This window comes from Melanotaenia boesemani, chromosome 16 (assembly GCF_017639745.1).
Source record: "Melanotaenia boesemani isolate fMelBoe1 chromosome 16, fMelBoe1.pri, whole genome shotgun sequence".
NCBI lineage: Eukaryota > Metazoa > Chordata > Actinopteri > Atheriniformes > Melanotaeniidae > Melanotaenia > Melanotaenia boesemani.
The window spans coordinates 25,738,223-25,882,401 of record NC_055697.1 but is presented as its reverse complement, the minus strand read 5'-3'; the positions used below and the strand labels follow the sequence as shown (position 1 = coordinate 25,882,401).

Sequence of the window (144,179 nt, the reverse complement as noted above, 5' to 3'; positions counted from 1 at the left end):
CGTCTCGCTTTGCACTTCTAGCCTGACCACATGCTTAGAAGAGACAGGAGGTTAATGCAGCAATGCCCTCTGCTTGGTATCTTATCAGAAAAAGGCTGAATTAACATTAGTTGCTTCTTTACCATACCATAATCCTTGGTGTTAAATCATTTACTCCCTTTGGAGTGGGTAAGGCCATGCAACTTTTATCGCGGGAAAAGAATCAGAATTCCCCTGGATGGAAGGGTGGCTCATGCATAAATAAAACATACAGTACATGCAAGCACTATAACTTTGCTCAGAGGTTTTGCTGGAAGCACAGAGCACATTACCAAGAGGTTTTATACTCGATCATATAGAGGCTGTAAACATATTCTCTATAAGAGAATCTTATAGGAGGGGGGCTGAGTTAGAGGAGAAAACATCTAAAGCAAACTCAAACTTGGGACAACACACAGAAGAATGTCCTTTAGTCATGCATGCCAGCATATTTCTGCTTGCCTGTTCAGTCTGTTTTTGCATATCTTGACCATCTCTTTTTTTCCCTTTGATAACTAACATACACATGCATACACATGCAGATATGCACACAGAAACCATCTGGTATCATTTGATTTCAGTATTGACCCCCCCCCCCCGACTTTCAAGCGTTCTCATAGAAATTGTCGGACGTCACACAATGGGGCCACATTGACTAAACTGGTGGGTTACCTGCATCTTCATCTACTTAAAAGGATATTCTTATGCCACTCATTTCCAAATGTATTATGGGTAAATATACATTTGCCTTCACTTACCTGCAAACTCTTGACAGCTCATTTCAAGTATTTCCAAATGGCTACATGAACATAATTAATATTTTAGGGTCATGTTTGACCCTACAACTTCTTGGTTAGGGTGTTTAATCTGGTTCACTGAATTGAAGTGTGTGACCGGACGTGTCAGCTTTCTGAACAATTCTAACAAATGTGTTGAATGATGATACTGCCTTCCTCTCAATAAACAAACCCCATGGTTTTGTTTGTGTATCCAGGCATGACGACCGTCAATTACTACATGAGAAGTGTCAAAATGGTATCCATAAATGTGATGTTGGCGATGTAAAAAATGTATTTTAGCCATTATCATGGTCGTTTCTAACCCTAAACAAGTAGTATAACTGCCTTAACTCAGCCAGGAAGTGACAAAAGTGTTATAATGAAGTGTAATGAAAACAGTTGCTGCATCTTGGTGTCAAGGGACCCCATGGTTGCCAAACCCCCACCTCCTGGTGGACTTTGTGGCTTATTAAAGACAACACTTGCCAACAATGTTTGTTGATGTAGAAATGCTCAAGTTGTGCTTGAGAAAACATCTTTAAACATCTTACATGGGTATTTAGTTCTGAGATGTGGACTCTCCTGTTATCCTTAAGGTCTTTAGCTTAGAGGATACCCCAATGGGTCATATTTAAAGCCACAAACAAACAACCACCCTCTGTAAGAACCTTTTGACATAAGTAATGAAAGTAGAGGAATATCTTTAGCATTCTGTTTACCAAAATGGATGATAGCAATTCTGAAATGTCATAAAATAAAATGAATAAAATGACACATACTTTATTGATCCCAGAGGGAAACTGTAATGTTGTAGTAGATTTTTTAAGAAAAAAAATTGGTAAATAGAAGATAATATCTTGTTCTGTTATTTTATGTACATAAAGTTTTATGTCATACATTATTTTAAATCCATCTTATTATCCAACACATTGCCGTAAGTTTGTGAAAAACATTTTACCAACCCACTGTTCTTTGCTTAAATTAAGCAATTTTATTTTCGAAACCTGACTGGTATCTTTTTTGAATGAAATGGAAAACGAGGAAATGAAAAAAGCACATAACTAAACTCATAGTAATTATTTTATATAATGTGACATTTTGGTTCAAGAATGACGTCAAGTGTTTTTTATTTTTATCAACTTTTACTATAGCTAGAACTTGAGGCCATCAATAATAAACAGCACTTTGTACTCATCTCAGTAACCCTACAGAATGTCCGCAGGCTTAGAAGAGACAGTGCGGTCAGTATTTGTGCAATGGGATTTTAAAAAATAATTTTGAACCCTAAAACACACAATTTAATTTAAATGTTGATTACTCACTAACTTATTCATCATGACCTTGGAAAATTTAGCCTTCCATCTGTTTGTTTCCTGTCTTGTCTCATCATTTCATTCCTACTTACAGCTCAGTCAATGTTCAGGACTTTGAATGCAATTCATTCTGTCTGTAATTGTCCTATGGCATTTATTTGCCATAGGACAATTACATACATTTATATTTGTTTATATGTGGTGATGTTGACAAGAATGTTTAATACTGCAAGAGAGAGAGAGAGAGAGATGGAGAGAGATAAAGTTGTGCTCTTCATATTTGTCAATTAAAAGGTTTTTGTGCAATATTCACAAAAAACATAAATGTGCTTATTTGACCACATTCATGAAAAACACTGGTTATGATGAGATGAATGACTAGCTCACATAAATGGAAAGGGTGTGATGCTCCTAACATGTTTCTTTCTGATTGGCTCATAATTTGTTGCTCATGATTGCTGTTAAAGCAATACTACGTAAGTTTTTGACCTTAAAGCCCCGTGCTTCTGTTTTGTTTTGATGGCATGCTGACATTTATTATGCACATACCTGGAGCCGTCATTGCACTGGGGTATCAAAAGACAAGAGACAAGAGAAGAGACAAGTTTTAAGACAAATGCCATTTAGTCAGTTTATTTTATCCAAATGACAATTAGCCTTTGTTAGGGGTGCCAAAGTGGTGAAGTAGTGCAACTTTAATGCATAACAGCACTGAACAAATACACACAGATGTCATTTAATTCTGGAGAGTAAAAGACATAACAAATTTTCAATATCCTCCAAAACATAGCCGATAAGGAAAAATTTACATGCACATTTTGTAGCATGTTGGCCCCTTAAAATATTCATTTCAATTAAAAGTTTCAGTTTAAATTTCATTACATTTTTGTATTTTAACATTTTAATTAGATATTAAAAATAAACCTCTGGCTCCCAAAGCAATAGAAAAAATACACTGACTACAGAATTAGATGGAGGCGATTCTTTATTTGCAGAAAGAGATGAATTACAATGCACCTTCTATGTTTGATCTACAAGTTTTGTATGCAACAGTACTACTTGCAGCCCACCTCTGTCGACATGCTGTCTTGGCAGTCTTACATAAATGTTCGGATTTAATTTGACGTCAGTCCAAAAACCGGCCTTTTGGTCTTCAACACTCAACGAGTGAGGGAGGAACTTGCATCGCTCCAGAAGCTTTCTTAATTTATACCTTTTAACCCTTTCTCTGTTTCCATGTGTATGTCTATATAGATGTTTTGAAGGAGAGGGAAACATGGGACAGGGTCACAGGAGGAATGGAGCAGTGCATGTGGGGGGAGTGACGGATAGAATGACTAGGGTGTAAAGAGCAGCAGAGAGAGGATAGCAAGACATCACAGCAAGGTGGAGAGGAATGAGGCCCAGACGTGAGAACTAATTTGACACATTTGCCCAGAATTCCTGCGCCGTCTGCCACTATCAACACGTTTATCCTCTTTGTCTTGTTATCAGGGGATATGAGGCCTCTGAGGTCTACCATAGGTCTGACAGATCAAAAAAGGTGCGTTTCCAATAAAAGCAGTCACCCAAATGCACAATCTCTTTCTCTCTATTCATGCATCGGAGAAAAGGGATACAGTAAATGACAAGTGAAGCTGACAGTCATTTTCCTGTAATAGGAAGGGGATAAAATGTGAGTATTTCACTGTATTGAAAGCATATGTGATTTTTTTCTGACAGTTTTTGACTGCCATCTGTTTATATCACACCTAATCATTATTCCTTTTTGGTCTTATCTGTCTGAATTGGTATCATTAGCACTGTTTTAATAACTTCCAAATAAATTTAAAAGGGTATAACATGAACTTTCCTCCTTTTAAATTCTGTCTTGTTGATATTGAGGCTTTTTAAGTGAACTGCATTTATAGATTCAACTGACCAGTAATTATAAAATCACCACAGCTGAAGCAAAGGGAAGTGAATACATGATTTGTACTACAGTTGCATTTGTATATGACTGGAAGAATTCTTTTGTGTAGGTATAGCTTTAAAGTGAGAAAGGTGTTATAATTAACCCCGTGTGGCTGATGTTTGCAAAGAAGCATACTCCCTCATCCTCAAGTTAATAGGTTAATTTAGGTTGGGGAGCAGGATCACGCCTCAACCACATCTCCAGTCACCTGGCGAATTTTCTTATTCTCGCTCCACTGTCTCGTTTTCTCGTCCCCACCCTCGGTCCCCTTTCTCAACATCTTCCTTTCTGCCTTCCTATCGCATTCATTTGCTGTTCTTTCATCCAGCCTTCCATGCCTCTGCTGCACCGCTCCTTAAAGTAAAGATGTACAAAATACCTATAATACTGAAAATGTATGATTGAAGCTATAAACTTTAACTCCAAATGTCAAACTGCTGTTAATGCTTAAGGAAACATCAACAGGATCAGCAAAGTAGATGAGATTCATCCTTCTGGAACCATCAGTTTATCAAACCAAGTTTTTATTTAGATATTTTTAACCCACAAAGACATGTGCCTAAACCCAAAATCAAAATCGCTGCTGCTCTGAAATTCTAGATATTTAAGATACACTTTTGATAAAAGTTGTAGACCAACTGTCCAAAACCAGTACAGGACACCAAGGCAAGCAGGATGAAACATGTCTGCAGAAAAAAAAGCAGTATTACCGAATGAAATTTCTGAAAATATCTATTAAAACTTTAGCCATAGTCTGTGTTCTGTTGTGTTAACATTAGGTAAAACCTTAACTAAAAATACCTGCAAAAAAGATTCCAAGACTAAGCAGACAGAAAACTAGGCTGGTTTTGTCATTAGCAACCTTTGTCTCCCCTAATGAGATATTCACTGTGAAATGTTAATTACTAAACACAGTGGCTGAGTGGCTTCCAGTACTGACCCCATTCTTCCCATTCTGATTGAACTTAATAACAATTACTGTAGTCTCTGAAAAAGTGGGTTAAGAGAATATGAAGGGTGTACAGTTACAAGAAACTTAACTATTAGAACAAAGGAAAAGCCAAAGTTAAACACAGTCTTGTTTTAAGTTGGACAGCATTTATGCACAAATATTAATGCTGGTTTGTGTTTGTTAGAGGCAGACACAAATGAAGTGTGTTTGTCTGCAGTACATGTAGGTTTTAGTATATGTAAATGTTTACTACCAAGGAACAACATGCAGCTTTTTCCTCATGTTTGTATGGTTTCACTTCTGCACATATCTCCATGAATCCAGCCTGTGTTCTTCTTAATGGCAAAGACCTTCTCTGTTGGCTCAGCCATGAATAACCACAATTGTTCGACCCACTCCCTGTTTTTTCCCTTTGTGCCTCTGCCAGCTGGCATCTGGTGCCCACCGACAATAATATTCACCCCGCACCCCTGTCAGCGCGTCATCTCCCTCCACATGGTAACACATCCTGCTATACTCCAGTGGTCACATGACCTCCAGCTCCAGCACATGATGCATGATTTTGCCACACCTATGTGGATACATACACAAGTAATTTGAAAATAACATAAAAGAGGACATACACACCTGTGCTTTAAACAGCTAATTTGGACTAGTGTGTCACAGTACATATTGTTATTCAGAACTATGAAGGTTGACACCGCCGCATGCACAGACATTCATCTGTGGAGTCATTGACAAATTTTTCACATAATTCACACTCACACAAAGCCCCCCACCCCCCACCTCCTCCCCCATCATTTCAAACATCAGTCCAGCATTTTCCAAATGATCTCATCAGATTAGCCCCAGATTGCTACCTATTACAGCCCTGCTACTTATTTAGCCATTTAGCTAGGGGGAAAATTGCCCCCGCTTGATGGCTAATTTTCAGAGGTGACATTTTACCACACTGAGCCGTGGTGCTGAGGGGCCTGTTGTTGGATAGACAGGGGGTCCGGTTGTAGTCAAACCATTAGGACTAAATGAGCCCCTCTGAGTTCATTTACTGACAGGAGTCTTCACATTGTAAGAAGCGTGGACAGGGCAGACGGGAAAGTGAAGAAGCTGGATAGTGGTGCTGTTGTTGCTTGGACTAAATCTACTCAAAGCTCTGCAGCTTCAGGTTTACTACCCCTATCATTAGCATTGTTATGGCTACACTTTAAAATATTTTTTAAATAGAGCAGCAGTATTTGCGGTTGTATATTTGTCAGTATTCTCTAATTTAAACCAAACAAGAGACAGTTGAATGTATTCCAAAATTTGTTGGCTACCTTTTGTAAAACTATGATAATCAAAAATATTTTGGCAGAGTGTAAAAGAGTTACTTTAGTTTTCATTACTCTGTTCACTATGCGTTTGATTATTCTGCTTGTGTAAATAAACGTGTGAAAAATTTAAATAACGTCTGTATGAGGCAACAGGCTTTGATCTAAAAAAAGAGTATATTAAAAGATTTTGAAAGGAAACTGTATAGGATTTATTACAAGTGGCCAACAGTGGATCTGCTTGAGATGTTCAGTATCAGCACTAAAATAATTTTGTTTATATAACAAATCACACATATTCATTTAACTTACAAGACAATCACAACCAGCAACATCAGTTTCAAATACAATTTTCCATTTTTACTTTTGATTTCTCTTATAAACTCAAATGATATTCACTAAAATTCAGAGTAGGGATTTGACAAAAAGATATGTATTTAAAAAAAAACAAGAAAGGAAAAAACTGACTTACATAACGACATTTAAAAAATGACTACAGATGCACAAATTATCCCCTACATATGTACAAACTTAATTTTTCTCCCCAAATTTATCTCAGTTTGACGGCGCTTCATTTACAGCTACAGTTGGGTGATAACTTGCTTTAACTTTCTGAATTTTGTCTTTGTATAAACCATTCACAAAAGGTTTTCACAGCCTCTTCATTTTATTCCACTGTTTGATCCAGATGGTGGTCCAGGAAAGTTAAAATTTTAAAACATTTAAAGCTCAAGGAGAAATTAGAAATGTTCACTGACCAAAATTTTAAATATCTTTTGTACTAAGTGGTGAAGGCTCCGTTAGACTCTTAGTGGTATGCTTTTCTGTGTAGCCACCCACACTCTGAATATATTTATCCCCAATGTTGTAAGGTGCATTGACTAATAGCATCTACTGCACAAAATGGGATATGTTATACTGATGTGAAAGTGCATCAATAATCCCTGTTGAGTAATGAACTGACCATGATTATTGCCCTGAGACTGCTAGAAATCCGTTTGTGCCTGTAAAATATAAAACCATGACATTGTAAATATGCAGGCTGTTAAAAACTGCCAGCTGACATTGCCAAAAATAACCCTGACACACTGTCCAGGGCAGAAATATGGATTATCGCCTCATGCAATACAATTCTCTTTATATCTTTCATGATCTGTAATACTCCCTCTGCTCTCATTTATAATGAATAGAAAACCTTATGTGCAGTGCATTTTATGCTAAGCTGATGATGTCCATGGAGGGTGGCTTTATAGCTGTGTGTGTTTGAGTGTATTTGACCCTGCCTTGGAGATTATTTATCAATTGAGATCATAGACAGATTGATACTATGGTAGATTAAAGCATGAATAATATAAATCACATGAGACTACTGTTGTCTCAAAAATGTTCAAGTAAGAACTGGGGAAAGGAAATAACTTGTTTGTAGTCTTTCAAGTATTTAAACAGTGAAGCCTTTAGGATCTGCAAAAGCATATGCTTAATTTTAACTATATTTCTTGGTATAGTCAAAATATCAAATAAATACTGAGTCTTAATTCACAGCCATGCCTTTACATTTCTGTTCATAGAAGCTGGTTTTAGGTTATGGAGTAAGCCACTTAACCCCCCTTTTATTTGAGGTAGTACAGGTTTGCGTTACCATGCTAATATAAATTTAGACACAAATTACACTTTTAAATTACACCGAATAATTTCCCTCGTGGAATTATTAAATCTATCAATCTATCTATCTATCTATCTATCTATCTATCTATCTATCTATCTATCTATCTATCTATCTATCTATCTATCTATCTATCTATCTATCTATCTATCTCTCTGTCTGTCTGTCTGTCTGTCTGTCTGTCTGTCTATCCATCCATCCATCCATCCATCCATCCATCCATCCATCCATCCATCCATCCAAGTATCTGTTGAAATGTGTATGAGAAGGGAGCTCACATCACCACACACAACAAGCCAAGCTCAGACTACTACACAACAAACAAATAGAAAAATACTTGACTGAATCTGCAATTTGCCCGTGGATGGTTAATTTCTCATTATGAATCACATGTAGAACTGACCCAGGTTGTTAAAATACCACACCACCCTATTAGAAACATTGAATTAATGGCTAACTGTCGATAATAGACCAGCCAAACAAAACTGTAGTGCTTTCAGATAGACTTCTTTCAGGTTCTGGAGTCTCAAAGCCTTGGTGCCTTCTTTTATATAGGAATTTGTTTTTATTATGTAAAGCACTTTGTGCTGCTTTTTGTATAAAACATGCTTTATAAATAAAGTTTCAATTGATTTGATAAACAATTTGGAAATTTTGTCCTAAAAGTTTTTGGTTAAGTTGTCAGGCTCTGTTTATAACCTATGATTTCCACAAATAAACAAAATATTCAAACAGTTGATCACATTTTATGAGATGTTAGGATGTTTAGGTTAGTATTGGCTAGTATTGCTTGGGCGTTCTTTTTTCTTTTTTGAAACACAAGTAACACAGCGGTCTGATGTGCAGGTGAATCAGCCTTTGGCCACCAATGACATCATGGTTAGCGATTAAAAAAAAAAAAAAAATGCTCATTGGGAAATAACTTTTCAGATTCCAAACCAATTTTATTTCAGTCTGAACCACTTTGGTTTGGTTTGTATTGAAATAGGTGGGAACATATCCATATCTTGACTTGTCCCTACCACTTTCTGTCACATAAACACCCAAGAGATCAGTCCTCTCCATACTTTATATGCAACATGGTATTGCTGCTGTAGGTCCCACCTATAACCCATTTCAGCTCATATGACTGGATCTGTGCTTTCATTTGTTAACGCGATTGGCTGTCCTTCCCTGACACTCTCTCTGTTGAAGTGCTAGAGACATTAGCTAGCGCCAAATAGTGTTGCTAATGGTGGTTGTGTCTTCAGTCAGAATGTCATGAGCAAAGACAAGACAGGTGGACATGAAGAGTTAGTTTAGATTAGGGGCAGTTTATGCACCACTTTAAGTGGATGATATGTCACAGGGCCAACAGTGGTAAAAAAAGACAGAAAGTTTCAAAGACAACAATGGTGTACTTGGTTTAGGGGCCTTACATACAGTACCATCTGCTGTTATTTTTCCAGCTGTGATCTCAAAATTAACCAAACACTAACCTACTCTGTTATCATCATGTTTGTTGTTTGGTTTATACCCTGCGAGTTCTCTAATCTCAATAACAAGCGTAGTACACAAGCAAGTATGTGAACAATTACGCTCACAATGGAGTTGAATGCAAATGTAAGGTTAAAAAGCAAGAATGTTCTTAGCATAAAACATTTTAAGTTGGGTAGAAAGGTAGCTCACTAAATAACCACAGGGTCTTACATTTGATCTTAGTGTAACAAAGCAAAAAATAGTAAATATAAAAAATATAAATAGTAAAGCAAAGAACAAACGTTTCCAAGAAAGAAAAAAGAAAGCACTAATTGAAGATACTTTTAGTTACTTCCTCTAACTTACTGTTCAAGCTTAAAAATTTGGTTGGAAAACAAAAATAATTAAGCATTTAGAAAGGAATCTCTTTTCTGTGAGAGACCCACACCTGGTTTGGCTCTGCAATATATGAGCAGGTGTCTGTGCTTTCATAGTCCTCTGTCACAGGCTAGAGCTGGTGTGGTATGCTGGGGTTTGGTGGCTTCTCCTTTCCTCTGGGTGGTTCCTCTGTCCATTTGGAAATTGAGCTGTAGTTTGACTGAACCACCTTCACCTTCAGAGCAGCGATGATGGGGCTCACTGCTTCACCCTCCTCTGTTTGGGAGAGTTGTGCCTTGGCTACCAGGAAAGTTGCAACGCTGGCGTTTTTTCAGCTGCTGTTGTCTTGTCTCTGCGCCACTTTCCTGAGTGTCTTAACTTTGTCGGGGTGTAGGTTCCCGTTTCTGGTAGCCCGCCCCAAACAATGAACAAGAGCTGAGGATCTACCAACTGAGTACTAAATGTTGTGGCTTGGCGACCGTGATGGAGATTGGTTTGCTGTGGGTTTTTTTTAAGATTTTGTCTTGAATGTTTTTATTTTTTAAGCCAAGCCATGGTGTATGTGCTGGACAAGGTTATTCTTTATTTCATTTAGCTGGGGCCAGTGAATTGAACCAACACAAGGTTTTATTGTGATTTTTTTATACAGTTTACTGTCTTTTATAGGATTTGTTAAAATAAATACTTACTGTAAATAAACTATTCTCCTCATTGGAATCACATCTAGTGTACTTTTTATACCTGTGTGCCTTGCAACTGTTTACTTTTACTTTCTCTGGGGGTGATAACAATACCCTAAGTGGCGTTGTTGTACTGATATAATTGATGGTACTGGTTAAAATGCAAAATCATTCATTTTTCTGGTCGCACGTAGCACCCCAGAAGCCCTACCCTCACCACAATAGCAAAACTTCTACATCTTCCAAATATATTTTAGCATGAGCATCAAATGTTGGTGTTGTGTTCTTAAAATGTAGATCCTTAAATCCTTAATTAATTAAGCATTTTCAGGCAGATCAAATATAATAACTTTTTTTAAAAATATTTACAGGTTGTAGCGATTGAGTATACTCCCTTAAAGATCTGAGGGCTTTACAGAGGATTAAAGACAGAAAACCAGACATTTTGCATTCTGATTAGCTGCACTGAGGCATTAGCAGCAGCAAAACAGTGGCATTATGGTCCTAATGATGAACAATTTGAAGACCCCTCTGGACCCCAGCTGTATCTAGGACCAGGCGTATTGGCCCATGACGAGCTAAACCAAGCTTATTTACCCATTCCCTCTCTCCCCATTTTGTAACATTCTGCCATACGCAAACACACATGCATAATGGAGAAATAATGGAATTTTCTAATAATTTGTTTGGGCCAGGGAGTAAAGTGAAGGGATGGCGAGTCAGAGGCAGGTTTTCTAAATGACATGCCCCTGTGGCCTAACACGATTAGAATTTAAACTATGAGACTGACGACGACTTCTTCGGGGGCCGAGATGAAATATTAAGATTACTGCCGTGGCTTTTGCTCTCTTCCCAGCTTCTCGCGACATTCCCTCACTCCGACATTTGTCTGCCAATCAAAGTGATGGACAGCTAACATGGACAGAACAAAGCCAAGGTCTGCTGGGCCAGTTTGTTTTAGTCGCATTGGTGGTGACAGAGGTTGAATGACACCTCAACACCGAGACACACTGCTTTACTGAGACAGTCTCCTGCAGTTTATTTTTTGTGTTCATGAAGAAGAAGTCTGTTGACATATATTTTACTAACAGGGAAATAGAATATATTCTGTTCTGTTGTAGTTATTTACCTCCAGGTTTTATGCACATATATTCTATATCCATGTATACATATGCAACCAAGCTATTGAACTATTGGTTGTGTTTGTCCTGCTGGGAGGGTTCACCTGTCACTTGCCAGCTCATTTGTTGCCAGGTTACAAACACAACACCCCATAGATTCACTATTTGTTCATTTAAACTCTAGTAAATGTAATGAAAATTAACAAAATGAAAAACACTTTATTTATCCCAGGGGGAAATTACAATATTATTATGTTTAAAAAAAAACAAAAAAAAACAAACAAACAACAAACAAAAACAAAACAAAAAACAAACAAACAAACAAACAAACAAACAAACAAATAAACAAAAAAAAAATTAATTAGAAGTACATAGTGTTTTGTTCCAGAGGGAGATGGCTGCTGGCAGGAATGACCTTTCTGTCTTGCATTGGACTTGTTAAAGCCTCAAGCTGAACATACTTTTGTTCCTTCAATGTGCTGTCTAGAGGATGCAAATAACCAGCCATTATTTTCAGCTACTTGTGGAGCGTTCTTTTCTGGACATGCACCAACACAAAACCAGCCTTCTTGTGTTTTTTCAAAATTCAACCACTCATCTCTCTCTTGCACACTTAGCTACACTTTCTACTTTCCAACAGTTTGCTTAAATTTATTATTGCTCAATATTTTTCACTGCAGCAGTCCATGAACAATATTTTCTTTTATAGGCTTAATAAGATAGATTCAAGAGATTAATTCAATTTACTTCACACTGTGTATCATGTATCAGTTTTTTGACTAAACCACAGTCTCCAAAATACCTTTCAGAAGGTGTGTGGTCCTCCCTCACTGTATAAATCTGTAGGATTTAAGGTAGGTGAGGAAAGGGGGCCAGGTCATTATTCATTCATCCTGAAGCCTTTGTTGGTAAGCCAGAAAGTGGAGTCCTTGAATGTTTCTGACGGAGTGATGTCCTGCATAAAAATCAAAGCCTTCATGACTTCCTTTCTGTACAACAAATTCAGGGTGGTTTCTCCCAGAAATTGGCAGTTAGCTTCACAGTTGTTTTTCAGATCATCTGCAGCCAGAAAGGTTCTAACTCAGTGTTTTCTCAATCCTGGTCCTCAGAAACCACTAGATTGCATGTTTTAGTTCTTTCCATCTCCAGAACACCGGATGTAAGTTAATTGAACTGCTTGTGAAGTTCTTTGTAAGCCTGTTAATAAGCCCTTCATTTGAGTCAAGTGTGTTAAAGTATGAACATCTCTAAAACATGCAGGGCAGGGTCCCTAAGAAACACTGCTCCAGCTCATTCTTAAAGGTCCAACAAATACACTTAAACCATTTTGTAAAAGAATAGTATTTGAATACATTGCAATATAACAGCCCTCTGGATCATACAATGTACACCCTTCCAAGAGGACCAAGTGTTCAGTGCAGAAGAGGACAGTAATCTATAGTTTTAATCACTGATAACAAGAAGACTGCATAGATTAAAAAAACATGCAAAATAAAGCTAAGCTTAATATCACATTATTTTTATTCTTTCACAGTTTTTGTGTTGTAATAAAATCTGACCTGAAAGAACGTTGCTGCAGGAGTGCCATTAGAATCAATTAGACAATTGATTAAGGAATAAAAAAAATAAGAGACGAAAGAAAAAAAATGGTAACAAATGCTACGCAGCAAGATGAACTTCTTTATTCCCCCTAGTCTGTGTCTCTGACAGATGCAAAAAAAAAAACAAAACAAAAAAAAAACAAAAAAAAAGTTGATTCGGTCCCACAGAGCAGATGGTGCAATGCATACTGCAGAGACAAGAGAGACAGACATTCAACAATGCTTGAGACACTCCAGATGTTCCAGTGGGCTAATTGTCAGCTTGGTGGATAAGGCCCTTCAAGACAAACAGAGCCAAAAAGAAAAGTGAAACCCAATTTGGAGCCCTTGGTGCAGCTTCTCTTTATTTAGAAAAATAAATTGATTCAAGTCCTATCACTGTCTTTGTGGAAGGAATTTTATGTAAAAAATAGGATTTACTTAGTGTAGAAAAAACTGGAATTTAGTCTCCCTGTACTGCACAACAGATATCTACATTCAAGACTATCCCTTTCCTTAAATGTGACCTCGTTTGTGGATCCAGCAGATATGAAATACTGTATAACAATAAAAATATATATGATATCTATTAGTGATGGCAGCATGGTTGTGATCAAATTGAATACAAGATGGAGGCAGTCATGTTGTAAAAATGCCTTTAAACCTAAACCCTAAATATTGTCCATTTAGCCAACTGATTGTATATGTAAACCTGCAAATGGCTGCGTTTCATCTTCAATTGTTGTGTTTGCATATAAGAGACCTGCAAAATAGCATCTGTGGATTTAATGACCGAATTCTATAAAGAATTTATTTTAGCTCAACATACATTAGGTTTTTGGCTATATCCACCCAGGATGTAAAAAATAGTATTTTAGTAAACAATTGTGTTACTGAGGAGGCCATATGCTAATCCCAAGCAGTGTTTTGTTTCTCCCTCTGACCACTTTTACCTCCTGCAGACTTTGACTATGACATCAGTTCCAATGTGGAAAAGTTTAGGAGTGGGTGCTACTAAGATACTCTACAGGACAAAATTATGAATGGTATCTAAAGATATGGACACATGACAGATTTCAGCTGAAAGACTTGTTGCGTCACAAGATGAACACAAAGCCATACTGGCTGCCACAATAAAGTACAAGTAAGCAGTGATCTAATGTGCTTTCTGGTAAGATCATCATTATACTGTTACGTCTTAGCTGTATAAAAGGTTTAAAATATTGGACATTAAACCTTCTATGATAACAGCCTATAACAGTACCTCTCTTTGACAGCGGCTGACTCAAAGTGGTGCCCTCTGTCCATTAGTGATGTAGCACAGGTGCATCCATCTTCTCCAGCAGTCAGAACTCACTCTCATTTTAATTCCATAAACCTTTAAAATAAAAGTGTCTTCAGGTAATTCTTCCAAGTCCAGTCTGCATACTCTATTTATTCAATAGTGGTCATGTTTCAGCTACTTTTTGGTCATGTTTTAGAGTATTTCTCAGCAGTCCAGGCAGAATGCACTCTTAGAATATGGTGTCATTGGAGGAGAATATTTATCTTTTCTTATGCAAAGATTTTTCATACAACTTTTGCAGTTTATTTTAACTTTCCTCCTCAATGTATTTTTTTGTGAACCTGTTGACTTTACACACCAGATCATTTGATTGTCATGTCTAGATATTTAGGCTATTCCAACTGCTTCCATCTGAAGATTTTTTAATAGATTTCCAGAGCTAGTTGCTAAATAATTTAGAATATTTTAATAAAGTGTTAATCACTTTTGGGCACAGCCACTCAAAAATGAACATACATCACCCGAAAGTTATTGATTCCAAAAATCATTCAGATTTAAATGACTTGGAGTTGGTCAATATTACAGGAATAAAGAATAAATCAAATTGTGTCCTATAATTATGCATGAAATGTAAAACTGTAATGTCACTTTTTAACCAAATTTTATCCAGACAAAGAAAATGTGTTGGAACTTCTATTTCTTTTACTCCTCTCTCACGTTGGAGTGTGAACCACAGAAACTGTGTTTGGCACAGCAGAAGCTCATGATTATTTGAATATTTTCTCCCTTATGAATAATACAAAATATTGCTTGCTGGATGGCGATCTTTCTGTGTGTGTGTGGTTGAAAAATGGCTGCTGTATTCAGTGCAAATTATGTGTGCATACATGCACACCTGTTCTTAACAATAAAAAAGAAAACAAACAAGTCATTGTTATTTTTCACTTAGTCCTTTTACATATGCATGCTTTTTTGTGCACATTACTTGTGTGTGTGTCAGTGAGTGTGCACAGGGGTTAGAAGGTTGCCAGTTTTCGTTCCTCCAGGGTTCCAGGCTGCCAGTGAACATATGTTTGTCTCTGTGATCTTTCGGCCCACCAGCCACAGAGGCTTACAGTGTGTGTCCCATCAGACTGCACCACTGCCAGGAGAGCAAACATGTTGATGTGGACTCTGAGTTAAGATGAGAAGCTGCGACCAAAGAGAAGCTGCAGCAGCATCTTGCTGGATAGACACTACAGTATTAAACCTGATCTGCTGTTACTGTACTCCACCACCTCCATCCACCAAGTAAAGTTCTGCCTCCAAGTTGCCTATGATGTAATAGAGTTGGTTTTTGATCCAAATTCAATTATAGATGATGTGTGTGTGTTTGTGTGTGTGTGTGTGTGTATGTGTGTGGTTCGATCTCCATAGAAATCTCGGATTTATTATACTTTCTTGCTGCTTTTGCTGTTGTGGCTAAAAGTTCATATCATATAAAGTGCATTCTTATTAATTAAAAAGGTATACCTCAAAGATAATGAGTCTGTTTACATGACCATCACAATCCAATAACTGGGAGAAATCAGATAATTAGAATGATAGGAATTGATTCTACATTTTCCAGTCCATTATTGTATTTTCGGAATATGTACGTACGTACTCAAACTTCCTGAGTTTTTCTTTCATTTTATTTTCCTTTTGTGGTCCCTGCAGCCTTAGCATTAACTATGCTAATGTGGGAGCTAATAAGCCTGCGAAAGAGACTATACAGGAATGCTTCACTTGGTTTATACTCAGACCTCCTGCAGTTGTACACCATCATGTTTTTCTTCTGTGTTCCACTCACGCCGTGACTGTGTCTTGACGCTCTTCTTTTTAATGGGAGGCGTTACAAAAGTAGAGATGTAAAAAAAAAAAATTACCTTCTTCAGGCAGACACCCTCATTCTGCTACGGTACTTCAGTGCTCACGTGGGTAATGACTATGGTGTTATTGAACTTCTGTGCTCGTCATGGAATGTCCATAACAAACACCATGTTCAGGCATAAGAGTGTCCACATGTGCACTTGGCACCAGGACACTCTAGGCCGCAGTTCAATGATCAACTTTGCAGTCATATCATTGGACTTGTGGCCCCATGTCTTGGACACTCGGGTGAAGAGAGGGATGAAGCTGTCAACTGATCACCACCATATTTGCATTAGCATATTTTCAGAGGGTGGATGCCAGTCAGGCCTGGTAGACCCAAACGTGTTGTAAGGGTCTGTTGGGAACGTCTGGCAGAGTTCCTTGTCAGAACAAGTTTCAACCACCATAGTAGCAGCGCTTCAACCATGTCCCAGGTGAAGCAGGAAATATTAAGTCTGAGTGGGCTGTGTTCCATGCCTCTATTGTTGAGGGGGCCAACAGGAACTGTGGCCGTAAGGTTGTTGGTGCCTGTCTTGGTGGAAATCCTCAAACTCGTTGTTGAACACCAGCACTGAGGAATGCCATCAAGCTTAAGAAGAAGTCCTATGTGGCCTTTTGGCCTGTGGGACTCTGGAGGCAGCTGTTGGAGGAGATTCTGATCCACCATCCAGTGGCTTAAGAGGGTGAAACAGTTCTCCATCAACACTATGTACAGTGGGGATGGGGGCTGCTGACCTTGATTTGGTCTGTGGAAGGAATACTTCGAAGACCTTCTGAATCCCACCAAAATGTCTTCAAATGAGGAAGCAGAGTCAGGAGACCCTGCCGTGGTTTCTCCTGTCTCTGGGGTTAAGGTCGCTGAGGTGTTTAAAAAACTCCTTGGTGGCAGGGCCCAGGGGGTGGATGAGGTCCACCCGGAGTTCCTTAAGACTCTGGATGATGTAGGGATGCCTTGGTTGACATGCCTCTGCAGCATTGCGTGGACATTTCCCCTCGACTGGCAGACTGGGGTGGTGGTCCCCCTCTTCAGAAAGGGAGATCAAAGGGTGTGTTTCAACTTCAGTGGGATCACACTCTGGTAAGGTCTATTAAAGGGTCCTGGAGAGGAGGGTCTTTTGAATAGCTGAATAGTTGAATCTTGGATTGAGGAGAAACAGTGTGGTTTTTGTCCCAGTTGTGGAACAGGTGGACCAGCTCTACACCCTCTTCAGAGTCTTGGAGGGGGCATGAGACTTCACTCAACCAGTCTACATGTGCTTTGTGGACTTGGAGAAGGAGTTCGAACATGTCCCCCGGGGACTCCTTTGGGGGGTTGCTCCGAGAGTATGGAGTGCCGGACCCCCTGTATGACAAATAAGATTTGTTTTCTTCTTTTACATCTGCGCATGTGTTAAAACAAGAAAAAGCACTAATTAAAATATGAGTAAAATACAAAAGAAAACAAACATGGCGAGCAGCAGCAGAAAGTCGACATGGAGCCACTTCTACAGTGAGGAGACAAATTTTATTTTAAATTATATAAAACCCACAGCAAGCGCTACCTCCTTGAGGAGAAGAAATACAGACGTATTGTTCTCATATTAGGACAACTAATGATAAGACTGTTGCAGTGCTCAGCAAAACAAGAAAGGACATTTTGAGAATAACAGGAAGTTTAAGTTCTACCATTTCGTAAGTATGTATTGTGAAGGAAATCTGACAACAGACTGAAAAATGTAAACTATAATTTTATGCAATACGTAAAGGGAATGCAATACATGCCAGATCCAATTATTATTAAAATGATCTGATAACTCGAAATTAATGGATTTTTATGGTCATGTAAACAGGCGAGAAAAATGTTTAGTTCTTAGCAGGTTTAAAATTTTTGTAAATAGAACTAAAAAACGAAGTAAAAATATAGAAGTAGTGAGGGAAAAACTTCACCCTCCCCTTCTTCCACAGGAATTTCAACTGAAGCATCGCCTCAGATAGTATGTAAAATGTTAAAGTTCCTGCCAGTAAAGTTAGAAAAAACTAAACAATGCTCATTTGTAGAGGAGCCCACAGAAGAAAGCCTCTTCTCTCTACGAACATGGCAGCGCAGCTTAGGTTTGCAAAGTTTCATATAAATGAACTCAAAGACTTTGGGAACAATGCCCTTTGGAGAGATGAGTCCAAAGTAGAGATGTTTGGTCATAATGCACAGAACAATGTTTGGTAAAAAATTAAATGCATCATATCACCACAAACATCCGAAGCATGATGGCAGAGATGTGATGATTTGAACTTGTTTTAAAGACAAATTAACCATATACTTTGCAGTCATTGGCTGAGGTTACATACATTTGAAACAAGTTACGTTTTAAATTTGACAAGTAATTTGCTTGGATTACTTGCGTTGTCCCAGTATACATATATAGGAAGGGTTGTCAAGTTATTTACCTAAATATGTTCAATGCTGCGACACCCTGAATTGAAAAATGTTTGAAATTCTGCAGCTTCTAGCTTCCGGGAGATCATCATACATGAAAATTAAGCTGCAACTGGAATCACTTCAGAGTTATTGTCATACTTAAATTGTGAATATTGACCAGTGATGCTTGGGGCGGCAGTGGCTCAGGCGGTAGAGCAGGTCGTCCAATGATCGGAAGGTCGGCGGTTCGATTCCCGCTCCCGCAGTCATCTGTCGTTGTGTCCTTGGGCAAGACACTTAACCCTCCTTGCCTCCAGTGTTGGCATCGCTGGTGTATGAATGTGTGGATGAATGTTCGGTGATGGTCGAAGAGGCCGTAGGCGCAGACTGGCAGCCACGTTTCCGTCAGCTTGCCCCAGGGCAGCTGTGGCTACACACGTAGTTTACCATCACCAGGTATGAGTGAGGAGTGGATGAATAATGGATTCACACAATGTAAAGCGCTTTGGGTGCCTTGAAAAGCGCTATATAAATCTAATCCATTATTATTATTATTATTAAAATCAGGAGTGGCACTGCTTCAATGCTTCAAACAGGCTGCTTTTCAATACATTTTGAATACATTTGGCTGTCTGACAAGAAAATATCTGAATGAGAGCAGCTTTACAGGAAACTGAACTTTATTAATATAAACCCACTTTTACTGTTTCTACAAAAATATGCAAATATATGGAACTTTGGAGCTTATGTGGCACGCCCACTGGAGTCTAGTTGAGCATTTACTTGCAGGAATTCATTTAGCTCCCACTGCATTATCCATTTGTAGTAAAGTGGTTTTTAGATTCTAGATTTAGTGCAAGTATTTTTTTTTTTATTCTTTATTAAATTGGGCCAAAATTACCCCCGAGAAAATAATTGCATCACATTACTGCTTTCTCACTGCTTCTGGGTTTTGGTTGAATTTTTGTTAAATAAGTAATATGCCATCAGTTGTTAATAATCTAAGGTTGTATTTCTTTATCTGCATTTGTTATTATCTCCTGATTTATGAAACCTTAAAAAAAATCATAAAGGATGTACTTTCTTTTTTAATGACTACAGTATACTGGGTGGCATGTCTATAACTTGCTGTAATGCAGTAATAGTGAGGCTGTTAACACCTCTATGTCTTTTCCATAGTCAGCTGGGTTTTGGCATCAGTGTTGTAAACAGTATTGGGCTCTTCTTGATCTTTTCTGACTCCAATGACCATCAGTCAAGCGGTTTTATGACAGAACTGTGCTATTAAACTGTGTTATTAAACTGTTAGATGTTGTAATTTCTCTGAAGATGCAAATGTGGATAAGTGATGTAAAGTTGGCAAAAATGCCAAACATTAAGGGTAATAATTAACAATATAAATAACAATTTATAGAAAGTTTGTTTTTAATTATTCATGGCATTTGACTTTCAGCTCAGTTTTGATTTTACGGTTACAAAACTTTACTTTCTTCTTAAGCAATTTTGGCTTTAAAGGTAGCAAATGGCTGATATTTTCAAACAGTTCTGATAAACCCTCCTACAGACAGCACCAAAGCACAGGGAGATGAACTTGCTTGCAAACACAGTGAAGCATTTACCAGCTAACGAGTACAAAATCTCCCTTAGATGTTGATGAAGACCAACACAGAGTTAATAGGAGTGGGAGTATAGTGTGGTCAATACTCAGCAACTTTGCAATGAAGTGTAAAAAGGAGGTCGTAAAGCTAAATATTCGCAGTGGACAAGGCTTGTATAAAAAAAAAATACTTGACTGGCTCTGCAAGACTGAACTTGTATACTAACTCCTGCATATTTTCAAAGTATGCAGATCAAATGAGGGATGCATTCATACGTGGGAAAATGACGATACTATGTTTGATAGCCCAAAATTATATATTTAATTTATTAATATGGTTAATTTAGTAATAATAAATAATAATGGCTTTAATGGTGTCTTTGAAGCACTGAAAGTATTAGCACCTGTAACCAAAGGCTGATGACCATTTAAATGAGAAACACATACTGTAAAGATTACCTCTGAGTTCCACTAACTGTTACTCCAGTGGACCTTACATTATGGAAACAGTAAACCAGTTTTTTTATTTAAAGATTTTTAGTTATTTTGCCACAAAATGGGGCTGGATATTTGCTCCTGTGCATAAAATAAGATATAAATAAATAATAATAAAGTAAGTCAGCCAAAGTTTCAGATTTGAAATGTTCCACTAGTATAGTTCTCATGTTTCAGTTTACTAGTCTCACAGGAGCAAAAAAGAAAAAAAGTACTCCTTACTGGAACTTTTTCCAAAGAGATGCTTTCTTACTTGAGAGAAGAGTTCAGACAGAGACATCCATCCAGCTTTCAGGAGGTGTCATGTCACATTTGTGTGAACCTGCACTCAGTTAGGGGGGAAAGGCAAACAGAGGGAAAAATGTAGTGACAGAAAAAGAGTGAAGAGAGGAAGAGGTTTATTGTGGGATGGCCAGAAGAAAAGACAGAGCTGCTGCTTCTTCATCTGATTCTAATTTGGGTATAAATTGCAGGCTGATGTAAAAGCAGAGCTGCATGTTGCTGGGTAATCATGAAAGAATCCGAGGTGATCAGAGCCAGACAGGTGCACAACAGAGCCCCTCAATAGAGCTGTCGTTTTATCAGCTCTATGTGTCCTGCACATTGCAGAACATGGTGCATACGTTGTCGATCTAACAAGCTGATGTACAGCACAAGTCTCCAGTTCAAGCTGAAGCTTGGCCGCTGAGGCAGGAGCAGCTGTTACTGCCAGCCGTTTACTCTTTTCTTTCTTCTTCCCTCCTCTCTTGCACACACTCAAAAATGTTTCTCGGTCCTCATTCCTATTCTACTATCCTTCCTCCTGCTGTGTTTCTTCTGTTTTTACTTTTACACTTTGACTGCACCACCACCCCTCCAACTACTTCTGGGCGTTGTGCCATCTTTGGTCTCGAACATCACATCTGCACATGATAAGTTTAATCTCACTCAATTGCCGCTCATTAACAAATAATGATCTGCAGTCTGTTTATTTGCAGCACCAAGGCAAGAAATTTGACATCTAATTGTTTACTTCTTGTAAATAAGCGTGATGTTGGTTTCCTGCCAACATACACAGAAAAACACATTCTAACTTGTCCCTATTTGATGAAGCCAGAGGTGGATTGTGGGCTTTTGGTTAGAGGCATCGTTAAACTAGGTGACTGCAAGAGCACCCAGTAATCCCTGTGTTAGGGACGGTGCCCACAGCGACCAAATGAAAGATGAAATAGGATATCTCTGTACGCCTGCTTCCCCTGCAGGGTTAGAGATTAACACTAGTGTCATATTCGTCTTAGTCTGCCAGAGCGGGACCTTTTTGTAACACTTCCTAACAAGTCTGAACATTTCACAGACTAGTATCTCCCAAAAGAATTGGGTTATTGGATATTATTGGATATATTGGAAATAAAAAATGCTTTAATCTTTATTTGATAGAGAGTGTTTTGCATGGACAAAAGTTTTATATATATGTATATATATATATATATATATATATGTGTGTATATATATATATACATATATATGGCTGTGGAAAAAACAGGACAATAAGAAAAGCAAAAAGGAGGTAATTGGTGGCAAAAATGGCACCTCAAAAAGCTAACTGCACAGGACTAAATGGTGTTGCGTTCAAATTGTTAATCAGCTTTGCTTAGTATGAAAGCCTACAGTTCCATTTTTAAGATGCCACTTGTTTGAGTGATTTAAAAAAGAAGTATGAACATGCATAGAAGCAGGCCTGAAGAGAAGTTTTAAAGAATGAAAATGCAAGGCTGCCAGCAGCTGTGGAACCAGTAACACAGCCAGCTTTGACCAGTTCCAGTGGAAGTGGACAGAAGAGGGGGAGCTGCATGTGGCTCCTGAGTAGAAACCCAGTCTGCTGCAGTTTGGCAAACCTCCGGACCTTTACAGTAAAGTCTGTGCATGAGTGTGTGTGTGTCTGTAGAGTCTCCAGTGCTGGAGAGGCTTCAGAGAAAAGAAAAGTGTGTGTTTGTGAGGTAGTGCATCGCCACAGAAGTCTGGCATACCAAACTAGCATACATGCACACAGGGGCTTATTGGTGGGAAAACTGCTGTAACTCATGTGCGTGCAAACACACACAGAAGCACAGGCATGCACACACAGTCAGGAGTCAGCTGTCTACTCCTGCTTCTCAGCTCATTAAACCAAATCCCAGGGACTGGACTGAAGAATTTAAATGAGAACCCCCCCCCCCACACACACACACACACACTTCAAATCCTCCTCCTCTTTCTCTCTCTCCTTTGAAGTTTTGCCCCTTTCAGCTCACCGTAGCCATTGCTGCACTTGTAGTCTGTAACAGGTATAACACGCCCACTTTCTCAGTGTTCTGTGCTGCTTCATTTAATACTGTGTGCGGCCTCTACTACACCTTTGGGCATCAGATCGGCAGCTCAAGCTGACACTCAGCCCCCTTTTGCCTGTGCTCTTACCTTGGGGAGTTTAAAACCCTGAAATTGTATACGTGTAAATCCGACAAAAATCCCTCCGCCCAACACTCCTACCCAGCCCCTGTTTGTCTGTGCCTTGTAGCTCCAAGTCCCCACGGAAACTGGATAACAGCAGTGTTTAGAGGAGCTTGGGATTCATTCGGGATATCAGGGCTTGCCTGACAGGCCCAGGGACCATCCATGTTCTCTTGCAACAGTAATCAGACAGAAAAGGGGAGCAGCGGGCTGATTATGAACTTTCAATGAGGACTTGAGGTAACTGTTTTGCTATAGGGCCTGATCCTCTTATTTACCTTACTCCCACTCTTGAGTAAAAACACAAAACAGCAGTGAATGGGTATGACCATCAATGGAATTTCATGACCTTTTGAAAAATTACTGTACATCTGTATTTTCATGCATTTAATGTAAAACAATTCATTTGGAAGACAATAAATCCAAACCGTTCCAAAACATATGGCTTGTTAAGTATACTTATCTGCAAATGAAACATACAGTAATGGGTAAATACAACACTAACAATATTTCACACAAACAACTATGAGATTAAGATTCCAATTTGCTTAATTTTGTCATGGTACACAATCCTATACCATCTGAAATTTTATTTATTTTTTTTAAGCTTTGCTGTATTGGTGGGGCTAAGCACTTATTGGTTAATTGCATATTGATATTGATTGAAAAAAATATTAACATTAAAATAAATATTAATTTGATTAGACCTACAGTCCAGAACGACAAAATTAAAAAAACTTTGGTTACAAATATTTATCATAATGTAGCAGGACACGCACATGTACATTAAATCTTATAAAACTGGTTATTTTGAAAGTGAACTTTTCTACTGACACTGTTCATAATTTATAATCTTTTAACAATAATTTAACAGTGATGCTGTGACGCCTTGTGCATAATGGGTTGATGATCCCTTAGTTAAACTCTGATAGATGAAGTCAGTGATACACAGTGTGATGTAAAACAAGGAAATGTTGAGTGGACTTAAACGTGATTCATGGTTTACAGTAACGTAATATGCAGAGTCCAGTGTTAACCTTGTTGAACATAACAAGAGAGCATTAATGTAGCACATTGAGCTTAGAGTACTAGAGTGTGCAATCAAGCTCAACAGTCAGCAAAAATTACAGCTACCCAGCCCTCCTCTCTCTGGCAAAACCTGCTTGACTGACAACCCTTTCTTGAAAGTTCAACCCTTCACCAACCACATCCATCTCACCCCATGCTCTACATCACCACGACAACCAAATAAAAGAAACCATCCACCCAGTGATCATTACCCCAAAACAATATTTATGACTCCTACAGTGTGGCTTTGGATTTCTGCTTTAAACATGCAGAGCATCATCTAGTCTTGGAGAGGCTAGATCAGATAGCTTGAATCTTTTAGGAGAAAAGAAGAATCAGTTCTAGCTACGTGGTGGGTGGAGCTTTAAGGCTAATAGAATTGTAAAGAAACAATGAAAAGGGAAGTGATCAACTTTGTACTTTTTTTATGCACTTGTCTGCACCCTGCTGTAATGATTTATGTAAAGCACTTTGAATTGTCTTGTACATGAAATGTGCTATACGAAAAAAATTGCCTATACAAATAAATTTACTTTACTATTGCTTTTTTTGTATAAATTGGCAGATCTGACATGCGCATGTAGCATGACATCCGATTCCATAAACCTTAATTTATTATCCAAGGGTTTTAAAGCTGTATTTTTTATTTGCTTTTCAAATACTATCACCATAAAGATTCATTTATGCGCTACGTTGAAGGCATATACAGAGGATGGTCCAGATGCGTAACCTGATATTGCAAGTGGTGTAGTACCACTAAAAATGGTGGGGGCAGTGTTGTGCAGTATAGCTGATGTACAACCAGCAAAGGAGCAAAAGGAACAAGGAAGAAGATGCAGTGGTAATGTATTAAATGGCTGCACCGACAGCTGCTGTCTACTGCGCTGGCACTATTTATGTCTCTCTCTGTGCATTATCATGATTCTTCTCCACTGTAGTCATGTTTGCTATTGTCTGAAACTGGAACTAGAAGATAAACTCTGAACTCTGCACTGCCCTCTGATGGATGTATTGGCTAAATACGCCAGACGTCCCTATTTACATAAAAAAAAAAAAAAAAACGGAAGCGTAAATTAGTTTTTACCAGAAAAAGTATATATTTCCATTTCTTTTTATGATAAATTAATTCAGTTGCAAGTCCTTTTTATTCCTCTTCATCTCCTCTACTCATCATTGATTCCTACTGGCTTGTTTCTTTTTAACTAAAAAAATTAAGAAAAAATAGTTAACAAACAATAAGACTAACTTATGCTTATTTAAATTTATACAGTTTACATTATATAGTTACCTCAGATTTTAATGTAGTTATGCTAACAAACACATTAAGGCTATTTCACTTTTCATATGGCTTAATGGTGCTAGAAAGATGTATTTTACTGAAATCTGGCACAAAGGACACAAGCACAGCTGACATGCCCTGATATTAGAACGCCTTTGCATAGTGTAGCATAGTCAGAGAAGGTGACGCAGTGTGTGCTGCTGGTGGGTGAAGATGAGGGCGGGGCCAGGTTATTCTTAGATCCCTATTTACTGAAAGAGGGAAAAGGTGCAGACATATCCAAGCCATTTCTTGTAGCAATGTGAAGATTTTCATTGCAAGAATTTTCAAATGTAAAATTTCTAAGAGTAAAGATAACTAGTGCAGTAGTGTCCGAACAATCCCTAAATTTGATGCTGTTGCAGTCAAGAGTTGAGTTAGTCTATTGGTACTTGGTTGTGTTTTGAGATTGTGAAGTAGCTTTAATATCTAGTTATAGATCAGAACTGCTAAATTTCTAGTTATTACCCAAACTATAATACAGGTTGGAGTATGTAGCCTGAACAGCCTTATACCTGTGTCCTTTTCCTGCCATGGGAACAAGGAAATAAAAACAAAGCCTCTTAGTTCCCAATGTACTTCCTGATGGTTTTGACATCTGCAGGAGTTAGTCTGTAGCAGAGCTCAGCAGATATGAAAAAATCTTCTTTGTTAGTGAAATTTCTAGATTTCTCTTTCTTTCTGTCATGAAAGATTAACAGTTACAATTTTATTAACATTGTCTTCAATTGATTCAGTTTTATGCATGGCAGGAAAATACTGTAAAACTTATCGTTTTTGCAGTTTGATAACACTTTTTCAAGAACCCACAGAGGGACTACTTTATACTTAAGTAAAACATATACATCTCTATTTCATTTTTCCCCCACTCCCGATCTCATTTGCCATGATTTCCATGAGGCATCCCATCCCCCTCCCTCACATGTGATCTCTAACCCCAACCTTGATTCTTCCTTTTTTCACTGTTTGCCAAAATACTTTTTGGAAGAGGCCATCCCTGGCTGTTTCTCTGTGGAACTGTGCCACCCCCTCCCTTCAGCCAGGCATCATCCAGCGGCCCTCGCACTCTGTATCAGCTTTTTGTCAGGGATTTACCTCCTCAATCCCACAAATCAACAGAGGATAGATGCCTATTGTGCCTAATCAAAGCACTTCCTCCTGGGGTAATCCCTCAATTTGAGCAGGAAGAAAAGCCCAGTAAAGGGGGGAATGTTCTGGATCAATTCTATGAAGGGCCCATATTATACACTCTCATTTAGATTTCACCAAAAAGACACAGCCAGGCACTATTCTTCACCCCCCGTCCCCCTCTTCTCCTACCACCTCTGACTGCTCTTCTTTCTGTTTGTGTTTATCTTCATTTTACTCCCCTTTCTTTCTTTATTAATCTGTTTTTCCTTTGGTGTTATTGTCAGTGAGTGTCCTGGCATGCAGGCTTGTAAGCACGTGGCAGCTCTTTCAGCGTTGCTTGTTTATTCAGGGAACGGTGACAATGATTGACTTGTCGTTGGCAAAAGCTTTTTGGTACATTGGATGTTGGATGACAGGAGCATCAGCTTAGATGTTTCAGTGAGCCTGTACACAAAGGTCTCACCAGCTTGGTGGTAAAGATTTGTCAGGTTGGCTTTAGAGAGAACTTATCATTATGTCATTTTGGTCATTCATGCTCAGTTAGGTAGAAGATCTACTTTGATTACTTCCTTTTTTGTTGCATATTTATTGCTTTCTAACCCATAATAGATTAAAGATCATATAAAGGATGTTTTATAATTATTATAAACCCTAATATAAGGAAAGTGTTGTGTCTGGAAATCCTTCCATTACTTGGAAAATTCTTTTCCCTGTATCGCAATCAACAAGGTGCATCTCAAGAGGAGTCAAAAGCTGATAGAGGATTTAGAGTTAATTACATCTGTCAGTCAAGCTTGATGCTAACACTGTCATCTATTTAATTGTCTTTAGGAATATTTCTGAAATACACAGAAGATAGTTCATATATGAGAAGAAAATATATGTAGGATCATAGATAAATTTTGAAATTTGAAAGTATAAAGATGTTTGAAAACATTGGATTATACTTAGGACCAAATTATTTAAAAGTGTATCTGTGTGTAAAATCTGGTTGCTACACCAGCAGCCATCCATCTCAAAGTGTGAACAGCTAAGACAAATAAAAAAAATAGGAAAACTTATGGAAAAGCACCAAAAGTGCAACGTGACAGTTACGAAAAGTAAAAGAGAGTGCTTTGCCAGTTGTTGCATCAAATATCCTTAAATGCTTCTGCAAAATTACTCAACACAGCCCTCACAAGATGTGATGAGGAAGTTTACTATCATCTGGTAAGCCCTTTGGTAAAAACATTTGTCTTCACATTTCACAGAATTTCTAGAGAATGTGCAGAGAATTAGGTCCAGACTTTTAACACAGTTGTTTTTACATGCAGTTCTCAGCTGAAACAAGTAGTGGAAAAGATTTTTTGATGATCAATTTTGTGTTAATATGAACACCATATACAGCACTAGTTAAATGTTTGGACAAACCTTACCTTTAATTTCAAATGAGAAGATGTATCCAAATTTTTTGAAAATGTTTACATATATGGACGTCTCAGTAATTTTGACAAGTGAATAAAAAGCAACAGAACATTTCATGGTGGTAATGCATGAGTATAAACCTTCAGCAGGATTCAGGTTAAAATAGGCCAAAACTTAGACAGTAGCTGGGAAATGTTTCATTAAGAAGAACAATAAATGCAGTCCATAGTTGAGAATTAGTCCTGTCTCCTGTGTAAAACATTGCTTTTTTATGTTTCTATAAAAAAGGATGTGTTAACTTGAAGTTTTTCAGCCATGACCACTTTTTTTTTTTTTTTTTCTGTCTTTGCGCATCTCCTTTGGGTGGAGTAGGCTGGGGTAAATGATAACAACAAAATTTTTTTGACATGTAGTCAAATGTACCTGTTCCATCTTTTCCCAGACTATTTTCCTTGAGCCCTTTGTGTTTGCACCTGGAAATCTTTCTTTGCTGGTGCTGCCAAAAAGTCTTTGGTTTAGTTTAAAAGGAGTCAGTTAATAGGTATTGTGCCACCACAAAGCAAGACATTTTAACATTCAATAAACACGTTTTGCTTTACTGGTACATTTTTAATTTAATGTCAATGACACAAAGAAGGTGCAGCACACTTTTAAGTGGAACATTTTGTTGTTGTAATTGCTTAAAATAACTATGCTATATCAATGGTTAGAACTGGTCTCAGCACATCTACAGTACAGTAAAACATAGAAATGTAGCTGTTTTCATTGTCAGACATGGCAGGGCGACCTTGTTCTGCTCACAGGCTTTTGTAGTACATTGCTTTGTCTAGAAACCAACAGATGTTTCTGTTGTGTCTTTTAGATCTTTAAGTAGTTGTTGTGTTTAGTCTTATATGCAGCTGCCATTGATTTCTGTGCTGTGTTCGCCCTGCATGTCTTTAAAAAAAAAAAAGAAAAGAAGAAAGAAAGAAAACTTTCACTTAGTCTGTATGAATGCAAAAACATGACAGAAATGAATGATCCCTTCACCCCACCGCTCCCTTCTACTCCTCAGCTTCTTTTTACTTTAAGTGCTGCTTTTATGATGAACTAACTTGTTGTGTTCATCTTAAATCTTGCTTCTGTGAAGTATCTCTTTTTCTGTATATGTTTCAGTGCTTTGTAACTTAAACTCAAGCCTTTTGTACATGGGAGCTGCATCAGTAGATGTCATTGAACAAAGCAAACAGAACATGACCTTTACCAGAGTTCTGAGGTTACAGAGGAAGTCAAAATAGATGAGTGGATTAAGTGAGAGCCGACATCCCAAGAGACTCATTAGAATGAGGCAGGAATAAGGAGAAAGAGAGAAAAGGACCGATCCCAGCTGGACCGACTTCCCTTTACATCTGACATCATCACCAGGAAAAACTTCATGGACATCCATCTGGCTAACTTCAGAGCAGAAAGCACAAGAAACTGTGCTCTATATAGTGAAATCATCAGGCAAAAGTTGAACACTGAAGTTTACAGTTTTGCATCCCTGCTAATTTAAAGCTTGATTTGGTTTCAGAAAGCTGAACTGTTTTTAAGTGGAAACACTAAAATCAGCCCAGCGCTCTGATAAAGTGTTTGAACATATTCATACAAATAATATTTTATCAGTTAATGTTTTTGTTGTTGTTGTTGTTTGTTTGTCAGGAAACTGTACATAATTAAACTCCTTAACATCCTACATTCCCCAAACCTAAAAATTGTCAGTACAATGATATTTGCTCCATGCAAGTACCCTGGCTCCCATCACACGGCAGTTCTTCTTTTATGGTGCTTAAGCAGTTTCTTCCTCCCTGCTGCCCCCAGAAACCATTTTCATAGTGGAGGTGGCATTGAATATAACCTTTTCTCACTTTATGATATGTAAGTTGACAGTAGTAGTTATGAAAGTTGATCTTCTTAGTGAAACATGCTTTAGAGTTCTGAATTAAATAAGATATAGTTAAGATATAGTTTGTTGTCTATAAATTCACACTTCCACCAGACTTTACATGCAGGTAACCGAAGTCCAGATTCAGCTCACAGAACTGGTCCAGTGTGAGATGGCAGCCATGTGTGGCCCAGATTGTGATGATGTGATGGATGATGTGAGTAATTCCTGTTAAGTGGGAAATGGCACATTAACGTTTATTACTTCTAAAAGTGGTATGATTACTTGCATTTGCTTTGGTTTAACACAACCTAGTGTGCAGGAAGGTTTAATTCCCAGATTACGCTATCCTCATATATTCATGCCTTGTTAAACAGAACACACGACTGCTTTATTTCCCTTCTTGCTGGAATTTCCAGTAACTGCAGTAAAGTTTTAGTCCAACTCCTCTTCTCCCTGTAAGTTGCATGTTTTGTTTTTTTCTTTTCCTGAGCTGGCAACAGAATAATGTAAGGTCTAAAACACTGTCTACTTTCCCCTCTGTCCACCTTCTAAACAGTATTTTGTGTTAGAGTACATATGGCTCTGCTCTCTGCAAGTGTCCCAATCCTCCCTCTCCGGCCTCGGTTTCTAAAAAAAGCTAAAGTTTGATGTGGATGAGCAACTGCCTATGAAACACTTTAATCCGCAGTGCTGTAATGTATTTAATTTCACACCCTCTGATGGTGTTGCCCCTTCTTAGGATTACCCAAGGGAAGTAAGGGTAGAGGTGGGGGTGGGGTGGGGGGGTTACTGATACCATTTGTAAGCAAGAACAAGACTTAAGAAAGAAAGACTGATCTGCTCAAGTGAAAGTCTGTGTGAAAACCCCCAAAAGATACAGAAACGACTATAACGGGGTGAAGAAAGTTATATGTAGGCAGAGAAAAGAGTGAAAAGATGGAGGGAAGGGGGGAAAATGAGATGAAAAAGCATTTCTAAAACCGAGGAGAAATCTTGCCGCAGGACTGGCTTCACAGAGAAAAAGAAGAATGCCACTTTACAATTTGGAATGCTTGTATTCAAATGGGAGACTGGAGCTTCGGAGCCCAAAGAATGCAGCAATATCTGCATTGTCACCCGCCCCCCTACTTGCTTGGATGAGGGGAAAAGGCACCCTGGCAAATCCCATTGTAGAGCTTGGGAGCTTCATAAAAGTTAAGGAGCGATGGATATAGTCTTGGCCTCCTTATGAGATGAGGATCTATCTGGCCTGGCTTCGGAAGCCCTAGACGCATACGCAGGGATATTGGAGGCAATAATTCCACGGGACGGGAGCATACACAGGCTCCTTTATATCGTCCCCTAATATCCAATTTACGGGCTCAGGCCCTCCGCCAGAGCAGCCCCCGAGAACTTAGAATGCACAAACGCCAGCGTGAGATGGAATTAGGGCCAAGTTCTCTTTTCTTATGTTTGCCAAAAGTTTGAGGCTTACAGAAATATGAAACTGTTTTTTCTCCCCCTCTCTGTCCCTTCCTCCCATCCCTCTCCCTTTCCTGTCCTCTCAGCCTCTCCTCCCTCTGTTAACCCAATTCATCCATTAAATAGACAAGAACTGAAAGTAACAAATAATGTGGGCCAAGGATGGAAAATGACTTGATTGCGTGTGGTTTTGGTTAATATGTGGTAAGCTTTCCCAACACAGTGAGTAGGAAATGTTGTAAACAAGCTTTGCTGATTGGAAATTATACACAGTCATTAAATTTATTTGGTTTTCTTTGAAATCTGTCTGGCTGAGGGCATTGTGACAATGCCAGAGTCTGTAAATATGGTTTGATTATTTTGAAGAAAAATTCGAAGGGGTGAGGGGAGTCTATCATGCTTAGATGAGTAGGGATTTATTTAGGTTTTGGGTGAAAAAGTAAAAGTTAGAAAGTGTATACATGCTTAAGAGGCGTGATATTCCCCCTCTGCTGATCTCCTTATCCTCTCCTTAGCCTCCCTAAGCGGTATGTGCTTCACACGCACAAACACACACATGCACACACACACAGTGACTTTCCCTTTGCCATTGCTGGATGAATCTCCTGCGAACCTTACCAGTCTCTCTTGCCTTTGGATGTATTTACTCATAACAAGGGCTTAGGCCAATAAGAATATATTGTGATTTATACTGTGACCAGCAGGGGATTGTGTTGCCCTGATGCCTTAAATATTTTACACTTAGCTAAACATTTTGACACCTCCATGGATAAAATCCCCTATTTATACCATCCCCATCTCCGCCTCTTTGCAACTCTGCACCACGAGACAACAAAACAAAATTGTGATCAGATCTTGTCACAACTAGGAGGCAAGAAATGGTTCACAAACTGCTTACATGGCTCTTGAATTGTATCTCTAGAAGAAATAATGCATCTGTCCCATTATATGCCTGCACAAAAAGCAACAAAAATACTGTAAAAAAAAGAGAATGCATGTGATACGAAAGTTTTCTGCTTAAAAAAAAACAACCAACAAATCTCACGTTAGCTGAACTTCAAATAAGTAGGCTGGTACGCTGAACCCTGCTCTCAGTTTCATCCCATTTTTCTGTCAAACAGAACATTTCAGGCATACATTGAAAACGTTTTTTTACTCATCTGCCTTATAATCTGTAGTTTTGTAGGGTTCAACCCTCTGCCCCTTTTTTCTTTACTACATGCCACCAACAATCAATCAAACCCAGTAAAATGGTCACAGAAACATCATCTTTGACTTCAAACCTGCTAGAATGTATGCCACTATTTATTTATTTATTTTTTTTTAATTGAGACTAAAGCAACATTTTCCACTACCAATTAAACCCTCCTCAAGAAACCTTGGTCCTCAACCAAAATCTGTACTCTGACTCACAAGTAAAATATCACAAACCTGCTTTTTCCAAGTGGGAAACCTGCCCGGTTTCCCCCAGCATTCCTTCCTTGTTGGCCATTTTTGTTTGCTAACAGTGTTTACATTTGGGTTCACCTGCTGTTTTGTTTGTTTAAGGCATTAAAACACAAACCGGATGCTGAAAGGCTGGTCCACACCTCCCATCACATCTCACCTCGACTACTGTTACTCTCTACTGGCAGGACTCCTCTTCAAAACCATCCAGAAGCAACAGTATGTCCAGAATAGGGCTGCCCGTGTCCTCACCAAAACCCGGAAATCTCACCACGTCACTTCGGTCCTCCATTCCCTTCACTGGGTCCCTACCAACCAGTGGATAACTTTTAAGTTCCTTCTGCTGGTGTATAAAGCGATCAACCACGCTGGCCCAAACTACCTCCAGGACCTTCTCTCCAAGCAATCCATCTCGGTCACTCAGGTCTGGCAGCCAGAACCTTCTCACTGTCACCTGCACCAGGCTGTCATGGGTGACCATGCTGTCTTCTCCCTGGGGCCTCAGCTCTGGAATCAGCTACACGAATCAATCAGGATGTCAGCCTCCCTTGCGTCCTTCAAAAGCAGCTTAAAGACTCACTTGTTCCGTGCTGACAAATAATCTTGTAGCCGTCTGCCTCTATTATTTGTTTTCATGTTCTTAACTGTAAATTGATTGCCACTTTTAGTATTGTTATTTTAGAACCATTACGTTGTAATTTTTTATTTTATAACTCTTGGTTTCAACCTTGTTTATTTTCTATGAAGCACCTTGAGATGTCATTAGATTTTAAAGTGTGCTTTAAAAATGAAATTTATTATCATTATTATTATTATTATACAACTACAACAATTCCAAAAAAGTTGTGACATTGTGAAATGTGAATAAAAACAGAATGCAAGGATTTATAAAACTCATAAACTCATATTTTATTCCTCATCGAACATTAAAACATATCAGATGTTGAAATGAATACGTTTTACTTTTTTATGAGAAATATTAGCCAATTTTGATTTGATGGCAGTAGGTACGTTTATATGTACAGCTGAAATGAGCTGTGGTTTGTCCTGGTCATTTAATTAGACCACTGTTCTTGTCCCACTGTGCCTGCATGAGAGAGAAATAGAGTTATTGTCCGAATCATGTCCAGCATGTGGACGTCCAACCTAGTGAATTGAGTGTGAAAAAAACATTCAAAACATTTTGAGGCTTCAGACTTTCTCTGTAGGACATCATTGTACTTATGGGTAAAGTGTCAGTGCAGAGCGAAGATGTAGAAATGCTTTATGTGACTGCATGGTGGCGTACCTTAATGGTTTTCAGCTTTTCTGTCGTTTCCAGACATGTTTAATCGTCCAACAGTTTTGTTGGAAATTCATCTAAATATTCCATTGCACTTTACTGTGTAAAACCATGTACACTGTCCTTTGTGGTTTATTCTTTGTTGTTAACAGCTTCTTCTCCTGTGTACTGGGAAGGAATTGTCGAGTATATGCCAATATAGTATTGTTAATTTGATTCAGGGCAACATTATCTGAGTGAACATGTGAACATGGTTACTATGAATTAAATCACTTTATATTTGGAATTCCTGATAAATAAACAAATGAAACAACTCAATTCTGGGCATTGATTGTAACTGTACAGCGTATATGTTTTGATATAACATGTAATAATCTTTACTTGAGTGAAAGTATGGACCCAAACCCCATGAATCAAACTGGGTTTTCAATCAAAGTTGACCACAGAGGCAATAGCCTCCTCTTTTTGGGCACAGACTTGAAACCAAGAGGTAACTTAAGGCAGACCTCCATGCTACATCCAAACCTTTCTCCATCTTAATTTATCAGGTCTAACTCTCTAAATGGCATCGCATCTGGAAACCTGACTCTCATGTTATCCATCCAGCTTCCTCAAAAGGTCAAACAGAGTGTGCCCAAGTCATAAAAATCCCCCATCTCATTATTTGAGCATTTCTCTGGCTAGTGGCAGGGGTGCAGTGCGGTGGAAATAGAATGATATATATCGTAGCTGGTCAATAGTCGATCTATAATGACTGTGTTGTTGGGCTTTCACTTTAGAATAATTTATATCCTTGCTGATCAATAACTAATCTTGGGCATAGTCAGCGCTGAAATAAAGAGGAGAATGATGATGGCAGCAGGAGAGGCTCTGCTGGAATGTGTGAGAAACTGATGCGTCTCACACACACACACACACACACACATACTGTACACACAGACAGAAGTACCTACCGAGAGAGGTTTCTGCTCTTTATAACACAGCCTTAAAATGTTTGTGTTTGAAGTTTACATTTGGGAGGCAAATGATTAGTTTCTTATTTTGTTGTAATTTCTGGATTTTATTTAATAATTAAACAAAAATAGGTTTCTTGTTATTTTTTTATTTTGTTGTTTGTTTTTTGTGTTCATAATCATAAGTCTATATTTGCTTACGTGAGAAAGGCTCAAATAAGAATATGTACATGTCTGAGGATTTTTGTTAATGTTTGTGTGTGTTCCTGTGTGTGTGTTGGCCTGTGATGCAGAGGGGGCTGAACCCTCTGCCCTCAGATTAGCCCTTGGTTGATAGGATTAGGCTCTAATGACTGGGACTTGGAAGACAAAGGGAGTTTCTGCAAAGAGGCTTAGATATGGAAGAATTAGCAGCAACCTTCCATTGCTCTTTCTTTCTTTCTTTCTTTCTTTCTTTCTTTCTTTCTTTCTTTCTTTCTTTCTTTCTTTCTTTCTTTCTTTCTTTCTTTCTTTCTTTTGTCTCATTTACTTCTTCTATCCCTCTCTTTCTGTCTTTATGACCTTTCCTCTCATTGTTTCTTGCATGCACTTTGTCTCTGGATGACTTGCAACACTAATGCTTTCTTCTATTTCCTCTGGTCATTTGGCAAATGCATACACTTATGCACCTGTCATTATGTTAGGAATACAGTACCGCTTGCCACATTTGTGATGATTTGAGATGTAAATATCTAGGAGCATTTAAATTTAAATTTTGAATCTGCATTCAAATAGATTTTATGTTTCTAAATAGTCTATTAATGGTCACGGTTATCATTTGACTGAGTAAGTTATATCTGTACAGGCTTATTTCTGCATGTGGTTTTGCATCTTGCTTATAGAGAATCCGTCTGTGTCCAAAGAGGTCTTTTGACACTTGATTATTTAAACTTATCCCAGAAAAATTACCAAAATTTAAAAAAATCTCTCACTGGGTCAAATCAAGCAGCTCTTTCATACAAATCAATGCCGTCAAATCAATGGCAATACCCAAAAAACTTCTACATTGTCAGTAGATCTGGATATCTTGGATCACCAGTCTTATTAGCCTCTGTGCTAAATGGTCTGATGCACTGTGGCCCTGCTCAAGTTCTAATTGCCTCAGTCTCAGATGCACTTTTTAAAGGGTGCGGCAGCTGAATCGCAACACAACAACGGCAAAAGAGAGGGATTTAGGAGATTTTCTGCCAGCTTACGTAAGAAGAGAGGAAAACTGCTTCTTTTGGTTGCAGAAGAGAGGCTGCTTGTCTGTTTATGTGTGCAAAGATAAACCCATTGGCGGGTGAAACCATTAGAGAAGTATTGCTCAATAAGCCTTGGTATTTTAATATGGAGCAGAGCATGTGTTGTTTTCAGAGAGTCCTGAGTGTTGCAGCACCAAGGTAGTGTTACCAATGCTTGTGACGGGGAAAACAGTGAGGTGAGGTGGGATGGGGGGGATGATGAAGAGGGTCAAAATAAAGGAGGGCGGGGTGGACGTCAAGGTTTGTTTGGGAAGTCATGTATGGTGGTGTGAGTCCGAAGGCTGAGTGTTGGTTTACTGAGCCCCAGCTGGGCTCTAATCCGACTGACTTTCATAAACCTGACTGAACAGGGCTGGCACAAGCATCGGCATTAGCACGCAGGACACATTGTGAGGTTGTCCACTAGCCAATCTTCTGTCAGTCTTAATCCAGTTATTGAGCTGTTTATTCTGTATTTTTATTTCCTTGCCAAAGTCATCATCTAAAGTTTATCAGGAAAAATAAATAGAAGCCCCTATTTCTACAGTTCCCAAGGAGCATTTCACATATAAAAAAAAGGGTGGTCACTGGGGAAAATATATTCAGAATTAGCTTGAAAGAAGTTTTTGTATCTTTTTCTCCAATAAAGCTAAAAAAAACAATCCAAATCAAAATCTTGCAATATTTGGCACTACTTTTAGCTTCAGGGGCTACACATCTAATATCTTGTAAAAGGGAAATTCTGCCTTGAGTTTGAACCTTCTGTTATTTCACAGCAGTAAACAGAGTTTCTTACTTTACATGAATGTACAAATTCTCACAAAAATGTTTTGTTGTTATTTCCTCATTTATAATATTTTATGTTAAATGTGTTAAAAGTATTATGCTAGTGTTGAAGTCCTACAGTGAAACTTTAAAGAAATACCTTAACACACACACACTGTACGTATAACTCGAGTAAATTATAAAAACAATTCAGCTTGTTTTGTTTTGTTTGCTTGTTTTCTTGGCATATTGATGTGTTTACTATATTAGATCTGGTTGAAAAGAAGTTGAAAACAGATCGTGTCATACAGTTTTCACCACAAATCAACAATGAAACGCTAGACGATGCTCACTGCTGGTTTGGTACAGTTTTATGAGGATGTAAGTGACCTACTATCCTTTTAAAATAACATGAAGACAGTTAATTTTGCGCTTTTAATTACTCCACAGTAGCTGTTTCCTATCTCACTTTTGAGTAAAAGTGTCCCAAATATTCTTGGAAAAGTAAAAAAAAAAAAAAATGGACACAATAGGAAACCAAGTGATTTGTCATGACGTGTTAATAATCCGGTTTTATTTACAGCAAATGGCTCAAATCCAAGATGTGGAGGTGGAATCTGTAAAGCAGCCTCAATACACATGCACCACAAGCAGAAATCCTCAAAGCCAAATCAACTGCATTTACAGTATATAATCACAGTGACATCATGCATTTTTCCAAACTATCCCCTGAGTTTTGTTGAGTTCAATTTGCCCTGAAATACTTACATACATGCAGAGAAGCACACACACTCACATACACACATGTAGCAGTCATGCATATGAACTTCTCTCCTGTGTTGTGCACCCCCAGCTTGTTGGCTTTTATCTTACATAGGGCACTAGATGAGGACCATATGCAGCCTCAGTGCAATTATAGTGTGGTGAATTGGTGGAACAACAAAAGGGCATTTTAACGGAGCAGTAAATGCAGGTAAGAGCTTTTATTAAGTCGGATCAGGTTACACTGATGTCAGCCAAAGACTGGCTCTCTGACAGGCTGTAAGTGTGTTGATAGGTGTGTGTGTCTCCGTGTTTGCATCCAGGTATATTTCACATGCATTTCATATTAAATATGTGGATGTCAGGAAATCAAAGGAAACGTTTATCTGTGTTTATCAAAGGAGCGTTTAGCTAGGGATTTCAACAGTGCAGCTCTCTGTGTGATCATGTGACATGCACACACGTAATTTACCTGTCTAAATGCCTGAGGGAAATTGCACATGATCCATAATGGTTTGGGGGCTAGAACTCCACCAGACTCTTTCTTTTTTTGTGCTTGATAGGTGAAAGGTCAATCTCTAAAATGTTTATGCACGGCCCTGTGATGTTGACTCCCTGGGGAGGATCAGATTAACCCTCTCTGCTCCTAAATCAGCACTAGATTTACATTTCCATGAACAGAAGAAAGAACAATAAGACGTTACAGTCGAAAGACATTTGTAAGTAATTCTAAAACTCACTCTAACTAGATTTGTGCCACAAATGTGCGCTGACAGAGTCTTGGAGCCGTAGAGTAAAAGTACAGATTTGACAATGCCAATATTTATATGAAATTTGAAGTTAATGTATTCTTTATGCAAAATCGATCATGAGAGCATTTTACTCTAATAGAAACGCTGGCTGCATATTAGAAAAATATCAGTTTTGCATTCTTGTAGGTACTTGCTAAATGCAGTTAAATGCTAAAGTATGTAACTGCTTAATAACAAACATTTTTTTTTTTGCTTTAATAGAATAATTTGATAGGGGAAAAACTGCAACTGGAGCTAAAGTATAACGGGGCACAAAGTAGAACTAAACCATAAATACCTCAAAAATAAATACTTAGGTATACTTATTGGGTAATTATACTACTTTTCATTGCTGCAGATGGCTGGAGTTAATAAATGACAGGATTCCAATCTTTTCTTCCCATATTGTCTTATTATTTTTATTTGTAATACTTTGAGTTGACCCCACTTAGTTGAGCTCAACTATCTGACACTAAAAACTTTGGCAGCCACAGGTGTGTTCTGTCTGCCTGAAGACTGTTTGTCTGTCATTGTAATGAAATTTAAACATGCTAGATGTTTGGTTTTGTTCATATGTCAGTAATATTTTGGGATATGCTGTAAACGAGAGAAAGAGGAAAATAAACTCTTGAAGCACTGTAGGTTCTCGTGGTTCGGTGGTGGGGAGTCAGCCCAGGCGAAATGTAATCACTGCTAACATGTCAGTCCAGACTGATCAACTCTGTCACTGCTTTGGATGGAAAATGTATTTTTTCCCCTGTTTGCTAAGCTAAAGTGGCGAGACACAGCCTCACTGTTTCCCTCTTTGTTGAAATCCAGAAGTGTTTACAATCTGTTTGTCAGTATGTTTATTCTAAAACCAAATTAAAAACTGAATTGATTTTGTGTTAAATTCTACTGAGAGAAAAACTCAGTTTATTTTTGTATTGATTATTTAATTTGAAGGTATTTTTTTTCTTTATAAGGCGTTTCCTTAAAAATATTAAAGACATCCTTTTTTAATCCCAATACAGTTTCTCTGACTTTGTCGAGCCTTAGGAAGATTTTATCAAGTTGAATCTATATTCAGTATTTGATAATAAATATAAATGTGCATTTGTACATACCATTAACTTGCCTTTTTTATTATAATTAAATCTTTATCAATGGATTGTTATAAAATCTAAAACTGTACCTCCACGTTTTGGTTAATTGTCTGACAGCTAATGGATACTAGATGGAGCATGTGCACAGTGTAAGTGGTTGAGTACAAGTCATACAAACCCATCACATTCCTCTAAGTCTAACTCTCATAACTGCCATAAAAGACATGTTAATAGAACACAAGACAATGTAAAGATTTTAAAAGTAGATCTCTTATAACGTAGGTAATTCAAATGACAAAATATTGACTTTCCATTTCCATCTCTCAGGTGATGCAGTTTTTGGCTCTTTGCAATGAAAATATTCACATTTTTAAATCTGGTCTGCTTTAAGAGATTCAAGGATGAAACACAAAAAGTGAGAGGGAAGAGTAATTATCAGAAGTAGGAGTGTTATGATGTGTCATAAACAAAGGAGGAAAGAAAGAGCGACAGAACAAAAGGTTTAAAGATAGACGTGTCAAACATTCGCACGTGCCAAGTTATCTGTTGTCTTTGGATGGTTATGACAGGATAATTAACAAAAGCCAACTGAATGCATGTAGTTGAAATCACGCCACCTTGATTCTTTGACAGTTAGCATGTAGATATAAAGGAACTTTTGCACAGAAAAAATTAGAAAAATGTTTTCTCATTGTTTGATAAACCTTGGTGGTTGTGTTCCCCTCTTCTGTTAGTGCACTGCAAAGGCAGACTTCTGCACTTCACCATATTGCTGATATTTGTAGTTATGGCACAAATTCATGCTTTAAAAGCTTCAATTAGGATCCAGAGGGTCATACAGTATATATGAGAGCCTACACAAGATGATGTGACTGCTGACCTCTTCATGAACTTCGCTACAGATAACTTTGTTTAGGAGAGATGGCAGTAGGTTTGCCAGCGACCGCTGCAGTCAATCAGTATGTTTGGTAATCTGATTCGTTGCTGCAGGATGGACGAGTGCCCTGCTGATGAACTGCAGTGCGCATATCTGACCTGAAATGCCAAATACTTGCTCTTAGTTTTATCACATTTTCCAAACTGATTTGATGTCTAAAGTAGCAGAAAAAGCAAAAAGAAAAACAAACTTTTGTTTTAGGCACATTACCAAGGTTTTCATGCTGGCAAGCCTTGATTAAACCCATGTTTAGATGAACTACAGATGATTCAAAATGCTGATGAACACTGCACTTTTTTTATTAACTCATGTATGGAATCTATTAATGGTTTTCAGTTGATCAGTACCAGAGTTGTTTTTGCATTCTTATATATCTGTTGCTTCTGGAGTTGCAGTCACTCTCCACATCTAGTGTAGAAGCAGCTTTAAATAAGCTTCACTTCTGCAGCAAAAAGGAAGGACTCACAATCACATTGACTTTTGTGTTCCTTTCATTTTCTGTTATGCAATGGATAATTCATTCAATCTTCTAAAGCCTGAGGTCCCCCAAATTGGGCACTTTGAGAACTGTTGGTGCCAAACTGCACCAATCTGTGTCAAATGGCCAGTTTGGAGACATCCACTAAACGATCTGTACTGAAACATCCCTAATTTTGTTCTGATTCACTTTATCAGAGCTGGCCTTTGCAGAGTTAATGTCCACATGTTGTATTATGATTTGATAGATGTTTAGAGCTACAACTGCATCAACCCAAAGGGATATTCAAACACTTTAATTCTGAAAATGCTTATGTTTTAGACAAGTCTAAAACATTTTTTTATATGTGCTATGTGCCATCTTCATTTATTCTTCACTAGTAACTCATATACTACGTATTTTATTAAATCTCACAAGTGTTTCCTTTACTATTTAATTAGACCTTGTGGTTGCAGAGATTTACTCAGTTTATTGTGGGTATGCAATTTTTGAGCAGGGGCCTAAAAATAGGCACAGGGCTCACGGGGTTAATTACTTGGATTTCATGAACCATTTCTGATATGCAAGTTAATATTCCTGATTAATATTTCCTAGATTTTGGCTGTTTCTCCTGCTTTTGTTTTTCATTTTACTCATTGAATCATCTATTTTTTTTTTTATATAAAGGACATGTATTGTTTTAAATACCAGCTAAATCACTTTCTACAGTTTTTAAACAAATCAGTTAATTATCTAATAACTAATTCAAAGAAGCCACTGAACAACTCTAGCTTTTATCGCCTTTGTGTTGCACATATGAGAGTCGTGCAGTGGTTTTGTGGTATATGTGTGTGCATGTTACGGTGACCATGTATTTAGTGAGATACACATCAGTCACAAACCAAACTCAGGTTATGGAGAAGGTTTTTATTGTCAGCCACTGTGGTAAGAAACCGGCAATCATCTGGAAGAGAGCTTGACATGAGGAAAACAATATGAATCATATTGAACATGTAATTTTAGGTTTGCACACTTGACACAATACAATGTGATACTTATAGGGAAAATGTTTTTACCTCCAGACATTGGTCTGGTCATTAGGGAGGTTTTTATGTCATTTCCATAGTTTAACATGAAATTGGTTATATATTTGAGTTTAAAAGTAGGTACTTTTCATAGTTGCTGATGTTTTTCCTTTGCTTATGTGTAATATTTAACAAGCTCCATTATTTAAATGTTGATCCACAAACTTCCACAAAATTGACCAGCACAGACGAACTCTTACATTCTGATTTTTAGATCACTTCTTAGAGCTTCCTTATAGCTGATGTTGGCTGTTTCTCTGGGGTGTGCTGGTTTATTACCACTAGGCTATGCTGTGCTCCCAGGCCATTCTCCATTCCAGCCTAAACTCACACCCATCCAGGAAAAGATGAGTCTTCACACCTCCTCTGCAGCCTTCCCTCACTCCTCCCTTCCTATCGCTCTGTTTTTCGCTCCCCCTTCTGGTTTTATAGCTCAGCTCCAACACCCAGCTTTTTCCACTCGTCCTCTCCTCATCGTCATCCTTCATCTTTCTGCTTTGCCATTTTTCTCACTTTCCATCCCGCCACTCCTTCCTCTCCCTCTAAGGTGCTGATCAATTCACAGTCTCTCTGGGAGGTGTGAGAACCCCCTTTCTTCATCCTCACCCATCCACCGAAAGTCACCCGCACCCTGAATGGTGCTACTGCCCAGCACGTGTCACCCCCTTACCCTTTCCTCACCCAAATCGTTCACCCATAGATTTTTTTTTTTCTTTTGTTAAGGGGAGAGTTCATGCGATGATAATGATAATCCTTTCTGCATTTCCCTTTTTCACCCCTCCTTTAATTTTTTTTAAACTCTGTCCTTTCTGCTCCCTGCAAAAGTGTCTGCAACACCATTAGCACACCTGAAATAATAGTGCTGGTGACAAATGCTGCTGGAATGGTTTGGAGAGACACAGAGGAAAGGAGGTATAGAGGTAAGGAGGTGTGTGTGATAGAGTGATGAGATCTATTTCTATCTGTGGGGTTAACTCAGAAGCAGCAGTGGTTCAGAGTAAAAGTGGAGCTGCTGACCTGGTGACCAGTGGCACAATGTGAAAATTGACTGGCAGCATTCAGCACAGCTATTATTACAGGAACCTGCTGTGTGTGTGTGTGTGTGTGTGTGTGTGTGTGTGTGTGTATGCGTGTGTGTGTGTGTACTTGAATGCATATGTTCATAGGTCTATAAAAGAATGAATGCATCTAGTGACACACAGTTCTCGCTATATATAAAAGCAGCTGTTTATCCTGTTTATATCAATAGGTGTAATGCAGTGATGTCAGTGTTACTGTCATGTTCAAGCCGCACAGGTTCACGCTTTGTCATTAATCTACATGTTCACATTAATGCATCACCTATGTAACAACTGCTTACAGATAAACAGCAGCACCTTTCTTTCAGTTAGATTCAGGCAAATAGTGATGGCACTGAATGAATGTTTTCATATTAAATACTGTTTTTTTTATTATTATTATTGTGTACAAAGAATATTTTAGTCAGATAAGAGGTCTGATTTCTGCATCAGTTTTAATGCAAAGTTTTAACATTTTATGCTTGAATCAGTAAAGTTTAGCACCATTTTTGCATTAGTTGTGTTCTTTTGAGCAAAAATAAGCAAATATTTCCATGGTTCCACTTTATCAGCATATTTGATCCAACTTAAAAAAAGACACAAACTATCAGTGCAATCAAACACTACAAAAGGCCTACACTCCATAGTTACTTATTTTATTGGCATGTTAAATTATGAACATGAGAAAAAGACAATAAGATTTATGTCACTTAACATATTTTACCATAAACTGCAATCATCCGACACAGAGAACATAAAGTACCTACCGTAACAACAGAAAGTGCTGTGATATTTAACTGTGGATTCATATTACAGGATCCCAATTTTTGCATATTTTACAAAAAGATCTTAGTTGAAATTCTCTTGTGCATCACATGCAGTTCCCAACAGCCCCAGTAGAAGGCGCACATGATTAAGCATTCATGTGTGAGAGGCCAGAGCTGCTGAACATTTGGGCCAAACTGCAGGATCCAGCAGGAGGGACTACTCCCTGAGGAAAAAGTAACTCTTGGTAAAATAAAAGGCAGCTGATTTAATGGTTTGAAATTAATTTAGATATGCATTTAAAATATTGTCATAATGCCAGAACTAAGCCAATGCGTTTAACATCAGGTTTTTGGTACCATGTACATCTTCTAAGATATGCGTATAATTTCTTCTAAATATATAACCAAATGTTCATGAATGAATAATCACACCTACTCGCCTATAGAATGATTTACTCTGAACACCTTCTAAACTTGTTGACTTGAATGGCTGTAGGGCATAAAAATATGGAATATCTAATTTCTTAATTAAACGTTGGATTATGAGAGAATGAGACCTGATTTTGTGGGTTTTCAAACCATCTTATAACTCAGAACCAGTAGAAATTCACTTGGACAAATCCGAGCACCTCTCTGACTTAATTTTTTTTTTTTTTTTTTTTTTTTTCCCCAAAGCTGAGAGCGCATGGGACTTAAATACACCCTGATGAATCCGACTGGAGGTCTTGACAGGCGATAACATATTAGTAGTTTCATATAATTTGATAAACTGTGAAAACGTTGCAGCAGGTCTGCATGTGTGCTGCATTAGTGACACAAACCAGAGAGACCCAGTGGCCTTCTTTGCAGATCTCAACATGTTTGGGCGCAGATCTGCGGGACTGCAAAAAGTTTGACCTCAGTTTGACTTCTCAGTCTGCCAGTTGTTCCCTAAACAGAGATACAAGCGATCACATAAAGTCCGGCAGTTCTCAAATATCTGACCTGGTTCACAGCTTAAAAAAAAAAAAAAAAATAAAAAATCCTGCTAATAAAACTAGCATAATTTCTTCTAAAATGAGAACTTATGTAAATTCAGTGGGGATTTAATATAACATGCAACCTAGTGAACATTCTTCCCATTTATGTTTAGTATTTTGATAGTGACAATTGTTGTCTTGAACAAACTGATCTAAATGCTGCAACATGCCTCGGTGTCTACACAATACAAGTCAAGATGCAATGGGCGGCTAATAACGCTTTCTCTTACTTGGGCAAACACGCTGTCAATTTACATTCAGCCGTTTGAAAGTAATATGAATGATTTTATTGAAACGACTCAGAGTATTACCGTCATCACAAAGCGGATTAAGAAGAAATGACGGTATTTGCCCCCATGGTCTCTTTCAGGATACCAAAATGCGCTGACCCCTTACGAAAGAGCTGCTACAGGAGAGAAAGTGGTGCTCCACTTTGCTTTTATGGATGCTAATTGAAGGAGCTTAATTGCTTTATAATGCCATAGTAGTTACCTTACAGCGGAGCGAGCGTTGATGTAAACTCCTTTCATGTTAATGCAGGTTTATTTCTTCTCAATTACTTCCTAAAATTTAGTTTATCTTGTTCTTGTGGGCTCCATCATCCTTACTGGGTTTCAGTAAACCAAAAAATGTTGGCAAGCAGATTCAAACAGCAGCTTCCTCTTTCATTTCCAATAACTTTCCTTAAAGAAAACATGTTTAATTAATTCCTGTGCATTTTAATCATTGACATCGCTATAATAATAAAATAATAATTCAAATAATTAGAAAATGAGAGTTTCTTACTTACCAATAAACTACAAAAATAACAAACTGTACGATAAGTCAGTCCTGTTTATTTTGTGATCCTCTATTTCTGTGCGTAAAAGTCCGTGCCTCGTGGCTTCTCTGCAGTCCGCGTGACGGAGCATCGCCGGTCGGACTGCGGGAGCCTTTAACAGTCATTTCATGCCTGTAAAAATGTCCCATCGGATCCCACCGCTCGGGATTTAGTACCTCAGGAATCACCGACGAATGTGTGAAACCACATTATCAAGTTATGACACCGTCTGTGGCACCGGGGGCATATGATCGATGGCTGGACGCGCAGCACGGGAGAGAGAAAAAAAAAACTTCAAACAGGTTGTTGCCGACCAGCAACACCTTATGAGCATAAAGATAATAAGGCACTTTTACACACTCTCTAATCACGTGTAACGGGACTGAGGGATAAATGAAGCTTGCTGAGTGATCATGAGGAAAACAACTAAACATTTTGGGGTATTTATGGATATCCTGAAAATCTCATAATGTTTTACTACATTTTTATATCGCATAAATATTCATGCAGATGTAGTTAAACTTTATTCTTAAATGGTAAAAAGATAAACAAAATTAAACTAGATTGTTGTATCTTTATAAGAATCATATCTAACGACAAAGAGCCGTAACTATTTAATCAGTAAAATAAAGAGAAATATTACTTTTCTTGGAATTCTCATGAATTAAAGTTCCCCATCATTTACTAAAGCTCATTAATATTTCTCCAAACTTTTTACGATCTTTACAGAGCAAACAGAGGCGATAACTAAACGGATCATAAAAAAGACTAAAAGTTTCATCTGGCTGACTGTGAACAACAAAAAGTTCTCAACTGAGTTCTGACTGATTTAGAGAAACTTTGTCAAACACTGGGCAAATTTTGAAGCGAGTTCATAAACTAAAAGCTGTGAAAATGAGTGTATGTGTGCTTATGCGCGTGTGCATGCATGGGACAGGAACCCAACGAGAGTGGGTGAGATGTCTTGGTCAGTTTTTTTGTGGTTTCGTGGAAACAAAAAACACACACTCACTCACACGCACACTGTAGAAGCCGACAGAAGCGTAAAATGTGTTTTCTCTCCAGAGAAGATGTTTTGTTTTTCGCCTGCCCGCGAATGTGGCCTAAAGCCGATCAATCAACTCCGGATCGATCACATAGGGAGCCAATAGGGGGCTCCCATCACTGTTCCTCCCTGCCATTGGACAGCCCGGGCAGAGTGGAGCGACCCATTCAGCACAGCTGTGGGGGAGAGGGACAGGCACCATTAACGGTTATTTACACAAGATGCTTTCACAAAAAGCTCCTACGATATTTCAATGTTTGGTTTTAAAATGTTGCTTTCTAAAAACAAACTTACTCTCAGGATACAGACTTGACATCATACTTTAGAAAATAATAATAATAATATTAACAAAAATAACTTAAAGCTAAATAAAGAATTTTTAAAATAACTTGCGAGCTTTTGCATTGAGTTTTGCACTTTTCCAATAATTTTATTAATTGTGTATTTCTATTCTTAAATCTGACAGTCATTGCAAATAAGATGCAATTAATGTAAATGCTCAGATACTGATAGTTATTGAGGCCCACAGCCTGCAGGAGCCTACACTCTGGATTTTTTGCAGACAGGTTGATGGCAACCCTAGAAGTTTAACCTTACTATAAAACTATTCCAATGCTAAATAAACTGGTTTTTAAACTCATTTAAGCTTGTTTTTAATGTTTGAAACTAAGTGAATCTTTCTAAATTAATACACCCTGTCTTTTACAATCCAGATAATCACTACTCTTAATTACATACCTGATAATAACTCACATGAGAGTTGATAGCTTATTCAATTAGCCGTCTAAACGCTGTTTACAAGTAGAAAAGCGGATGCTGGCCACATCAATCCCGAAATGAGTGCCTCAGTGTTCCTCGCTGAAGAAAAAAGAGAGTGTGTGCGGATGAGACACGAATCTGGAGGCATAGGTGCATATTCTGTTTTTATCCCAGTGTAGCTCCAGCTCGCAGTGCGGCTGGCTTTGGCTCACAGGGTCCTCCCACCCCTCCACTCCGCGCGACTTGCTGCAGCCCGGTGCGTTGTGTAAGACGCGACCTGTTATGGCCACCACTACTTCCGGGTTTCAGCAGTCTGGTCCAGATCCTCCGCTCCTCTTCTGCTCAACACACACATCCATTGTACACAAACGGGCAGGCGGCTCATGCATACACACGCACTCACACACATACAGACACGTTCACACACATACACATACACACACATTCACGCACAGCATCGATCGTGGCTCCTTTAAGAAAGCCTAAGCCAGAATTATCACCCCACCTCCTCTTGATCTCCTCTAGACGCTTTTGCATAAGAAAATCAAGCCGGGAGCCGAGAGTGATCAAAGAAAACGAGAGGAGAGCTGCTTCATTTTTTAACTGTGATTGTGACCATTAACATTTAGGTGGTGCCGATCCCGTGGAGACGCGCGTCGGACCATCATTCATCCGGTACTTTTGACAAGCCCTCGCTTTTCTGACTGACAGGCGGAGTGGCAAAAAGCCATGAGAGTCGCCAGTTTTGTTTGAGGGGCTGTTTTATTTTCATCCTGGTTTTGGAAAAGGAGCCCGGTGCTGCTGCCGCGAGGATAGCCGAGGACATATTCGCCGCGCCTGGGCTAAACTTGCACTGAAGAGCGGGAGCTGGTTTCAGCGTTCCGTGGAAAAGAAAAGAAAGAAAGAAAGAAAGAAAGAAAGAAAGAAAGAAAGAAAGAAAGAAAAAGAGGCATACGGGATTTTGGCTGAAACATCTTCTCGTTTGTTTGGATTTTCTCTCTTTATTTCGTGTCCACCCTGGCCTCAGAGGGGATTTACCTAAACTGAAAGGACGACCTGGGAGTGAGGAGGGTTATGGCGCAACGGGTACGTAGGGCAATCCTCCCTAAAAAGTTTCTCTAAGTCCACTGCGCTTGAATGCAATACTGCACTGTAACGTGGCTTAATGACACACATATCCAACACGGACACGCATTCGCGGCGAAAGTTTCTGTCGTCTTTCTTGACACATGGAGACACAATTTGATGTTTGGCGTCGTTTGGCACGGTGTTACGCACGGCCGCACTCGTTTACTTCACAAAACTGGCCCACTGTGAGACACTGAAAGCGTGATCATATCTCACTTCGGCTATGTTTTTTAGATTAGTTATGACAGGCCAGTTACTGGAAGCAAAATGGGGGAGGGCAGAGAGGCAAAACAAATCCCCACATTTCACTGTTGACTGTTTGGTCACGATTTTGTGCACATAATTTGTGCACAGAATAAAAGTTTTCTATTTGCAAATAGTTCCTCATGTTCAGCTGTAACATAGCGCTAAAAGATGTAAATGAGCATACTGCCATTGAGGCAGTTTTTAGTGATGAGGTGATGACAAACACTTTGATTCATAAAGCTACTGCAGGACTGCCTCAGAACAGCGGCTGGGTCTTCACACTAACAGTTTTAAGACGGGATGGTCGAGGCAGTGGGAACATTTAGCTGCTTAGTTTGGCACTGGAGCTGCACCACGCTGGGGTTTGCACCTCTTTGCCTTTAGGGTCGAAACGCTCAGCTTTAAGTGATAATGCATTTTAGTCTCTCCCCGACACTTGTTTGTCACGTCTTGAGAGCACTATCAATAATTCAAGCATATTTGCAGTCAACTAAAGAGACAAACCTCAATTTAAGGTTCAAATTTCCAACTTTGTTGAATCAACATTTCTGAGATTATTAAGTAAACTAAAAAAAAAAAAAAACAGCTAAAGAACTTATAGACGACGATGCATTATTGAGCTGAAACAGACTCTTGAAAAAGTTTCAATTTTTAGCTGAACGTCGTCCGTAAAACGCAACACGCGTTTACTTAGATCGTAGTGTGATGGTGGGTAATAATGTGCAACACAGTCATGAGCCTTTAAAATTAGAAAGCACAATAACTGACAAGTTTAAGACCTATGTTGTGCACAGTGAAAACACACACTAGGCTGATGTATTTAAAACCAACTGGATGCTAAATTATATATGTATATATTAAAAGAAAAACCTTATAAACGTGTGTTGCTACCGTTTTTGTACTTTTTGACATTTTAAACGCACTGAAAATTTTATGTATTTTTAATGATCACTGTGAAGAAAACAGAAAACTAAAGAATGTTTTTTGTTTTTCAAACAACGTCCTAATTCAATCCTTAAAAGTTTCCTTGACAAGTTGTATAATATCAGATCACAAAGATAAATGTATTTTTCTCGGTTTTCATGTAAAATAATAGTGTTTTGAAATGGAGGTGTAAAAGGGATTTAGTGCATCTGTTTTCAGAAAAAAACCCTTTAATTAAGGAAATTATCTGGCTTTGTAAATGAATAAAACAACTTTACTCGGTTGGCAGAATTAGATTTTTTTTTATTTTACGGAACTTAAAGTGTAATCTCTCATGCCAACTTATTTTGTGTCTCTGGGACTTGTAGTTTCCCAGCAAAGTTTTGTGTAGAGTCCTACATATTGTTGTGCATGCCTGTTAACGGTGGACTCGCGTGTTTTGTTGTGTGCAGTACGAAGACTTGCCCCACTACGGGATGGACGGTGTGGGCATCCCGACCACCATGTACGGAGATCCGCACGGCGCCCGGTCCATGCAGGCGGTGCACCTCAACCACGGTCCCCAGCTGCACTCTCACCAGTACCCGCACACTGCCCACACCAACACCATGCCTCCCAGTATGGGCTCCTCCGTTAACGACGCTCTCAAGAGAGATAAAGACGCTATTTACGGGTAGGTGCAGTCTTTTCGTCGGTGAAAGGGGGAAGTCACTCCCGGATGTATCCAGGCCTGGACGGTGCGGCCGGGAAGAATTGTGGATCCAAAATTAGTCAGGAAATACACCGACTGGTTGCCCGGGACGGCACCGTGTCTGGAACTCAGAAAGTGCTGCAAAGGCGCTGAGAGGAGAGAAAGGCTGCTCGAGTTTTTCTTGCTCTTTCATTTTTTTAAGTCATTGTGTATTTTTACTTTTAAAAAGTGCATACTTGTTACAGCTTGTTTTCTCTGATTAAATTAGTTAAATACAAGCGTAGAAAAATTAAATTGTACTCTAAGTTTTTTTTTATTTTATATACAACCTTACACATATCAACTTAAAATTGATTCTTGACAAATGAAGAGGTAATTAAAGTATCCAATTTAATTACCTCTTTATTTGTTTTAATTCCTCTCTTTTATAATTACTCTTCTTATTTATTCAAAGGTTCATATTTTTATTATGAGATAAAATAATTACCTTCTCTGATTGAAACATTTTTACTAATTTTCCAGCCTAATAAAATACACCATAATTAAAGAAAATCCCATAAATGTGTATTGCTTAGTCATTTTTGGGAGTTAATTAAAAAAAATAGGAATTGTGTTTTCAGGGTGATTGAACTTGAAGCAGTCACCGTTTTAACCATCTTATCCCACCACTGGACTTTAGGAGGCGTGTTGTCCTCAGCGCTTGACCACCCTACATATATTTACTCCAAGGACTTAATAAATAATAAACAAATGTGCGCATATTTTGCCGCAGGCGTATATCCTATATTCTCCAAATGCACATACACACCTGTGATCCAAATGGAGACCCTGTGCAAAACATAGTTTAACAGACTCTAAAGCTTTCGTGCTATTAAGCGCGTGTAGATTTAATCAGATAAGTCTGCGCGTTGTTTGCAGCCTTTTCTCCGAGCCGCACGCGGGGCTGCAGCAGCAGCAGTCCCCACGGGCCAGTTGTTCCAAGAGTAGCATGGCTGGCTAAATCTAGCTTGGAGTAGTCTTGACCCCGGCTGCTGTTTTCTCTGGTGACATTTGCTATTGTGTGTGTTCCCAGGCACCCCCTGTTCCCCTTGCTTGCACTGATTTTTGAGAAATGTGAATTAGCGACTTGCACCCCCAGAGAGCCCGGGGTGGCAGGAGGAGACGTCTGTTCATCGGAATCTTTCAATGAAGACATAGCAGTGTTTGCAAAACAGGTCAGGAAAGTTTGACTCTTGGAAGCTGCTGCATGTTCGGGCTGGTTGAGCTCCTTTACCTGCATGTCCAAAGTGTAGAGCTCTGACTTTTGTGCCCAAAGTTAACAAATAAGCGCACATTAACTAATAAAAAAAGTAATTTTAAAATATGTTTTTGTAATTTAATTTAGTTTTCTCCTACGCAGAAAGAAGTATTAAAGTACAACTGTGTATTAATTAGTTTTTTACATTCCTTCTTAATTATAACTGTATCATTAACCATATTCATTCCCTATCTGAAAATCTTTTGCTTTTAGATTCGGGCAGAAAAACCTTTATTTTCATCGAATCCAGAGTTGGATAATCTGGTAAGAAAACATCATATTATTTAGCAAATCTGTACTTTTAACCACTGTTTTTGAAAAGCTTCTAGCAGCTGTTGTTTGGATGTTTATTGGCGGGCTGATCCTATGTGTCAGAGAGCCACGTGGTGCTGAAAACTTAAAGCAGGATTGCACATCATGTTGCTCCGTTTGAGCTGTTTGATATCATGACTGTGCCCCCGGTTGCATGTGCACATGAAGAGCCGCTGTTAGACAGCTGTCACGCACCTTTGAACTCTGCCTGGAAAATTATTTGTATTCATTCTTTTCACTTCGTACAGCTTGGTACTCTAATCGGGATGTTAGATCAACATTTTAGTCACGACTACACGGTGGCTAATAGATCTTTGATTCTGAGGCTTATTGCAGGCTCAGCTTGTACTGTACGCCTGCTCTCCATATAGCAATAACGTCCAACTTTAATATCAGCTTCACATAAAACCATTTCTATGAACATTTTCCTCATTTTCAGTTACTTGTATTAAGAAAAACGCACCTGTTTAATATCAAGAGATGTGAACATCTAATTTTTTATTGTTATTTAAATTTTTCAGATGATTCAAGCCATTCAAGTTTTACGATTCCATCTTCTGGAGCTGGAGAAGGTAATATTCTCTTGCCATTTCTGTCCAGGGTGCTACTTCAGACCTATGGGCTGTATTTGCATAAATGTATTTTTGCTAGTCGGTTATAATTAGCGTCAAAATCAATCATGGGGCCATTTCTCTTCCGCGTTTAATCACTACGCAAGCTGTTACAACTGGAACGGATATCTCTGTACCCAAAATCTCCCCCCAAATGTTTTAATGAAGTTTAATTCTGGCAGCAATTGCATGCAAGGTGAAAATATATAGGCGAACTTTTGGGATTTTTTAGAAAGTATTTCTTTGTGGAGGGCAAAAGGCCCCAGGCGGCCATCTGTGGATAGATCGAGTAGTGGGTGTAAAACTCTTGATTTGTCTCTATCAGATGGACTACAGTGGCCTGTGATGTCAACTTTAACCCAGACTATGACTCCCAGCAATAAAAATCAAACTTATTAAAAGTTTTTACTTTGAAAGCCTGCGCACGCGGCGCTTTTCTCTACAATGAAAGCTATTTTGTGCAGATGGAAAATAAAATCAGTAAATAAAGTTAACCATTGGCTATTTTTTCCATTCATTATGCAGCTGATATGCCTTTTCTTTCTTCAGCAGCAGAGGATGCGCCACATTGGCAGTGATAATGTAATAAGTAGACGAAATTAAACAGTTTACCTTAAATGTCAGTCAAGCGGGTCATTCTCCGCTAATGGCCACTACCCGGGGCACCGATGATGAATTTTGCACGGGTGTTGAGTGTGTTGTAGCCTCTGAGCCCTCTTGTCACTGTCAATTTTCAACGATATCTCTATTCTGAGTGGAGAAAAAGAAAAAAGAAAAAAGAAAACAAAAACAAAATAAAGTTACAATTTCCAGTGTGATTACTGTCAGAGCGGGATAACATGGGGCTGGGGTGCACCAGAGCTATTTGAGTCCAACGTCATCTTAAAGTCTTTTTAAATTTTTATGTGCATAAAAGGTGCATAAAAGGTGAATGGAGCCACAAATAGAAATTCATGTTTTAATTTTTTTTAATTACATAGTTAGTGTTATAAGTGATCATTAGCTTATAAGTTCTTGTAAAACATTTCAATATTTCAGGTGCCTGTTGTCATGGTTGTTGTATATGCCACTACTGTTTAATATCCATTTTAAATGTGCGCATGACGCTTCTTCCTCATCTCTCTGCAGGTACACGAGCTGTGTGATAATTTCTGTCACCGGTACATCAGCTGCTTGAAAGGCAAGATGCCCATCGACTTGGTCATAGACGACAGAGAGGGCGGGTCCAAATCAGACAGCGAGGAAATCACAAGATCGGTGGCCTTAGATCAGGTAGGCTTCATTTCTCCCCCAGTCTCTCTCCCCCTCTCTCTCTGTGTGTGTGAGAGTGTTCGTGTTCTCCCTATTGGCTATTCAGCTATTCTGGGTCACTACTCCGCTCTGCTGTTATTTGCATATTAAAATCGTTTTACATTCCATCCATCGGAATGAAGAAAAAAAAAAATCTGAATAATCTTGCTATTATTGGTCCATTAAGACTTGAACCCGGAACCGACCTGGGAAGATTACCTCGAAAAGGCATCGCCATAAACGTGACCTGTTTCATGTCGATTTTAATTTAGAGCCTCTTTTGGTTTTTTTCCCTTCTCTTTCTCTTTTTGAACTCATAAACGGAAACGTTATGAGCTCCTCTGCGCTGTGTGAAGCCCCCTCAGACTGCTGCACACTGTAGTTTAGATGCTTTGGTTTCTCCACTGTAGGGTTCACGGTTCATTAAGTGTCTTGTCAGTATTTTTCCTTAGACATGAGTGCACATTGCTTATTGAGACCCCTCCTCACCTCCTTTATTTCGCTCCGAGCGCAGAGATTCAGCACAAATAAGATGGTTTATTTTCGAAAAGCTACAGAAGCAGCGGGTATTAAAGGTAGATTAGGGAGTGTTTCCTTTTGTGCAGATATCAGAGATAACCACAGCCTTCATTATGTGCTCCACTGACTGTTGGCACTCCGGGGACATCGTATGAGCACAGGCATGACCCTAATGGTCCGTACACTGCCGTTAAATAATGATAATGGCACAAGATGATTTGAATTATGCTAATCCGTATTTTTCGGCCATCAATAGCTCGTCATCTGAGAGGCACACGGGGTCTCTGGCTATGACACTATGCGTTTCAATAAGTTAAACTATCCCAGAGTTTTAAGTAAGGACTGAGGAGTATACCAAGAATAGTGGTGGGGGGGAATCAAGTATCCAAATTAAAGGGATTAGCTGGATAGTCCAACATAAAAAGTAATGAAGCGATTAGGCTAAATAATTTAAATCCGCGGACTTCCATATGGTTGAGTGGTTGGTCTGAGCAGAGAGCGAAGCAGCCACGGGCTTTTATGTCCTGGGCTGAATGGCAAGACTGGGAGCGGACTGGGAAGATCCCCTCCCCGCCGCGCATGCACTCCTCCATCCTCAACCCTTATGTCTTATGGAAATGAGAAAGATCACGCGGAAGATAATACTTCATTTAACAGAATTCAATAACACAGACGCCACTTGTGCATTTAAGTGTCTCTTTGAACAGTTCCTTTGTATTCTACAGGTTTCAGTTTATAAACTTTAAAAACTTTTTGTTTTTATTTTCTTTTTTTTTAAAAGAAGTCAATAAATTGAATGAAGCTATATATATATATATATATATATATATATATATCTTTAATTGACTATAAGGAATGGAATACATGGCCTATTTTAATATAAGGATGAGCCTTGAAGGTATATATATATATATATATATATATATATATATATATATATATATATACAAAATTCAGACAAGGTTATGTTTACTCTGAAAGAATAATATAAATGACCTGAAGACGCAGATTATATAAAAACGTAGGGAAAACTTTTTGACAGAAGAGTAAGGTTGAGGGATGGGACTGATTTTGTTGTAGGATAAGACTGTCTACAGCAGCAGGCTGTGTGTAAATGAGCATATCCAAACAGGCAGAGGGTGCATGCCTCTCACTGCTGAATACTTACATTGTCAATCTAATGGCTCTGCGCTTCATGAATTACTAGTATATATATATATATATATATATATATATATATATATATATATATATATATATATATATATATACACACACATTTTGTGGCTATTTCTGTGTGTCATCTTATCTGGAATTGTTAGGCAGTGACACCCTTAATGAATTTGCATTGTATATGCATTATCTCTTTCCATATGTATTTTTAATGTATGCCCTCGGGCATAAAGTTGAAGTGGACTAGAAAAAAAATGCTGAGAATTTGCACAAAAGAACAATGTTAACAAGATGGAGAAAGTGGGCTCATTTATTCATAAACCAATTTATTCCACTGAGGCGACTGTAACAGGAAAAAAAAATGTCAGTGGAAAAAAAAATACTTTGAATTTATTAAACTCAACAATCCAACAATGCTGACTTTCTTGCTGCATTATGCATCCTTCCCTTGCATCATAACAGTAATTTTTAGCATATTATGTACATGTCTTTACTCTTATATATATATATATATATATATATATATATATATATATATATATATATATATATATATATATATATATTTGTTTTTATTTATTTTTTGTTATTTTAAAGCTTGTATGCAGGCAAGTGAAGGGACACTGGGCGCCCCTTTGAAAAGAAAAGCAGAACATAGCTGAGAGGTGAAAAAGTCAGAGGCTCTGTTCTGCCTTGTGAATGCAGCTCAGCTAGTTTGGGCTTACTCGCTGATGTTTGTGTGTCTTTCAGTGTGCAAGCATATGCATATATGTGTGTGTCTGTTTGTGTGTATGCCTCTGTGTGTGCAAGTGTTCAGACTGGCTTGATAAATGCAGCACCCCCCTCAGGTGTTATGTGAGTGGAGTGACTGGTTAGCACCAGTTGGACTTTCTTAACTCTTACCCTGCTGGTCTCTGGAGAGCTTCCCTCCATATCTGACGTCCTCACTTGAGCTGCAAATTTCTATTTGCCTCATTAAATCTGCTTTTAGCTCATCTGTATACAAACATGTGAGACAAAAAAGTTCACTTGCAGAGGCCTTGTGTTCACATATGGTTTGATGTTGTGGGGGAAAATGGCTGCAGTTGCTCTGCTGATTGGCACACATGTTCACCTTAGTCTTTAGAATCGAGGAGGTATTTCCATGCTGCTGTTCATCATTTGCACAGTTGCCTTTAATTGCACAGAGAGCATGGGGAGGGGTGCAGCAATTTGCTAATGAACTCTGAGGGCCCAGGCTCTGCTGTCGAGCTGAACACTACTAATAGTGCTGAGGACTCACTCCAAGTCTCAAGAGCTCCTCTACTTGATTGAGCCATGCAGGCTGAAGTGGGGCTGGAAATAATTGAAACTTCCTTAAAAATATTCACTGCCTGACTTTTTTTGTGGATGTAAGAACCTTAAATGATTATAAATGCCCAGCTGTTGATCTGTTGTGTTAATTTAGTGCAGGGGTATTTTTATATTAAAGAGGTTTTGTGGCACTGCTGCTGAAATCATGTAAAAAGAATGTGAAATGGCTGGCAATCTTGAAAAGCATCTATACATTTGGGGTCTGTTGCTGTTTTTCTTACATTCTGCTCAATCTTTCCTAAACAAACCCGGCTTGTGAGCTAAGTGTTGTGGTCACCGTGTAAGAATTCACTCTTGATAACGCTATCGCAGTATCTTTTCCCAACAAACAGCACTGTTATGCAATACAAATGCGGGTTTCCAGGTCAGTGAGATCCAGCAGTGTTGGTTTAGGTAACTCTGGTGGTCAAAGAGTGACCCCTGTCACCCCCTCAACTCCAAACTCAATGGAAACCATGACTGCCGGGGTCAGCCACTATTTTCCTAATCAGTACACTGCTATCGCTAATCTATCCGCCTCTCGTTGAGGTATGGATCGAGTTTCACCCGACTTAACAGGCACACTCACTAGCTCTCCTACAGTGGCACACTGCTGTTCTTAATACAAACTTTTGAATCATTGTAGTAATTGTTGGTAATAGCAGCTTTTGTAGTTGAATAGAGGAGAAGTTTGACCCTCCACTCACTCCCTCCCTTCTCTTCTCCCCATCCTCCCTCTCCTCCCCTGAACTCCCTTTTTTGTCCATTGGGGAGTGAATGCTGGGCGGCTGTTGAGGATTCAACAAGTGATACAAAGAGGCGACCACGTGACTTGTGTGTTTCTTAGCCTCTTCATTATTGTGGTGGAATAGCAAGTAGGGGTGATTATGATTATGCAACTCAAAGCCGGTGTGACTTCAAAGAATCAGAATGTTGGGAGCCTCTACATATGTTCAGACATCCACCATGCATTTATATACGTGTGTGTTTGTGTCTTTTTCTTTCTCTGTTTGGTTGATTTATTGTTTCTTTTTAATCTTGCAATATTGCTGGAAAGTATTGCTTAGTGGAGCCACAAGATCCCAATTGCAAATAAAGTTCTTGGCTTGTGTCTCTGTTACTGATGATGAGCAGCCATGTCTGTCCCTGAGGCCTGCTGTGGTTTCTTTGGCTAAGTAAACAATAACCTGGCTTAACACATGTGTACATAGCTAATGGAAAGTTCCTCTCTCCCTTAACCCCCTGCAAGCCTGTGACAATGGCCACCATCACAAGCAGCCGTTTCCAAGGAATCCACTGAAAACATCCCAGAAAGGCAGCTGAAGCTAAGCTAGGCTAACGAAGAAACCGCAGCAAAACATGTCATTAAGACATCACGCCTGCCTTTTCATTCACAACTTAAAAAAAAGAAAAACATAAATATGCTTTGTTTGGGGTTAGATAGTGTGGAGGGGAGAGCACTTGAGTTAATGTTTTTGTTTGGATTTCTGCTCTCGTAGGGTAAACAGGGAGTGTATAGCTAGCACTGGAGTAGAAAAGGCCACAGTGAAAGAAAATCAGTTTGTCAGTTTCCACGAGTGCCATCTAAATTGACTTTGAAAGCTTTAGTAATTATCTTAAACGTGTGATTATCTTTGCTTGTCTCTGTGAGGTTAACCCACCAGTTTTAAAAAGCCGATTGAAGAGTACCTGACGGCTATTCAATGTAGCATACTTTACTCACTCAAGAGACCAAATCCAGTTTTCTCCCTCACCCCCTTCAGCAATTATAAGGTTATTTCTCCTTTCTTTGTCTATTGTTAAGAGTTAGGGAGGGAGGAAGGGGAGTTCAGAACAGAATGGGAGGTAGTAAGGAGTCTGTTCCTTTTTGTGTTTTTTTTTTTTTTTTTTTTTCCACCACGCATACCATTATCAGCCCTTCTTTTCATTTTGGAAGCACTAATATTGCAGCAAGGGGAGGAGTAGGGTGGAGAAAGCAGAGAAGGCAAAGGTAGTTGGGCAAGCACTTGCCTGGCCGGTTATCACAGAGGCAGATCCTGCTTTATCTAGTCACAGTGGAAATCAAAGTAAACAAGAGCTGGCCTTTCAGCCCCTTTCACTTACAGCTTTCCCGCCAGCATTCAGTCGAGTGGGAGAATGTGTCCGGAGTTATTGCAGGCCATCTTGCTGCTGCAACACATGGCATTCTCACAGATTTCAACTTAAGGAAACAGCGCTGTAGCAAAAGGTCAAAAATGGTGTTAAAGAAAACAACCACAGAGAACAGATGCATCAAAGAATTATGGGGGATGAAGTAACCCAACTGTCATCTTTGATTCAGATGTACCACCACTGAGGAGTGTATACGTGGGGGGTTATTTTGATATTTATGTCTGTGCCATTAAGTATGCACATACAATTATTTCCGCACACTCGCTGGCACAGAGTAAAAAGTAAATATCCATATCATCACAAAAGATATTTCAGAGTGAAGAAAGAGGGGAAAGCAGGAGGGGGGTAAAGCACAACAACCTTAACCATTTTCTTTATTATTGCAAATGAATTGGCAAGGCAACATTTCTTGCATGAGCGCTTGTATGATATGGGGCCTGGCACAGCGAGAAAGGGAAGCCCCTCTTGCATCTTAGATGCGGCACAATGAGAATGCATTGGATTGGAATGCCTCACCGATCATAGCGGAATCAGAATTTCCAGCAAGGAAAATCTTTTCATGCCGAATTAGGGCGGTGTAGGGAAGAAAAATGGTGATGAAAAAGAAAAGAAGGGAAAGAAAAAAAGGTATGTGTAGCTAAAAAGGTTTCCCTCGGCTTGGCGCGGCAGATTTAAGAACTTTAAAGCTAGGCAGAATAGAATGAGGAAAATTGAATTTATTGAACAATTAAGCATCAAATTAATCTATGTCTTGCTCAGGAGACCGCAAGCAGGAGAGAGAGTTAAGGAGATGGTGACAGTGAGTGAGAGACCATGGTGGCTCATTAAGGGGAGAGAATAAATCAAGTGTGCAGCTTTGGGTGCAGAGGGACTCCTCTTTCTCTCCATTTCCTCATGCTTTCTGTTTATTCATCTATTCATTCCATGAATAGACAAATGGCACATTTTTTGAAGGTGTCCTTGTTTATTTGTGTTCAAGTGTTGTTGGTTCAGGGTGTGTGTATTTTCATTGTCATTGTGTGTCTTGTGGTCAAGGTGTGTGCTTTTGTTTAGATGGCAGGTATGCGATGTGTTTGCACAAGGTAGAGAAAAAGTACTTCTCTGTGTGGAAGTGTGTACAAGTTAAGTAAAGAAAAACATAATAATAAATGAAAATAAAGAAAAAAACGATTTTTGAGTGCACATGTGTGTGCGAGCACGCATGCTGTGTGACCTGTGCCGTTGTGTGATCTCAGCCGTGTGTGTATTAATTGCGTGTTAGATCAGTGCCGGGCCTGTTCCATCCAAGGGCAGCCTGTGATTATAAATAAACTCCCCATCCCTGCGGAGATGCCACCAGGCCCTGTCTCAGCCCCGCCCCGTTTCCCATGGGGCCTCTATGGCCACCTCCCAGCAGGCAAAGCGCTCTTTTGTTCAATTACAGCTAATGCAGTAGTTTGCCATTTCCCCTTCTACTTTCTAATTATATTTTCAAATGGAATTTGTTAGAGAATTACAACAAAAAGAACATGAAAAAAAAAAATTTCTGTGAGCTGGGGCTCTTGGGTTTTTAATACTTGCTGTTCAGCATCCCTGGGGTACTGCATGATTCTTTTTCACAGAGCTTTGAATAAATAAGTTCTGCTCATTTTTAAAAGCTGCACTTTTGTAGAAACTGGCAAAAGCCAGTGTTAACTGTTTGCATTCTGAGCATGTGGTCTGGATTACCTCACTTCTGATGTTCCCTGGAGTCACTCGGCCATGCACGGGTGTTTCATTTTTTTTTTTTTTTTTTTTTAATGTGTGTATTCTACGGTCAGCAAAAAGGATTTCTAAGAGATTGAAGAAAGGATTGTCTTGCTATTTTATCCCTGTTAAAATCAACGTTTATCTACCCAATCAACATCCCTGTCATGCCTTTGTGCAGTGACTTTCCTTTTTATTGCAAAGCCTCAAAGCCTAATTTGAAAAACGATTATATCCTTCATGTAAGCAGTGGATTATAATTTCATAGCCCAGGAACATCAAACGAGTTCTAATACAGCCCAAATGTGTTGAATTTGCTGACTTGTATTTTCTTTTTTGTTATTCTATTCCATCTAGGTTTTGTTTTAAACAAACCCTATGTCATGAATTAATGTCTCCCTTCTTTTTTTCATGAAGCTAAACTCAACTCCAAACCTCTTTTCACAGCAGCAGCAATAGTAGTATCCCAATTGAAACCAGTTGTTCCCTCCCTCGCGTCCCCCTCCTCCCCCTCCTCTCTTCCTCTGTGTGGGTTTCTATCACTCATTTCGTCGCAAAGGCCTAAAAGCGTGATGCAAGCACCACATTGCCCCCCTTGATATTTGCTTCATTTGATTTCCGAGAGCAAAGATAGGCTGTCTCAAGCGGTGGAGGAGGCTCGATAAATGTTTGCATGCGCGTGTTTTGTTTGTTTGTTGTAGTGAGCTGTGTGTGATAAGACATTAGGTTCCATTTCGTTTTGTTCTGAAGTCTCTTTTCTCCCCTGTCCTGAACGCTAATGCTGATTCTGAGAGGCACTGGGAGATAGGAAGTAACATCTGGTTTAGTTTCACCAGTATGTAGCAGCTTTGTACTGTAAGAGGCAGGGGGGAGATTTGTATGTGTAGTTTCTTTGCTTATGTGCATGTGTGTAAGCATCAAACCCGAATGAGGGATGTTTCTGTTTCTCTGTGTCTGTTTGTTGCCAGCCTCATCTACCTGTCTGATGACACTATTCGTGTGCGTTTTAAGTTTTCACTCCTGTTTGGGCCATTTGCTCTCTACTGTCCTGTGTGCAGCTGACACTCATCTGGCCTTATACACATTCAGCTCACTATATATAAACTCAGGTCTCCTGAGCCCCTCTTGTCTTGTCAGCTGCTAAAAGGGTAAAACTAGTCTCAGTTGCAGTAAAGCTTAAACTTTTTTATTTGTTCTCAGTTAGCCTCAGTTTGGTTGGCCATGGAATATTTTGTTTCATGTAGTTGTTTTAGAAAAGACTGTGGGAAAACTTCAGCTTATTTGATTATGTCTTTGTCTTGTCTCCAAAATGAAATTTAATTCTACATTAGTGGGACTGGCCATCCATGTTCTCTGTTTAATTTTTGGATAAAACAGAGGATTTATATTGATGTGGCAATACTTGAGTTATATACCTCCCGCTCTCTCCCTCTGTTTGGATGACATCACCCCCTGGCGCTCACCACCGCCTATCTTAAGTTGTAGCTGTTTTGTATTTTCATCTGCTTGCGGTTTCAGCCAAATGGAGGCAGCCGTGGATCGCATGCTTCAGAAAGCTGGGAACTAATACAACATGTTTGCTCGCTTTTCGTCTGGGCCTTTCTCTTTATCAAGCCCTAATATTCTGCATTTGATAAAACTGTTGCTGAGACTCACACACACTTGACAACTGGCCAGAGAGCTGGCGATGATGGCTGAATTTTGAAATGAATTTTCTGTGTTTTCAAAAGCTATTAGCTGACTAGGTTTACTAACTTCTCTGCTTTGTTTCTCTTCTTGTCAGACATCCTGGAACAGAGATCATGATGACACGGCGTCCACGCGTTCTGGAGGCACACCGGGACCATCCAGCGGCGGACACACATCGCACAGTGGTGATAATAGCAGCGAACAAGGTAAGAGTTGATTTTATGGAATAGAATAAGAAGGTTGACTTTTTTTTATCATCTAAATTATATCATATATCCAAAGTGCATGATAGAAAACTTTCCTATGTGATATTTACAGTAGGCATTTCAAGTGGAGTTTAGTTTTAACATTAGATCACACCTGCTGTTAATAACTCACAGAGAGGCCAGAGGTCACAGGAGCAATTCTTGGACCTGGTAGGGATTCTTCATTTTCCTACGCGACAGAGTGAACATGCTGTGCAGCATAACTGGGTCTTTCTCCTGGTTTAATTCTTCCTGCTGCCAGCAGGAAAACGTTTAGCTTCACACACCTGTTCAAGGAAAATCCGGCACATAAAACCTGTTCAGATCCTCAGTGGATTCTGTTTAAAACAGGACAACCTTTTAAAAAACAAAATTCTGTTAAATGAGTGTTTTTAACATTAATGATGTATGTTTGATCAAAAGTGATGGCTGTCGAGCTTCCAATCCTTCCGTTTATTCTGCAATAAATAAAATAATCAGAATTATATTGTTGACTGAATATGCAAACTCCTGCTGAGCCTTGATGTCTGCACATTGTAAGATTATGTGAGTATTAAAGGGAGACTCAGTTGGAGGGAGGCAGCAGTGGGAGAGCGTGGTGGTAGGGTTGGTGCTGCAAACAAACTGTAGGCAAAAAGCAACTTTATGTATTATTGAAGGCGATATCAAGGCGAGCAGTTTGCAGGGTTGCCAGTGCCAGAAGGCAGAGCCTGGGTGGGAGCAGAGAGCACCGCCATGCCTTCCACTCCAACGAGCAGCCACTTAAATAGTCAACACACTCTGTCTGTCTTTGTCTCCATCTCCAACTCGCTCTGTTTTTTTTTTTTTTTTTTTTTTTTTTTTTTAACACACTCTCTGACCAATTGTTTGTCCTGCGTTATTACCCCTCAGTAATGCTCAACTGTGAGAGTTTAGACTTAAGTTTAGATGAAAATGAAAGATGAAAGAACACAGAAATTACGGTGAAACAGGGCAAAGAAAGACAAAGAAAAATATTGTGTGAGAGTGAGTGTGTGCACTCCTCTAACTTTGATGAGTAATGGTCTGGGGGCAGCCAGGCAAAATCTGATTGGTTGTTTTAATGAGCGTGCTCTGTGCCGAGTTTGGGCTCCTGCTTCTGTGACCCTTGCCCCCTATTGACCAAACTGACACTTCATTTTTCAGATCTTTCCAATTATAGACTCGCTTCTTATGTTTGCCCCCCTCCAATGACTCTCTCATCATCTCTCTGTCTCCTCAAATCTGTTTCTCCAACTCACTCTGCTTATTGTAGGGTTTTGTTTGTTGGTTGAGTTCATTAAAGGTTAAAAAGTCCAGTAGCGTCTGTATGAATGTACATGGGCATTGGTGTGTGTCAGAGTATTGAATTTGTTGCTATGATTGCTCCAAGTGTCACAAGTTGGGAGCTGAACACAATGCATGTACGTGTTTGTGAGGATATATGCAGGTGTGGAAACTTGTAATTACTTAAAAGTAAGGGTAGAAAGATTAGTTAAAATGTTTTCCTTAAAAGTAAACAATGCAAATAACTATTTCATTCAATTAGCCATTTAAGTGACAAGTGGGAGTGATCGTCATGATCACGAAAATCAGAAAAATTACAGAACTATTCCACAAATACTTGAGATTAATGATTTTGTTTTTTGTTTTTTTTTTCTTTTAGTTTTACACCACTATGGTATTCTAGTCATAATGGTAGGTTGATAATTCAGGTGCCATTTATTTGCACTGAGAACTTGAAAGAAAAAACCGCACCTGCAAATAATAATTCCACTCTGTCTTTCCAAACTTGGCAAAATGAAAGGGGCAACCGTAGATGTATTTATATATTTTTTGTATTAGTTCTGTTGATCACCTCATTTTAGAAGAAAATAAAGAGTATTTTTACAGTTTTACAGCATAACAACAACAAAAGACTTGCTATGTTTTCTATAATCAGCCTTTTTTCCATATTTAAGGGAGGGTGGGTGCAGTGACGTAATCAGTTGGTTGCAATTTGAAGCTTCACCACTAGATGTCACTAAATCTCGGACACTGTACAGTTAAAACCAACATGTGCCTATAGTGGTTATGACATGCTTGACAATTAGATTTATGATTTTAAAGCTGCTCATCAAAATGTATTTGCTCAAATACAAGAATTTCGATACCTTGAGAGAGGGTTAGGAACTGTGTTGAGAGACACTCAAAATAAACTATTGCTGTTGCAAATTCTTCACTTTCATGTGATTAAATCATAGCAGAAGTGGAGAAATTAACATTTATAAAAAGGTGAGAAATTTGAAATATCTGCTTTTAAGAGAAATAATATTTCAAACTTATCGCATTTAGCTAAAATTAGGTTATTATGTAATAATTTTGGCATGCCTACATGAAGGTTCAATGCACATTTGGCTGTGAAGAAAATTCATTTGGATGTTTAAACTAAACAACAGGTAGCATCAAACAGCTTCTGCCTTTTTTTTGCAGCCTGCAGCTACCATGATATGTGTATGTGCCCACATAAACAAAACACACACATACACACACAACCAGCATCAGGACACAGTGACAACAGTAAATACCGTAGGACATCTTGGACTGGTTTCAGGTTTATATGGGTTAAGAGCTATCACTGCCACGTCATATTGGCTCTGTCAAATTCTGTGTCATTCACTTGGTAATCCCAGTAAGCTGGTTATTTATCTGTTTGGCACTTTGCTCACTCTCTCCCTGACTGCTTCAGCCTGTTGTCTCTCTCTCCCCTCTCTCTTTCTCTTTCATCTTTACATCCTCCCTCTTTTTTTTGCAGTTTTCCCTTGTCTCCCACCTACTCTCCAATCTCTCTTTCATTTTACTGTCAGCCGGTTTCTCTCTCCTCATGTATCCCTGTGCTTTTCTCTCCCTCCTCCCCCTTTTTCTTCTTCCATGCCTCCTACTCACTCTCAAACACCGGCTTTGTTTATCCCTCTTCTTTCCCTTTCTCTCACCTTTCTTTGTTTCTTTTGCACCTTCATTCTTCCCCATTGTTCTGTCTTCCATTTTAACCGTTCTTAAACTGTATTTTACAGTTTTTCTTCATGTAGTCTCCTTTTTACATTTCTTCTCCCTTACTTTTTCCTTCTTTCCACTTTTTCATGCTTTACTTCAGTATTCTCATCTCATCTTTTCCTTGATGATTTAATCTTTTCTTTCCTCTTAAATTTCCCTACTTCCTTTTCTGTCCATCTTGTTCATAATCCTCTCTCACATTTTATATTTCCACATTATCTCTGTTTCATAACTGTCTTTGGATAGCTTTTACAAGTTCTCCAGACAAGATACGCTCAGTATCAGTGTAACTGAAATGAGATTGATGAGTGTTTTTACCAAGTTTGAATATCCTCTTTTATGAGGCGTTTTACTTTCATTCTGTGTTTGGTTTGATTCAGACACCAAAAAAAATTATTTAGGTTCAAGCAATAAATCATTTGGCGAGAGTTAGGAAAAGATCCTGGTTGAGGTTAACCGTAAGAATTTACTTTTCAGCATTTGCCTCATGTTTCTATGTTGCCTCAGTGAATTCTTTGGAAAATTTGCAAGCACATTTGGCAAGTCTGCCAGAGACATCTTATCTTTAAAACAGAATTATAAGTCATAATAACAGCTTGCCCATGGTGGTGTAGTTCATGGGAGGACAATCTTGGCTGCTTCTTCACTGACCTTTCTATCTGTGCCTCTTTTTTCCCCTTTACCTGCAGAGCCACACAGCTAATGACCATCTTACAGCCCTTGACTCATTCTTTCCCTTTTCCTCTCATCCATCCTTCAACCGATCTCTTTTACTCCTTCCCTTAGACTTTCTCTTCGTTCTCTTCCTTCGACCTTTCTGTGATTCTTTCTCTCTTGTTTCCTTATCAATTACCCCATGTTCATCTCTCCTCCAGCCTGCTTCCCCCCAGCAGCAAAGCGAAGCAGCTCAGAGGAAGGATGCTGCATAGCCTTTAAAAAGTGAACTCTCCTCTCTTTCCTTTTTTTTCCCAGCCTTTTTTCTGAGGCTATTCCTGAGACAAACACATGCTCCGTTCTGTCCTCTTTTTTTTAATGGGTCACTGCCCACTGGTATAAAGATTTCTGTTTCCACCCGGAAATGTACTCACACTCAAATCCAGGAGCTGGAGGACTCATGAGAAGATCCATACATTATGTAAGATCAGTAGTCAACATTTTTGTGTTAATAAAAGGGACAAACATTCATCTAATTACAAAGTATTTGACAATTAGATAATTTATTTTTTAACAAGATGGTCAAGGATAACTCTTAATCTAGCAGATGTTTTGCAGAGTTTCGTCTGTGTCGCAGAAACGATTTGAAAAAGTATGGCTTTTATTTTTGCATGTGGTTGCAATTCTCACATGCTGCATCCTTAGTTATGGTGTTTATGCTTTGACCACAATGCCGATGGTATTTTTTAGCACTAAATTCCATTGACAGTGACAAAAAATAGAGGGAGGATCACATTTGCTTCACACATGTCATTAAAATCGGTCCTGGGTGTCTCCTTTCTCCCTAAAGAGCAGACAAAGAAGAAAGCCTCTTATATTTTTTTCTCCTCCCTCTTTCTGGGAGATCTTTGTAAACATCCAGCAAGCATCGACAAGAAAAGTCAGAGAGCAACCCTGTAGTTAATTAGTCCCACTCTATTAGCCCAGCTGTGTGTTAGCTAGTTCCTACCAACAGGCCCCTTTGTTTAATACCCACAAGCCCTCTGGAGAAGCCCCTCTGCAGTCTTGGATCGTACTTTTCTGTGAAAAGTAATGCTCGAAGGGCAAAGGAAAAGCTAACAGATCATATATGCCTGCAATGGAAGGGAGTCCCTCATGCACATGAGCGAGCCGTCTCCTTTTCTCGCAGTATAAAGTACTTCTCTTTGCCTGTGTGAATTTGTAAGGACACCCTTTGGCTTCTCCGAGGGCCTGCCGTGCGAAGGAAACACAATAACATTCAGGCAGTGAATCGGTCAGCTGCTGCTTTGTGGATGCAGGCTGAGCGGAGGAGCAGAGCAGACTGTTTGCTCTGTTTTTGAAAGCTACAGGGTTTCTTTCTCTGCTAGTCAGAACCATCCAGGGAATGAGGCGATGACTGGCGATATTAGATATGTATCACCAATTACCCAGACCGTTTGTAAAGAGTACAGTGTGCTGCGCCAAGACAAATGGCTCCCCGTAAGGCTATGTTTTAGTGTCTGCCTGCCTTGCTGGTGTCTGAGTAGTGGCCTGAGATTTCTGCTTTTTGTGTGTAATCCAACTCTAAATTCTGCAGGTTAGTTGATGCAATTTGGAGAATTAAATTCATACCAATATTTGCATTGTCAAGCATGTACTCTATGACCGTGTTCACTGACCAATATGGTAGTTTATTTCTTGTTTTAAGTGTTTAAGTATATTAAGTGAGGTCAGCCTTATATTTGTTGTGTACATTGTGTACTGTGAGTGTAACAAAACTAATAACAGAAGAATACTGTTAAACAGATGATACTGTGAAAACAAGAGAAGGAAACATAAGCTAATTTTGCTGCCAATCCCAGCTGGGATGAACATGATTCAGGATGTGGCTCCAAATGTGGCTCCACCATTTGGATCGTCAACTTTATTTATGTATTGTGGATTTCATTATCATATCCTAGTGCAACTTTAATCAATTTATTGTTAATCACTGTGCATAATCTTCACTGGCTGTGAATCCTCATTGATCAAGCTGGAATATTCCTGTTGCTGTCATCCCTTCATTCATGCATACACTGTCCAACCTCTGTTCCCTCCAACAAGGTCAGGCCACAGAGTGGCTATTGCTGTCAGTCATCTCATTGGGCAGTTTTCAGAGCCAGGGTGGGCAATCGTGTACATGAGCAGGAGTACCAGGCAATCAGCAGCTAGCTCCTGCTCATCCAATCATTGGGCTTCACGTGGCTCCCTCAGTCACTGATTAATTGGTCGGATTGTCCAGTAGACTGGAAGAGAGAACTGTATGTGTTTGTTTGGTGTTTTCCCCTTCTTGACTTGATTTTCTCCTTCAGTAGCTCATGGATGCTGTTTTCCTTTTCCTTTTCAATTTTAACTATAACAGTTAGATGCATAAAAACACTTAGAACTTAGATTAGAAGTGTAAAGCTATGCTTGCATTCAGTTACAACTGAAAATAGTTGTTTTTGTTAATTTTATGCTAAAATAGTTTCTCTCTTGGCCCAAATATTAAAATGCATAAGTCTTCAAATAGACACATGGACCTTTTAAAAGATAGCATTTAAGTTAGTGTGTGTATTGTCTAGACATTGTCTAGACATAATCGAGCTAGATCCATGGTCCGGTAATTGTCTTACTGGTGTCCAGCGTTACCGGTAATCTGTTTAAATGTAAGGCTTTGTGGGTAGATAAAAGGTATGTGGCTCCCTTGATTATTCTGCAATGAGTATGAAAGGAGGTGGAAGTACAGTAGCTGGCAGACACAAACGGGATTCTCATTTTGATTTCCTCAGGGTGTGAACAGAGGGAAGAGGATGAAAGTGGAATTAAAAGACAAAAAGAAACAGTCAAACCTAAAAGTGAGATGTAAAGGAAAGGATCTCAAACTGAATACTGTGGAAGTGTTTTGATGCTGGAACAGTCTCTGCATATATGTGAGAAGAGGCAGGCAGAGCAGTTACTGCTGATTACTGTGCTAAGTGCTGCTGAGCGTTGTTTGGAAGTCTATTGAGGTGCATTCACCACTGCAAACAAATAACATCAGCTGTGGCCGGGACACTGTACATTCACTCTGGGTGTGGATCATAGTCTAATATCTGCAGCATCACAAGATCACAGACCTTCACACATGTCATTCATGAAAATTAATATATTGCAGACTATAAAGGTAAATTGGCTCTAAAACACTTTTAGATAAGATCCTTTAGAATCTCAGTATTAGCGGTAGCAGCGTTTACTCAGCCTCAACTGGATTTACTGCATGTCAAACATTATTACCTGTGCTTACCTGGGAAAAAGACATGTTGGCTTCTCAGTGTCCAGCTGTGACCTTCCTCTTTCAGATTCATTGAGAGCTAAAAAACCTTTCTCTTTCATAGCAGCTGATGTGTCGCCGTCATAGTGACTCATCTTGCAGAAAATGGCCCTTCATGACTTTTTATTGCCTCGTGGGCAGAAAGGCAAACTCAAGTGGCCTGAGTTTGCCCCTCTTAAAAGGAGGAAATTGTATCAGTTTCCCACAGTGAGGAGTCAGTTTGCTTTTAGGATAAAGGCTGGTGTCACACAGCCACTGAGGTCCTAAGGAAGAAAGGGTCTGAAATAAAAAGTAAACAAAGTGATCTCTCCTACTTCCTTCTATGAAATGAGCTTCTGCTTTGTAAATCAGCTTCTCTAACTTGGTTTTATTGGTGTAAGTGAACATCTCATGTGTGAGAAGGTAAACAATCATAAAACTATTTGATAAGTTGTCAGAACTTATTTAACTTTTATACTTTGGGATTTGTGTACTCTGTTTTCCTGATTGTATTTCATTGTGTGAGTCTTATATTTGTTCATATTGTCTCAATCTTTTCCCCCTTCACTTGTCTCTTTCACTTTCCTCTTTGTCTTTACTCTTATGGTATACTGGATTTTGACTTTCTGTAATAACATTCAGTAAAATTACTGCCACATTTTGACGGTGAATGAAATGTTTCCTCTTCTCTCCCTTACTTTAAATCTCCCTGCGTTCGTTCAGTCTGTCTCAATCTGTCTGTTGGTTACATGTGGGCATGTTTGCATGACCAAAGAAATGCAAAGTCTAGCCTAGGCATTACAATATTTCTTGTGTGCACAATTTACATGAAATACATATTCATTCCTGAGATGCATCCACATGAAATAGCTTCCTTCTTGCACTCCCTGCCTCCTGGATGCTCTCACTTAGCTTCTGTGCTTGCTTAGTATGTGTTCTGTTCAGAAACTCTTTCAAATAAATATTGCTTATGTCTTTTAAAGTTGCCTGTGTTGCCTTTTTTCTTCTTTATTTCATCCAAAAATGCACTTGGATCAGATACACTGAGAAAAAAAAGAAAAGAGGTTCTACTTCATTTGCTCCACAGAGGGAGTGTAAGCGGGAGGGAAATGTATCTTTAACTCCCATGTTATAATTGTGGCACACTAATGATGTAGACATATTCTCACTGTCTGTTTACAGGAAGCACTCTTCTTTAATTTGTGACTGGTGTGAATGCCAAATGCTTATATCTAATTACTAGTGTTTGCTAAAAGATTCTATTTACACACCCTCTGTTCCTTGTAGATGTCTCTTGTGTGTTCGGATGGAGAGATTATGACAAGAAAACTTGAATGTGTAGAGGTCGTGAACGCTATTCCTCCTAAACTTTTAGATGCAACTTTTTCCTTTCTGCAGGAGATGAAAATTTAAGCAAGAGAAAGTCTTTTACTCTGACACAGTTCCTCTAAATTTAAATTGTTTAGAATCTTCATTCAAGTTTATGTCTGCAAAAAGCACCACAACTGGCTCAGTTCTAGTGTATTTATGTCATAAAAGAAGATGCCACTTTGTCAAATTACTGGATATCTCATTTCAGAAATAAATTCTGTTGCTTTGACTTACAAATCTAAACAAGGTGAAATGTGATGTTTCACGTTTCATGCAAACAAATAGGAAAAACAGTATATTCATTTTCTTATGCAATTATATTTGAGTATGCATGTGTGTCTATGTGAATGAAGTGCAAAATAGTGGAATTGTCAGCTGTTTTTGCTTTGTTTCTTATTTTATCTTTTTTTTCCAGTTTAGCTCCAGATTGTCTGGAATCACATGCTGATCTGTTCACGCAGTTTTAAGCACACACAGCGGAGATCTCACAGAGGAAAATGCCTTGACTCTTAATTCTAGCAGTACAGGTTCATAGTGAATCTGACAGTAAAATCACAGCAACTTGTCACTGATGTGTCACAACACATTACGTCTGGCCCATAAAACGACCTTAAACTCTCCGTCCTCCTTCTGTCTTTGCACTCCTCTCAGTGCTGATTGTGTCTCCGTCCTCCTCTTCTCCTCCTCCTCACTTGAAAAGGAGCTGAGCTCAGGACCCAGGAGGCCACTGATCAGATAGATCTTAACTTTTCAGGGAAATCCGTGATAGCAGACTGCAGGACTGGAGAATATAGGCAATCACATCTACCTGAAGATTACAGAAGTAAACAAGATTATTTTTTTTTCTTTTTTTCATAAGCAATTTCCTTTTGTTGATGAAGGAGACGTAACAATTAACACTTACAGTATGTATTCTACTCATTTTAGACAGACCAGTGGGATTCATCTCAATGTAAAAAAAAAGAGGAAAGTGAGAAAAACAATGGAGGGGAGAGCAAAGAGACTGGGTATTAGCACAATGTTTGGTAGAGAAGCATTGTTTGGCCCCTTGGCACACACAAGAAGACACAAACAAGCAATCACATGCATGCAAACACACACGTTTATTTAGGCTTTTGATAAAGAGATTAGCTTCATCATCCTCTGCTCTTAAGCTAGCCAAGGGGGTCCATGTTTAGGAAATCCTGGCTTTCCTGACATATGGGCTTACTGAGGGAACCTGACTAAAACAAAGCCTATATTATAATATTAAAACTCATATTTCAGAGTTTGATCATTTTAAATTAGGATATTTTTTTTATTTAGGATAGAAGAAAATGTTAGAAGAGAGTCTAAAGAAGAATTAGAAAAAAAGAGTTGGTACAAAATGTAAGAAAGAGAGGAAGACAGAGGATGGAAAGGGTGGAGTAGTGCCAACAGTTTTTTGTTCTTTTTTCTTTTCTTTTTTTTTTGTTCCCTTTATTATTAGCACTATAGCAGTGGTTGGAGTCCAGCTTAAAGCTACAAACAGCGAAGTACTAATTTTAGCCTCCAAAGAGGATAAGGATAAATAGCTTGCTGCCAGTTTGCCATATGGTCCCCTGCCGATTATATTGTGTCAGGAATATTTTCACCCCACCTCCACCCTTATACACACAAACACACAGACATATCAGTTGTTTTAGTATTTATGAAGTACAGTGAATACAAAGGGAAGCAACTTGTTTGTATTTTATATTCAGTTAACCTTTTGGTAAGAATGAAAGGATACTGAAACTATGATGTTCAGGACGATCAGGAGTCATTTTTTTATGCATTACCACAGCTTCCAGCTGCATTTTAACATTTGGCCTCTTCTGTAATCTTATGCAACTTGGTTTTTATTCTCGCTTGTAAATATGAACCCTGTAGAAGAATAAAAATGAGCCTCTCTCGACCAGCACACATGCATATGTTCACATGTAAATGCAACACACACTCTCACAGCTACTCTCCATTATTCTCTCACTCTCTCCCTCAAATTGAAATAATTCAATTTATGAACACAGTTCCAGACCTCCCTGGCTAAGACCATTATGCATGGAGGCCCCCCTCCTTTCCCAACAAAAGAAAGGGAAAATTTACCAGCCAGCTCTCCAAACTACACCCACACAAAGCCAATTTCATGCAAAGAAAAATACCAGCAACAGCACCATTTTTGGTCACAACCTGCATCCCTGTGGATATGTTTTATTGATATGGGTTGCTGGGAACTTTTTTTTTAAAACCAGCACTACTTTATTATATAATAATAATAATAATAATAATTATTATTATTATTATTATTATTACTGGACCCCTGTCTGTTCAGTAAACAAACTATACTTTATTTCAGTTTAGGCTTTTGTGTTGATAAGTAGCATAAAGATGTGAAATAACATGGCTGAGATGTCATGTTGTGAGCCCAGGTAACTATTCGGTAAGTTGAAGGTAGAGTTGTTTAATGTGAGTCTTCTGGCCAAAGCTTGACCCAAGGCTGACCCAGACCAAACATGCTCTCCCCAGAGGACCCCTCCCATTGGTCCCTTTGACATGGATACCTGCTATAGGGATTCAGCTAAGAGATAAAGACCTTGCCAAGCTTTTCTAAGAGTTAAAGGAGGGAAAAGGAGGAAAGAGAGGCCTAGATAACAAATACCTGTAGATAAACACAGAAGCAGCAGGCTGGGCTGGGGGGCAACATGGGCGTTTACTTTATGTGTTTGCAGAACAACACAAAGCTTGCCACTTGTGGCGCACACACTTGCGAAGACACATTTGGATGTAACCTGATCGTCCCCTCTCGCTACAAGCCAGTGAAACTCAAAGAGATGAGCAAGGACTGGGGGCAGATTCTCACTTGTGATAACCTTTGCAGTAAAGGCCTGAATGACAGTGTTAACCACACACACAAACTGCATATATGTATATTGTACACACCAACTCCCATGAGCAATGCCAGGTCTTTGTTCCATTGAGATTCTCTTAAGCAGCAGAGAGGTCATACTCTTACAGGAAGTCACCCCCAGAGAGGGCTGCCTCTTTCAGGAAGTGACTTGGTGGGACTGTGTGGCGAGAACTCCGGCATCCACGGGGGGCATATCATTCCTGTCCACATGGGCTCATGCTCCACAGGACATGGGTTGCTGTAAACCCACTCACTTCCTTTTCCTCTGCTTCTGTCCTAAAAGTCTTATCAGAGCTGCGTATGGGCCGGCTGATAGGACTACAAATCCCCCACATCCCCACACCACATCCTGTGCCTATCAATCTGTGACAAGGAGGGGGAATTGAGATGCGGTGTTCCATCGAGTGGGTAATCTTTTATACTCCAGCTTGTGAACCATAAGTATGAATATTGTTGAGGGAGTTTTTGTGAGGGCGTCCTATGGTGATATAAATGCATGTTTACCCATGAAAAATTAGTTAAACCCCTAAAATTTACATGCAACCACTCAACAATTAAACGTATTTTAACAGAGTGGGTAGTAGCTCAGATAATGACTTATCTTGTTTTTCTAACCATCCCCTCACTAACCTGAGCTTGTGGGTGCAGATCCTGTTACACTTGCTCATAATACTGAATCTTCTGTTATTCCAAAAAACAGAAGAAGAAGAAAAAACTCACTGGAAGCTAATGTGCTATTTTTAGCTCATACCACCACATGGTTAGCGTGCCTGTTTAATCTTACTACATGCTTCAGTTTAGCTGGTGCTGATATGTTAGCACGAGTGGGAAAATCCATGTGTGTTAAAATTTTTTATCAGAGGTTGTGTCATTCATACATTTACAATATGGAAAATTGTAGACACAGACAAGTGCTGTGCACTGTAGCTTCAACAAACAAAGTGGGAATCTTTAGTTTGGTAAATTGCAGTACACTCCTAAACATGAAGGCATGATTACAGCTGGGGCAGACTGGTTGTTGTCACTGAAATAATACATTTAAACTTAATTTTAGTTCATTAAACTAGTGGTGTTGATAGATTGCGTGAAGATATGCAAGTTAGTGCTGCCAGCAAAGTTTTAAAATTCCGTTTACTGGAAGGGGCCATTTTCAGGGATGTATTTTTAGTAAAATTGGATTGGCTAAAAATAATAATTTAATGCCTCAGCTTAGCTCTTAGTAGTTTGAGTTTATGGAGAGGATCTTTTGATGGCTCATGCATTTCACGAGTTTATCCTGTGGAAAATACATCAACAGAATTTTGGTCAGAGCAAAGTTAAATAGGATGTTTTCCTTTCAGATTAGCTTAAGGTCCCCCCCCTTTGTCCTACATCTATATTGAAGGACTTTGGGACGCCCTTCAGCACATCAGCTGACTTTTGGAAAGGACTGCGGTGTCATTGTGCTGTTAAGTGCTCTTAGCTTTTGTTATAGTCCTTGTCCTCTCTACCATCCCCTCCCCCCTTCCCATCTTCTTCCATAGTCCATTTGACTCCCTCCCTCTTGATCTGTTTGCTTTGTGCCGAGTTTGACTGAAGCTCGGTGAGTCAAAGATATCATAAGCTATCTGAGAGGCAGTGAAACAATTGAGAGCAAGAATTAAGTGTGAGAAAGCAGCTAAAGAGACAAAATTTCAGGGATCTCACCATTTTTGTGTCTTGAGTGTTTGAGGCAAAGAAGCTGTGTGCCCCTCTCACAAGTGCTCCCATTTGAACTAAGTATGGCCTTCTATCTTCAGGTTAGAAGAAAGAACACGGCAACACAAAGGCAAGAGGGGAAAAATCAATAGTTACACAGCAAAAGTGCTCAACATGAAAGGGTGAATTCATCAGCTTGCACTTTTATTCTGGCTTGTACTGTGTATCTCTTTCTTTCTTTTTTAGCTGATGAAGAAGTGGAAATACAAGGCAGTTGATGTGTGTATGTGCGTGTGTGTGTGTGTTTGTTTCTGCGCATGGAGGCACATACTGCAGTTTAATGTCGTGTCGCCGCCCTGTGCTTGAGGCAGTTTCCAGCGTGTCAGGCAGCCTGTGGTGATGACCCTTTTCAGGAAAATGGCACAGAGAGAGCAGTCACATTTACACTGACATTTTTGCCATCACCTATGGCTATGTCAACAGGCCTGATCCCCCCACCCCCAGAGCAAACAGTAGATGGACCTCAGCCATAAGACACAGACGGACAAGAACACTAACAGAGAAAATGAGCAATAACACAGATACAATATTTAACATTTTGTAAGATTTGGACTATAATTTTCAAACACTGAGGGCTCAATTTGGCATCTTCATAGTATTTTCTGCTTGTGCAAAACTGAAAGATATTTACTTTGCAACCATATTACACAAAGACAAGCAAAATGTTTAAGAATTTTAAGACACTTTTCTTTTAGTTTTGTTTTTTTGCAGACTGACTGAAGTATCAATTTCATCAATGAAATCAGGAAACTGTGTAATATATGTCTGTCTCTACACGTACTAGCACACATGATAATATAAAACACATAGGATAGGATACATTAATGTCTGCTTATATTCAATATGAACCCAAACCTAAATCGTGTGGAATAAATCTTACACACCTGAGGTTTTGACAAACTTAGTTATTCTTTAACTCTGCTCTGTTTTTGGTTGTTGTTAAACACTTTCCTTTCATCTCACTTCCTGATCACTTCCTTGAATCAGATCTGCACATTAAATAATTGCTCTAAACTTGGCTCGGATTCTCACAACAAGAAGTCTCCAGTGTGCTTTAATAACAAATAACCCTTCTTAATGGCTCATGAGTTACTATCATTAATGAATGTGTCAGTGTTGCTCCACAAAACTGTCATCATTCAAAGTAACTGGCTTTGTTCTTGCAAATCACGTTATTTACTGTAATTACTTCAATGGAATTATCTGTGATTACAGGAAGCAATTACTTTGCTCTATTTTGATTTTTTACCTGGCAAGCCCCATTTTTCCATTTGTAATAATGATGGTTTTCTCTTTCTCTTGCCAAGACTATTAATTTAATATGCTGTAGCAAGTGTATGCTCTACAAAGATCGATCTCGTTTTAGAAAGAATGATCCCGACAAAGTGGCAAAAGGTTTAAGCATACATCTAAAAACAGGAGCGACTCGGCAGAAAGAGAAGTCTAGACTAGCCATATTGTTTTTTTGTTTTTTTTTCGACAGCGCATGTCATTATCTGCAGAGTAGTAGTTGTGGGGATTTCTTTCCATCTCTCCTCCTCCTTGGGAATAAAAGGGAGTCAAAATGGCATTGGTCACAGAGGGTGTTTTGTATTGAAGTATAAGTGTGTGTGTGTGTGCATGCATGTATGTGTGTGTTGGTTTAGAATACTTTGCAAGTAATTATTGGAAAGTTGCCTCATGGAAGAGCTCAGGAAACCGGTGCATGTGAGTAATGTGTGTCTGTTTTGATGCACCAAAGGGGGTGATGCCTATTGAAAATGTGGCCCTATTTGGACGTTGCATGGCAAGGAATTCCTGCATGTTCAGAATATTTGAAGGTGGGAGGGGCCTCCAGAGCCATGCAAAGGGAACCCCCCACAGGCTGCAACCCCTTTTTGCATCCCCCTCCGCAAGTCTAGAGCTTATGAATGGCCTGAATACAATAAACGCCACTTTTTTCTTTGCCCCCCCCCCCTTGCTAGTCCGTCTTTACCCCTCTGAGGATTTCTGGGAATGTTATGTATGTGTGCTTCTGGGAGTGTGTGTATGTGTGTGTGTGTGTGTGTGTGTGTGTGTGTGTGTTTCAGTGTGAGTGCCAGAGAGGAAAAGAGTGAGAAGGAGAGCACTTTGGTGAATGTACACCAGCAAGTGTGTGTGCACTTGTATGTATGAATTTCTCGCCTGCCCATATGAGATATGTGTGTCCCATGTGGAACACGATTTCAGACTCCTGAGGCCTGGGCCTTTCCTGGGCAGCCAATCCAGGGTCATGTGAGCTTTCTGGGGTGTGAAACTCTAGGAGTGGCCTATGAAAGATCAGCTCCAGGTCACTTGCACTCACAGTGAAAGACACACTCACTCTATCTTGCAACAAATAGCCTTTAGACTAAATGCACTGTTACAAACTCAAAAGACCTGTCTCCACTCCTTCTCGTCTCAGGCCATCCACAGCCTATAAAGCCTTGCAAAAACATCTCACAGTATCCTTGAAAACGTTTAACCATCTGTGAGTGACTCCTCACACAGGATCCAACTCATGACATCTGGCACGAAGCTAATATTCATAACCTTTATTTCTCATCGCAGCAGTGTTTCTGAGAAAAAAAAAAAATATTAGAAAGCTAAATGTCATAATTCTCCTGCATTGCGCCAGAAGCGACGTGGCTGACAAGATTGCTATTTGCAGATGAATGACTGCTGAATCCATGTCTGTTAATTTGCCAGGCAGCAGAAAAAAGGCTGACACCTCAGAATGGCACGTGTGCCCATGCACAGAGGGCAGGTAGTACCAGGGTTGCTTTTATGCCATGAGATCGTTCATAATCAGATCATAACAGATTAGCCTAGATACTGCTTGATAATGTCAGAGTATGCCTTGAGAATGAGAGATACATAGAAGTGATAAAGAGACAAGAGGGAAATGATGAAACAGAGGAAAGGCAGCTTAATTTACACTCACCAGATGAAGAGGTAGATTGACATTTTCAGTCTTTATATTTGAGTGTTATATACATACAATTTTAGTCATATATCTGGAAAATATGCTTAGCTGCTGTTTGATTTACACAAAACAAGTTCATGCTTTCACTGATGAGAGACAACAATGTTTGACAGTTACACCCTCAATACTGTGCAGATGTTCTCTATTCAAACCCAACAGTGCAGTAAAAGGAAAGAGACAAGAAATGAAGTAGGAAGGAGGGACTGTGAGAATGAAACATGAAATAGCAAAATAACTCCAATAAAAGCCACCGAAGCTGAATGAGCACATAAATAAGCATCAGTTTGGCTAATGCTAACAAACCTATCGGTAATGCATGAAGAAAATTAACCCAGTTTTTATATGGCTATCTTTTTGCACATAGTCTGTATGTGTGAGTTTGTGTGCAAGTGTGTATTTTTGTATACAGCGTGAGAGGGGACTGATAAAATATTCCTTCCCTTGGTTGGCCCCGGGGCATTTCAACTGCCCCTGGCTCCTTCCAGTCAGTGGCCTGCTCCTAATTGCCACACACACACACACACACACACACACACACACACACACACACACACACACACACACACACACACACACACACACATGTATACACACAGACTCTGTGGCTGAAAAAGCAAATGCATGAGGAAAGGCAGAGAGATGCACCCACATACAGACGAATGCACATCTATGCATGCATACATTCTTCACACACAAACATGCACTCCCACCCCCACCGCACATGCATTGATCCCCCCCCACCCCTCACCCTCCCAGACCCTCCTCTAACTAGTTGCAAAGACGTTGTCATGGCTGATCAGTGAGCCAGGCCCATGGTTGTGCCTATGGCTTTTCCTTGTGGGGGGACTGGAGCTTGCTAGCTTAGCTCCCCAATGTTGTATGCATGCAGCCCAGGGTTACAGCCTGCTGAGGTCCTTAATAAGGCTGGCAGCCTGTGAATGGAGAGTGACTGACTGGTTTATTGGCTGAGGGGCTTAATGGTTGCCTGGCTAACTTTCTGACTGACTCACTGAATGACTGATTGAAGGACTGACAAGTCTGCTTTATAGCAGACTTACCAACTTGATCACTGGCTGACTGATTTGGTGGTTTTATAGTCTGACATCTTACTGAATGGAAGAATAACAGAGTATACAGTGGCCTGATTGACCACTTTAAAAGCTAATAGGCTGAGTGACGGACTATTAATATCACTGAGGTAATTTTTTTATATTAAAAAATACATATAAAGCCATTTTGCCCATTCAAGAATATTTATACCAACACCACAGAAAAGTGTGTTTACATTTGAACTTCTGAGCATGCCCAATAGGTTTGTGTCATCAACTTTGAAACTCACCACTGTGTGCATATCAAGACAAGAAACCCATGATTTTCTAGCTTCTACTCTCAAAGACGTGTATTCTCCAGCATTCAGCAAAAACTGTGCATTCAGACACACTGTTCCACCTCTTTACAGTATCTTCTACAGTCTATATGGTGTATTCAGTATGGGCTACAGGCATCAAGCAAAAAATGATGCAATACTGTGCATATGACCGAAATATGTGTTGCAAGCTAAGCTGTTTCAAAATTATTTCTTTTGACTGCAGTGCAAACCTGGAGAACATGTTGTGCCTTTTTAAAACTGTCTTGTAATTTTTATAACAAGATGTGGATAATCAAATCACACTCAACACTGTATGTGTCTGTTAGTATTTTGTCAGTTTAAACCATTTTGGAGTAAAGCTTTCTAGTTCTGCTCTTGGTGTTAGAGATGTCCTGAAATGAGGAAAGTATTATCTGCATTACATCAACTGACTGTTTCTTGTGTATTTTTTTTAACTGATTAACTCCAATGCATGACAGCATCTCTTGCCCTTCCTACCCATTATTTTCTCCCCCTTCACTGCCTCCATCAGTGGCTTGAATTTGAGTTTGTTTGTTCTGAAAATTTTGCTTTCCTTCCCTCTTCCTCTTGTGCACTTTTTCCTTCGATCTCTCTCTAGCTTTCTTTCCCTGGCTTTGGCGCTCTATTTTTCTGACAGGCTGTGGTAACACCATTGACATTTCCCCAACATGGCAGCTTCAGCACCTCTCTTACTCCAGTCTTCCTCACTGCCACTCTTCCTATTTTCTCTCCTCCTACACTTCCCCCACTTGTTGGGGTTAAAGAAAAGCAGAAATTAGCCCCAGACCTTGTAGAGGTGATTGGTATCAAATTGCACTGAAAGTGGAAATGCCAATAAAATTGATAGCCTTCTCCAGCCCTCAAACCCCCCCCCCCCCCCCCCCCCCCCCCCATCTCCCCTTCTAGGTAAAGTAAGAGTTTAAAGGTTAGTCTTAGTAGTACAAACGGAAGAGGAAAGAAAGGAATATTAGGATGGTTTCCTGATCTGGTTTAGTTTATGGGTGATGAAAATGATTGCAAGAGAATTCTGATCGTGAGCATACTTTTTTGTTCTTTTTACTTGTCTGCTTTCTCCATCCCTCTTTCTGTATGCCCCCCCTCCCCCCCTTTTTTTTTTCCTCTTGGTGTTTCTCATGATATCTCACCTTTTTCCTCAGCTTGCATACTCTCTCACTTCGAACTGGTGCTCCAGCCGTTCGCTTCTGTTTTCCCAACTCGCATGGGACAAGCCCCTAGGTTTGTTATTGTAGGCTTTGCTGAACATGAGCCGGTCTTTACAACGGATTGAAAGCATTTGCTTCCAATGAAAATCTGGTCTTAGATTACAGGGCCTCGGCTCTGCTCACCCCTCTTTTTCCAGCAGGCAGAGAAGAAGCAAGACAGGAGGGGTTGATGTATTTTAGCCCAGGAACAGTAGGAAGAAAAAACTCAACTCACTTGTTAGGGTTAGGATGTGTTTGTCCCAAGCTAATGATGTAACTGAAACTTGCAATGTGAGTACATTTTGAGGACAGAGAGGCTTAGAAGCTGGGTGGAAGGTACTTTGTGTGAGGGTAGCACTGAAATGACTAGTTAAACAGCTAATAGATCAGTCATTCTACAAATGTAATTTTTTAACATCTACAACATTTCCCCTGTTCTTACTGTCAGATGATAGGATTTTCTACTCTCTTAATTTTTGGATTTTAGACTAAACGCGACTTCTTTGGCCCTAAAAAAATGCACAGGGTCTTTTTTTTTTTGCCTTACTAATACTGTAATTTTGAATAATCTGAAGAATCCATAAACAAATAAAACATATTGTTAGCCTCATAGCATAGTTGCCTAAGTCTAAATTGTGATATCTGCCTAACTGAACTTTCCTAATATTGCTGATTGACTGTGCATCATTGCCTATAAAACCTTAAAATATGACTTAGGTAATTTTTCTATGAGGCCAAAGATAGATGAAAATCATCCATACATAACATCTGCATTTAATGCCCCTATCTATTGACTTTTAGTAAACTAGAAAATGCTGCTGTCTTTGTCAGAAATACTCATTATGTTGCTTTACCTTTGGGTGGTGTTACTGTAGCGCAACCCTGCCACCTGCTTCATCTCCAGATGTACATTATCAATGTGTAGTAGATTGGCGTTTGCATCAGCAGTGCAAAATCCATTCAAAGTCGGCTCTTGTTTTGTCCCTCCCCCCACCCTCAACAGCGTCACCTCCACTTCCACATGAGGTTCATTAAAAAGCCTTCAATATGTGTGCATATGTATCTCCTTCTGCCACAGCAGCCAGGGAGAAAGAGCGAGAGCTGGTCGAGAGTTTCGTATGGATTGCTGAGAGGCTCTCTCTTAATGGTGTATATAATTCAGGTGCCCTCCAGGCATGCTTTCAGGAATTCTTTTGCCTGAGGTAATGGGGAGCAAAGGGCTGGGTTTTAGGCCCTTGATTATTCCATTGATGTGGCAGGCTGGAAAAAAGTCATCTCCAACCGGATTAGCGCCAACATCCCCATTAATTATCGATGAATCTCAGCTTAGGGTTTAGTTAGGTGCTGGGTGTCACCCTCTGTAAGTTAGCGGAGGGCAGGCCTGCTCCAATGCAGTTATCTACTCCTGCTACAGTGAATAGACCTGGATGCTTTAGAAGTGCTTTGTGTGTAATCAATAAATAACTGGATTCAATTCGGTGCACTGCTTTGGCGGTTTTTTATTTTCCCTTTTACTTCCCCTCACTTCCAGTTGAGAGAGGCGATGCAGGACAAAAGTCAGTTATTCTCTATTGAAATATCCAGCGGTGAGGGTGCCACTTGTTTACTTCGCCTCATGTTTCTTTTATGATTATCATCTTCATTGACAGTGGATCACATTTTTGAATAATGATAATAACAATTAAGCTTTTCATCGCCACAGATGGGAAGAGCCTCTTTTTCTCTGCTGGAGCCATATAGAATGCGTACAGTAATTGGGTGGTTTTGAATATGTGCAATGTGTGTATGTGTGTGTATGGGTTGTTGTTGAGCCTGAATGCAATGAAAAGGCCCATGGAGTGCCTCCCTTTCACTTTTTCTCTCAGTGCTCAAATACTCTGAGCTGTCTCTGTGTTCCCCTTAGGTAAGGTTAACTGGCCTTAATAGAGCCTTATCGAAGCCCTACAGGTTGCTGTAAGCAGCCGTGACGCCATTGTTATGAAAAGCAGCTAGCTTTGTTAGTGCTGTTTGTGCCTCTGACTTCCTTTTTTCCACTTATTTTCCTTTATTTTCTGCCTTCCCCCTCCTTGCAACCTTGCCTTTTGTAGTGCCGTGTTACTCTTTCCACCTCAGGTAAAATGGCAGAATGCGCTGGGGCGACGCTTCAATAACTATTTTCCCCTCAGGATAATAAAGACTAAATCTCTCTGTCATTTTCAATTCTGCGCGGGTTTGGATGGGAGAGTGGGGAAATGCGACCTTACAAGTCCTTTGTGTTCCCCTCTTCTCCTTTCTCACAGAAGGATGTGAGCGCTTACTGCGTTTGCTGTGAAGTAGGGGTTGAGGAGGGAGGGGGGGGGGGAATGAAAGGCAGGGTTATTTATAAATGTATTAAAAATGAATGCATTTATGAGGTGCTGTTTTCCAGCCATTCTCTACTTGCCATTGTTGTGTCTCTATACCCATTCATCTGTGCATACAAAGCCTTCCAGAATTCCTTGGAAATCATATTTATTCCCTTTGAATACAGAGGCGCAGCAAATTCGGGAAGTAAACAAAGTGCGTGTCTGATCTCCACTGTCTCTTCCTGTTTCTTGTCATGTGACAGGTGATGGCCTGGACAACAGTGTGGCTTCACCGAGCACAGGGGATGACGATGACCCAGATAAAGAAAAGAAGCATAACAAGAAAAGAGGGATTTTTCCTAAGGTGGCCACCAACATCATGAGAGCGTGGCTCTTCCAGCATCTAACGGTGAGTTCAATGAAGTAATGCTCTCAGTTTTAGCCAGGTTTCTCCATCTCTGTTCCTCTCATATTCATTACAAACACATTTGCAGACTGTCAAAAGGACACATACACACACCATCAGACACTGACAAGCTTATTGACGCTCACGTACACACACACATACACACCAGAGCCCCCACCTCCCTCCTCCACAGTGTATCCCGGTTTGTACTTTGAGCACTTCAAAGACAGAGACCTGCGTAATCTTTTACTGATCTCTCCTCATCTTGTGAAAGTGGGTGAGTGTGAAGCTAAGGAGAGACTCCCCTGGCCATATCTGCAGATACATAGATGAACCTTATTAAAAAATAAATCTGTCATTATCTAACGGATGCCTGGAATACTGCACAGGCCTGTGGTTTGGCTTTATTCTTCCTCAGTTATAGCAGAAAATACAATCACCAGTTGACAGCATCACGTATTATTTGGTGGAAAATAGTGTGGGAAAAATGTATTCTGACAAAGGTTGATACCAAAGTTCAAATGGAGCTAACTTAACACAGCTTATCTTTGTTTAAAATAGAATCAGTTCATCAGTCTTACTAAACACTGCTAGACACTGAAAGACTCATCAAACTCAAAAAGGGCAGAAGCTGGATAAAAGTCAACTATATTTAGTGAAATAATATTACACAGTGGTTTAAAGGGACTCGTTAGATCAACGCAACTTCTTTATTATTATTCGGATGTGGCGTTTGTATCAGTGACTCCATTAAGGAGACACATGTGCCGTGCTTCAGCTTGGTGTTGATTCACCTTACTGATTCTCTTCATGTCATTGAGAGAATGACACACGCACTCACACTCTGTCTGTGTCGCTCCGTTTTAAATTACAGAGTCTTTTATGTTCTGTGCAGCATTAAATATTGCATTATTTAAATCATAACCGTTTTCAAGGATGTTGAAATTTGTTGTGTTTACTTTTGTTTTAATGAGATCACCTAAGTCTAAGAAACAACTGTATTTTTCATTTGAATCATTGATGGCTATAGATTTCTCCACTTTTTGTCACGATCATGGGCTGTGTGGGGGTGATCTTTTTCTGGTTGTAGTTTTTTGTTTGTGGTTCTGGTTTTTTGTCATTTGTTTCTGTTAAGATCATGTTTGGGTTTTTGTTTTGTCCTTGTGTGCTCTGTGGTTTCTGTTTCTGCCTCATAAGAACACCTGGTCTGATTGCTCATCCACTTCACCTGTTCCCCATTACTCCTTCCGTGTATATATGTCCCTGGTTTTCAGTCACTCCTTGTCAGATCCTCTTATTTGGTCATGTGTGGTTTTTGTTGTCTAGATTTTCCCTGTTTTGTGTGGTTTCTTGTCTCGAGTCTTGGACAATAAACCGTTCATCTGCACCAATTCTGCCTCCTGCTCTGACTGCCTGCAATTGGGTCCTCACCTCCACCGTAGACCGTGACAGTACAAAAAACCAGAACCACAAACAAAAAACTACAACTAGAAAAAGAAGATCACCCCCACACAGCCCATGATCGTGACACTTCTTTTTCAAAGATATTATGTCAAATAAACACAAAATGACATTTCAGGCTGAATTTCTGGCTAATTTGACAACAAATTATTAAAAATGATCAAACATTATTATTATTCTGAAGAAGGTTGGGTTAATATATAAATGAAACACTGACCTAGCTTTAACTTACATGAAATAAAACTGCATCTGAGATGGAGTTTAAAGTTCAGAATGATGTAATAGAAAAAGAGCTAGTAATTATTATTTACTTTTCTACTTCTTAACTGGGTTTATTAAAATTTCCTCTTGGAGCTATGCTAAGGAAATATGTTTGAAAACTACTTTACCAAGCCCCACGTCACTCACATTCTGCCTATGTTAGGAATTTGTGGAGAACATGATGCAGTTTGATTGAGTGGGTGTTGCACAAGCCAACAGGGAGGATGCAGAGGAAAGTAATTTATTTGTTGGAATATGGATATTGCATGGGCTAAACTTTTTATTTATTTATATGTAGCCAGTCTTTGATGTTGATGGCATGCATTGTGCAGTGTCTTCCTCGGTTCCCAGTGGTTAATGGCAAAGAGCAGGAACGTTCTCATTGCATACACAGACACGTGGCTCGTCTGCAAACATATACAGAATATTTTGTATTTATACACGGATCCTTACAAGACTTCTTACACTTTTCATCTTTCTGCTCTTCCCTCCCCTTTTTTCCCTTACCAGCTCCTTCATAAACGATCAACTCTCCATCCCCCTGCACACACACACACACACACACACAAACACATCATCATTACATATACACACTAGCACTGAGTCCAACTTCCTGACCTCAACCCTTACACCCCTAAAACCTTCGGGCCACAGAGGAAAGGTGTTTGAAACATACACACATCCTCTCTGTGGGAACACACCTCACCACACACAAGCCATGTGAAACACACACACACATGCAGAGCAACACACCTCCAGTGTCATACTATACCACAATATGTGCTTATTGGAGGCTTCTGCACTGTTAGATTTAAAACATTTGGAATAATTTAAGTGTGTCCTTGGAAGAAAGAGTGAGAAGACGAAGGTGAGGATGTAAAGAGAGAAGGGGTATTAGGTAAAAGAAAAAAAAAACGTGCACATGTGCAGGCAAACAATGGTGCATATGGCTAAACCGTTTGAAAACAGAAAGGAGCTGCATCTCCTTGAGTGCAAACTGTCCTTTTTTCACTGAGACGGAAGGTTGTTTGGAAAATAACTTCCAATATGTTTATCCTCCTCAGTGAAGCAAAACATAAATGAGAGGAGCAACATCTTTGTTTATAGGAAATGTGGTCTTAATTTTGAGATTTTGAGAAATATTTGGTGTTAACAGTACCAGTGGTGTCACATAGATGCCAAGCTGTGGTCTCATTTGTTAACACTAATCATTCTTCAGTGTCACCATCAATTGAATCACTATATATCAGTGTTTATGTATGCAACTTCTAGCATCTCTGATGAAAAAAATATTTAAAGTCCTGTATCTGTTTCACTGGTTGTATACCTCTCCATCACTGCCAGTATCAGCATAGACAGCTGATCCAGGCTCATCCACATATTTCATCAGCTGCTCTTTCTTTGTTTCACAGCAAGGATGGAGGATGTGAGTCTGGCCTCTTAGAGATAGACACAATGCCAATTAGGCACACAGGGATTCATGCATACACACCCACACACATGTAAATGCATCATCTTCATGGTAGAGTGCTATGGCACCACACAGACCTGAATGAGTGAGTTAGAATTTGACTTCTCCTCAATATAATAAATATGAAGTTATTTGATAGATAGAATGGGAAAGAATGTGGCAAAATAGATTAAAATCACAGAAGTTTGGAAACCCAATCGTATATTTTCTAGTAGTCGCCCTCGCAGTTGGACCCTCAGGAGTTTCCATCATGCTGTAGAGGGAGGGGAAGGTGGGTGGCAAACTGGGGCTACAAGTGCACCATCAGGGTAAGTGGTAGGTGGCATTTATACAGCTGTTCTTTTCGCACTCTGTTGAAGTCGTTTCTGCATCTCTGCTCACTTATCTGTCAAGGGTGCAAATTTCCCATCTTATTCTTGCATGAAAAGGTACAAACTTTTAAGCAATTAAAACTTTTCTAAGTCCTCAGATTGCTTGTTTTATGATTAGAGCAGTCAAAGCTGTGGAATTTGGGGTATATCCAATGTGACAAGAAGCAAACATGCTTGTGACTGACAGATAGAGCACTGACATTGAATTTGGGATTATGACAACAGTTGCAGCTCACTGAGTTTTCTCCAACACACCCAATGAGCTCATATGTTGTTGACAACACTTGTGGGGCAAGTTCACTGCAAGTGTTTGGCAGCACAGACTTGGAACGACTACAAAACATTAACATTTACCGCCTGTCACCAATGGCCGAACCAAGCAGTTCTCTGCCAGTTTGACATACAGCTGTAAACTTGGTACAGAACCAAGATAAAGGGGAAGGGGAAGGCTTTTCCACTTGTGTCCTTATCACATGTTGATGTTTGTTTTTATTTGACCTCTCTAAGTATACCGCTTTTACTGACAAGCTAAATGGTGCATCTGATAAGAGAAAACTGTCTTTCTCCAACTCATTTCTGCACAGGGTCCACATAAACAATATGTAGATAATAGGCTGATGTGCACTAATGACTAAAAAATGTGTTTAATACAATTACTTAAGTAGCTGAAGCCATTCTAAACAGATTGCATCAGATATCTTATTCCTTAGAGCTAAAGAAACAAATTGAACTAGCCACTGCTGTCCGTCTCTGCTTCCACAATATCTTCCCATTGTGTAGTTGCAATGCACCCACCCCAGCTAACCTGCACCCACCCCACCACACAAATGGTATTGTTGTTTAATTTAACAAGAAATGAGTAGTAAATGAAAGCTTAGGCCTCAAATCCCCAACGCGCCCTGTGCTCTGCTCTCCTCTCCCCTATGAAAAGGCAATTTGTGAAATTATGTGATAGAGTAATTAGATGGAATTCACCCCCACCTCCCTGCTTCACACAACACCCAAATTCCCATTTAGATTGTTGCCTTTCTAGACTGATGTAGGTGTATGTGTGTAGCAGTCAGAGAAGGGCAGTGGGTTTGGCATTTGAAGTGTTACTGCTGGTATATTCACAGACTGGGACGCACACTCTCATACACATTATCACTAACACGCTCTCATTCTGGCTCTCCTCCCCTCCTATTTGTACACAGATGCAGTGTAACGAGGGGCAGCCGTGATCGCAGCTCATAAAAGAAGCCAACCCGCAAACCCTCAATGAGCTGCTCTCCCCCTCCTCTTTTCTTCCCTTAAAATGTGTAAAATGCAGAGAGAGAGAGAGTATAAAAAATCCAACTGGAAGGCATAATCTGCCGCTAATACAATTAGAGTATAATTTAACCGCTTGCATACGCAGATGTAGCCGAGCTGGGGGAGCACTGTTTCCCTATTGAAAATTATTTTTTCTTTTTTTTAACACAGCAGTTTGCAGAGTTTGAGCAGAAACAGGTGTGAAAAGTGATATAATTCATTTCTGCACTGGCAGAGGAGGCCAGAAGCCTTGTTGTTGTGGGCCCTGGTAGGTGGAGGAATCTAGACCGGGTGTGTGTGGAGGGAGAAGCTTAAGAGGATCGGATGGATGGATGAATGGATAGATGGATGGATGGATGGATGGATGGATGGATGGATGGATGGATGGGTGTGTGGGTGGGTATGTGGATGAGTGTGTGGGTGGGTGGTTGGTTGGTTGGGTGGATGGGTGGGTGGATGGATGGATGGATGGATGAATGGATACACAATTCCTATATATGTCAGTGGCTAACTTTGGGATTGATTAGAATAAAAAGCAACATGTATTGTGCTCTAAACTGAAGACTTATCAGTTCCTCAACCTCTCAGTTAAGAGTAAACAATCTAGATACTAAAAGCCTCTTCTAAACAACAGAGGGTAGAGGAAAAACCTTTGAGGTCAGAGTTCGCCATTGCCTCAGACGCCATTATTCTTCAGCTGTTTATTGCTGGAGCCTGGATATGTCAGCACCCTGGTCACCCATGGCAACCCTGACCCACCATGGCAACCCATTCCTGGAACAGTGTTATTCCTTTGGTTGTGTCCTCATACTTATAGTAAATAATTGTTATAAAAAAGAACCAGAGAATACTGTTTTACAAATGGTATAATACTTGAACTGAATCATGAATATAGAAATACAAAAAGTATTTTTTATATACTTATGACAGAGTTATCCGGTGACTGTTGTCTTATCTATCCGCAGGACAAATTAAGTTTCTCTTGAAAAATTATTTTAATTGAACGTCCAAGTCACCAGGACGCCTTGTTAATAACTTTGAAGAGACTTCATGAAGCAAACTTAAAAGGAGACTATCATCTGACTCTTTATGTGTTTTCATTCATTTATTCATAAACAACAATAAAGGCATGATGTCTGTCTTGATACTGTAAAGTAATACATGGACTGGTGTCTCAGATTAGGTCTTAATTCAATCTAAGTGGCAGTCAGAATCTTTGGCGCCACTGCATGAGGATTTCAAAGAGGTCCTAAGAGACGACAGACAGATGGACAGATCTGCCAAAGGCCTGGCGTGACACTGTGACGAGACACAGCGGCAGGAGAAAACAAGAGAACAATTTAGACTTATTCTCAGCATTTTTATTCGGTTTTAGATACTTTATCTCTGGGAATGGAACTGGCTCTGGGCTGTGTGTTTGTGTGCTTCTGTGTGTGTGTGTGTGTGTGTGAGAGAGAGATAGCTTTAGTGAGTGAATGTGTAAGAGGAAGTGTGTGTGTGTGTGTGTGTGAGGGTATTTGGAAGCAATGACTTGTCCGTACCAATCACAGGAGTGGTTGGTGTCAAAGAGGCGGCAGCTGAGTCAACCTGCCCACCCCCACCACACACACACAAACACACACATATGCACACACATACTGTGCCCCAACCCCCACATTACCCCACACCTTGTAATGAAAACATCATCAATTATCCCTCTTGACAGGCCACAGGGACCAAAAGCAGACAGCTCTCTTTGGGGGCTTCTCTTTGTGGACTGACCCTCACAGAAAAACAGACTTGCTACTCACACACTTTAAAACCACATACATGAGTTTCTTTCAGCTTTTTTAATTTTTATTTTTATTTTTTTTTCACAAAAATCCAATGACCTGCCTTTGCCAACAGGGTACATAGTGGGTCTTGGGTGTTGGAGATGGTGAGACCAGTCCATCTGGTGAAGGTGTGGGGGGCTGGAGGTGTAAGTGCATGCATGTGTGTGTTATATGGGGTACTCACTGGGTGTGTTGAGGGAGAGGAGGGGTTTGGTATGGGGGTGGTGGTATGGCTAGGGCAGAGGGAGGGCATTAGCCTGACAGAGCCTCCTGAAAGGCCATCTGTGTCGTGATTGATGGATGGAATGATGGATGGTTGAGCAGACAAGCAGATGGATGGAGCGATACAGTAGATAGTCAAACAAATCACACATGGTTGGTTTCCTGAAATGTGGGAATTTCATTGTCACTTAAGACATTAGTGTCTTAATTATTATTATTTTTTATTTAGTATATTTAGTTGTACATTTTCTTTCATAACTGCATTTGTTTTATTTTTGAGATTGGTAGAAACTCATTTTCATATTTAACATTTGAATTGGGTGGATTTTTTAAAAGATTTGTTAGTCACAGAAGGAAAAAAAAGGGGGGGGGATACAGCTTCTGTTTAGTACATTAACCACAACATACCAAAGGAGAAAACAATCCATCCAGGTACATTGAGGTTATGTGTCAGATATGTTTTCCTTTTACATTTATTGTCATATGAGGATAAAGTCTCTTTATATTTCTGGCAAGGCTTGACTTCGATCTTTTCTCCGCTTTCTCCTTTCTGCTTCTTGCATCGTTTTAACCCACTATTTAAAAGCCCTCAAGGGCAGTTAACTTTTAATTCACGTCACCTTTGAACTTTTCCAAAACGTCTGCCATAGATCCAGACCAAGTGTGAGCATGTGTGTGTATGTGTGTTGTTCTGGCTTTAGTCAAAGGGTGGGCTAGTGTGTTTCCTCGAGAACGTGAGAACTTTACAGACCTTCAAGGTCGGTCAGTAGCACTGGAGGAGATCAAGAGATCTAATGGCTTTCAAGTGTTACACAAAGTGGTCAATTCATTTTTAAACTGTAGAAGATTCTTAATGTTTTAGACTTTTACAAATAACTTGAGGAAAGAAAGTATTCAAAATTCTGTTCAGCAACATTTAAGGTGTTCTTCTCTGTAAGTGTTTGCTGTACAAACATCAAGTTGAGGCAAAATTTTACTTGAACTGTTTGTACCTCATCACCATTGTTTCTTCCATCTCGTCTTGTGCCCTTTGCCACCCCTCTTCCGTTGCTTTCCCTCCCCCTGAAGTCTCATATACTTTCATAGTTGGGAAACTATGAAACAGTTCAGTGTGTGGTTTCATTGTTTTACGTCGAAATGATTGATGGCTTCATGGTGAAGCTGTGTTTCACACTAGTTCTATTTTTCATTATCAGCTGTATGTGAGCACTGTGTGTATGTGTTTCTACGTCTATGTGTATGTGCACTAAGATGGCTACATGCCCAATGACTCAGATATGTGAAACCTTTCTTGGTTTGGTACACACTAATCAGTTTACAATGATCTGCAATTCCAGAGAGGGGGCTTACTCTCAGCTCTTAGGCACACACTAGATTCAAATTCAAACATGCTGCACACACACTTTTAAAAGGTCCACATCAATGACGTCATTGGCTGGGTGGGGTGTGGAGTTCCCCACCATTGCTGTAGAATTTATTGGAGAGTGAGTGGCAAGTTGACGTGGGATAGAATTAGGGAAAATATTGTCATGGGTCTGTGGTTAACTTGATAAAATGCATCTATGTAAATCTCAACAAGCGATAAGCCACGCTAACTTCTTGTTCTCACGACAAGCAAACAGATAACCGCCAAACTAGCCTCTTTATTGTTTAAAGCACCTCAAATTAAGTTTTTTCAGAATGTTTACCACGCCCTCAAGGAACTGAGTTTAGCATGGGCTCTGAGTGTGTAGCATGATTGTGTTCAAACAGTGATATATTAACTTTGCTAAGTGTGAAATCACATTAGCTTTAGCTGTTAGCATTATCCATTAGGCTGTGTTTGGCGATCCAGAGGATTGGTAGATATTTTCTGGCCAGAGTCAGCAGCTCGATACCTTTTACTTACAGCAACTGATGCAGCTTGCCCTAGATACATTTAGTGTGTGTGTGTGTGTGTGTGTGTGTGTGTGTGTGTGTGTGTGTGTGTGTGTGTGTGGTTGCATATGCAGTTGTGCTATTATTTGAAATTTGTCAGCCTCATGTCTCTTTTGTTAATGCAGAGTGTGTGCACATGCCTTTGTGTCTCTTTCCATGTGTGTACTCGATAGATGCCCAGGCTCTGCCGATGTGGTAATCAGTTTGCACGTTGGCTGAACTAATTTATCAATTCAGTTCCTCCCACTTGTATTCTCTCCCATGCGTGAACCCTCTCTCTTCCCCTTCTCTCTATCTCCTTCTCAGACAAAATCATATGTGTTTCCTATCTTTTATGCATGCCTTCTGCCTCTCTGACTTCTCTCTCCGGCTCCTCCTTTCTTCCATAACTCCCTCTCATTTTCATTTTTCTATAATGTACAGCTGTGTTGCCTTACATTTTTATGGCCTTGAACTATGATATCATAGCCATATTGGTGCACTTGTGCCGTTTCAAAGGCACTGTGAAGAGAGCTATGATTTATAGCTCTCTTCATCATTTATATCTTCATTATTTTACTTGTCCTATAACCTTGTGATTGAAGGGTTCTGCATAAAACACTATAAAGCTCAGGATGCATTATAGGCAGAAGATGCACGTCAAGTTGGGTGTGTTTACACTTGACCAGCTGACCCAAGGTGCCCTTGTGGTGGGGGACAGTCAAACACACAAACACAGGCATCTATGTGGACTTTTGTGTTTTCTATGGTGCGTATAGTTGTGTGTCCAGTGGAGTGAGGGAAATCATAGCTAGTGAACCAGGTGGTGAATGCAGACAGGCAATAACTCATGGTGGAAAAGTCGGACGGAGCTGAGGGCTGGGAGAGTATGTCTGAAAACCGTACCAGTGCACATATATTCTCGTTTTTCTCACTTTTCACGCTCATGTCCTTCTTTTTGTTCTTCTTGAAACATTTTTACAACTCACCTCTTTGCTGGCTTCCAACACATGTTCCTCTATGTGTGTTGCATATTTTATTCTGGATGTTTGCTGGCATTCTTCTCTCATTACTCCTTTCACTTCTCAGAGATGCTGCCTAGTGTTAGCAAAAGCAGGGGGAAGTGAACAGGGCTAAGGGTGCTGCTCACTTGTTTGTTACGACAGATTAAGTCATTGATTTGTAAAAGCGGTGCACTGATGGAGAAGGCCCTCTGCTGTTGCTGAAGATGAGGAGGGGGTGGGAGAAGGGGGGGTGAAGCAGAGGAGGGAAATGGAGGGAAACATTTGGTTGAGGAGAGAGAGGAGACTGAAAAGATCAGAGCTAATTGTGAAGAGGAGAGTTAAATGGAGGTGGGAGAAAACAGGAAGGAAAAAGGAGGCAGCCCAAAAAATAGTTAAGAGAGATGTTAAAAATAGAGCAGAGGGATGGAGGGGGCAGAGATGGGTGAGAAAGAAAGCAAAATATAGGGATGCAGAGAGGAAGGAGTGTGGGGTGTAGGTTTGCTCTGAATGACAGAGATGCTTGCAAAAGGCAGAGAAAGGAGGTACAGTGTGAAAACTTCATCTTTCAATAACGGTGGCTGCATCATCCTGTCTTATACTTGCTGCTTCAAAGAGCATAAGGGAGTAATTGTGAAATACCTTTACCTACTTTCAGCATTCCCCCAACTCCAGTTCTTTTCACCCCTCTAGGGGCCATCGGTGAGTTTCTAATTAAAACGTTGGGGGCAAAAGGGTAATTATGATAATAGCATAATAATATCGCCAGGGTTATTAGAATGTTCTCTGGTCCCCAAATTGCTTCCTCTGAGAGATCAAATTTCAGTGGCATTATGTAAAGTCAAATTTCCTTGAAAGTCAGGTGAAATGAAATGTATTCCCTTATGGTCTACTTGCAATCTGAGAATCTGATTCCCTCTTGTATGCCACGGACAGGAGTCTATAAAAAGCTTTTTAGTTTCCCACTGCAATGACATACCCAACTCTCTCTTCACCCACTTCCTAGCACAATTCAATCTGAATGGTTCATGTAACCAGGATATCTGTTTGTTTGCACTGTCATTTTGTTGCTTCGAACTCACCTGTAAAAGCATGTGGTTCCTCTGCAGACCTGTATAACGAGTTCCATGTATTGTAACTGGTTATAACAAGAGAACATTTGTTTTCAGGCTTAAAGATCACTGCTAAAATACTAGCTCTAAGCACTGTAGCTCTGAGCTTGCTGAGTGCTCTAAGGGGCATCCCACTGTTTTCTCTCAGCTTTCTGTGGTACCTGACTGGGATGAGGCTTTGTGGATTCCTCTTACTCCCATTTACACACCCCCTCATTCCCAGGCAGCCCTGAGGCAGCCCACCTCCAGCTGTGGCTGCTGTTCTCTGCACCGCTTGGTGCAAGTACCTATTGCTTTGGAGTGCCTCCCCTTGCTCAAATAGGCAGTAATTACGGGCTTAAAGAGGTTTAGTGGTCCAGCAAACTACATAATCACCCCTTGAATTAGCCCCAGCTCATCAGCCTCAGTCCAACGAGCAGCACTCACCAATAGCACTAGCTAGCACTCTGCACCCCCTTCCCTTTATTGCACAGGGGGAAGCACAGCGGCAGGTGTTGTGCAACATCCGGCCCCCCTTAATAAATTTAGCCTCCCCTGAGCTGGAATAGGGAGGCCTAATGAAGTGCGCCTTCACTCTTCGTGTAGGCAACCAGAAAGTGCACACACACCTCACATACAGCAGACAATAGAAGATGCTTTCCTTCAGTATCAACAGACCTCACCCTTTACATTCTGCATTAAACACAATATGGCACTTTGCTAAGACCTGAGACTTGGTCATGTCGATACTTGCTGAAAGCTTCAGTATACACATAGGTTTGAGACCCACCCAGCTGTAAAACTTGCTGATCATTGTTCACACCCTGTGGCACCGCAGCAACAACTAAGTCATGGCTGGTGCTCCATGTTATTCTATGTGCCATTACAGCGTGATGAATGATACTAATCATCAATTATCATATTGGAGAAGCTGGTAACATAGTACATTGTCTAATCCACTTTGTACCAGAGCTTTAATGACATACTTTTCACCCTTTGCCTCACCAGCTAACTAGATTTATCTCATTCCCACAGGCAAGAGTGCTGTGAGATTTCCCTAAATCAACAAAAGCTGTTTTTTTGAGAAGGAAAATGCTCATTAATGAATGAAAAACCCAAGAACATCTGTTTTTCCTCTTTTTTTCTTTATCTCCAGAAGAGATGGAGAGATTTGATGACAAAAAACAGTTTGAAAAGGGGGTTAGATCACAATTTCTGGTGCATATATCGAGGTTTTCCTCGAAAAAGAAGGGTAGTGAATTATTCATGCAGGCTTTGAGCTGGTTTACCATGGACCAACACCATAAAAGAGCCTGTTCCTGCCTTTTTTTTTTTCTTTTTGTTGCATTAAGAAGGGAACATTTATTTTTGCACAGACTTTACAGAGGACAGTCAGAAACTCTTCCTGTTGGTTCGTTTTGAGTCTCTCAAAAGATCTTTTTTTGCGCTGTTTTGTTATTTTGCATCAGAGCAGTCTGAATCAGAGGAAATTAGGTTAGGGGTGCTTTGTTTTTTTCTGTTGTTGTTTTGTTCACTCTCACTCCCTTTTCTTTTTTTTTCTTTAATCCCCCCTTTCTCTCAGAGCCAGTTTTGTTGCTGGTCTCTGCTCCCTAATGAAGTCAAAGGGATGTCAGTCGATGCCACCTACACAGAAAGGAATTTAAAATGGCGTTGCTCTCATAGCGCAGCATGAACACACAAGTGTGAAACTTCACTGAATAAGCAGAAAAATTGGAAAATTTGATGTTTGTTGAATGAGATACTACAGACTTGTGGCTTGGAACGCTTGTTTTAAAGTCTGCCCCGTGCTAAGGGTTTAGGAAATTTATTGTTAGCATAACAATGTGGTTGTCTTCCCAAGTATTTATGGTGATCTCATACATGTCGGACAGGAGCAGGCTGCATTTCCAATAAACAGTGTTTTTTCAAATGTGAAAATGTATGTATGTGTATGTAAAAGACAGTTTGGGATGATGCAGCCAAAAGGTCCCCGGATTAGCTGTCAGGCATTCCTGATGGGCAGCTTGGTTTCCATGGAGACTTGACCTGGGAACAGTGAAGGGGAATAGATCTTGCCATGTCAAAGCGGTTCACTTAAACCGGCACATGCATAATGTTGCAGGTGTTTAACCTGCTTGATGCTTCATGTTATTTGGGTTGACAGAGTCAGGACGAGAGTCGACAAATATAACCAGAAACAGAGTCTTTTTCAAAACAGAGGTGGGCACTAATGTAAAGTTGTTAACTGTGAATCATTGCATTTTCTCACATCTTTGTGCCTTTTGGCTACCCCTAACCATCTGCTAGTAAAGTAAGCTATCTCAAAACACCACTGACCCATGTCTGTTATCCACAGATTGTGCAGTGTCATGGCCTCTTTTTGAGGGACATCAGATGGCCTTGACAACATATGATTTTCTTCCCTCATATTCTTCCCTCCACCCTGTTTCATGGTTGTAGTTTTATGAAGCTAATGTGGCATGTCAAGCCTTTTTTAATGGGAGGTACAGAGGCATGGGAAGCGCAGCTTTAAATAGAAATGTATGCAACGATAACACCTAATGGCTAAGACGGGAATGCACAAGGTTGTAATTACACACATTGAGATGAAGTAGTTGGATTTCATTTAAAATGTGGGATGCAGGTTTTAAATATGAAATTATTTACACAAAGATATAATTTAGAAGCTCCCCCTCCTTAAAGAGAGATCATATTCATAGCTTTGCTAATGCTTATGGCAGCCAATGTCAAATTACAAGTTAAGAGATGGTTAATAGGAAAGAAAGCAGTTTTTGCTGACAGTGTAAGATGAAAAGGAGGAAGAAAGCAAATTAATAAAGACAATTTTGAAATAGCCCTCTTTCATAGTGAAGTGGACCAAAAAAAAAATAAAAAAAGAAGAAGAAAAAAAAAGATTTTCAAGATTGTACAGCTCAAATAAAGAATCGGGACCATGGTTTCTCAAACATAAATGCAAATGCAGGTCAGAAAATAAAAATGATAAAAGTACTGTTTATGTGGCTCTTGAGCCTGGTAACCCTGTAGAGATAGTCTTTGCAAAGAGGAATTTTTCTACTCTTACATCATCTTTATCAATTTAATACAGCTATATTAATTTGACTTTTTGTTTGAGGATTTCCATCCAGGGTCCTTGCAAAATAAGGTAAATTCAATTTTGGATTGAATTTACCTTCACTCCGATCTTAATATTCACATTCACACCATCTTAACATTATGGTGCTTTGGAATGATTTTATGATGGTTATTTTATTTTCTTTTAAAGAATAACATATTTCTAAGTAAATAATGAGATTACTGCTGTTTTTGTGGCATGTTTACGCTGACATGCTTCTACTGTCACGCGTATAATATTTTTTTCTTGGGTTAGGCTTAGGACAGGGGGAGTGATGTAGGGTTTCAAAGAATATTTATGCTCTTATCTCTGCTAAACCCTGGGGCTCCAGATTTCCATTTCCATATCTCCTCCCCTGCCTCCTCATTCCTTCTCCATCTCTGTCCCTCTACTATCTATCCCTCTCTAGTTCTTGTCTGAGAAGGTCCGAGAGGAAGATGGTCAGACAGGGAGGAGATGTTACAGCAGCTCTGTTACTCACCCACACACATCTGTGCGCACACACTAATACAAACAAACTGTATGACTACAAACAGCTGAACCTTTATGTATGCCTGACATGCTCTGCAGCTCAAATGAGACCAAGCAAACACACAAAAAGACTCATGACTGTGCACACATTTAGCTTGCATATTTGACTCTTAGAGAGATAATGTGCAACAGATGCACACACACACATACTTGTATTGATAAGACACACAGAAGAGAAAGAAGCAAACACACACTCCTCCTGGCATCCACATGCTCAAAGTCCTGTAGAGAGCTGCGAGGAGGGTGGACATTCTCATGAAAGGAGTTGTATATTTGGAGAAGACATATCATTAAGATAGGCTCGGGGAAGAGGGAAGGGAGGAAAGGATGCGCAGAAACTTTCCATCTGCTCTTTTAAAGAACATGTTATTGCTTTTCTCACTAAAGGCCTTTTCTCTCTCTCCAAACCCGCTGAACCACAGCCAAAGGCCGTTAAGACACCAGAATCACTCAGAGACAATATTAAAACTGGGCGACTTGTTGCTGAGCAAGAAACTAAATCACTGTGTTTTGACAGATAGGAGCTAATTTGGAGGTTTAGAAAAAGGAGGACAAAAACATTTTTGATGTTCCCAGCCAACTCTCTCATAGCTCTGCATTTTTTTTCCTTTCAAATATGAGAACTGGTGACAAAACTGATTTACTAAGTTAAAACACAGCTGCAAGTAGATGTCCTGCATCTGTATTATAATAATATAAAAAAATAATTATAATTAAAAACCACTTTACACTCATCAGTGTTATGTTGTTAAATAAATATTATTTAGTTAGTTTTATGGACTTTTAAACTTTTAGATCAACACAGTTGTACATGAAAGAAATGGGTCCATTAGTCTACAGTGCTACGTGAGGGTCAAAAATTGAGAAATTACCACGCTATGGGCTACAAAATGGAAACATTTGGAACATGCATATGTTTTGCATTTTGTGAAACGAGATCCTCATAATATTAGGAAAACAAAAATATTTAAATATACTCTCAGGTGTATTATTGAGGAATGCTTTCCATTTCTGCACCTGTGCATACTAATTAGCTGGAGGACAAAGTAAATATTTTTCTAATTGGATAGAAACCTCATTAATTCACCTGTACTTGCCATATTTCAAGTCAGAATGTCTTTGTGATATTTTGGCTGTTTTTACAATAATGTGCAGCCGAATGTGAAACCATCAGAAATGGTGATATTCAATAACTAAATATCACAAAACACCTAAAAGAAGGTGGGAGAGGCAAATCTTATTCAAGACATAGAGATATATCCTTCCAGTTGAAAGATTGTTGGTGTGATCCCAAACTTTTCCAGTCTACATGTCAAAATATCCTTGGTTAAAATACTGAAATTGACATTTCTCTCCTCCATATTCCTCACTTGCAAACTGTTTTGGCTTCAAGCAGCTGCTCAGTAAATGCAATATAGGAGATGGTGAATGTTGATGATACATCACAGATTATGATGTAAGAAAACCAAGTTTAAGTCACATCTGATTACACTTTGTCCAACAACATTTCACCCTATGACTTTTCATCAGTTGCAGTTGGACAAATAAAAGCATGGATAGAGCTTTGAATTAAAGGGGAAAAAAGAGAAAAAAAAACAAGAGTTAGGCTTAAAAATGTATAAATACATGGTAATAGGTTTGCATCCTGTCACCTGAACGCTCCCCTAACATGCAGTTTCTGTATTTTAATGGTGACCCTTATTCATCATGAACATGTGAGTAATCATACCTATAACACATTGTCTTCCAAGACTGATTAAGTAGTTTATTTGGATTACATATTGTAAGTAATATGACTTTTTTTTTGTTTTTTTTTACTCAACATCACTGAAATCACACTCATGCAGCAAAGTACATTTACGCCCCCAACAAAAAGATTGTCTATGTTTGACTACTTTTGTATATCTGTCTGTGTGCGCCTGGAAGCTTGTGTAGAAACAAGATGTATTTGTGCTGTACTGTGGCCCCTGGCATGTCTGAAACCCCCCCAATATCACGAGGCAGACACTCCTGCTTCCACAGATCCATGACATGTAGAATAGACTCATTCATCTTTTCATATTAAGTCATATTTCTTTGTAGAGATGGGAGAGTTTAAAGACAATTTCCTTTTTCACATGATTAGTAAAGATTAATATGTCAGCAGATAATTTATGTGGTTTACATGTGTAAACCAGAAACTCAGTGAAAGACTGCTTTCTTGACCTTTTCTACCATTTCTCTGTCTTGTGCTCTTGAAAAAAGTGATCTGCAACTTGATTTAATGGCTCCTTTGTTCATCTTCCACATCTCCACAAAATTTTATGTACTGAATCTTGTTACTTTTTTATGTAATCCTGCTGACGGACAGACAGGGAAACAGACAACTCCTTCTGAAAACAAACTTCTGCCTGGCAGATGCGTCACTACATCAGATGACACAAGGCCCTAAAGAATAATGTTTTCTCACTTTCAGCACACAAACAGACGGGCAAGTGGCACCCTATATTTTCTGCAGTTATATCAGTTCTGACATTATCTCATCGGTCTACAATATCCGAGATACCCGTACACACACGCACTTGAGACTGCACATGAATGTACGGACAGTTCACATGCATATGTCCATAAAGACGCACCCACAGAAAGGAGCACAAAAATGGTTGTTGAAAGAAGTGGACACAAATTTGGCCAGAGGCGACAATGCAATTATATCTTAGCCCATGAAATTAGCCTCCTTGTGTTTCCATTCCCCGCAACCAATCACATGGACAAGGGAATGTTGGGAAAAAAATTCTGCCTCCTCTCACGCTCTCTCTGCTGGGTTGTCCCAGCATTAAACACAATCCTGTTCATTATGCGCTGAAAAAACTGTAATGAAAAAATGAAAAAGCTGGCGCCGCACTGATTTTGCTTGTCTGATTAACTATCAAGGGTGTCGTCTTGTTAGACATATTGCAGTGGCCACATGTGTGGCGGCTATTGTTGGTCAAATATAAATCAGACAAGACAAGGCTTAACCTAAAATATGTATTTTCTTTTACATATATTTGTTTGAATATCAAAAAATCTATATATTTCTTTTTTTTTTTCTAAATACTACCAACCTCTTGATTATAAATGTCATCCTCTTTAGTTATTACATCTTCGCTCTTATGTAAATGTGTACACAACAATTTGAAGTTTATGTAGATCTCCATTTAGTGCTATCACTTCAACAATACATTGTCTCCCTTACTCCCCTTCTTCCTCCCTCCTCTTCTTCTTTTTTATATGGTGTCCAGCACAGTTCATGTCTTGTCTTGGTCATGAACAGCACTTTGTCCTGTATGAACAAGGCTCAGTGCATCTGTTATACCAACCACTCTAATATAAATCAACACATTGCCCAAGTTCTCATTTATCCAATTTATTCATTCTATATATTTAACCAAGTGCCTCAGCAAGTGGTTTTTAGTGAAAGAAAATGGGGTTTAAGTCAGTTTAGTTTGTCACTCCAATGACTTAACTCTTATTTATAATGCATGTATGTGTCATTTTTTTAATCCTTAAATAAATAAAAATTTAATATAAAAAATAAAAAATGAAAAAGTGACAGTTAAAATCAAAGTGACGAGGCTATATTTAAAACACTGAGAGCTAAATCAATATGAGATCATGGAAAATTATTTAAATTTGCCAGTCACACAGAGACATGAAAACTTTATCTATTGTTTAACCCTCGCTCTGGCAGATAGTTTGATATTTTAAAGTTTAAAGACTCAAAAACTAGATTAAACAACTCACTGAGGCTGTATTGTGCAGCTTTTTGGGAAATCCCCCTTCATATATTAAGCTGGCTGAAGAACTTTAAGTTGTGCAGTGAAACTGTGGAAATAATTTTACTGAAAAAGATCAACTTAGCCTCATCAGTGTACACGTTTCAATAAGAGTAAAAGCAACCATTGGGAATAAAGATGAGAGATTTTTCATTTGCTTGTCTGTATTCCATCGGGTTAATGCTACATATTCCCCACTCACTGATTACATATGCAGCGGGGTGAAAGGGGGGCCACAGACGCGAATATATTTGTGTAAGAGGCTGCCTAATTACCAGAGCTGGTTCTCCACTTCACTTAACTTTCTAATTGGCTTGCCTTTTTGGCTGCCATTAATTACAAGATTTCATATTCCATTAATGAATTGAGGAGGGGGGTGTATATTAATGTGCACACACTCACACATACTTACAGTATACATCCAGATATACTCACAAGCTTACTGACACCTACGCACCGACAATCATGTGCACACATCTCATTACAGCGTGAGGTTTTGTGTGTGTGACTGTATGGGCAACCTATGCCCTGCAACATCTCTTCCTCCGGTAAAGGCACATCAAGCCTTTTTCTCAGAAACAAGAAGCTTCATTAAACAATTTGTGGGAAGTCTTTTTTTAAATACATGTTGCCTTTCTCTTTTACAGCATCCCTACCCTTCAGAAGAACAGAAAAAACAGCTGGCACAAGACACGGGCCTCACCATCCTACAAGTGAACAACTGGTAAGTCATTTCAGAGTTTACATGCAGTCGATTTCAGGAGTTGGATTCCCCCAGGCTATCTCACTTCTTAATGATTGGAATTAATGCCTCCACTCTACTACCATTTTCATCTTTCTCACCCAGACACACACAACACTTACCAAATCTGTCTCAACTAGATCAATACATCTGAGAAGATGTGGCCTGGAGTGATTTTTCAAAACCAACTGCTTTACTCAGCCAAACATGAGCATCCATGTTAATTAACTAGTATTTGAAAATATCCAATAAACCATCCAACATGCACAACTTATGCAAAAATGATTACATGAAAAGTGGTAGCTTTGAGACTGATCACAGGGTTTCAGTTTGACTTACTTATTTTGGGGCTTTGCAGTTTTCTGAAGCATTACTGTGATTAAAATATGTTTTCATCTTTGGCTATACATCATGTTTCTTATTTCTTAGGGAAAAAAAAAAAACAAACAAAAAAAACAAAACATTTGCCCAAAGTTTATGCTATTCTAACTGGAGATGGTCAGCCATTGAGTTTTTTTTCTCATTGGAAGTAATCTGTTCACAAATGATGTCTGAAAAGTAAGCATAAACTGCTGATTATTTTTAGATCATTATTCTGTGGAAAATCTTTCACTAGGTTTCTGTGACCATGTATTATGAGTATTTAGTGCTTCTTCACAACACATTTAGCATTTGAAGTTATCCTCGTTAACAAGGAGCCTTGCTTAGAAGTGTGGAGTATGATTGCTAACCTGCCTTTGCAAATTACTGCTCTGTAAGTGCCAACAAGGCAGTTAATTGGGCACAAGTGTGACGGGCCGGGGCCATAAAATAAGGTTGCTAACTATCCATTTTAACCTTAGGTAACACTGTAAAAGGTAGAAAGGGGCCCTATGTCCTTGTGCGGCTTGTCTTATCAGAGAGATGGCTATCAGCACATGCTTAGTGTTATTAGCCATGTCTAATTAAAGGGGCTGAAGTCTGGGTAACTGAGGCAAGGCCCAGGCAGTGGGTGTTTGATCTACGCAGCCTTTAAAATAATCCTTGAAAGTATCGGTGAGTTCTTAGGTATGAGCATGAAAGTGTTGAGTGCAGAAAAGGCAAGGAGGTGTAGAGGAAGAGAGAGCTCTAAAGAGCCAGAGTGAAAAATAGATGAAGAAAAAGAGAGGAAGATAACGGCAGAGGGAGAGAAAGAGATGAGACTTGATAACTCCCCATTACCAGCAGTATAATGATGTTAACATTATTCTCAGCCATTGTTCAATCTGAGACCTCAGAGACAGACGGCTGTTAGATTAAGGTATGATGTATCAGTCTGTGGAGAATTCATATTATACCAGGCTAAAGCAGTGCACACATACACAGACACACACACAGACAAACACACTCAAACACTGCTTCCTGACCAGAGGGAATCCTGTAGAGGTTATCACATCACGTGACCCCTCTCTCTGAAATCCATGAGGGATCAATTCTTACAGCTGTGATAAAGCCAAACTGTGTCCGAGGGTGTGTGTTTGTGTGTGATGGAGCAAGTCAGACAGACAGTCACATGAACTGTAGCTTGGTCATTTAAGGCTGACTGTTTGTTATTTTTATTGGTAGGGGTATGGCAGCAAACCCTGAAGGTGTGTATGTGCGTGTTTGTGCAAGACCGCCACACACTGTGTAAATCGTAGGTGGCTAATCTTGGTTTGTGGAAGATGTTGTATGTGTTTGAGAGAGAGAGAGAGAGAGAGAGAGAGAGAAGAACCGGGGGTGGTTAATCTAAGGGGTATTAGTTGTTAAACCCTGCATGGTGGGATCCCACTGCCCCCTCACATCTCCTTGTATACAAGTGTGTGTGAGAGAATACGTGTGTGTGTGTGTGTGTGTGTGTGTGTGTGTGTGTGTGTGTGTTTGTGTGTGTGCACACTTGTCCACAGGCACATTTCCATGCATGGTTTGGCTGTTTGAGCAAGTGAGCTGTACGCTGTAGCATGGAAGGGTGATAGAGTAGGAAAACAATACAGGGAAAATGGGGCAACAGAGAGGTAAAGACAAAGAGAAAACGATGCGAAGTAGAAAAATAGATGTGGGGGAGAAAAAAATATGAAAAGATGATAAAGAGAAGTATAAGACAATCACAGAGAGCGGGAGAGAAAGATAGAAAGAGGTTATGTTAGGGGAACTGCCATTTCGCAGGCATGTTGTTGTGCTGGATGGGAAGCCCCGCCATTGGGTGTCTCCATAGCAACCCCTAGTGATGTTACCTCCTGACCCACTGATTTGGTGAAGTCAATTTCACTAGATGTGATTCTGTTTGTCAGTGGCTGTTGGAAAAAAAAAAAAAAAAAAAAACTCACAAACACACTTATGGACACATTTGTGCATGTCCCAACACACACACACACACACACACACACACACACACACCACACACACACACACACACACACACACACACACACACACACACACACACACACACACACACACACACACACATACTATATACAGATATTTAATCGTATGTGTGCACCATATCAGGTCTGTAACTGTGAATAAAACCAAAGAGGACTTCAGAGAGCATGAAAAACTTCACAGGAGTGTGTTCACACACACAGTAAGGCTGTCAAAAGGATGCAGATGAACTGTGGGTCATCCATGTTTGTTGTCCCAGGAGGGGAGGACTTAAAGCTGAAAAGTATGTACAACTGACAAATAAAACACAGCTCAGTCCTGTCACATGTTCCAGTACAGAACATTAGGAACACACAAAGTCCCTTCCACAAACACAATCCCTTTATTATCATGTGCTTTATCTCACATCATCATGCATTATCTGCTGGACACCCATACACTCTTCCTTGCTCTTTTTCTCACGCGCTATAGATGTGTTAACACACATGTCTGTGTGCATTATTGATGAGCGAGCACGTGGTGGGGCTCAGCAGATTAAATAAAAATGCTAAAGGCCGGCAAGGGGCGCAGATCACTCATGAATTATTGGCAGAAATACGCTCCACTAGGGAATCTCAATTTGAATGGAGAAAGCATGTGTGTGCTGTTTGTGTTTGTTTGAGCACGTGTGTTCATACAACAGAATCGTGTATAGAGAATGTAAACACGCACCTAAATGCATCTTACCACCTAATAGTAGCCTCTACAGTATACACACCCACAAACAAAGTCAAACCTTTTCTGGCAGGAACAGCACACAGAGTGTATGTGTTGTACAAGCTAACACACACTATGTTATGAATATGCTCATGTGTCACATACAAATATGCCAAATTTGTATTCCTTAAATTAGTTCTTATTAATTAATTATTATTTTTTTATTATTTTTGATATAAGAGATTAGCACAATCATGACTTACAGTATTTATTATCTACAATTATGTTCTAAAAAGCTTATTTTTTTCTTATTTTTTATTTACAAAACACTGAAGTCTCTCACTGCAGGAGTGCAAAATGTGTCATATTTGCAATAAATCTCTGAGGCACTTAGTTTCAGTACAGTTATGATAGTTTTAAATATAAGGAATTGCCCCAACAAATGTGCAACCGATCTCTTTTCATGCTGTATAAAGGAATACTTAAGGAGCAGGAATCTGTCTGGGCAAGACGGAGCTGGATTATACTGTCCAAACTGTTTTAACACAAGAAACGTCCTTTGCATTTTGCCTAAGGCAAATCTTTATATGTCCTTCAAATAAGAAAATGACCAGTTGGAAAGAAATCAGGCATCATCACTAACAAAATTCTACATGTATTTACATCTAATTTATTTATTTTTATATGTACATGACAAAAACCTTTATCTTGAATCAGACCTTTTAAAATTAATTTATTACCAATTTTCAGTTAAAATGATTTGTTTTTAAGCAAATAAAACCAACACTGACCAATCAGTAGGCAATAAAAAATCATTTTGTGATATAGACGAAATATAAATCAGCAAGGAGAGAATGCACACAGTGATTAGATTTATGTTTGCTGATAGACTCAGGTGTAGATCTGTCTGCATCCACAGTATCAAAGTGTTCTTGAACAACACAACCTTTTACCTGCTTACACAATTACACCACTCTGCAAACAGGCAGCAGCTAAAAGCTCCATGTGCAACATATAAAATGTCTCTCTCTGGATGCAGTCAGTATCTCTGCGCTAAGTTTTCCTAACGCTCCGGTGATGTAAAAATCGATAGCAAGGTCATCAGGTTTCCCTTGTTGGCTGCCCCTCCCCTTCCTGCCTGCAATTTAATAATACCCCTTTAAAGGCAGTGTTTAAGCCCCGCCAAGCAATTGTTTTGTCAATAAGACCTCCTTTTACGAACGTCTTAAAAGCCTGGACAGAGTGAGAGTCAGGGAGAGAGAAAGAGGGAGTATTTAAAAGGGCAGAGTGGACGGACGATGAAGCTTTTTTGGAAGGGGTGGTATGGCGCGTACATATATGCTGCTTATCAGGTTTCTGAAAGCAAGTCAAAAAACAGTAGCCAGATGGAGGTTTGAGAATGAAAAAAGAAATAACAAGCAGGAAGTGAGAGATAGGACATGACAACATAAGTTTGGAGATGTTTTTACACAGTCCCATACATGCAAGAGTCATGCTAAAAGAATTACACAAAATTAAGGGATGATAATAATTTGCTAATTCTTAACTTGCTTTGTTTGTTTGTTTATTACTAGTTGTTATATTATCAGCAGTGTTTCCATCCCCCATTTAGAAGATGTGAATTACAAGTGGTGAATGGAAAGGTATCAATGGGGAAAGTTTAAGTAAAAAAAAAAAAACTTTCATTAATATACCAGAAAAGTTTAAACCCTCATTTGAGATGTTTATTGCTTCCTAGAAAGAACACAGATTTGCAAATGACATCTGAATGGTAAAGTTAAAAATGACACCACTGACCAGCCGTTTCCGGTCTGAGCCTGGACATGGCTGGTCGACATCTTCCCAGATTGTATAATAACCCTGATATTCCCAAAGATGAAAATAATTCCTGGAGAAAAACGTTATCCTTTTTTATTTGGTGCATATCATAGTTTGTCTCTGGTTAGGATAACTACTTCTTGTACTGATTTACAACCTATAATCTATACCACAACCAGTTGGAAACATTAGATTTTTTCTTTTTCCAAAGATTGCTTCAAATACGCGTCACTAATAAATAGAAATCCTTTCTTTCCTGTCATGGCAAAGCTGTAAAGCAGCTTAAAATATTGTAACAGAAAACAAGAAAAGTGCAAGCTGTTTCTCTACATATTATTATTGTTTTCAAAAACTTCCAATAGAAGATGGTAACTTCTATTGAGACCTGGTTTGGAGTGTTGATGTGGAATGTCAAGTGGTTGCTTATTGGAAACAAACTCTTGAAGAGTTTTGATCATGTCTGGCAGATATCCATCAAATATTCCCATTTAATAGAAATTGTAGCCCTAACTGTTAGGCCCAAGCTAAACAAAACTTAAATGGTTAATCATTAGGAAGAGAGAGACAAACAGGTAGAGTGAGATAAGTTGTGTAGTTCAGTATGTTGACAGGTTAGACAGAGAAATGCTGGAACTTGTTCACAGAAAGTCCTCCAAGGTGTGTGTGTGTTTTGGAATTAACATCAAGTTACAGCCCATGCCCTGAAGCCTGTTTCATACACTGCAGCTTTGTCAGGTTTCTTCAGTCTGAAACTCTCTGACATTACAAGAGATTACCAAGCACACACACCGATGACCTCACCCTCAGATTGCAACATAGACGTAAAATGTAAGAATAATTTTAAAAACAATGTTTTCCTCCTCCAGTTTGGAGTCTGTTGCTAACAATAGCCTTTTACAGGAATCTTTAGCCTGTGCAGACACAACCTGCTCTTTACTGTATTATGTCAACAGATATCTGTGTGTTTGTGTGCCAGTGCATTGGTGTCAATGTGCAAGCACACACAGTGCACCAAATGCCATCTCTCCTCCCCCTTTCCTCCCTCTTTCCTCCCCTCTCTCTCTGTGTTTCTCTTACATCACAGCACGCCGCCCGAGGCCAAACCTGCATTTCTCTTCATTCGCCCCTCTCTCTGTCTTTTTTATTCCCTCTTCTTTTCTTCCCACTCCTCTCTCTTGCTTTTCAACCTCCTTTTGTAGCGTGGAGGGGAGGGAAAGAGGGGGGCTCTAAAACATGAAAGGCAGCACAATGTGAATGCCAGGGTCTGTGTGGAAGCACACATGGTCGCTGTCGTACTTGCCGCCATCAGTCAGTTGATGCTCTCACGCTGATGATTTGTTATGCTGATCAGAAAAAACACAGTTGTGGAGGAAAACCAGCAGGATGCAAAACAAGTTTTTTTTGTACCCAACTTAAATGTGGTGGAAAAATGGGACAACTACTATTATAATTAACAGAGGGCTGACATTGATTTATTCAGTTAAAATAATTGTTAGTTCTTTTTTCCCTTAAAAAAATCTTATTCCTCTTACTTTTGAAGTCTAAAACTGTTTTTACTTGATTCTGGGCAGCCATAGGGATCCCCCATAGTGAAAGCTGCTGTGAGCCGGCAGGGGAAGTGACACTCCAAAGACAGGATATGACACAGGCAGTATGGGAGGGGGATTTAGGTCAACCACTTTGTTTGAATCAGTCCACACTGCAAGCCCTGTCAGCAATACTAGCTCTGTGTGACACCATTGTTCATCCCTGTCTGAACAGAGTCTTTTTGGGGAGAGAGTTAGTGTATTTTTTTCTGCTCTTTTTAGAATGGGATGAATAAAAACACACAATGTATGTAAGCAAGTGGATGTAAACCCACACCTAAAAAAAAACGCACTCAAGTGGAGTAGAGCTACTCGTGTGTACACTTGGAGACACATACTCATTTCGATCCAAGCCCAAAGGCTAAAGGACAGAGGCTCCGTCCAGTGTTATGTTTGTAGAGAGGGCAAAAAGGGACTGCCATGTTTTTTCTGGGCAAAGGCAGGCTTCAAGCCATCCCCTCTTTTTTTGGCATTGATGGATGACTGGGTAGCTGAGTCCAAGACTGGCTGAACGTGTCTGAAGGGAAGCAGGAACAAAGATAAGGAGAGTGACTGGGGTCACGTCTGACAGCTACAGACTCTCTTCTACTGTCTTAATCTCTGTTTCTGTCTTACTCTGTGATTTTGGTCTGCTTCCCCCCTCTTTCTCTGTCTTGCCCCTTTTACTCCCACTCGTGTTTATATTTTGTCTTTTTCAAGTCCCATTTAGAAGTTGCTGAGAATTGCAAAGCCAACTCAGTCAGAGCCATTGAGTTCATGTATGTTTTTCAAGTGGCCAACAGTTCCTCTATAACTCTGTGAGGTACCTGGTTGTCATGAACACACACATACACACTGAGCTCCTCTCTAGCTTGTGTGTGTATGTGTGTGAGTAGTTACCCGGCCTGTTGCTCCACTCTGTAAAACCAGCTTTAGTGGTAGATTCATGGCTGTCTTAATGGACATTGGGCTCTTAGGTAGTGGAGCAACAGGGACTGTGTGTGTGTGTATGTGCACTCACATACATACTTGCATTTTATGTGTGTGCAGTAATGGGGATTAAGTGACCCCATGTCTGTTCTCAGTCTAAAGCTCCTTTTAAATTTCACACTGTTTTCTTAAGTTTCCCTCCATATGTGGGACTGGATCCTGCTAATCCTTCTCATGTTGGTAGAAGCTGGATCAGCAGCCTTAGATGCACTGTGTGTAAATGTGTGTGTGTCAGTGGGTGTGTGTACATATATGCATTAATTTGGAGATAGTTTAGGACCTATTTGCGCGCCAATGAAGACTTGCATGTTGTGCTGACTCAAAACACAGGCCTCTTGTCTCATAACAACCTAGCTGCAGCCAAACAGCACTCAAACTTGATCATGTGACTCATGCATGACCTTACTCAGCTGTACTTATCAAGTGCATGTCCATTGTGGATATGTATGTCCGTGCATATGTGCTTATGTTTTTCAGTGTGCCTGCTAACCTTAAGGTGATAAGTACATTGCAACACTTTTTCCACAGACCTGATGCACATAGGCGTTTTCTGTAGGATGAGGTTGAAAATCTCAAGGAGTCATGGAAAAATGTGTTCCATGATTTTGTGTGGAATTAGGAGTGAGTTTAGCTCTCTGTGGTCGGGTAATTGGTAAAAAAAAAAAAAAAAAAAAGTTCTTGGGAAAACATTGAGAACGATGCAACACAGTGACAAGTGAGAGCATGAAGCCCATGGATCTGCGTTCTACATCTGTAACTGTGTACGTGCATGTAGGAATTTGTACTTGTTGAAAACTGCACAGACGCATTAAAGAAACAGTCTTTTTTACTCAGCATTAATTTTAGCTTACCCATGAATGGTTGCAAGCTTGGAGCTTAGAACTCCTCAAAATCAGTCACTCCTCTAAAGTGTACAGGATTTCCACAAGGGCTCTTTAGATGCCGCTGAGCTTGTCACAGGATGATTAAGGGACTAAGAGACAAAAGAGTGCATTTAATAATTTTTTCCACACATCTTAAAATTGAGGCTCTAATTTGAGATAATGGAACTCAGGTTGGCTTTCTATAACAAAAAGGGAAGAAATGCTTTAAATAATCTATCTTCCCATTGCATATCATATCGAAGATTTAAAAAAACAAACGTATAAATACATTTCTTACATTAGAAGGATTTTTTTAATTTGCCCCTCATTTTTTTAAACAGCATTGGCAGAAATATAAGTCATTTAAACAATAAAAGTTAACTCTGATTCTGAAAGCTATGAAAAGAATCAACATTATTTGAATTAGTTTTGTAGTTATTTATATACTGTTTATATTTTCATCACTTAACTGTGAATATGTTACAAATAGACTTGTGGAGACGGCTGTGTTAGTTTATTTAAACTAATCTGAATCATCTAATCCAAACATCTGACCTGAGAATGACACTGAGGAGGAGAGAAAGAAAAAGTGGGAGGGAGATGTGGAAGGGGAAACGAGAAGGAGGTGATTTATGTGTTAACTCGTCAACTGAGGATAACAAGGGGAGAAACTCATAACTGTACTTCCCTCACACACCCACATGCAGTTTGCTCACAAACATAGACACACATGCAGAGTTCAGGTATGAACACATGAGCATACTGCTCCCTCCAGATGTGCATAAATTTTGTAAGAATAATAACTCATTACTTTAGAAAGTGGAGAGATGCTTGGAAACATGATAAAGTTCTGAAAGATACATGTAGAACATGCGAATGGAATGTATAGATTTAGTTTTAACATGCCATATAACTGCTTACTTGACTTGCTGCTGGTGTATGCACAAGTAATGTTAAACATGACTAATGCTTAACCCTCATCACTGTAATGGAAAGAGGGTTTATATAAAAGTTACACCCAAAGAAAGAAAGGGCATAAATTAAGTATTTAATTTCATAATCATGTGTATGTGCATCTGTGTGTGTCAGCAGTGTGTAGGAAGGATATATGGAGCGGGTGTTAATTGTGGTTGAGCAGCATACAATTGATGGTAGCCACGCAGTGACAACCTGATGATAACTACATGACTCTACCCGTCAGAGCTTGCTTTCTTATAAGTGTTTTAAATCACATTGATTGGCAGCCAGGAGGAGTGTGTGGTTATACAGTTATTTTAAGTGGCTCTCAGATTTGAATATGCATGTAAACCTCTGTCGGCGTGCACTGAAATACACCACCAGTTCCTGATGAATGTATGTGATGCTGAAATATCCAGCTGTGTGTAACTGTGGGGTTTGTACAGGCCGTACACGTGCAAAAACTCTCAGATTACTAATGTAATATTGGTGCCGAGGACGTGTGCACATTTGCGTGTTTCAGTGTGTCTCATATTACTAATATAATATTGGTCGTAGGCTCAGGAGATGTGCATGTGTGAGTATGTGTGCCGCAGATATTGAGAACTCCACATGAATTTAAATCAATGAGCTTGCAGGGTAACCTTTTGTATATCCAATCTGCATCTTTCCACTGCTCGTTATTAAATTATCCACTAATTGGTCACGCAACAAAGGCAGCTGATGAAAAAGACAATTTCTTGCTTTTAATTGGGCATTTCACGTGCGCTTCATGTACACCTGTGTGCGACTGACTCGGCTCAGTATGCCTGTGTATGTGTGTCTCGGGTGTAATGAGAATAGGACATTAGCAAGGGCTTGGCAGACGCCGTCGCAATCAGTTCCACTCTTCCCAGAGAAGGAGGGAGAGAGGTTGGAGAATTAATCCCAACATTAGGAATCTCAGAAGGATAAATAGATGGGAGACAAAAAAAGAATAAAACTCTCCAAGTCTCCTTATATGACTTCAGTGCCTTCAGCTCTGGTTTAACATATGGCCGACATGTTTTTTGATCCGCTGCATCATGGGTTGCATGCATATGTCAAACATGTGTGTCCCTGGTGGGGATCCAACTCACACTCCTGACAGTGTTCATACCATGTTGGATTCCCTAAGCTGTACAAGTCATCCTACATCCTGCATGTTTTTTGGTTTTTTTTGCCCAAATTTAGGCATACCACCAGTGGTGTGTCACACCAAAATAGCCCATCTATTGTTGCTCGGAGTGGAGCTGAATAGTGCAGCTCATTGTGCTGTGATGGGAGGCAGGGGAGTGAACAGGTCATAAACACTGGTCCTATAGCACACAGGGGTCGTGAAAAGGTGAAGCCTCACTTTGCTTTTCTTCCTGTCCTTCTATTTTTCCTTTCTGTCCCTCCATCACTCTTTATCTCTTAGACTTCTCTACCTTTCTTTTTCTTTTCTCCATCTCCCTCTTTCACAGCCTCTTTCTGTCAGCTTATTAACGGTCACAGTAAGAGTGTCTGGTTTGCAGACCAGAGCCCCACTCTCTCACTCCTCCTTCCCTCCTATTCTCCAGCTCTCCATCACTCCATTCCCCTGGCTGCTATTATGAGAGGCATTTTATCCTTTGTTCCAGGCCCCATGGTGCATCTGGCCTCAGATATGGGGACGACAGGGACAGGAAACCAGCAAGAGTTTGAGAGGAGGAGGCAGTTTGGTGGGTCAGACTGTAGATTTGCTGCTGGGAGGTGGGCTGCCAGTTTCCACCATACAGGGAAGGAATGATAAGGAGGGAGTGAGCAGGAGAAGGAAACAGATACAGAGAGGCAGAGTCACTGTTGTTCTTTTAGAAGTAGTAATGGCAACACACAGAACTTTAGTATCAGCTGTAGCAGTCACACTAATTCATTTATACTTTGTCAGTTTAATTCTTTGTGTAACTAAGTATTGATGTCATACTTCACAGCAAGTTTCAGGTCGGTTACATTCCTCCCTGAGTAACATTGTTCCAAAAATAAGTGCATGGCTTTCTAGGAAGTGTACACCTCCTACCAAACAACTTCCTTTGTTCCATCAAGTAAGGTAGAAGAAAAAAAAAAACATGTTTTGCCAGAGAGATATCGAGCACAACAGACAAAGAACAAGCAAGGAGACGGCAATGAAGGACAGGAGGAAGGAGGTGAAGAGAAGGAGAGGTCAACAGTTAGCCAGTACTGGCCTCGAGTTGACCTCGTCCTTCTGTAAAGGGTTTGAACAGCAGAGGAGAGGAGAGTTAAAGGAATGCTCAGGCCTCTTCAACCCTCTTTGCCCTTACTACTTTGCTCCTCCTCCCATATCTCCCCAGCAAAACAGGGTAGCTGGGGAGGAAGGGAGGGAGAGAGAGCATTGGTGATAAAACTCCAGACGTTCCCTCATTTGATGGTGCTCTGCCATGTCAGTGCATTCTTGCATTCCTCCCTAGTTTTTTCTGTTTCTATCCCCCCCTTTAAAATTCCAATTCAGCATACTTTATTGAAACAAATGCAGAACAAAAGTGCCAAAGGCCCAAGTACAGTTGATAAGATCCCCATCACCTCTCAAAAGACTGCACTTGCATCACTGACTATTTTTTCCGGAATTTTCTTATAGGACCTAAAACACCAAAACCCTTTTAGACTGTAAATCATTCTCTATTTCTATTACTAGCCACCTCTGCCACTCTTTGTCTCGTCGTTTCCCTGCAGTGCTCTCTTTAGAACGTAAAACAGGACAGAGATCAAGCTAAGAAAAAGAAAAAGGAGGGCCCACATAAAGCAGTTTTGATGAAAGAATATTAAACAGATACAAGGCAAGAGGCTTCTGATCTCTTACTTTGATTCAAACAGATGCACCATGTTTGTGCCCTTTTGTTTCTTGTGCAACCTTCTCACCTTCCCTTGAGCTCTTAAATGCCCCATTTTCCAGCATTAAAAGTAAAAAAAAAAGTACTATTGTTCCCTTTAAGTTCAGCTAACGCTCCCCATTGAGAAATGAAATAGAAGTGTCCAGTGGGGCAACAGCAGGAACACATAAATCAAGTCAGAAGCCCCAAGAGCCCTCTCTCCTCAGGGTCATTACAGGCCAAAGGGTCATTTCAAAAGGGTTTAGGCTGAGCAAGGCCAGAGCGCTGCCTATGTGAGCATACACAAGGGCGTGAATGTGTGTGAATGCACGCAGGAGTGGGATTGAGTGTGTATAAATGGTTTAACTATGCAATTTTATAGGAGGTCATGGAGTAAAGAGGTTAGTCCAAGGATATGTGGGCAAAATCTTGCCCCTTGTGAAAACAAACTGACACTAAAAAAAGTAACACATGGTCACCTGTCGTAGCTGGAGTGTCACCCAAAACAATGCCTCTCACCAGTGGCAATGTGACATGTTTCTGTCAGCAACACTTCCCACACTGCCACGTTTGAAGCCAAGCGTGTTAAACAGTCAGCAATCTCAGCTCGTTGCGAGGTGGAACATCTCCAACAAAGCGAGATGGGTTGAAATGTTTCAGACAGGCAGAGAGAAAATTCTCTGCTAAGCCTCGCCCCACAAAGACCCCACTGTTCAGTGCTGGCTCTGTGTATGCTGAGGCAAGTTTGCACAAGTTGTGGAGTTTCACATTTTCAAAGACGACTGCCTTGGTTATTAAAGTTGTTAAGATGTGACTTTCACTGTGGCCTAACTGAGGGCTTTACTGGGGCTCAGCATTGCATATGGGAGAATAATTACTCCATATCGTTGTTATGGTTAGCTAAAAGAAAGAGGCTGATTTGGCAGTGTGGTTGTTTTTGTGCTGAATGCCAAGATCTTCAAAGCATTAGTAAGCATTTTTGCTTAATCATGTTTTGAGTAAAGCTCTGACAATGTTTCTATGTTTTTGTCTCTTCTCCTTCCTTTTATACCCCTCCTTCCTTTACTATCCTCTTCCTCCTTCTCTTCACCTTTCTTAGGTTCATTAACGCGAGGAGGAGAATAGTGCAGCCCATGATCGACCAGTCAAACCGTGCAGGCAAGTCTCCTATAGTTACTGTTTTCAAGTCACGCAGGCGAAAGCCATCCACACTCCATGCACCTGGAGGCCCCTCAGCCGGTAAATACAGGACTGATGCTCCCTTCTTGGAATGCCCAAAACTTCTGGGGACTTTCCCCTTCGCTGCCATTACTTACCACTAAAATTAAAAACCAAACCACTGCAACATTAACAACAGCCATTAATCAACTTTGACATGCCATTTCGGGTGGAAAAACTATTAATAATAGAATAATTTGGCTGAGAATTAGTTTATGGAGAGTGGATTTATAATCTTCTTATCCTGTAAACAAAACTGGTTTGGTTCTCAAAAAAGTTTGCTCTTAACTCCTTCCTTCCCTTTTACCAACCAGGCAAAGAAAAAAAAAATCCCCCCTGGCTCAAACCATAACATAAAGACATCTATGCCCGTTTCTTTTTTGGGTGACCGCTGATTGGCTTTTTGCCCCCACCCCCCTTAAACACCCTCCCTCAACCCTATTTGCATCTGTTTCAGGGAGCGAGGGGAGTTAGTGAGCGGTCCCCCTGGTGCATGGCTTGGTTTGGACTGCCGTAAAGTTTATTACCTGTAATAGGGGTCAGAGGTCAGGGTGGCATTAGGGGCGCAGTAAAGTTCAAAGGCATTCAGTGGGGCCGAGGTCTTGCTTTTGCTTGACTGACCCCCAAACAGCCTAAATCGAAGGTAAGTGGTTTTCTATAAGAGCAGAACAATGGAGGGGAGCAAAAAATTGGAACCCGATCAGGTTTCACTTATCCTGACTGCTCAGCTTTAGGCAGGATTTATAAGATAAAGCATTAAGGTTGGAGCGGATTTCTGGGGCTACTTAGCAAGAATGAAGTATTGTTGTCACAAATGGAAACTGGTGAGAGCATCAGCCTCGAGTTGATTTTTTTTTTCTTTGAACATATGTGTGATTAAACATTGATAAGAGCAACAGTTATGTTAAAAGCATTGCTCTATCATACCATTTATGACATGTTTTTGTAAGTAGCTGTATATTTTAGCCTCCTCAGACAGTATCACTAGTATGAGGAAAATGTAGAAAAAATTACAACTTCCCTGTTGACTGATTGTGCAAACAAATTCCACTGAAAGAGAATTAAAAAAAATCCATAATTGGATCCCCCAGTTTCTAAAGATTTTTTACAAATATATTGGGATCAGAAAGATTTTAAACAAGCTAAAAAAAAACAAACAAAAAATAAAACAAAACAAAAGAAACAAAAAATGCACAAATGATAATGTTAGTGAAATGAAAGACAATAATCACTAATCTTTGCCACTCAATATACAATAAAATATAAGTAATTCATTTGAATTCAAACAAGGACTCCATTAATAAAAAACATCGGTTTTCTTTTGGTCACTAATAAATAATTAAGGTAAAACCAAAGTCCTCGTGTCTATTAAATGTACCATAGTGTACAGTGTATTAAACTCCCAGTCTGATCCCTATTAGAGCATTTAGCTGCATTAAAGTCTTCCAGGGGCTTACAGTGGCCGGCTGCACAGACATGGAGCAGAATGACGTTGACAGACAATGGCGGCTTCCTGTGCGTGCACCAGCCAACAGATGATCCCGCTCTGGCCACTGAGCCTTAATTAAAAGCACTAATTGACCACTCTGCTACCTCCCTTCAATCCCTCCCTCCCTGTCTTCTTCTTCATCCACAGTAAGTCAAGGAGCTCCCTACAATCCAGATGGCCAGCCGATGGGGGGCTTCGTCATGGACGGTCAGCAACACATGGGAATCAGACCACCTGGTAAGGCTTTCTCTGCGTGTCTGTCCCTTTCTTTCATCCCATCTTTTCTTGCTGCTGTTTTCTCATTTTCATGCCTTTGTCTTCTTAAGCCTTGAACCATCAGTCCTCCCTCTGTTTTTTTTTCTTTAGATTTATCCATTCTCCCTCATCTTTTTTGCCCTCCTCTGTTTCTTTAGGTGTAGATGTATGCTTCAATCAGTATCTGCCATGTTAGCATTTTATTGTACCATCATGCTGCATGTCTTATTTTCATACACAAGCTTTCAGTGGGAGCTACATGACTACTGTAAGGTGCTTTAGGTGTAAACTTTACAGAAACACACTTACAAGCTTTCCTCCCTGAAATACAAAAACCAAAACAGGTGTGGTCAATCATATTACACCACCATCCTCTTCCTCACTCCCTCTCCCTGAGTCAGTCCTTCTCTCACGCCATCAGTTCTAATCCCAGAGTTGGTCCTTAAGCTCTTCTCCTTCTATATCCCCTGTTTTTCCTGGATTCTCTCAAGTCTCTCACCCCATCTTACCCTCCACACAAAGTCAGCAGGTTTGGATAAACCGCCAGGCTACTTAACCACCCTGCACCCCTCCTCAACATTTTCACACACCTCACTCTGCCAGATCCAGAGGGCTCTGTTGGTGTCTGTCAATTTAGTTTCACAGTTAAACTATAGTGCTGTTGACCACAGTGTAAAGTATTTCCTGGTTAAACAAATGCAATGAAAATTTAAGATGTCTTTATTTAAGTTTCTTGTCTTTATATCTCCCAGGACCAATGGGTGGAATGGGCATGAACATGGGTATGGAAGGTCAGTGGCACTACATGTAGCCCTACCCAAGTCCGACCAATCACATCACAAAGGGGAATGTAAGTACACACTCAAACACATAACTGACTGATTATTTATGTACATGTTCCTGATGTGTGTCTCAGATTTACACATCACATATAGTATTAAAAAAAACATACTGTTAATAGTTTGGCTATGAGTGTGTGATTCTTTTTAGGATTGCTCTTGTCTTCTAAAATATTAAAAATGTAAAGACTATGAAGGTTTCGGATGTTGGATGTTCTTGTTTGGCAAACTAACATATCTGGAAATGGTTCATTTAATTTATTTTTATGTGTCTAAATGGGTTTTAGATACAAACAGACTGTTGTTCTTCCCAGGCTGATTTTCCTCTGTAACTCTCCCACCCTCGGCATAGTGATAAGAGCCTTTGATCACAACCTTGTAACTCTTTAAAGTCTGTGTGTGCATGTTGCTGCTTCGCTCTCTCACACATCCGATGGCTACAGAACTAAATATTTTTCATTTCAGACAGGAGAGGTAAGGAAAACAAAACATAAAAAAAAGACTAACAAAAGCAGCTAAGTAGACACAAATAGTGATTATTGATTATCAGTGACAAAATGTGTAAATATGAATAAATTAAAGACATGTTGTAAACTGTATGTTTTTATTAACATGGAAAGTGAAAGGAGGAGAGGGGTGATGAGACGGAAGGAAGGTGGGGATGGGTTGGGACAAGAGATGGGTGGAGGATGAGGGGGGGTATAATGTTGCTATAGCAACAGACTGATTGGCAAAAATGTAAGCAGTCGTTGCCGTTATAAGGAGAGGCAGAAAAGTGAGCGCCCCTTAAGAGTCATAAATCTGCCGGGTTGCTGTTGATGCATGAGGCACATTAATACACACACGCTAACCAGTTACAGGAGCACCACCCACCCATCCCACCTTCTCTCTATCTCTAATTCTTGGTCTGTATTGCTCTCTCTTTGTGGTTTTTCTCACTGTCAATTTTCCTCCATCTCTTTCACACAACACCTATTTCTTTTTTTTTTTTTTTCTTCCTCTTTCTCTCACCTCAGCCCCCCTTCCCTTCTTATTCTTTCCCTCACTCTTGCTCCAGGGCAAAACAGACTCCCACATAATTCTGGATGTATACAGGCTTGGTGTTGTCACAGTGCAAAGTGTGTAAAAAGTGTCTCTAAGTCCAGTCTTACTTAAATTTCATTGTTTTGTTTACTAACCCTGATTAGTTCAGCATAATGTATGTGTATGTATGTAAGTGTGTGTGTGTGTGTGTGTGTGTGTGCACGTACCGCTTTGTGAATATCAGTGTGGCTACATATATAGCCTACCACACATTTAAACAGTGCATGCATACAACCATGTGGGTCTGTGTAACTGTATATGTGTATGTGCATATGTGTGTATGTATGGTAATAGGATTACTCCTGGCACAGGGAAGGGACATAAACTAGTGCAAAATGGAGGAGGTAGCCAGCAGGGTATGGAGCTTAGCTGGGCCTAATTGACTAGATCCAAATTAAATATGCCATCACCAGAGGTGTGACCAATGGATTTGACTTATTCAGTTTACAAAAATAGAGACCATTAACCCTCCACATAATACCCGAGCATGCGTGTGTGCACCATAGTGAAAATATGCAGCCCTTGTTTTAAACACAAATGTCCACAACTACAACAAAAGAGAATCTCGCTTGGAATGACGTCCTTCAGGTTTGAAATGTAGGAAGTAGAAACAGAAAGAACTGTGCTTCAGAATTGAGGCGTGTGTGTCTGTGTTTATGTGCGAGTGTGTAAACATGAGGGCTGGTTCGCCGTGTCCAAGCAGCCTCCTTCCAGCAGCTGCTAGCCTTCCCAGCAGACCTTGCTTTAAACAGCCTCAATTTGCCTGCTGAATCTCGTAATTGGGCCACCAGAGGAATCCTCAGCGAGTCTAGCAAAGCGCAGAGAAGGCGGTAGACGGAAGAAGGAGAGAAAAAAAAAGACAGAGACAGAGGTAGACAGAGAAAGGGAGGGGCGGATGAAGAGATGCCGAGCAAGAGAAGAGTAAATGACAAGAGGGAGGGGCAGATGGAGTAAAAAAAAAAAAGAAGGAAGGAGGAGGGAGGGAAGGAGAAAGAAGCCAAGAGAGGGATGGTGACAGAAAAAATGTCTACTCTTCTTCTTGATGAACCTTTTCTTTACAGCTTCATCAGCTAGCCGATGCTACTGAAGCTAGCTTCTGTCAAACATTGCAGTTTTCCTTTTTAGGTCAATTAAATGTAAGTGATGTGTTATATTCTTTCATGACCAATTAAATTAATAGGTTATTATGGAGGAGGGAGGGGACAGTTATCTTATTTGATTAAGAGAGCACAGGTTCATTATATTTTATAAGCAATTTTCATTAGGAGAGTTGAGATTTTGATACCGCAGGGCTAAATTGAGCGGTTACTGTGCTGGGGAGTGCTGAGCCTTGATGCGGAAGGTGTGCCTAGCAGTCACACAGCAACATTAGTTAAAACTAAAGCCAATTAGTCGTGCTTAGTGAAGAGCGTTATGCTTTCCACCCAATGATGATTACAGAGCTCATATCCTCTTGCGAAACAATACACCTGTCAGCAGAGATGAAGCCCAGCAACTGAGGCAGAAGCGAGCTGAGCCTTTGATAGCGACGAGACTGACTCTGGGTTGACCCTTACCCCTTTTTCTCCTCTTCCTCTCCCTGCTTTCCCTCCTCCACAATATTAGCCAGGGGCAGCCTCTCAAAACTGTAATTTTCATTTTCAGGACAAAAGCTATCACAGAGAGGAAGAATTAATTATGACGCAGAGTGTTTGGAATTTTTCCTGGTCCTACCCACTAGGAGCTTTTCCCAAAACATCAGGCGGAATGCTTGAATGAACGCTGCTTGTATCCCCTTTGCTTCTAGTCTCGGCTGGAGACCCTTTGTCCCAGAATTCATTGCTGCAATCATTAAGCACAAATTTGTTAACCTTCTTGCTAAAGGGTCAAGATCCCTTCCCTGGAATTCCAACTACTACAAACCCTCCCACTGTCACCCCCCAAACCCTAAACTTTTTTTTTTCTGGTGGATGAACTTTTACTATTAACGAACACTAGACAAAAAAAAAGAAGAAAGAAAAAAAGAAGAAAAAACTGGTCCCAATGGGGATTTTGTGCCCCTTGTATTGTCCATGTGAATGTGTATCCCTGTTGATTTGGCCCCTGTGGAATCCCCCTTGGAGTCTAAGAAATGAGGCTTACAGCTCAATGTATTGATTGGCTTAATAAGTGAAAAACCTTATTAGTAATGTGTGCTCTTTCAAGCACGCATAGCATTTATTAGACCCTTGACATGCGTTTACTGCAGTAATCAGGACGGTCTTGTTAACCAGGGTGAAAGTGCAGGAAATTCAAACAACTTGAGGCAGCGAAGCAACAGATGGATTGATTGGTTGGCAGATTCTTTGTTAGAAATGTTAATGTTGCTGTGTTTGTCATTAATCAGTCAAATATTAACTTATGTATTTGGATCATTGTTTTTAACTGGTTTGATGCATTTAAGTCCAGGAATGTTTTCTTTTCTGTAGATAAGGTAAAAACTGATGGATGAGAGCAATAACAAACGCGTGTACTCCTCTGTTGTTGCCATGTTGCTGCACCTCCTTGTCCCTTCCCTTGCTCACTTTTGTGTTTTCTGTAATGGCCCTCTTGTGTATGTGTGGTGAACACGTGGGCAGGCCCGGGGCGCTCTCAGGTGACGGGCGACTGTGGGCCTCACCTCTCCCTCTTTGGTTTTGACAATGGCTGTGGGTCCTTAGTGGTGACTTTCCACCTGCAGAGATAGATGACTGCTATTGTTGGTGCTGAAGAGAAGAATGCAGGAATAGAAGAGGGTGCAGAGGGATTTCTTTATATTTTTCATTGTCTGAGCAGGTTTGATGGCATGCAGCAGGTTGCACCAGTTTAAGCTGTTTTGGCAGAGTGACACATAAGATAGCTTGAGTTTTTTTTTTTTTTTTATCAGTGCGACTCTTTAAAACAAATGCTGACTGTGAGCCACTGCAAGAATAATATAGAGCTAATTTTAAATTTCCTTGTAGTCTGGCTAAACAGATTATCCTGGAAATGTTATGTACTTGACCTCAGAATCATCTCAAGTCGATCGTGTTTGGTCTCTAAGTCCTTTCCTACTGTTAAAGTAGCATTATTGTGGGTGTAGGATTAACTCGCTAAACCCTCTAGTGCTCTCTCTGTCTCTTGTGTGTCCACGCAGTATGTGAAGTGCAGGCTCTGGTCTGGATTCTGACCCAGATTGTTAGTTTTCCAGATGCCACATTCTAAACTACTCCAACAGGGTCTCATCAGCAGGTCCTATAATGTCCATGTGCTGTCAGCCTGAAAATGTAACCTCAGATGCTGCTTTCTGAAGTCTAGTGTGATCTATTGTTGCATCTAATGAATGATTAATGACATCTGACTCATTTAATAGTTTTCTTTTGTAGTTAGAAGCTTACAGTCTCTGTGATGGAAACATGCCAACCTGTTTAGAGCTTGGAATGCTCATTTGACTTGACCTAAATTTGCTTGTATAAGTTGAAAAACATTATACAATGTCCAAATGTGCATATCACTGGTGCCAGTTGAAACTGCTCTCTGTGCAGCAGCAATGTGCTAAAGGGGTTTCAACCCATAAAATACTCCTGAACTGAACAGTTTTTAAATACCATGTTATTAAGGCTGCCTAAGACCTGTACAGAACAGATCATTGATCATTAACTACTTTCATTTTTTCTCTTCTCAGAGCTGCAGGGCAAACCGGGGGATCATCTGTCTCACAGAGGTCTATGGAGCTTGAGAAGGGGACTCCGGACTTCCTGATGTCAACAGCCAACAGAAACTCCTTTGTTCACCTTCAAGAACCAACAATATTTCATTCGGCTGCTGTTTACAACATGGAAGTCTTCCATGGCTGCCTACAATCTTTGTCTATGTATCTAGCAAAGGTGATGCACAGAATATCAAACCTCACCCAAGTCAGATGAGCCCCCACTCCTGAGAAACTCCTCCTTCTCTGGTGGGCACAAGACTTCACCCCCTTCTTGCCACTGCCCACAAGGCCCACATGGATTCCTCCATGAAAGTGATTGTGATTGACTTATTGGGTCATTTGCCTGTACCTGTGGTGAATGTGGCGCCTGATGATTTATTCTTGACTCTTCGGCAAAAAATAGAGACTTCCTGTGAGGAGCACTCCACTCTTTGGGACGATGGAATTGGACCAAAGAGAAGCCAATGTCTGTATCTGACAGGACACTAGCAAAGAAAAGGAGGTACCCTTTAAAAATATAGTGGATTGAAACCTGGAAGGAGGGAAAGAGAAAGAAAAGAAATGAAAAAGTATAACTATATCAACCCCAACTTTTGGGAAGCGAGTGGAGAAAGAAAATATACTGTATACAGTTGTAAAATTACGCTGGACTCTCACAAGAACTGGGAATTTAAGTATTGTAAATGCTATTGTATTGTTCTGCATATTATGTTGTTTCTAATAGATTTTTTAAAAAAGGATGTGAACTTTTCTCTTTTTTTCTGGTTTCTTTCCACGACCTGTATGTGTGTGTGTGTGTTTGTGTGTGTGTGTGTGTGTGTGTGTGTGTGTGTGTGTGTGTGTGTGTGCACCGTCTCCATCAAATCTGCCCTCTCTCCATTGAATCACAATGCATTTGAAAAGAAAGAAGTGAATAAATGAACAATGCAATCACTCTTTTCATTTCTTGTAGCCTTTTTTGGATTGTTAACGAGAGTGATGGCAATCCAGTTTTTTCCCCTTTCTTTTTCTTTTCTTATAAATGATATCAGTTTATTATATTGTCCTCTACAGGCTTAAAGAAAGTGTTTTGGGCATTTGAAGCTATATGGGCAAACTCCAGACACAATGACTTCAACCTGAACACACTTTCTGGAAACCAACTTTTTAGATGGACAAAGTTGCCATTGTCGAGTTTTCTACTTCATCTATTTTGTACTTATTAGGAAAGACATAAATAGGTGCAGCGATGGCTAACATTGTTGCATGCTAACAACCAGAAAGAGAAATAATGGGGGGGATGAGGAAACTCCAAGTGTCCCACAAACATGTTGTTAACTTTTTTTTCATCCATGTGTGTATGTGATCAAGGGCCCTCTGAAAGTTTATTCCAGTGTCTTATTGATGTGTTTAATGTCACATGGCTGAGCACTCGCATGGCCTATGGATTCTCTTCCCCTCATCATTTGATGTGGCCTGCTAACAGGGAGAGGCGGAGGCTATGAGAAAACACCATTTATGCCACAGTCCCTATATTTTGATTTAACCAGATGATGTAATGCTGATCAACAGGCAGGAGAGAATGTAAAGTTGCTGTGTGTCTGTTAGTGTGTGTATGTATGTGGCTGTGTGCATGTGAGGGGGGATATGCCTCTGTGTGTGTGTGTGTGTGTGTGTGTGTGTTAATGCTTCCATCATCCATTGCTTCAGACATGTATTACGCACATCTTTAAAATTTCCTTTGAAGACAAGTTTCTTATTCTTTTTTCTTTGAAGGGTATACGTGTACATCTGTGTTGTAAATAAATTTTTTTGTTCAAATATGAGAACTCCTAACAAGTCTCAGATTATATTTCTGTCATATTCTGACAACAAAACAAGCCTCAAGTCTTCAAGTGGTGGTGTAAAGTTAAACCATGTTGACACAGAAGAAAGCAGAGGTCCATTTCTAAGGAACATGGATTTAAGTCAACCTCCCTCCCGTTGCTGCGGAAAATGTGCAGCTAATGCTTGCGTTCTGCTGTAATTTCCTCACATGTTGAGGGGATAGGGAAGAGGGGATCGGCGAGAAAGACGGCTATCCTTCATTTAGCATTAAAATTCATTTAGGTAAAATTGCTACAAACGTGTAAATGGGAAGATTAGTTCTCCCTCACGCCTTGTTGCCCGCAGTCAAAGGGCTCCGCTTGAAGCCAGCGCTCATGCAGCCGGGTTGTCTCCGGGATAGCACTGCACTTCAGGAGGGAGAGGCTGAGCCGACGGAGGAAACGAAAGAAGAAGAGCCGATCGCGTTTTGTCTGATTAATACATTTCAGAGAGCAGCTCTGAATACCAAAGTCACTATCTCGTTGTTGATGTTTTTTTTCTTCAAATCAGTGAACAAGAGATTCTGTTTTATCCATAACAATATGCGCGTATAAATCAATACTCTACCCTTCTTTCTCTCCATCTCTCCTCGAAGCAACTATTGTATTTTTACTGCCTTTGCCGAAGTGAATGCTATTTACACTAAAGAAGACGAAATAAAATAGACACGCTCTTAAAAAACCCAGGCGACGTTTTAATTGCTTCGCCTCTCCACCATGGCTGGAAAATCCGAGGCTGTGAAATGTGAATTCCTGAGCCCGTGGCCGCTGGGAGCTGTGGAGACAGAGGAGGAAAGCCCATGCTTGACTGCCCTCTTTAGGGAGGCCTGGTAACTGTCCTGGGCAGGGACGCTTGGAGATGGCGCACAGCTCCACGTCTCCTTTTACGCACGGCTCTATAGAGCACCCAAAGCAGGAAAGCTGGCGAGTCACGAGAAAATTAACTACTTTATTATATATTAATGAATTAAATTTTTAACATCTCATTCAGCCTCATCTTTAATATGAAATCAGATGAATTTTTTCAACTGTTAAAAAGATTTGCCAGAGGGGTGGAGTAATTACCACTGATTCAGTAATTATGATTTAACTAATGCCAAAATCCCCAAAAAACAAGTGAAAACAAGAAATTTTTTTTTTTTAAAAAGATGGAATAAAATGATATAATCATACACGTTTAAAACTCCTAAATCTGAGGGGATTGATCAAAACAAGCAAACAAAAAATATTATTAATTTATAAACTTTTGTTACGATGTGATCTTGTGTAATATGTCCTTCGTTTTAGCAAACCTTACAACTTCCATATTATTGTAATTCTGTCTGCTTAGGAACATTTTTGTAACAGCTGACCTATACCTAATGTCCGTCTTCTGAACATTAAGTTAAAATAAAAAAAGAATTATTAGTTGATGATAACAATTCCTTACAAACACACACTGACCGCGAAGTGAACTGTCAGAATAATAAATGAAGTAGAAATGTGTTCCAGAGCAGCAGAGGTGCCCACACAGGCCTGTCCTCCCACGAGCGAGATATTTATTCACTTTTAAGACTGAAACAGGGAACACGTAACTGTACGCCTCTTGTTCCGTTTAACAGTAACAAGTCATGACAAATCTTAGCGGCAGTAAAGTGTGAAGACTTAGCTATTAAAAAAAAAAAACAGGTTTGAACATCACGACCTGTTATAGTTAAAATTTTGTAGTGTCTTCAATTCAAAGTGATTTTTATCTTTATTTCTTCTTTATTTTTGCAGTTGTTAAAGTTTTAGAAAATTGCAGCGAGGTAAATAAATAGTCTTTTCTTTTCATATTTTAGGTTTCCAATCTGATAATAATAATAATACAAATAACATATAATAATAATAATAATAATAATAATAATATAATAAAAAGTGGCCTGTTTTCACAACAGCTTTATTAGCTATAAAATAGAATTAAATTACCCCATAAGTTAAATTGTTTTATACTCTCCACCAAGAATTCAAGAGTGAAATTCTAGTCATAAAATATGTGCTACAAAACTAAATTAGCCACTTTCAGGCAACTTTCATGTTTTCAATCTACTACATCTAAGTAAACAGCAAAGATTTGAGAGAGGTGCCAAACAAAACATCACCAACCCGATCAATTTTCTATCGTTGTCAAAGCGAAAATCATTACACAGGAAACATAAATATTTCCACGATTACATATCAATATCTGAGTACTTTATGAAATCAATATAGACAAGAATACAAATTGCACTATCGTCTACAAACCCCTCCCAGGACAAACTTTCCAAACACCCCCTCCCCCAAAAAACTCCACCTTCACACGTCGCGTGGCAGCTGGTTTTGAAACAAAAGAAGCAGGATAAAAAAGGAGAGAGAGCTGGCAAAAAATCTGTTGGTAGAGAGAAGGAGCGCAAGAGAGGAAAAAGGAGAGAGGAGGACTGTTGAGCGGGGGGCCATTTTGGATGTCATCTGTCTCCTTGGCGACGGGGCCCCGGCCCTCAAAAGCCCCTTGGGCGCACGGATTGTTTGAGAGGAGCCCGCTATTTTCTGCAGCATCATTTATCACTGTCACCACATAATGATTCCCCTCGCAGCTCCTTATTGATGTTTGTAATTGCATTATCTCATAAGGGGGGATGATCAATGGAGCCGAGAGGAGCATCGAGGGGTCAGGAGATGCCGGATTGCTGTTTGTCCATTTAATGCAACCAGGCTCTCATTATCTGCAGCCTCTCTCTGTGTTAAGGGTAAATAGCCTGTGCTGCTCTCTTCCTAAGTTCTGCTGTGAGGAAAGGAAAAAGAGGAAGCTGAAGAAAGGCGAACCGTTCGTTTAATTTGTTTAACCCCAAGACGGTGCAGAAAAAATATAAATGTAAAAGAAAGACTGCGTGACAGTAAAGTGATTAAGTGTTATGTTATTAGGTCCATTAAGTCTGAAAAACGAGATTGTGAATTAAAGTGCACAGCTTTGGGCTTTTTGGCTGCAGTTGTCATGTAATCTGTGATTATTAAATATATCTAAGACATAACTTCCTTAAGTGCCCAAACTGACCATAAGTGCGTGAAAAGAAACTAATGACAGAAAAATCTGGGTAAAAACCATTCCAGGCTGTGTGATTCGGCTATTTTTGTTTACTTCATGGGCAAAGAGAGAGAGGCTTAAGTTCTGAAGGTTTGAGATGTTGAGCATCAGTGCTGAATGAGGCTTTTTTTTGCAAAGGTCCGAATTAAGTCTTGAGATCCAATTTCAGAGCGCGGCTGAGGCCCCGCGCTAAACAAAAACGATACTCTCTCCTCACAAAAGAATATAAGAAACGGTGACGTTATTACGTTGACAAGAAACCTCCACCGTTACGCACACAATCTTAAGTGAATTTACATAAAACCTTATTTATTGACCAGGCAGGCAATATTTAAATCTGGAAAATATAGATAGATTTAGATGAAAACTACTTTTAAAAGAAGCACTAAGGTAGCATTTTTACCAGGAGAAAAGAGAGGGAAATCAGTGTATAAAAGTTTTGCAACCGTCTTGTAGTTTTGATCTAATAGAGCTAATAGATGCAACCTATATATATATATATATATATATATATATATATATATATTTAAAATATTCTTAAAAATCCCATAATTAAGCAACCATGATTTTAAAGGTAAGTTGTTTCTCTGGAATATTTCCATATATTACACCTAAAATCAGTTCTACATTCAAGAAAATATCCGCTTCGCTGTAAATCCTCTGAGTTTCTGTGAGAAAGGCGACGGCAGCAGAGTGATGTTCTGCAGTCTTAAACTGAACGCGCAGCGCGTCATGGCGCACAAAGGGGGCCTGTCAGCAGGTATGAGTGTGTGGATAATGTGGGGCCAACGACTGGAGACGTGCGTACTAGTGTGTGCTTGGCGCAGACAGTGACAGAGAGCCCGGCTCAGTAAGAAAGAAGTGAACAACAGGTAGACACAGTCTGGTTTGTAGTGAAATGTGAACAACTCGGAGCAATTTTTTTTTAGGTTGGGGATGTCCTGTGGGCGCGCGCTATGTTTCTCTTCTCCACAGTTTATAACCAGAGACATCCGGTGCTCGGGTTAACATGATTTTGGCCGAGGTGTTTTCCTTGCTTGGTGCTCCTGCTGCGGCGAGGCAGACGCGACTGGCAGCGCACCTTCCCAGCGGAGAAAAGCAAACCGCGGCTGGTTCATAACCAGAGATGTTTCTGTCAGCACCTTACTGAATATCCACCTTTCCCTCCCTCCTTCCTCCTCTGTGGAAGGTCACCTTGGCAGCACCAGGCAGAGCAGGAGAGCCAAAAACAGCGGAGGGGGTGGGGTCAGCTGCTCACAGCTCACCTGGTGAGGCCGGATCCAATAACAAGGACCCACCGTTCCTCATGCCCACGTTCACCTCATTAATACTCCCACCCGCCAGTTCGCATAAGAACAACTCTGACACAGATGATCATGACAGATTCTTCACGCTTATCTGCTTGTAGTTTATTGTTCTAAAATACCTATTTTCTTATTCATTCTTTTTAAAAGACGTAATAATAATAATAATAATAATAATAATAATAATAATAATAATAATAATAATAGCGTCACTGTGCGTCTGCGTTTGGACGCGGAGCCACTCTCATTTATTTGCTCTTGCATGATTGCATGGGTGGGTTTTAATTCAGTTGTTGTGCAGGTTTCCTTCATTCAGCACACACGCGGTACGGCTGCAGGGACCGACTCGACTGCTTGGCCTCTCCAAAAAGTAAACAGTGCGGAAGCAAGTCGAGACAGGACAGTGGGGTTGAATTCCAGCCACAGCGCACAGCACTGATAAAGCGCTGGCCCCGGGCCATGTTTTTCATTAGTTTATTTATGTGTTGGGCTACTTTATCGTTCAGCGAACCAATCTGATTTAATCTTGAAATGTGTTTTGAGGTATTTGTGATGATTTGGACTTTTTTAGAGGTTTGTTGGACTGGTTAGACAGCACGATTTGAAACTACATTACGCACGAGGTGCTTCAGCAGTAATATCTCTCTTTGTTACACCATAGGATGATAAGAGACAGAAATATTTTACTTTCAGAATTGGCAGAGACCCATACAAACGGGTATCTGTATAATTTTTGCGACGCAATAAGTACAAAATATGTTTTAAATCAAAATGACCTTTCGTTTTCATGCCTAATTTTAAGAAGACGTTATGCATTTAAAATAAAGCTGCAGTATCTTCCTTCTCTCTCATTGTGGTAATTGATAGTCTCGATACCGTGAATGCGCTACACATCTCACATATTCATCAGCCTCACATCAGTGATGGGTAAAGAAAAATGTCAGCTCTACGCGCTTTCACCCTGTCAACTGCCTTCCGCCCTCCAACCGTGAAAATGTGCGTCTTCATCTCTGCTGTTGTTTTGTCTCTCTCTGCCATTCCTACTATGAACACAGCATCTCGTGTGTGAGTGTGGGGGTGGGTGTGAGAGTGTGTTTGTTTGTAGTTAAAGCAGCTCTGACCTCACTGAAGCACAAACCCAACTCAAATTTAATTTGTGGAGGGTAATAACTGACTATGTCTAAGATACATTGAGTAACACAAAGCTTTGCAGGAGGGTAATTTCACTCCATCACACATGATTAAACTTTTCTAAACTTTTCTCTAATTATAAATACAAACTTTCAACTCATGTGCTTGTGTTACATACATACAGTAAGATTTAGTCTTATTTTCTCTTTTGGTTTTTCCTCTAAGATACCAGTCCCTTCCGGTCTTATATATGGCTATGGCATATATTCCTTCTGAAGCTTTGCAACTTAATTGATTTATAAGACCAATATTTTTGGATGAATTCACATTTTTTTTTTTTTTTTGTCATTTAAGTCTTTGTAGCATTTTTGAATCTTGTATGTCTACAAATGAAACAATTAACACATTCTCAAAGACATGTTTTAACAATTTAAGTTTACATCCACATTTGCACTTTATTGCAATTTTACAGCTGTACAGGATTAAACGTGAACACAAAAAAAACAAAAAAAAAAACAAAATGCTATCTTCTCCATAGAACAACTTTTCATGGCTTTTTTTGTATTGAAAACATTAAAAGAAAGAAAAAAAAAAAAAAAAAAAACTGCTGCAACCAAACAAAAAGTTCTCCAACCTGAACAATGCTGTCATGAGACCATAGATCTTCTTAAAATGAGAAATAGGGCTTCAAAAACTCCACAGGATTAGACAAAGATCAGGAATTGGGCAGCTTACTCTCAAGTGTAATAAATACATTTGACCTCTTGTCCAAAGCAGTTATGTCACAGTTTTGCAAATTGTGTAAACTGTAACATATCCCGAGGCTGTAGTTTTCTGTCATGCAGTATTTATGAGACATGACAGTAATGTAACTTGTTAACATTAAAATAAGCAAGCATAAGGATTTATTTAAATTTTTTATAACTCTAACCTTGTAGTTTGTAAGATGCAGTCGTGTGCATTTAACACTTAAACTAAACAATTTCGATATGACGGCACAACAGAAAAGTAAGGAAGAAAGTAGAAAAGTGCAATAACCATTGAAAACATTGTGCAGGATAGATTTCAAACTAGCAACCTCTGGAACAAAAGTATTGTAAAGGGCGATGGTTGGTCACCTCTTTCCATCCCTTTGTTCCCTTCCTCCTCATAAGTGTTTGTTGGCAAGTAAACCACTGCCAAGACATGCTAAGTTGCCCTCATCATGTTGGAGCAAGTATAGACACTGCACATTAGGATGCTGATGAACTGAAATTTTAGGTGTGTTTCTGTGCAAAAACAAAAAACGAAAGTAATTGTACAACCGTTTGAGTCTTTATTGTGCAACTGCAGCTTTTTTGACTGTGGACCAAAAAAGGTGTTTCATGTTTTGTCCTGTTGCCAGGATGATCAGTATTATTCTGTTACAAGAAACATGCCCTTTGTTTTATGGTTAGAGCAGTTAATTAAGATAAGAGAATAATTATGGTCACAAATAGTGATGCCTGTCTTCCATATGTGTGGCTTAAAAAATGCAAGTGCAAGTGTGAAAATCACCTGTTGCTTCCAGGCTCAATGAAGCCTCCACTTCTCTACTCTGACTGTGGTTCAGAGTGCAGAGGTGTCTGAAGTCATTTAATTTTTAGGAATATTTAGATAATGTGTGACATTGGGTGCTGGTATTGCACCAGTTTTGGATCAGTTAGGAAACTTTGTTCCCAAAGACTTATCCTGTCATGGGAAGAGCAACTACTCAGGGTTAAGAACTATACAAATGAGAGTCTTTGTTCCTACAGTAAAGACACATACTCGAGTTGCCAACTTTAACAGGTATTAAAAGCTTTTTGAGGTCTGAAAACACACTTTTGTCAAACTTCCTCGTTTGATTCAATGGCTGCTAGTAGGCCCTTCCACAATTAAACATACGTACAGGTTGTTTAGGAAAAAATGACCTTTATTAGGCCAGATAATGTTGAATGAAGACATTTTAGTTTGTAACTGATTTTAAAGAAAAATAAATGCTTCAAATATAGCAGTGTTTTTCAAAGAAATAAAATAACTTGCATTTGCACAGTTGTTTGATCACTCTCTTACTTCATGAAAAACACATTGCCTCATTAAAACTTCTCTCCTCACCAGTTTTCTCTGTCTTCTCTTCTAAACCCCAGGACCTCATCGCACAATTTACAAAGCAAATCTCAGCCATGGCAGAGCGGGAAGAGGCGGTGGTCCTGAATGTACATGTCCCAACACTGCAGTCAATGTTTGGTTCGGCACAGCACAATTTATGGAGCATGGACAGTTTATAAGAAGCAATGCACTCTATCTAGAGGGGGAGGCGAACCGAGGACAAGGAGGATCGTTTCCATGCAGGAAGCTGTGTTTTGGAATAACATACGCCATGATAAAGATGTCTCCTCTGTGATGTAAAACAGCGGGAAGCACAATGGCCACTTACTCCTCCAACCAAATATGAAGGAGAAGTTTTAAGTTGCCATGTTTTTATTCTTTCCACTTGTGAACCTTGTGTGAAACACTGAGATGCTGAAAATCTGGTGCTTGTGGTTTCTCGATCCCTCAGTTTAGTTTGCAAATGTAGTCTTTAGCGAATTTAAACTATGATGAAAGGGATTGTTATTGATAATGGCTTGATCTGGATAGTTTATCATGCAGTAATCACTCTGTGGGCATAAACCTCATTTTAACCAGAAAAAAGACCAGCAATCCTGCTTGTCACTTTTAAATAAATTTCTATAAAATTTGCAACACTAATATATCACTTATTGCTACTTTTACTACAAGATAGTACAGGTATAACTGCAACCCAGTTGCATAACAGGACATGGAATAAGCTCACTGGTTCATAGCACTAAAATGCAAGTTTGGGTTTGTCAACATGTCAATGAGCTAAGTCTCTAAACATGTATGAAGACGTTCACTTTCTACATTTTATTAGTGTTCATTTGGCCCCAAAAGCTAATAAAGAGGAAAGAGAGAATTTTGGGCACGAATGCATGGACCGTCATGCAACAGATTGCTAGTTTAAGACTCATCCTGCATGATGTTTTGGCTGTGTTGCACTTTTTTCTTTCCTTCTTCCTTTACTTTTCTTCTGCGCTCTCCACCACAAATGGTCTGCTTATGGAGTTAGTTTAACAGAATTAATAGTTTGACAAAAGGAAGTTTCACATTTTACTGTTCATAGCTTCCCATCATCTTATGTAAATGCTGCAGAAAGAAAAGCTTTGCAACTGTGGACTGTTAGATACTATATTTTGGACATGTGGACGTCATTCACTAAGTCACCGACACACAGCCACCATATTATTTAAGAAAATGGAAAGGAAACAAGCACCTGTAAAGATACTGCACTTATGTAATAAACTGATTAATAACCATAAATATTTTAACATAAAATGGGTAAACAAATAACCATAAGTAGTATTGCCCGACAGTGGGAAAGCTTTGCATTAATGATAAAAATGCATGTTATTTCAGAGTAAAGTTGAAGGATAAAGGATATGGGATAAAAAATAGTTTTTAATCTCATGGTGTGTGGCCTAATGGACTTGTAATATTTGTCTGAGGGCAGCCAATTATATTCTTGTTTTATTTACTAACAGCTTTAAGTTGAACTTTACTAAAACATGAGCAAGATGTGTGTCTACAGTTATTTTTAATTGCATTTTCATTACTATTATATCACTAATGATAGTTAGACATTACCTGTAACAAGATAAACTTCGAATTATAGTAAGCTTCACGAATATCAGTAATATGAATATTATTGATATGAATATTAATAATATTCATATTGTCAGAAGAAAACAGACTTGGTAAAGCACATAATACCTCCACCATTTGTGAAATGATAAATCTGCTTTCTAGAATGGAAGTATGAAAATATGAATCACTTTAAACTACACCCCCAGTGTGACTGTTTATGACTGTTATGTGACTTCTCAAAGAGTGACGACAACAACAAACCCTGGATGAGACTCCTATCGAAATAACAATGGCTGCTTGAAAAATGAACGAACAGCCGGAACAAAAAAACCTGACAAAAGCTCAGACATGATGGAGAGGAAAAACTTTACTCACAAGCCTGACATCTGTCGAGGCGTTGGTGTCACAAGGATGGCTTGTTATGCAAATAGGGGATGCAGCCCCAGGAGACACTGACCAGCCAAATTGCTAGCTATCTTGACATCCGTGAAGACACCGTTGATCACACACTCCTCCACTCAACCATCATGTGGCTTTTTAACTAAACCACTGCTGGTGTCTGGGGAGAAAGAGACGAAGCTCATGTAAGGCCATTTTTCATCAACTGGTTTTATGTTTAACATGGCTTGGAGGAAAAAGTGAACTTCAAAGTGGGACATAAGAGCACTGAAACAGAACTCCTAAACATCTAAGTTTAAATCATGTGCCACCATCAGCGCTACCTTCGAGTGGTTCAGGGGCTGTTTATGTACATATGGGGAAACCTTGAGGTGGTGGACATATCAAAAACATTGATCTGATAAGAGGTTTGAAAGACAGCTGCAGGCCTCAAGAAGCACACAAACTCTCAGGCCTCATCACAAGAACACATGAATGCACACCCCCTTCAAATACACAGCAGGTCTGCAGGTTTCACATGAAAAGCTTTTAGCTGTGCAGAAGCGGCTGAAGACATGTCTATTGTTAAGCTCCATGATGGATGAAGCAGTGGTATGTTTAGTGCTCGCTGACTAAAACGCTGCTGAATTTATTAGCAAAACAGATAAGCAGGGTCACCACCTCCAAATGGAATCCCAATGAGCCAAAAACAATTTCAAGGTAAACAAAAACCACTGGTGTGAGAAGGTTGTGTTAGTAGCTGCCTAAATATAAATGTATTTCCATGCAAGGCAAAAAAACCGAAAGGCTTTTAAAGATTTCCCCAAACAAATATTGAACACAGAGTAATGTCGTGCCAGGAGTCATAGTCTTTGTTCACAGTATAATCATATTTGGAGACAAAATTATTATTACTGTCATATGCTATTTTTAAATGCTAAATTCTGGATTGAACTTTTCTGTTTAGACACCACATCCTACTTTCATTGCTTGTGCTGCAATTAAAAGAAGAAAACTGTACATGTTGTAACAAAAAAATTCAACACTGAAGGAAGGAAAACATTTATATTAGTGAGAGGCCTAAATGTTTCTTTAATTAAATATGCCACAAATCTGAGTATTACACATATAGAAACTAAAAACAAGCAGAACCTTTAGTGGGTTTCTTTTCAGCTGTGTCATAATATTCCCTAAAATCTGCTAAATAAACTTAACTTAAATGTACCATTCATAGTAGTGATAGAGAGAACAGCAGACACTGAAGACTTGTGGACAATCAATATTACAACTATTTGATTTGAAAGAGTTCTGTACCTTAATTGTAAGTCATGTTATTTCTATAAGTCCATCCATCCATCCATTTTCTGCCGCTTATCCGGAGTCGGGTCGCGGGGGCAGCCGCCTAAACAGGGAAACCCAGACTTCCCTCTCCCCGGCCACATTCACCAGCTCATCCGGAGGGATCCCGAGGCGTTCCCAGGTCAGCCGAGAGATGTAGTCCGTCCAGCCTAGGTCTGGACGGACGGGGCCTCTTTCTGGTGGGACGTACCCGGAACACCTCACCAGGGAGACATCCAGGAGGCATCCTAACCAGATGCCCGAGCCACCTCATCTGGCTCCTCTTGATGTGGAGGAGCAGCGGCTCTACTCTGAGCCCCTCCCGGATAACCAAGCTTCTCACCCTATCTCTAAGGGAGAGCCCGGCCACCCTGCGGAGAAAACTCATTTCGGCTGCTTGTATTCGTGATCTCGTACTTTCGGTCACTCCCCACAGCTCATGACCATAGGTGAGGGTAGAAACGTAGATCGACCGGTAAATCGAGAGCTTTGCCTTTTGGCTCAGCTCCCTCTTCACCACGACAGGCTGATGCAGAGTCCGCATCACTGCAGACACCGCACCGATCCGCCTGTCGATCTCCCGGTCCATCCTTCCCTCACTCGTGAAAAAGACCGTGAGATACGTGAACTCCTCCATTTGGGGCAGGACCCTATTGCAGACCCGAAGAGAGCACTCCACCCTTTTCCGGCTGAAGACCATGGTCTCGGACTTGGAGGTGCTGATTCTCATCCCAGATGCTTCACACTTGGCTGCGAATCGCTCCAGTGAGAGCTGAAGATCACGGCCCGATTAAGCCAACAGAACCACATCATCCGCAAAGAGCAGAGACCCAATCCTGAGGCCACCGAACTGGATCCCCTCAACACTGCGGCTGCGGCTAGAAATTCTGTCCATAAAGGTTATGAACAGAATCGGTGACAAAGGGCAGTCTTGGCGGAGTCCAACCTGCACTGGAAGTGATTCTGATTTATTGCTGGCATTGCGGACCAAGCTCTGACACCGGTCGTACAGGGACCGGACAACTTGTACAAGCGAGTCTGGCACTCCATACTCCCAGAGTACCCCCCCCAGGAGTCCCCAGGGGACACGGTTGAATGCATTCTCCAAGTCCACAAGACACATGTAGATTGGTTGGGCAAACTCGCATGCCCCCTCAAAGACCCTGAAGAGGGTGTAGTTGGTCCATTGTTCCACAACCGGGAGGAAAACCACACTGCTCCTCCTCAATCCGAGGTTCGACTATCCGATGGACCCTCCTCTCAAGCACCCCTGAATAGACCTTACCGGGGAGGCTGATGTGTGTGCTCCCCCTGTACTTGGAGCACACCCTCCGGTCCCCCTTTTTGAAGAGGGGGACCACCACCCCAGTCTGCCAGTCCAGTCCGATGTCCACGCGATGCTGCAGAGGCGTGTCAGCGAATCTCCTCCCTGAGCCGCCACCTTATCGTGGTGGTGGAGTTTGTGCGTCCTGACTATCCTAGCGGCTATGTTGTCGGGGGCTCATGCCCCTGGTAGGGTCACCCATGGCAAACAGGTGTCTAGGGGAGGGACCAGACAAAGTGTGGCTCAAATCACCCCTATGATGATGAGAAAGCAAGGACCAAGGTTTCCCTTGCCCAGACGTGGGTGACCGGGGCCCCTCTCTGGAGCCAGGCCTGGAGGTGGGGCACGGAGGCGAGCGCCTGGTGGCCGGGCTTTTGCCTATGGGGCCCGGTAGGGCTCAGCCCAAAAGGCTGACATGGGCCTCACCTCCCGTGGGCTCACCACCTGCAGGAGGGGCCATAGGGATCGGGTACATTGTGAGCTGGGCAGCTGCCAGAGGCGGGGACCCTGGTGGTCTGAGCCTCGGCTACAAAAGCTAGCTCTAAGGACATGGAATGTGACCTCTCTGGCAGGGAAGGAGCCTGAGCTGGTGCGCGAGGTTGAGCAGTTCCGGCTAAATATAGTTGGACTCACCTCGACGCACGGCTTGGGCTCTGGAACTACTGTCCTTGAGAGGGGCTGGACCCTCTTCCATTCTGGAGTTGCTCCCGGTGAGAGGCGCCGAGCAGGTGTGGGCATGGTCATTGCCCCCCGATTTGGCGCCTGTACGTTGGGGTTTACCCCGGTGGACGAAAGGGTAGCCTCCCTCAGCCTTCAGGTGGGGGGATGGGTCCTGACTGTTGTTTGTGCTTATGCACCAAATAGCAGGTCAGAGTACCCACCCTTTTTGGAGTCCTTGGAGGGGGTGTTGGAGAGCACTCCTTCCGGGGACTCCCTCGTTCTGCTGGGGGACTTCAGTGCTCACGTGGGCAATGACAGCGAGACCTGGAGGGGCGTGATTGGGAGGAATGGTCCCCCTAAACCAAAGTCCGAGTGGTGCTTTGTTGTTGGACTTCTGTGCTCATCATGGACTGTCCATAACGAACACCTTGTTCAGACATAATCACAACAGACATAAAGTGTCCACATGTGCACTTGGCACCAGGACACTCTAGGCCGCAGTTTGATGATCGACTTTGTAATCGTGTCGTCGGACTTGCGGCCGCATGTCCTGGACACTAGGGTGAAGAGAGGGGCGGAGCTGTCAACTGATCACCACCTGGTGGTGAGTTGGCTCAGATGGTGGGGGAGGATGCCGGTCAGACCTGGCAGACCCAAGCGTGTTGTGAGGGTCTGCTAGGAACGTCTGGCAGAGCCCCCTGTAAGAAAGAGTTTCAACTCCCATCTCTGGCAGAGCTTCAACCATGTCCCAGGTGAGGCGGGGGACATTGAGTCTGAGTGGGCTGTGTTCCGTGCCTCTATTGTCGAGGCGGCCAGCCACAGCTGTGGCCATAAGGTCATTGGTGCCTGTCGTGGCGGTAACCCCCGAACTCGTTGGTGGACACCGGCAGTAAGAGATGCCATCAAGCTGAAGAAGGAGTCTTATCGGGCCTTTTTGGCCTGTGGGTCTCCAGAGGCAGCTTATGGATATCGGCGGGCTGAGCGGAGTGCAGCTTCGGTGGTCGCTAAGGCAAAAACTCGGGCATGGGAGGAGTTTGGAGAGGCCATGGAGAAGGACTTCTGGACGGCTTTGAGGAGGTTCTGGTCCACCATCCGGCGGCTCAGGAGGGGAGAGCAGTGCTCCGTCAACACTATGTACAGTGGGGATGGGGGGGCTGCTGACCTCGACTCGGGACGTTGTGAGGCGGTAGAGGGAATACTTTGAAGACCTTCTCAATCCCACAAACACGTCTTCCAATGAGGAAGCAGAGTCTGGGGTAGATGGTGCTGGCTCTCCTATCTCTGGGGCTAAGCTGGTTAAAAAGCTCCTCGGTGGCAAGGCCCCGGGGGTGGATGAGGTCTGCCTAGAGTTCCTTAAGGCTCTGGATGCTGTTATATTTCTATAAGCATTCATTTATTTTCCAAACCTGCTGCCTTAGCCTAAATTTGTGTTCTACCTGCCCAATCATCCAGCTTTTTGAATGAAATGTATGGAACCAACAAATGCAGGTTGTTGTGGACAGCATCTGTTTGATCACAAACATATTTTGTTTTATTCTGAACTAAAGTAGTAATAACTGCCCTGTGATGCACTTAAGACCTGTCCAGGGTGTTCCTGACAGCAGCTTGGATAGGCTCCAGCCTCCCCCCTGCCCTATGACCCTGCTCTCGAATAAGCAGGTATTGCAAATGGATAGACAGATGGATAAAGTAATAACATTATCTACACATTTTGTTAGCAACAACATCCAACATTTCAGCTAAAGAGACAAATCAAAGTCAGCTAGAAGGAATCCCAAGATTGTATACACCAAGGCTATGCTATATATTCCAAAACTCACTGATCATCATGTTAAATTCTGCACAAAATAAGTTCACAGGATGAGTAGTAACTTTCAGTTTTCCTTTGCAGACAGCAGAAGTTTAACAAAAGTCAAACCAACCAACATAAATGTGCAGGGTGGCTAGTTTAGCTGGAAAGTTGACATGGATGCAGATCTCTTGGCAGCCCATATCAGTAATGCACTGCTTTCCATTAATGTGATGGCAGTGGAACATGTTGGCAAGTCTCACAGGGCCAGACCTTTGTAATATTTTACGCATCACTTTCAACATCATAATACAACAGGGAACTGCCAGTACCGTGTTAAGAAAGTTCATAAAACATATATAGAAAATAATGTATTGATATGTGACTTTGGATGTGAATTTTCTTCTTCTTCTTCTTCTTTTTTAACTTTTTAAAAGAAAATTCACTGGCACAGTCATTAGAATAACCCTTTATAGAAAAATGCCATCATGGCAAATCAGTACACTGCCTGAAAGGTGATTATCGTCTTGAACAGATAAAAAAGATAAATATTTTGGTTGCTATTCAAACGACAACCAAGAGGTTTGACTTTATTAACCACTTAACCCATTACTTGCTGAACTTATGTAGTTTGACATGAGCTGTGAAATCTAACAGAGTCATTGAAAAATATAAACAACAGCGTTCAATAAAGATTCTTACTACATAATTGTCCTGTAGAAAGTTAGCTGCAGAGCCCAACTCTTCTTTCCCAGCATCTCGGCAAAATGAATGAGAGAAAAATGTGCTTTATGTTCACTACAGACATTAAGCCCTTAGTGTTATGAAGGACTCCACATAGACAGAGGCAGGTTAACTATACTTTATTATCAAGACTGAACACAAGGGAAAGGTCTTACTCGAACCGAACAGAAGGAGACGGTTGGAGGGACAGGAACGGAGAAGGGGTGAGTCCATGAAGTATGCAGGTTTAAGGTCCGACAGGGGGTGACTGTGGTGCTGGTGTATATAAGGACTGGTGAGTAAATGGGGGACAGGTGTGACAGGTCGGGTTGATTGGAGAGCTGGGATCAGGGACAGGTGTAGAGGATCAGGGGAGTGCTGATGGAGGAGTGGCAGGACAGACTGTGACACTTAGTGTTTTCTCTAAATATACAGACTTAATAACCACATAAACTTTTATTAGTGTTCCCATTTGTTTTGTTTTACACAACCCTAGAACCCTTCTGAGGCTGATATGAATAAATTAGAACAGAAAAAGATGTGAGAAAATAGTTTTGTGTGTATTGGACAGATTTTATATTCTGAACCTATCAGTGATTGAGGTCTGTAATTGGCTAATGAGTATGGTGAATTACTAGTACACAAGAAGCTCAAATTTTAAATCAATCATATATACAAAGCAATCCACATGACCTGATAGTTTAAAACAATATTTCCAGCCTTATAGATGAACTACGTAACTTTCTAAACTTAAAGGTGGAAGGCACAGTGAGATTAATTATGTGCCTTTCTAGAGCTGTTGCTGCCCAGCAGCTTTCTGAAGCTGAGAAACTGCTGAGAAGCTTTTGCTTCCTGGTCACCGCATAATGGTTCAGTTAAGGTTTACTTTACACATTGCATCAAGGGAACATTATCAGAGGAAGGGAGAAAAAGAAAGAAAGATATGTACAGAGTAATAGATAAGACCAAAACAACATCAGACTGATTTTTGCTAGCTGGATAGAGCTCAGAGTACAGGTAGGATGGAAGATGGATGCTGACTTAGCTGTTGTTAGCTGGCAAATCACTGAGAAAATCTGCCAAAGTTCTCTAGCGCGTCTTTAAAACTGCACTTCTGATTTGTTTTAATGACACTCTGACTTTCGCAATGCACATTGCTAAAGCCGTTGTTGCCCTACTGTAGTGTACAGCCCAGGGCTGTCTTCCAGGGCTGCACTTTTCAGTCCAAGGCGCTACAACTCACGTGATGCTAAAAAAGATCGTTAACTAATAGATGAGTAAGTCTTCTTGTTTGTCTTGTCTTCTTCTTCAGTAATTCTAGATGCAGTGACACCTCATGAAGGGAGGGGAATATGTTGTTTAAAAGTTTCCATTTCTTTGACTAAGTGCAGTATGAAAGCACCTGAAAGAACTCAGTCCCCATTTATTAGGTGTGAATATGACCAAAGTGGCGGAGCAAGAATCAACATCAGACTGACTTTTACTTGCTAGGGAGAGCTGAGAGAAGAGAAAGGATGTAATACAGATACTTTATTTGCATTGTTAGAGGGTGGCAAAGAGCAAAAATCTGTAAAGTAGTGCTGCTTTAAACTAAAATACTGACTTTTTTAGTCTAAAAAGTAAAAAGTTTGGTAAAACACATAACCAAACTGGAACTATGCTGTAAACAAAACACTGCTGACCATAAAAGTTGCTTTATGACTATGAAGTCTTGCTTCAGTATGCCCTGCTAACTTGCATAGTATTGAATGTCACAGCAGATGATCGTCATCTCTGTATGCTGTTCGAGTGCAAATATTTTGCCCTACATGCTAATGGTGTGAGGAAGCAGAGCAAGTGGCCTGCTACTGCTACTACTTGTTGTTGATTTCTATTTAGTCTCTATTTATTGTATAAAGCCCTTCCAGAGGTTTGGGTTGTGTTGCAATGTCTCATCTCACACAGCTACAACACAGGAGGCTATTTCAAAGGTGATGGTATTTTCTTTCTTTTTTAAAATTTAGTTGATATCTACATTTGCCCTAAAGTCATCAGATCATAATGAATTTGCTTGAATTGGTTATGTCTATAAAGTGCCTTGAAATTACTTTTATTGGGAATTAACGCTATACAAACAAACCTGAAGTGACCTGAAGTTAACTGAAGTGAATTGAACTAAAGTGCAATAAAACCCTCATGAGGAAAACCCCAATTGCTCTATGAGATTAAACTTGTAGAAAAGCAATACTTTTAGCTAATTTTATATTCTCTCTGTATGCTCTCTGCAGCATTAGAGCATGTGGCACGCTAATATGAATTGTTGTGTTGATCTTACTTGTTGTAATAACTTTTAGTGCTTTAATTCAATTGATGTACTGTCCACTGTCGTGTGCATGTCATGAACTCATGAAAGTCAAAGTGATTCCTTCCAGTCGTAGTCAGAAAGCTGCATTTGATAATGAAAAGAGTCAAATCTGTTTGTCTTTGTGTTTTGCACAAGTACTAATTTTTTTGACTCATCAGAACAAACATGTCAAGTACAAACAAACCAAAGAGCTACAAAAGTCATATTTT

General features: G+C 40.0%; 1 protein-coding gene and 1 long non-coding RNA gene across 2 annotated transcripts; one reads left to right on the top strand and one right to left on the bottom strand.

Annotated features, from left to right (window-relative positions):
* Positions 1-44,943: 44,943 nt before the first annotated feature.
* Positions 44,944-48,073, bottom strand: LOC121655356. The gene is made up of 2 exons (XR_006013174.1): positions 47,898-48,073; positions 44,944-47,335 (listed from the first exon to the last, which is right to left on the bottom strand). It is a non-coding gene; the product is annotated as an uncharacterized LOC121655356 (long non-coding RNA).
* Positions 48,074-48,229: 156 nt separating this feature from the next.
* On the top strand, positions 48,230-126,151 carry meis1b (Meis homeobox 1 b). Its single transcript, XM_042009939.1, has 13 exons — positions 48,230-49,004; positions 50,669-50,889; positions 51,980-52,121; positions 52,418-52,468; positions 53,038-53,088; positions 54,256-54,399; positions 63,101-63,212; positions 84,421-84,566; positions 103,550-103,626; positions 116,879-116,937; positions 118,634-118,723; positions 119,494-119,591; positions 124,325-126,151. The coding sequence occupies exons 1-12, from the start codon at positions 48,993-48,995 to the stop codon at positions 119,550-119,552; spliced, it is 1,164 nt and encodes a 387-aa protein (XP_041865873.1). The 5' UTR covers positions 48,230-48,992; the 3' UTR covers positions 119,553-119,591; positions 124,325-126,151.
* Positions 126,152-144,179: the final 18,028 nt, after the last annotated feature.

Excerpts from the sequence above, each read along its gene's own strand:
- meis1b (XM_042009939.1), top strand. Across the intron at positions 52,469-53,037 it reads ATCCAGAGTTGGATAATCTG|ATGATTCAAGCCATTCAAGT; the intron begins GTAAGAAAACAT and ends TAAATTTTTCAG. Across the intron at positions 118,724-119,493 it reads CATGGGAATCAGACCACCTG|GACCAATGGGTGGAATGGGC; the intron begins GTAAGGCTTTCT and ends TATATCTCCCAG.